We start from the raw sequence: 144,179 nt of genomic DNA, 5'->3' as shown, positions 1-144,179 counted from the left end.
ACGTGCTATAACTGCGGCCTCCGGGGCCACGTGGCGTCCGGGTGCCGCGCTCCGCGTCAGCGCGCCATGGGTGCTCGGCTGGACGACGACCGAGATCCCAAGTCATCTCTACAATCCCCGGCAAGTCGCGGCACCTCACACGCTCGGCCTGTTTATTCGGCACACATGGGACGCCGCGTTGCGGCGGAGGAGGGCCGGTTAAGGTTCGGGGATTCGGTTCGGCGAGGGGGGTTCGGCCGGGACCAGGGAGACATTGAATGGGCGGAATTGGGGCATAGAATTGTGGCTGCTTCGGCGGGTTCGTCCGTTGTTACGGGATCTATTAATGGGGTCGAGATTAGGGTGTTAGTGGACACGGGGGCATCGGCAACTATTATATCGGACCTCATTTATGATATTCTCCCAGTCCAATGTCGTCCGCTGCTTCCAGTGGATGTGCCATTTTACGCCGCTAATGGGGGATCGTTGGGCATTATCGGTCAGATTAGGGCGTCCATTTGCATTGGAAATATCAAATTGTCGGGACCCGTTTTCGTTTCGTCTTCTTTGGCGGTTCCGTGTCTTTTGGGCACTGATTTTTTGGCTAAAATGCCCATTAAAATTCTTATCGATCAACGATGCATTGAACTGCCATCGGGTCGCCGGATTGCATTTTTGACGAGCCCTACTGACATTCGGACGGCGTGCACTACGATACAAGCGGTGGCGACACAGACCGTGCATGTGCCCCCGGGTTCACAGATGTTGATTCCCCTCCGGTTGCGGAAACCATGGGTGAGGGAGGCTTCGGAACAAAGTATGCTTTTGGGTCCTTCTAACAAGGCTGTCGGGGGTCTTGATTTATCGGTGGCTCACACTTTGGTGCGGGCTGACAGGGATCCGTTTGTGATGGTTTTGAACGCGGGGTCGCGGCCAGCTGTCATTCCACAGGGCACCGTGCTGGCTCACGCGGCGCGGGTCCCTGTGGATGATGGGTTGGTTGCGCAGGTGGGCTCGAGCCCCGCGCGGAACGTTGAGCCAAGGGAAGACCTTGAGTGGGTCCATTCGCTATGCGCCGCCTCGGACGATTTGTCGGCGGCGCAGTTGGGTGCGCTGCGCGAGTTGCTCATAGAATTCTCTGATGTGTTCAGTAAACATGAGTATGACATTGGGTGCACGGATTTGTTGCACCACCACATTGAAACGGGCGATGCGGCGCCGGTCAAGCTAAATCCCTTCCGACTGAGTCCCGTGGAGAAGGAACATGTTCAGTCGGCTGTTAACGAAATGCTAGAAGCCGATATTATTTCGCCCTCCTCTAGCCCGTGGGGAGCGCCTATTGTGCTGGTTAAGAAGCAGGACGGGTCCCTGCGATTCTGCGTTGATTTCCGTCGCCTGAATAAGATCTCTGTGGCTGACGCGTATCCGCTCCCCAGGATGGATGAGTCCCTCGATGCATTGTCTGGTGCGCGATATTTTTCGACTCTTGATTTGTTATCGGGGTTTTGGCAGTTGCCGCTCGACGAAGAGTCGAAACCTAAGACAGCATTTCGGACTCCAGGGGGGCTGTTCCAGTTTAACCGGTTACCCATGGGACTTCACTCCTCTCCAGCGACGTTTCAGCGACTTATGGAGTTGGTTTTGTCGGGCTTGCAGTGGGATACATGCTTGATTTATATGGACGATGTCATTGTTTTCAGTAAAACGTTTGAAGAACACCTCCAGCGATTGAGAGGGGTGTTCTTGCGAATGCGATCGGCTAAGCTGAAATTTAAACCGGCCAAATGTCACCTCCTTCGGAAGTCGGTTAGATACTTGGGACACATTGTCGATTCTTCGGGGATCTCCACCGATCCCGCGAAGACGGATTGTGTCGGTTCGTGGCCGACACCTACGTCCGTTTCCGACGTGCGTAGTTTCATCGGGTTTGCTTCTTATTATCGGCGGTTCGTTGAGCACTTCGCCACTATTGCAAAACCCTTGCACGCTCTAACGGCGAAGGGAGTGAAGTTCAAATGGGGACCGGAGGAGGAGGCCGCGTTTCGCTCCCTCCGGGACGCCTTGGTGGGTGCCCCACCCTTGTGTTATCCCGATTTTGCGAGTCCCTTTTTGCTGGACACGGATGCTAGCAACACGGGCATTGGGGGGGTGCTATCCCAAGTCGTTGGGGGTGTCGAAAGAGTTGTCGCCTACGGTAGTAGGGTGTTGTCTCCGGCGGAGCAGCGCTACTGCGTCACCCGTCGCGAGCTGCTTGCCATTGTCTTTTTTGTGCAGCAGTTTAGGCCATATCTCTATGGTCGTCACTTTACGGTCCGAACGGACCACGCGGCGCTACAGTATTCATTGAGGGTCGCCCAACCCTCGGGCCAGTTGTCGCGTTGGTTGGAAGTCCTCCAGGACTATCAGTTTACGACTACGTACCGTAAGGGGTTGCGACACACAAATGCCGATTGCTTGTCGCGGTTGTTGCCTTGTGATGAATGCGCGTGTTTGTCGGGATCGGCGCGCTGTAAACCGACGCTTGCGGGGGAGATGGGGGCACTGGCTGCGACAGCGGGCGCACCGATCGTGGATGATTCCACTGCCTCTCAGGGTCGGGACTCGCTGCTCTCGTTGTCGCTCAGCGAATGGGGCCGTCTCCAGATGGCGGACAGCTCGCTGCTAGCATTGCGCCGCAAGGTTGGGGGTCCCGAGGGGGACCAGGAGCGTACCGGCTCCTATGTACTTGAGCAGGGCATGTTATTGAGATGGGACAGGTTGTCCCGGCGGAACGCACTCGTGGTGCCTTCCGCTGTAAGGGGGAGGGTTGTCTTGGCGGCACACGAACGCCTCTTGCACTTGGGAGTTAACAAGACGCTTGCCCTGCTTCAGCGTGACTATTACTGGCCGGGAATGGGAAGTGATGTGGTAAATATTCTGAAGGGGTGCGTTGAGTGCGCCAGGCGTAAACCACCGCCCGTGGCAGCTAATCCACCGCTGCAATCTATTCAGGTCTCGCGTACTAACGAGCTCGTTGCACTCGATATTTTGGGGCCCTTCCCAGTCACGCCGAGAGGGAATAAATATTTGTTAGTGGGGGTCGAATACTTTACCCGATGGCCTATGGCGTGGCCTCTCGCTAACCAGTCGGCAGCGGCTGTGACGGACGCCTTCGTCCAGGGCTATGTCCTGGACAAGGGGGCTCCCGAACGCCTGCTGACCGACCAAGGTAAAAAATTTTCGAGTAAATTGTTGCAAGAGGTGTGCGATCTGTTGGGTACCAAGAAGGTGCGTACCTCCCCGTACCACCCGCAGACAGACGGGATGGTGGAGAGACTCCACAAAACTTTGACTTCCATGCTGTGCCAGCAGGTGTGCGAGGCACATGTAGATTGGGACCTGCAGGTCCCGGGAGTCCTTGCCGCGTATAGAATGGCCCCCCATGCAGCTACGGGGTTTTCCCCATTCTATTTGATGTACGGTCGGGAAGCTGACCCGCCAATGGAAACGCAACTTGGCCTGTCCGCTCCACGAACTAATTCTAAATTGGCAGAACATATTAAGTTTAATATTCACAAGCTGACAGAGGCGAGGGAGGCCGCACGGCTTAATTCCCGGGCTCGCCAAATTGCTAATGAACGGTTGCGGGCACGGAAGGTGTCCGGGCACGATTGGAAACCAGGTGACAGGGCCTGGCTGCATTGCCCTCAGGCACCCTTGGCTACGTCGCCTAAATTGTTGAGACCGTGGAGGGGACCCGTGGAGGTCGTGCGCGTTGCACGACCCCAGTGCGTTCAGATAAAGTGGGGAAAGCGCCGTTGGTACGTTCACCCCTCCCGACTGAAACCGTTCTCGCCTCCATATGGCCTCCCCTTGTGTCGTCATGGCCGAGCGTGTGACGTGACCGGCGACCCACAGGGGGAAATGTCTCTGCCTGATCCACGCGTATTTTCGCCTGATCTGCTCCCAGGTGTCTCGGATCTGACAGCTGCCGACCACCGGCGGCCGGATCTCCGCGGCGGGGCCGGCCCTTTCAGGCCCGTTCCGCGCCGTCTGGAGCAGCCGGAACCGTCGGACGGTCGTCAGTGTCCCGCCCCATACGACGGACCAGCCAGACGGACTCGCGCCAAGTCGTGCTACTTTGCGCGACCCGCCTCGTGAGGAGTCGGGGCTGTTGGTGCGCCTCGTCACTGCGTGTAGTCGCAGGGACGTGGGGCGCGTTCGTTTTTTGGAATTTGCTCGTATCGTGTTATTGTTGACTTTTCGTGTTCATTGTCAATCTGTACATAGTTATTCTTGTTGTTGTTGTTGTTATGTTACGGGGCACACTCGGGGGGTTACGGGTTTTTTTTTGTTGGTTGTCGTTTTATCGTCGCGGTTGGTTGTTGTTAGCAGCCGGGCCGGCTGCGAGCTATGTGGGAGGGGGTGATGTAGTGGTGATACGCGCTGGGTGTGTACGTCATGTGCCAGCGCGTATGTACGTGTGTGTGTGGTGACGCGCGCTGACGGGGAGGAGCAGGCGTCAGTGCGCGGGTGGGGGTAGTGCTGCTGATTGGCTGTGTGCCGGTGACGCGCTGAGAGGGAGTGATCGGGTGGCAGCGCGGTGTGATTGGTCGAGGAGTGGAAACACGCGCTGGGCGGAAACGGATCGTAGAGATAGCGCGTGGTGATTGGGTAACTGAGGAGCGGTGCCGACGTTGAGGTCCGCATCCGCTCCGTCTCCCGGGAGGAAGAGATATATAAGATGATGCACAGAGGAGTAGAGGGCAGAAGTGGAACCATCTAAGAATGAAGACGAAGGTGCAGAGATAGAGCCCGGAGAGGAGAGTAATGGAGAGGAGAGGAGAGTAAGGGAGAGTAGAGGAGAGTAAGGTATAAGTGTGTAGCCAGAGAGAGAGAACGGTCTACACGAGCTGAGGGATGTATAGTGTGTAGCCAGAGAGAGAGAACGGTCTACACGAGCTGAGTGATGTATAGTGTGTAGCCAGAGAGAGAGAAAGGTCTACACGAGCCGAGTATGCATACGGTGTAGCCAGAGAGAGAGAAAGGTCTACACGAGCCGAGTATGCATACGGTGTAGCCAGAGAGAGATGCAAAGTCTACACGAGGCGAGTGGAGAGTGTAGCAGAGGCGCAGAGTCTACACGAGACGAGAGAAGAGTGTAGCCGAGGCGCGGAGTCTACACGAGGCACAGAGAGCCAGCAGCACAGAATCTAAGAGAGTCAAGAGAAGCGTAGGGTGAAGAAGAAGAGGTCACGAGTTGTACCGTTGTATGGTGACCGCATTGTGAAGAAGAGAGGCCACGCGTTGTATCGTTACAAGTCAAGATTTAATAAAAGAAGTGTGTTCCCGTCAAGGAGTTTCCTGCCGTCATTTTCCAATACTTCACATGGATAGACTGGCCCTCACAACGGTAATGTGGAATTTCAACGTGCTGGATTTAATTGCGCCATTGGCTCAATGGGCATTTTCTCTGTAAGCTGATTTCAGAGTTGCCACATACTCAGCCCTTTTGAAATTATTTTCCAATTGATTCATATTCAGAATTAAGTTGGACCGAATGTATGATGATCCAACTCCATTCCCAACATACTGAGTAAATTCTCATCTGTCCTATGGTCCAGTCGATACCGGGTATATTGGAGCAGCAAATCCAAATGAGACTCCCATGAATCGTTTGCACAGAAGCACTTTGACTTTAAATTGCAATGTTTGAGGTGGCAGGGTGGTTCAGACGTCAGAGTGCGGAGTTGGCACTGCTGACATCCTGGGTTGACATCCAGCAGTTGCCAAGAATTAAACTGGTTCCTCAAAGTGTAGTGGGTTGATGGTCTCAGCTTGATCACCAATGACTGTAAAAAAAGATCACATTAAATTTGGTTCTGCAAATCATACACATTTTGTCACTTAGAAATAAAATATTTCATTGCCATGTGACTAACCTCACTGTCATATGCAACGCAAGTGAGTAGTACTGCCCTCTACTGTGTGTAGTCCAAAGGCTATTTAAAAGGATTTCGGAAACTGCCGTGTGACATCCACTTCCTTGGGCCTTCTTCAACACTGAAGGGTGCACTGCTCTGTGAGAGATATGAATGGATAAAGTATTCCCTCGTTTTCTTGGTTCTTTCGGTAAAGTCACGTAGAAGGGAAGTAATAAAATAATAAAAATAAAACATAATAAAATAAAATAATTCTCACTTCCCTTCTACGTGACTTTACCGAAAGAACCAAGAAGATGAATCCCTGCAGTCACAAAAGCTTTAAATCGAAATATTCCCTCGTTATTCGCGAGGGATACAATCCGGAGATGCTCATAAACAAGACATTTCACGGATAATGATATTGGTCTACCAGAATCTATCTGTTTAATGAATAACCTTAAATAAATACGTACAAAAAACTCTTCAATACGTGAACATTATCATAATTAATAATAAAAAATATATTAATATGAACATAAAGTAAATACAAGTAAATATTTCAGTATTAAAAAAAACTTTATAAATTAACTTACCTTTATCTCATTATTTGATCTCATCACTTTATCTCCTCACTTTATGTCATTACTTTATCTTGTCACTTTAGTTCTCTCTCTAGATGCAGTCGTGTAGAGATTCAGATGCGATTCGTTGATTTCCAAATTCGCGGATAGCAAGTTCGTGAATAATGAGGGAATACTGTCCTGTACTTTGTTTCAAAAGCACAATTTGGAGAAAATAACAATGTTTTACACGATTCTGGCCAGGTGGCAATGTGTTTAGAACACCTAACGCATCATCGGAAGGTTGGGAGCTCAAATTCCAGCCTGCAGCCGACTCAGCTCTTATCCCTCTGGAGTCAATATGGATACAATGTTGATACGGCTCCAACCATAGGAATGTAACATTTCCACCACTGGCTAAGGGCCCTCAATGGTACTTAGTACTGCATCATACTCGTTTGAGCAAGAAGACGCTAACTCTTGTCATGTTCTGCGAGACTCACAAACTGAATTTTATTGGAAATTATTTACGATTTTATGACAAGTTATTAACCGCAATGAGGAGGCCTCTCATTTACCGATGTATTGTTTACAGGAAGACATTTACACCATCATTATACCACAAGATATATGTTATATTGAACAACGGATAAGAGAAAGTTCTAATTGTTACCTCCAGCAAAACAAAAGTATATTTGTACAGCTGCTCCAATAAGAGCAGAGGATTACATTTCAAATGCTAAAGAACTGGAAATCAATAACTACGAACTACATGTAGAGCTAAGCGTATAGTGCTTTTCCACAAGACATCCAACACAACATTCCAAGTGCACGGAGACTCGACACGAGGTCAGATTTGACATAGAAGGATGGTAAAATTATTTTCATGGATGGACGGTATAAACAACGTGGAAGTTGAACATTGAACGTGGCATGTAAGTATTGTAAAATAATTGGGAATAAGAGATGTTGTTGCTTGAGGAACATGTGCTGGATGAAGGAGGCAGGTTAATGAGATAGGCCCGAGGCAGGTTACTGAGACAGGCCCTGGAGTAGCATCCGGAGATTGGTGATCCAGGCGAAGACCTACAGTATTTATATGCTGCGAAGAAGAGCCATTGCCAGAAATGTCACTTATTATGTATTTTTCTTTTTGAGGCCACCATACTATTGACAAATGTGTTGAGCTTTTTTGCAAAACCCTAATGGTGGGGTACTGGAAATACAAATCTTGGAGGTTGGGTGTCAATACAGATCTTGGAGGTCGGGAGCTCAACGGTTGCAGAAGGAAGGGATGTTGAGGTGTGGTGCAATCAAATTGCATAGGGCATGATGACCTCTAGATCTAGAGACTTTCAGAGTTTTAAAAGGAGGTTATTAACCATACATTCCAAATAACTGACCTGTGGCGATGGTCCTATTTTTTGAGTGTCACATGGGTTGTTGGATTGTGACGTATTCTAATTTGGCATGCATCACGATTAGATTCAAGATTGGCTTTTAAAAACTGTTGTGACTGGGCTGCAGTGTTCATTGAAATCAATTACATACAACAACATATGCTAATAAAAATAGATGTTTACACACACAATGCCATGCAGGTATCATGAGCATATAAATGTATTTTAATTTACTTCATATTTGCTGTCACAGTGCAGCTTCTGAACTGTAAAAATTAAGTTCGCTGCAGTTTTACTAATCATGTTGCGGTGCAGCCACATATATATTCAGTACCTAGTGACGCGACATCACACCACCCAATTCACCCAGAATGTTCCCGATATCGGCAGACCTAAGAATCTAAGCAAAGTTCAGCCTGGTTGGTGCTTGGATGGGTGACCAACAGGGCTTGCCAGGTGTTATAGGCCTGGGGCTGCAAGGTGGTCAGGAGATAGTAGTGTTAAATGCTACCCAATATTTTTTAACAATAAATCAGTCAAAGAGAGGCTATTTCATTGCGATGTCATAAAAACTTAAAGAATTTCTATTAAAATGTCACTCAAAGTGCTTGCCACAAGCGAGCCACAACATTTTGCTGATGTCGCCAAGGAGCATAAACCATCAAACGAATTCCGGTCATGCTGGCAACGGCTTTTGGTTAGTCATCGAAGAAGGACAGTCACTGCATCGCGCTTTTTCAAATGCGCTTCTGCGGCCATCCTTCCAATATTAGGAAGCAACTAGAGCTATACACTTTTAACTTCAGATTGAAAACTTATTTATTTGGAACTGATTTTTGTGTTTTTTGTCCATCCCCCACACCTCCAATTAGCACGGTTGGCTACGTACGGTGCAAAGGAAGTTCAACGTACATACAGATACACCTCCTCGTACGTATTCGATTCCTCTGGGTACTCCAGATTCCTTGCACATGTCAAACACTCGTTAATTGCGTTGGCACAATATCCCAATGCAGGATCTTCCTGCGAAAAAAAGTCTTGGGACTTTGTGAGGCTTTCCTGAGTAAATAATTGAGATTATTCTGTGGAGCTATGTTAGTGTGGCGGATGATGAGTTTAAGTGAAAGCAGGTACACCAAAAACGTTATTTGTTTTTTTCTTTCCAAATAATCTATAACTGTTCTCTCTGAGTGTAATTATTTTGTTAATGCTGCATCTGTTCACTACACAGACTAAAATCATTCCCAGAGAACTTTTCAAATACTCTGGGAAGGAAGGAAGCGATGGCAACATGTAATTTGCCGATAAACCCTCTTAACTTTGAGTTCACAGTTAGAATCTTTAGTCATCCTGGAGAGATCCAATGAGCTATAAAGCTCTTTTTCACAGATGTCCAGTAGGGATAGGTCAGAAAGTCACAACAATAACAATTAATTTGTGCCTCACTAATTAACGATTATTGCTGTCATTTGAGAATCAAATTCCTTGTATATTGGAAAAATGAAAATATGCTCTGGTGGTCTCATAATTCTAAGCGTGGTACAATACCACCTGCAATAACGACTCGCAGTCCGTATCTTGCACAGTATGCCAGAAAATATCTGGGCAGGATAACGAAACTAAAGAGCGGCTAAGTGGACTGTGGCTGCCTTTCAAAGGCACACTTCTGTTCATGGGTAGAGTGGTCAAGTGCAGATGCTATCTAAGTAAATCCATACACTTACGCAAGGCAGCAAACATTCTAAAAGGATCGACATCACTATTATACTGTCCTGGGAAAGGCTTACAATTTAATCGGCAAGCTAAATCTCCTTACATCATGCTCTCCAGCAATGTTGAAGCCTTGTAACAGATCCTGACCACAGGTGCTGTCATTGACTTTGGCTGATTCCTTTGATGTGGCCCGCAGCCCAGGACCACAAAGCATCTCCACTGTTCGTCAAGGTCACGGATCTTCGTTAAACCAAGACCCCCACCTTGCTTGGAAAGTTGAAGTGTAAATGTAAAAATTAATAGAAATTTCTCCCTGTGTACCTTTCCTATTTTCTTGCAGGTGCTGCGACAAAGTTCACAACTCACGGGACTTGAGTTGTAATCATTGTCCACTTTCAATGTCCTTTGCTTCAATCTAAAGCACGTGTGGGTCAGCTTGGTATAACTCCAGTAAATAAGATGCATGGAAAACAAATGGCAATATTCTTCAGTTGTGTGAACAAGGTACAAGTGACTCATGGAGATGTAGAAGGGCGATAGTTTTGAAGGCGGGCGCACAGAAGGGTCGGATGAGCCATACGTATCCCAGCAGTCTTTTTCAGCTCCATAACTTATCCTCTAGCCCTCACGCTTGTGTTATCATTACATTATGCCTGTGTATCGCATTACCAAGTAAAAAAAGGCAGCAGTCGTAGAGGAAGCCCGCCACTAAATCACCACCATGACGCACAATTGACCTGCTGTTTCATAAAACCTGCTACTGCACCTACAAGCAGGTGCAGGATGTTGCTCGTATACGTATTTTTATAATACGAAGCGGTCTCCATATAGCTCTCACAGAAATTGTAAGTGAAACTTTTACCCTTGGGTTTGAAACGCAAACTGAATTGTTCATTAGCGGTAGATGTAACCTTCAAGTCCATACCTTCAAAATGACAGAAATAGCCTTTACTGATCTTCTTGGTTCTTTCAGTAAAGTCACGTGACTTTACCGAAAGAACCAAGAAGATGAATCCCTGCAGTCACAAAAGCTTTAAATCGAAATTTAGCCTTTACTGATGTATCATATTTAGAATAAAAAAAATTCTACGTGTGTGTGAAGGTATTCCTGTGCTGAATTTAGGCAGCGGTTGAAATTCCACATGCCTATGCTAGCGACCAGTCTCCCTATAGAACATTGATGATGACAATTCACAGTGGTCAGCATTCTATCTAGATGGTAGGGTGAATCGACCTTTGATAGGGGTTTGAACACATAAACTTCCGACTGTGAATCATTCTAACCGAAGTGCCACCTGGACAGCCGTTTATCATCGTCATAATCGGCCATGATCTATCGAATGTTGGATGGAGGCCTGCTAAATCCATCGCTGCCTCTCACGAGTATGCAACATCCATCTAGCTCACACACGAGCTGATTTAATTGCTACATGATGTGACTAGTTAAGTTAAAACCAGATAATAATTCGTTGAGGTGGAAGTCTATTTTGCAATGGGGACTTGATGTATTGGTATAAAATAAAATGCATAAGCAGAGGAAAGGGGGGAAAATAATGCAAAATAAAAATACAATGAGAAAACAAACCCATACGCAATCCATATAGTGATATTCCATATAAAGTAGCGCATATTATATCTGAAGTATTTGCACTTACATACATTTATGTGCACATTTTAGAATACCTACTAGCGGTAAGTACCCGGCGTTGCCCGGGCAAAAAAGGCAGACACACACATGGACTTACACACAGACATGGACCCACACACATAGAAACCCATCGACTTACACGCACACAAACACATACGGACTCACACACACAGACATCGACTTTAGGGACACACATGTAGTTTCTGCACACGAACATTATAATTGTAATATTAGGCAACTTATTAGTTTCATAATAGTAAACAATGAAGCAGAGTTGTTATGTGCACACAAACATTATCATTGTAATATTTGTAAACTTGTTTGTTTAATAATAGTAAACAATAAACCTCAGTTCTTAGCGAGGAAATAACACTTACTACCCAGGGACAAAATAACATTTGTTACACAGTGTCATCATTCTGGAGGCATTTATCCAGGATTGGCTCACTTAGTCTGAAAACGCATGTTCATGAGCATCCTGCAGTGAGATGTGTATCCAGTTCCTAACTTGCCAGTGTTTTGCATGTGGGAGGAAACCAGACAACTCATGCTTTTGATTCCAACCGCAAATGCATATCTATTGTAATGTGTAGGAAGGGGCCTTGAGAGGGCAAGTAACAAATATGTCCTAAAGGCACTTATTATGACTCGTAAGTTTGAGCCAAACTCTGCAGAAAAATAACTCTGAGATGGCATTCCTTAAGCTTGAGATACCTACTTTTTGTGTTGATGATCATTGCCAAGATGGAAATTCAGTGAATTCATGTCAGAGAATGTCCTGTGCCACATTTGCAAACAAACATTCCGCCATCTGGTGAAATAATCTGCAAACTGGTGAAGAAATTTGAGATTTGCAAGATGTATAACCTGTGCTGCGTATGATAGTGAAGCTAAATAAAGAAATGTAATTAGATTCTTATTCATCATAATTGCCCTCAATTTAAAAGGCCCTTTGCTTGTTCCATTGCACTAAATGTCATGCTGTCAGTAGTTTAAAATGTGGACGCTCTCCAAATTCCAAAGGTTGTGTTGGCGAGTGCACAAATCACATGATTTTTAAACACATAGCGTGCCAATTACTATCATTGAACACAATGCCATTTGTTTTGGAAAAATACAAATATTGTGATTATTTAGGCATCACATGTCTGGCAAGTGTGGCAGCAGCTTCAAATGTCACGGAGTATTTTTTGCCTGTGTTTTTTTGTGTATTGCAGATATATTTGTTGCATGGGTATGAGGGGTGATTAAAGCATTTTTAGAGAGATTTAGATTTTTATCAAACGATAACACCTACTGTTTGGCCTTTGGAGAGACTGGTCCTTGCTCATCTGAATGATGGAGTATTTATAGAATTCAACACACAGTCGAAAGCTCTCGGATGTATTGCCTGGTTGTACCATACTCGTTGGGTCTTTCAGTAAAATTACGTAGATAGAAAAATAATGGTTGTACCATGTTTTGTTCGATATGATGTCCGACATTTCATTTCACATTGCAGGGTGCTCGTTCAGGAACCAAATTAAACTGTTCACTTTCCCCCGTCAATTTGCTGGTGTTTGCCAATTGGCTCAGCTATCTGACATAGGTCCGGCTATTTATTTTTTTCCTTCAGCAATTCAGGTCCTGAAGAAGCTCCACGGGTGGAGCAAGACGTTATGCTAAACAATAAGCAGTTTTTTTTACACACTGTTATTGGATGCTCTGGTGGCCCATGGTAGGAAGAGTGTTAATTGCAAAACATCCTGTTATCATAATCAAAGGATTGTCCCGGACCCTTTTAAGGGTACCCAGTTCGATATAGAACTTTAATTGTCTCACGAGAGCTGTGGTAGAATTACAGTGGCTTTGAATAATGGGGCTTTCAGGGTATGAGAGAGTCTGGACATGTCCAGGGCCTGCACATCTGACCAGGAATGTGGAAAGTCCACAACTGGCTCAGGGCTGCTGCTGGAGTTGGTCACTACCCCACTATTTTTGTGTAATAGAGCTCCTTTGACTTTTTGATAATGTTATTGTAATCCGTGTGAAATAGCATCATGTCGAAGCCGACTTTGAACCTGCTTTGGAGTATTTCTTTTTAAAGCACAAAACCTGATGAGAACTAAGGCAATGGCCTTTCCGAAACAGCCACCCAAGAAGTTTACGTTGCATAAAGCACTCCCCAAACCTCAAAGCAGCCAATTAAAGTGACCACAAATAGGAGCCGGTTTGTAGACGTCATTTCAAATTATACGCAATGACTATTTGGTGAACGTAGATTTATGCGTGGCGAATGCGGTTAGGGTCAGGGTTATTTTATGTTTGGAGTCATGGTGGAGCTTTTCCATTCACTACTTTGAGCTTCATGGTGCGTTTCCATTCAAGGGCTGCTCTTTCACCATTGACCCTCCTTAAGTGTTAAATTCTTGTTATTTCCACCTCTCCTGCCTGCTCCCCGTCTTGTTTGCTCGTTTGTGCTGAACACATCAGTCGTGCCCGAGCGAATTTGTCTCCCACTTCTCCCGACAAACCAGTGAGAAAATACCCTTCACACAAAGTTACTTTATTTTCGCGATGTGTTATTATCTCGTATGCTTTTCAGTATCGTGAATGTAATAACATTTTCATTTAAAGGCAAGTGCTCTCAGTATTTTGGAGCTTAACCAGGTCATTTAGCCACGCACATGAAAACATTCGTACAGCAAAATGAAAAAAAACTTTCACACTTTTGTTTGTTTATTTTTTTTATATTGAACACGTTTACCTTTTTTAAACGATTTGATATAAATACAGTTACATTGTGAGTGTTTTATAACATTGAAAACCCGACCGGCTACTCCAGCTGGAATTGGCAGTAGGGCATGTTAGATTTGCAGGGCATACAAAGGACACGGTAAAACGCAGGCCCCTGGGAGAATGCCAGTCATCCCCATGGCTTGCTGAGGGCCTTTAACCATTACTGTTATGTTTGTATACTTTCTACGCAGGCTTCCAGGAAGCGTTCGCATGAATTTCAGGTTGTATTGAAACAATAGTACAGCAGCAGCAGCGCTCTGCTCAGACCGGCAGCCTCTAGCAGAGCCAGCGTTGGAGCATTGGCCAGCAAGGCCTTGTCAATCAGGAGAGGCATACTTTTCGACCCTTACCAGCCAAAGGGAGTGTGCTCAGAATTTTATACAAACTGTTTTTGTCAGTGATTACTGAACATTTCCCTGACTTAGTTTTGCTTGATTAGTAGAATTATGAAGAAGGAAAGAAAAATAACTCGTTTAGGAGGGTGTGATTCTATGGCGGTATGGTGGACAAAGGAGTGCGACTGTGCAGGCATACCTGTACAATGAATGGCCCAGTTTGTAAACACTGTGTCGAATGCCCCTGGATGTTTGTTCCTATCAACTACTAAGCTGAAATTCACTCAACAGGGGAGCTTTGTGAGAGCCGAGCTGGGAAATGTATTTTGATGGCTGATACCTGATCTGTTAGGTGTTTTGACTGACCCACAGTGAATGCTGTTATGAGACCAAGTGTCTCAAGCATGCCAAGATACCATTAAGTACCTCATTTTATCAAAGCCATTATATAAACCCCACGACCCTCGTCGCTGGTGAGCGTCTTGGAAATATAACATTCCCTTCCACCACTCCTCACATAGCACAGCTCTTTACAAGGATTGCTAAATCGAAGTCGACGTGTCTCCTCGCTCAAATGAGCCATGGAATTGTGTTCACCTCTCTTGGTGGCCCTGAGCCAAGAGTGGAAATTACTCATTCCCTTTGCTGGGGGCCAGTTTCTTACAAAGTTAAACTCATTTTGTCAACCCAAAATTATTGATTAGCTGGTGTTAACCCTGACTGAGATTTAACTCCCAACTTTCTGATTTTGAGTGACACATCTTAAGAACAGTGCCACCCTGCCAGATAATCAGCATTAATGCAACGTAATACATCAAATACTGCCAGAGATATTTCACAGTCTGCCCAGAACTTGGTTGGATTCTATTATCGACAAATGTTGTGTTATTGACGTTAATACATCGAGATTTTTGCAACGCCAGCAACTAGACGGGGCCTCTAGTGCTGACGACACTACAGTGCTAACTAAACAACACCTATTCTTGTTTTTTTTCCGTAAAGTCACGTAGGTAAAAAATTAAAATTAAATAAAAAAAATCACGACGTTTCGGAGGCAACACAAGCCTCTGTCTTCAGGTGGAACCGTCACAGCACGCTCGCTGTATCAAGTACCTGAAGACGGAGGCTTGTGTTGCCTCCGAAACGTCGTGATTTTTTTTTTACCTACGTGACTTTACCGAAAAAACCCAAGAATATGAATCCTTGCAGTCACGAAAGCTTCAAATCTAAATAACACCTACTTCGGCATTCTGTCGAACTTGGGTCATCGAGGCGATGTTGCTATGGAGCATCACTCGAAAAGGTGCTGACTTGGTGGTAATATTTTAAAGTCCTTTGCCAATCCACTGCCCTATGAAGGCCTCCACACTCCATGGCAATTATGGAGATTGTTCGACCATACTCCAGCATGCTCCTTTGTGCGCGCCGATGAAGGGGAGGCCCTAGATTGCTTCAGATACCACTCAACACGGATGTTAGCCATGGTCGAATTCTGGTCGCCAGGCAGAACCACTGCGCCACTGCTCCACCCTGGTCCACTCGTAAGGGGCAATAATTCCAGATTCAGTCCATGAGATTACAACAGCAATGTGCATTAGAGATGCTATTACCATAATTTAGCGTTTCTTAAATTACTATTTACAATACATTACATTCCTTTTGCCCTCGTGTTGAGTATTCCGGGAGCCTCTATAATGGAGACAGGTGTACTCTTGGCAAACATTAATGTTATGGTGAGGCACCTGGCTGCTTTATGTGATCTTCTACAGGATACATTTATAGTTTGACAAATTCCAGCAATATTCCAACAATCACAAAAGATGTTTTGTATATTTTACAGATCTACCATTTAACGTTTTCTCGTTTTATAGAATTGATAGAATAATTTGTATTTACAACTTTTCATACACATTGTATTCCCCAAACCAAATAACCAACACCACCACCTATTATTATAGCAAAGCACAGTGTCCAGATATAACATTGAATAATTGTGTCATTGGTTGTTATTATTTAGTCACAATCGTGCCTTGTTTGAATGTATTTACTATTAAGTATAATCAGTTTTTGTTCATGTTTTGAAGTTTAAGTGTCTCCCGGTACTAAAACTAGCGTTGGATGGTGTCATTATTCTTAGTGGTCCTGCAGAATTAGTGGTGGTATGTCCATGAGTCTCTCACTAGGGCGACCACTGTGAATACAATGAATGCAATTCTAAACAAGGTCATTATGAACAATGATATGTGTTTCTTTATAAGCACTGCATAAAATGTGTCTATAGTAGTGTATCTATTTCAGCCTATCATCCCTCTGGGGTCATACAAATTACTCGTTTGAGCGGGGAGATTACTTCAAATTTGACTCGACTACTGTAATAATCTAGATTTTTTAAATCATTATCGATATTGTGGCTATTGTTGTTGATTCGTTTATTTTTTATATGAAACTCTGTTTTAAATCACTTTTACGAATAAATTAACGCAACATTTTTCTCAATACTCTTTGGTTCTTTCAGTAAAGTCACGTAGATAGAAAATTAATAGATCACGACGTTTAGATCGTAACACAAGCAACCGTCATCAGGTGAGACAAACACAGCAGGAGAACTGCTGACGCAGGAGAAAGAGCTGCTGCAACAAGAGGTTATATAGGCTTTAGGTGGGCTCAACCCATAGGTAAGTGGGCGGAGCTAGAGGTGGAATCTATATGTAAATGTAAGAGATTAGCATGTCAATGTGAGACTGCTCCAGCAACCAGGGGTGTGCCAATGAGAAGATTAGCATGTCAATGTCAGAGAAGCGGGAAACAAGAAAACGTCGTGATCTATTAATTTTCTATCTACGTGACTTTACCGAAAGAACCAAAGAGTATGGATTCCTGCAGTCACGAAAGCTTCAAATCAAGATTTTTCTCAATGCCAAATGTTAAGGTCATCACAGCGTTCTAGCCATGGGTGGTGCGTAATTAACAAAGTGACTCGCTCTTCCTTGTATGTTCTCTATCCTGAATGCTCTGCGGGGGGCACAAAAACATGTTTTCGAGTGATGGGCAAGCATGCGATGAAGGTGTTTTAAGCTGTGCTCTTACTCTGCGCTGACATCGAGAGAACACGCATATACAAGCCACATGCAATTGCAAAACGAAGTGTTTTTCCCTTGCTTGCAAGAACTTGCACAGAGGTGCAGAATGCAACTACATCATTGAAAAGTCGTTATGTGTTATTAAAATACAATCAACACAATTACAAAGATAAATCTAGTCATATTTTAAGCATAATAATATTTTAAAGATTTTTTATGGACAATTTTAAGGACAGTACTTCATTTTTAAACGTTTACTTTCAATAACACAATATACTGTGTTGCAGCGTATGCACCAATACAAGTGTAATTGTGTATAATTGCATGTTCTCTGTGTAACGTACATGGAAAATGTATACTTTATATACAAACAAACAGCATTATTCTCTCTGTCATTAAATACTTAAAACAATTCTATAAAAATGTAAAAAGCAAAAAAGAAAATATGTTGTACACTTTAAACAGTAATGTTAAAACCAAAACCTGCCAAACATGGAAATATCCCAGCATATGTGCACTGTTTAGCTGAAAATACTTTTTCAATGAAAGGCAGGACATAAAAAAGCCCTTTCTGCCTTGTGAACAGAAACATTTTGTTAGGTCCATGTGGTTTCAATAAAGGCAAAAATGAAAACTTTATTCCAATAAGACCAGCTAAAATGAAAATCCTAAAATGCTTCTGTTCACTTTCCAGACTAGGCTTTGCAGCTTAGTCCAGCAGGCTGACCGCTTTAAGACGACGTCAGGAAATGATATAAAGCTCACATTCGTAGCACCACAATCTCCCCCCTTGACGTGCTGAGCATAGCATTACAGACACGGAGTGTCCGGGAATTATCACACAGCCCCCACCGCCTACCCCTCTGTGGCTCTCTCAGGGATCGTACTCGTTTGTATTAGACGCAAGTTACTGCGAAAGTAGATTGAGGTTGTGGGTTGATGGAGGCTGCAAGAATGGACTAGAAGAGGAACAGCATTACAGAGGGAACTTATCATTGAAAGATGTGTGGACTCACGCGCACACGATCCATATGAAATAGAGTCTTGGCTGTGAGAATCGATTGCTTATGATTTATGCGAATTATATGCAATAGTTATATTTCAACTAATGGTGTAAGAGAGAAACAAGATAAAGAAAATCATCAAATCTAAATCTTAATTCATGACAATTCGTAATATTTCAGGGAGCATGTCGAATCAGAAGAAATTGTATTTTATTTCACAGTATTTATAACAGTGGTGTTAATGGACAATATACTTGAATAGATGTGACATGGTAAAACAATGACTGCGAGGTATGGAATACAGTCGTACTGATGTTTTTTAAGTGAATGATTTCCTGCTCAAATAATCATTGAGGCAGTGCTCATTTCCCGTTTATGAGGGTGATTCTATTTTTTTTTATTTACTAGGTAAAGCCCACTTAGCTATATAATGTAGTTCTTTTTTAGAAGCGACCAGGCCACAAATGGTAGCTTAACGAAGTGTCTTATCACGTGGAACTTTATAGCAGTCAAATACTCTAAAAGTATATTTATACATTTTAAGGGAAAAAACCGGAGGACCTGGAAAAATATCCACGCGACCACGTGGAGAACCTGCAAACTCCAAATATACAGGTGTCAGGGTCGGGATCGGGATCGAATCCACGCCCTCCTGCTTACCAGGCGAGGGAGTTCAAATGTCACCACCGCGGTGCCCCATAAGACAACCACTGTTGACTTCCCCACAAAGTGGAAATTATTTAATCAACCCCAGAGGTATGATGGGCTGAGTTAAGCCCAAACCATAATTGGAACTCGAAACCTTGCAATTGCGAGCAACTCACTGTATCACTAAGTCACCTGGTATTAGTCCCAATTACTTTATCAGATTAAGGTATATTGAGACAGGGCATGTTTTAGCAAGGACAACATGGATAATGAAAGGCAGGCATTAACTCAGACCAAAATGTATATGTACTGCATTTACTCAGTTTCAGTTTCATTTATTTGGTATAGCCCTGTGAGCCATTCGGCTCTTGAATCGGGTGCAACCGCAACAAACAAAAAAACAAAAACATGAACAAGAAAACATCTTAAAGTGACTTTGCACAAACAGAAAAATCCAGTAAAAACTGCAAAGTCTTCCAGAAAAAAAGCACCGTACACCAACGCTGTGCAAAAATCCCAGTGGGATGCAAGTCAAACAACAACAACAACAACCACAAGACAACTTAGATTACAGCCATCATTCTAACTCCGTACTACAACAAACAAACATGGCCAAACCAAAAAACTTTTCGAAATCACCAAAATAAAGCCATAAGCAATGTAACAGTGAGCATATAAACTGTGACCGAAATTTCACAATAAACGACATAAACAACATGTACCACCAAACCCTGTAGCCATAGCTGGCTGCATGAGTCACTCCACAACAGCAGGAGCATCAGTAGGAGTATAAAAAAATTCAAATGCACCTTTAAAGATCAGCACACTAAATCAAAATACAAGATCATACTCCCCTTGTTGTACATATACTTTATAAATATCTGGCTGGAAGGTGATGTGATTAGAGCGTCTGACGTAGCCCATCACTCTGGGGTTAAAATCAGTAACCACTTTATGGGAATTTAATAGTGGTCGTTCTATGAAGAGAATGGTCCTTGCCAGATGAATACGGATTTTTCACCACTGCTTTTTGTTGGCTAAAATGATGCCTGTGTTGACTTTAATGAGCTTCAAATAAAATAGATCGATTAAAGTAAATTGTAACCAACACCATACATGGGGATGAGCTATGATTTATTCCCAAGCACCGTGTACAAGTGCTACATTGAAATAATAAGACAACAATTGTATAACAACCGCATTCTCTTTGTCTAGTAAACAGTAATTTAATCGAACAGTACTGTGTGAAACAGCTGTTACATAAGAGTCCCAACAGCCTATTAATAGTAACCCAGCACATAGGCACACAGGTGACAGCATTTGGTCGCTCAGTAACAGAAGTAATTGTTATGTGTTTCAGACGCATTAGCTTTAATTAGAATTAACAGATATGTGGAGGGAACTAAAGGGTAATGGATGGGGGAGCTGTGTGCGAGATGATGATGGGAGGGCAAAGCTCGGGAAACACCAACCTCAGCCAGAGCATCTGTGTGGAATTAACACATCAAGCGACCCGTCTTATGTCATGTAAAGGCACCGTGTTGTTTTAGGCACGTCCAACAACCCGTAGAGTGTTCTTGGATCTTTTGGTAAAGTCACGTAGAAGGGAAATAATACAATAATAAAAATAAAACATAATACAATTTTCACGACGTTTCGGCCACAACACAAGCAGCCGTCCTCAGGTGAAGAACAGAGCTGTCGGAAAGACATTAGGACGCTGTCTTTCCGACAGCTCTGTTCTTCACCTGAGGACGGCTGCTTGTGTTGTGGCCGAAACGTCGTGAGAATTTAATGTTTTCTTTTTATTATTTTATTATATCCCTTCTACGTGACTTTACCGAAAAATCCAAGAATATGAATCCCTGCAGTCACGAAAGCTTTAAATGGAAATTTAACCCATAGAGTGTTTGCGTGTTGATTCTTGATTTCCACACATATCTATTTATTTATTGATACGCTTTCTTCTCCACAGCGTGCTAAACACCGCACCACGCTGGCTGCGACAGCTTCCTTCAGTACATGTGTAATACCGTTGAGGATTCTTGGACACCCGAGGTTGAGGCACACGTATTTATTCCGCAACAGTTGTCACAACCGCGGACATACAATACTGGAGGGGGTATCGGCCCCCTCACCCGGCTAGCTGTGAATACACTGCTAGCTATCTCTGACCTACCTCCTAGTCCTCCACTAACGGGCTAGGGGAGGCTGTCTGGCCCGACACTGGTAAGTCGGGCTACGGTACCCGGAGTCCCAGAGCACTAGCTCTGGTTCTCGGGACCACGCCGCTGGCTCGGTCCTGCGCGGCCCTGACAAGGGCGGCGTCCCAGGGGAGTCCAGGGCTCTAGCTAGACGATCTTCGGTCTTCACTGGTTTAGCTTTAACATTCTGCCCCGAGCCCTCTGACACATCCCCCTTTATACTCCACCCCCGCTGAGGGGTGGGGCCCCGGGCTGCCTGGTGCGGACGTCGTTGAGAGCACCCCCCCCGTGCACTCACGTAGCCCCGCCCACTGTGTTTGTTTCCCATAAGCTGCCATGCATAACGGCTCTCTCTCTAACACCCCTACACATGGATCAGCAACTTCCAAGTGCATTTGAAAGAGTTGCTCTGTTCCAACAGCATCACTACGTGTATACAGTACAGTACTCGAAGCATTTTCCCTACGTGGGTACGTGTGTAGAGGTGCTAGACACTACAGTATTCGGTAACCTGCGGGGCCACTATGTATTAGAGGGGCAATGCAGCGTTACTGCTCTGGGACCAACGGCCGGGGTCAGGGAGAGGTGAGAGCGGATCGTAAACACGGATTCCCACCAGACCAACGGCCAGGGGTCAGATGAGGTAAAGAGGATCGAAAACGCGGATTGTAAAGAACCAATCAGAGGGTCACACGAGGGAGCATGGGATTGGATAAAGACCGTTACAAACGGGTATAAAATGGCGAGCACGGGGAGCGCCCGCCAGTTCTCCTCACACGAAGACAGAAGCCTGGGCGAAAGAAGCTAGGACCCTGGACCAAGCCTTCCAGCTCTTTTAAGAGCTAAGGCTCAGTGTTCCAGTGGTCAAGTGGAGAATAGGTCCTGGCAGGCAGGACCCTGGCTCCCCAGCCTTCCAGCTCTTATAAGAGCTAAGGCTCTGCGCGACCAGTGGTCAAAGGACCCACCGAGCCAGCGGTGGGTCAAGCTAGCAAGTTTCATTTATTAGGTTTTGCCCTGTGAGCCATTCGGCTCTTGAATCGGGTGCAACCGCAACAAACAAAAAAACATGAACAAGAAAACATCTTAAAGTCACTATGTGCAAACAGAAAATACAAGAAAAGACAGCAAATTATTGCAGAAAAAGCACCGTACACCAACACTGTGTGCAAAAATCCCAGTGGGATGCAAGTCAAACAACAACAACCACAAGACAACTTAGATTAAGCCTCCCCTAGGTCCCAGTCGGAAGCCGCTAGGGTAGCGGGTAGACTGGGAATAGCTCCCCCCAGTTAGGAGGCTGTACCTCCCTAGGCTAGCAGTCAGAGCCGTGTGTAAAGGTCCTACCAGGTACGGAGGCTGTACCTCCTCAGGCTATGGGTGAGGAACCGTATATTCCTCTGTGTGTGTGTAGGGACTGTCGGAAGAAAGACAATAAACCAGTGTGTGCCTTAAAGAAGTTTATTAATCTGTTATTACAACACTACACGTGTAACAACACATCTGTAAAAAAAACGAGTAGAGGAGATTATTTGTTTGAACCCTGGATAGATAGTTGGAGCTGGCGCTGTGCAAAATCAAAAGTGAAATTATCTCCCTGCTCAACAAACTTGGAGTGGCGCTCATTTCCCACTTGCGGGCTCTGAGTGAGTGGTGGGAATTCCACGTTCCTGTGGAAGGGCCTGTTGACTCGCACTATTATCGAGGGATGATGCTGCACGAGGCATTCTTGAGGTGCTGTGTGACCGGAACAGCACCGTTGTTGTCCCCAGTTTTACTGATGTTCGCACAGATCAGCAGGCTCTCGCTAAAGGGTTGTCCATAAATGACGTCACGCACCTAGGGCGGGGGGGGGGTCAGACATTTGTGACGATGTGTGACGACGGGGGGGGGGGGGGGTTGAGAAATGTGACGTCACATCAAAATGCGCAACTTTAAATAAATATACTTTTCAAAAAATGTTTTCTCCTACAACATCAGTGCAGCGCCACATTAAATACGCACTACAATGACAATAGTTTAAAGCGATTTGAAGCATGTTTTACTTTTTTGGGGGGGGGGGGGCAGAGCTTTGTGACGTCATATTTGAGGGGGGGTCTGACTTTTTGTGACGCCGTGTGACTAGGGGGGGGGGGGGGGTCAACAATCGTCCAAAATCGCGTTACGTAATTTATGGACGGCCCCTAAGGCTGAGGCGACCGAGGAGAGTCCGGGAGGACACATTCCGATTACCATGGGCAACCGTTGGTATCCATATGGCCTGGAATCGAACCCATGTTGCCTGGGATCGACAAACGCACTGCAATAACGACGAATGCTACCACTTCCCCAACAACAACAACCGCCATTCGCCACTTAGTGGCGGTGACGTCACCACGATGCTTGTGCCAGGCTATGTGCACGTTGAGGCCCCGCATGTACACACAAAACACGCGTGGGTGTTTCATTTGAAATTTTACAGAAAAAGAGCACGTTTCATTTATCCTGCCCTCTCCACGTGTTTTAGGTGGGGTTTGTTTTCATATAAAATATATATATATAAACTAATGCCTTAACCGTCATCATTATCAGCCGTGATCTATCCACTGCTGAATTAATCTCTTTCAAAGTCATCTTCATCTCTAACAGTCTTGCGATGACACACTACACGTGGCTTTTATATATGAGCTGATTTCATTGCTGCAATTTAAATGGTAGACGTTTTCTTAAGCATGTTATTTTTTTGGCTGCCATTCCATCGTTTAATCTCACCCACCAGCCATTACTCTGCGAAGAGTCATGCACAAGTCCACTTGACAGTCAATATGAAGTCTGAAACCTACACATATGTTCTTGGATTTATGTGTACCTATTTTGTCTCTCGGTGCAATTCCAAGCATACACCTCGCCATGCTTCTTGCGCAGTTTGTGCTTTCTTTCCACGTCCTTTGCAAATGGCAATGTTGTCTGATCCTTATTTAGTGGCAGGTAAAATACAACTTTAATCGCCCAGTTTGTTGTTGAGTCTTTTGGGTGTGTGCTCAACAACTGTAATTATATATATAGCCAGACGGAAAGAGATAATGTAATAAATGTTTTTGGGTTAGATCGCGTTATTTATAAATGTGTCACAACCCTCCACCACCCGACACGGCCAATTAATAAAAAATGTGTCACATTGACAAAGACAAATAGTTCACTACTTTAGCCCACCGGTGTGTTGAAAAGTGAATCCACAACATTTACATTTTTTGAGTACGACGTTTCGCTGGTAATTACATCCAGCATTACTGTGAGTATAATAACACGCAAACAGCGTGTTATTATACTCACAGTAATAACCAGGGCGACCACTCGATTCGGACCGTGAACCTCTGCAACAAGCGGCGAACGCGCTGTGGCTAGGCCATGTCTAGAAGTAGTTCTGCGATGTCATCTTCCTGGGCCATTCTCTGACCTTCAAAGATGTCTTACCCACTGAGAATTTTCAGGACACATAATTCTTCAACTTATGACAATGCTCCAATAATAGCACAACTGTTACACAATACAAAATTTTAAAAAAATCACAAAAGTTTGAGAAAGTTGACACTGTAAGAGCACTTTTGTTTTTTTTCCTGGACTTGCTTGACTATGCATGTTATAAAAGTAAATTCATAAGCTAAATCTTTGGCAAACGCTCCCCTTTGTAAAGTCTGTGCTGCTAACCAAACAGCGCGATTTGTGTGCTGTGCTTGGCAGGGCTTCCCACGGGTCGTTCAGTTGCTTTGGCTCCGGCAGAAGCGGGTGGCAGTAATGTTGTGGCGCCAGCCAACGCAAACCCAGAATGCCATGGTAAATAAAACTGCTAACGAGGGCGAGCCGCACGTCTAGATGCGTACATCGCAACATGGCGCTGTTTGAATAATAAACGAATGAATTGGGAGCGTGTGCCTGGCGCTATCAAATATCATTATTCTGCAATGTCCCCTATGTCACCTGGCTAGAGCTCATTTGAGACTCATTACACGGATTTGAAGCTTTCGTGACTGCAGGAATCCATACTCTTTGACTCTTTCGGTAACTACCTACGTGACTTTACTGAAAGAACCAAAGAGTACTCATTATACGTTTTTCAAAAGTGGCAACTTCGGTGGTATCTTTTCACATTGTGATGAATACAATATTTTGGATTTAATTAGTGCCAGCAGCACACAGCATTTGGATATATAGATGAAATGAGCTTTAGACATGTTAAAAATTACATGACATTTTAAATAATTGCATTGTTATTTATAATAGTAAACATCGGACTTTAAGAAGATAATTTTTCATTAAAATATATCGAAGCATAGATTAATGAAACTAACATGCAGCATTGCTTTGAATGCATAACCACGGGAACTTACGTAATTATCAGCAGTTGCAATATTGTGTTAATGACGTTGAATTAATGTGTACGTTTAATAAGGATTGAAAGTCACTTTAGTCAATTATTTCAGTGAAAGTTGCAGCTTGCATTTAATTATACTTAAAAATAAAAGTTTTTGCCACCTGCAGTCATAATACAAACAAAAGAACATAACTCTGATAATGTGCACTGTCCTTGAAGTTGATTGGTCCACACCCGAGACAGCTTTCCTTAGAGCCTAGTCTCATATGGGTTGGACCAGATGACGCCAAAAGGCGCACAACTCAAGGACAATGCACCATCAGAGTATGAGAGCTCGGGGCAAGCATCTACACTATGGGAACCTCATTTGCCAGTTAAAATATGATAATTGGTTCTTTACCCTTCTATCTGGCAACAAAATTGACACCTTTTTTACAAGGAGTCATGTTTGCATAGACCGCAATACCTGCAGTCATAATACAAACAAAAAAACATAACTCTGATAATGTGCACTGTCCTTGAAGTTGATTGGTCCACACCCGAGCCAGCTTTCCTTAGAGCCTAGTCTCATATGGGTTGGACCAGATGACGCCAAAAGGCGCACAACTCAAGGACAATGCACCATCAGAGTATGAGAGCTCGGGGCAAGCATCTACACTATGGGAACCTCATTTGCCAGTTAACATATGATAATTGGTTCTTTACCCTTCTATCTGGCAACAAAACTGACACCTTTTTACAAGGAGTCATGTTTGCATAGACCGCAATACCTGCAGTCATAATACAAACAAAAGAACATAACTCTGATAATGTGCACTGTCCTTGAAGTTGATTGGTCCACACCCAAGACAGCTTTCCTTAGAGCCTAGTCTCATATGGGTTGGACCAGATGACGCCAAAAGGCGCACAACTCAAGGACAATGCACCATCAGAGTATGAGAGCTCGGGGCAAGCATCGACACAATGGGAACCTCATTTGCCAGTTAAAATATGATAATTGGTTCTTTACCCTTCTATCTGGCAACAGAACTGACACCTTTTTACAAGGAGTCATGTTTGCATAGACCAACCCATATGAGACTAGGCTCTAAGGAAAGCTGTCTTGGGTGTGGACCAATCAACTTCAAGGACAGTGCACATTATCAGAGTTATGGTCTTTTGTTTGTATTATGACTGCAGGTATTGCGGTCTATGCAAACATGACTCCTTGTAAAAAGGTGTCAGTTTTGTTGCTAGATAGAAGGGTAAAGAACCAATTATCATATTTTAACTGGCAAATGAGGTTCCCATAGTGTAGATGCTTGCCCCGAGCTCTCATACTCTGATAGTGCATTGTCCTTGAGTTGTGCGCCTTTTGGCGTCATCTGGTCCAACCCATATGAGACTAGGCTCTAAGGAAAGCTGTCTCGGGTGTGGACCAATCAACTTCAATGACAGTGCACATTATCAGAGTTATGTTCTTTTGTTTGTATTATGACTGCAGGTATTGCGGGCTATGCAAACATGACTCCTTGTAAAAAAAGGTGTCAGTTTTGTTGCCAGATAGAAGGGTAAAGAACCAATTATCATATTTTAACTGGCAAATGAGGTTCCCATAGTGTAGATGCTTGCCCCGAGCTCTCATACTCTGATGGTGCATTGTCCTTGAGTTGTGCGCCTTTTGGCGTCATCTGGTCCAACCCATATGAGACTAGGCTCTAAGGAAAGCTGTCTCGGGTGTGGACCAATCAACTTCAAGGACAGTGCACATTATCAGAGTTATGTTCTTTTGTTTGTATTATGACTGCAGGTATTGCGGTCTATGCAAACATGACTCCTTGTAAAAAGGTGTCAGTTTTGTTGCCAGATAGAAGGGTAAAGAACCAATTATCATATTTTAACTGGCAAATGAGGTTCCCATAGTGTAGATGCTTGCCCCGAGCTCTCATACTCTGATGGTGCATTGTCCTTGAGTTGTGCGCCTTTTGGCGTCATCTGGTCCAACCCATATGAGACTAGGCTCTAAGGAAAGCTGTCTCGGGTGTGGACCAATCAACTTCAAGGACAGTGCACATTATCAGAGTTATGTTCTTTTGTTTGTATTATGACTGCAGGTATTGCGGTCTATGCAAACATGACTCCTTGTAAAAAGGTGTCAGTTTTGTTGCCAGATAGAAGGGTAAAGAACCAATTATCATATTTTAACTGGCAAATGAGGTTCCCATAGTGTAGATGCTTGCCCCGAGCTCTCATACTCTGATGGTGCATTGTCCTTGAGTTGTGCGCCTTTTGGCATCATCTGGTCCAACCCATATGAGACTAGGCTCTAATGAAAGCTGTCTCGGGTGTGGACCAATCAACTTCAAGGACAGTGCACATTATCAGAGTTATGTTCTTTTGTTTGTATTATGACTGCAGGTATTGCGGTCTATGCAAACATGACTCCTTGTAAAAAGGTGTCAGTTTTGTTGCCAGATAGAAGGGTAAAGAACCAATTATCATATTTTAACTGGCAAATGAGGTTCCCATAGTGTACATTCAAAACACTCACCAAGTTTCTTTATCTACAATTGCCTAACCTTCATTAAAATTTCCATCTTGCTTATAGTAGGGTAAAGAGTGGGTAACCTCGCCTCCTCTAACTTTTCTGGTCAGCAAAAGCACACACTTAATGTGCCTCACAGATTGGAGGCCCTCCTGTGAATTACTCCTTAAGTCTTAAGATGGCTTTTGTATTCAGACACTATATCCATTAAAATCATTATTTTTCGATTTAAAGCTTTCGTGACTGCAGGGATTCATCTTCTTGGTTTTTTCGGTAAAGTCACGTAGAAGGGAAGTAATAAAATAATAAAAATAAAACATAATAAAATTAAACAATTCTCACGACGTTTCGGCCACAACGCAAGCAGCCGTCCTCAGGTGAAGAATGAGACACTTCAAGCTAGGAACTTACATATAAGCTGGGTTGGGGGTGGTAGAAGAGCGCCTTAACTAAAAGAATGTGCATATCAAGATGAGTTTAGCATATACATGGGAAATGCGCAGGGGGCGGGGGGGCTTCAAAGTCATACCATGCCCACGCACTATGCAGGATCAAGAGCACCAAGGGGGGGTGCAGGGATTAGCATTAACAAAGGAAAGGAATGCCAATGATATGTAGCTGCAGTAACTAAACAACACCGTAGAAAACTAAGGTATAAACTACATACAAAGACTAAAATATAAACTGCATAGCACCATCAGTATACTTACTATACTCTACAATAAGCTGAGTTACTAACAGCAAGTAATACATTGCAATGCTAGCTCTTATCTCAGAGAAAATCAGACTTACGCGCACCGAACTAGACCAGTTAGACAAGACACTCTACAAATCACACTTATCTTTGAGTGCAACAATGTCCACATCGGATTGGGAACATGTAGAAAAAATGACTGCCTCTTCAGCTGCCGCTATGTCGACTATATGTAAAGACAACTTGATTTCCAAATTCAACCGCCTCTCAAACAAGAAACGGACCCACACATTGAAAAGCTAGATGTTAACAAAGTCGTAATTAATCGCAGTAACAAGCCTATTTCTGAAGGTTTGAAATCCGTTTTAGCTAAAGGACTAAACTTTGCAGTCACACCTAGACACATACCAGTTAATGATATAATTGCTCGAGTAGATGTAGCTCTCAAGGGCTTGAGTCACATCGCTGCAGACGTAGCTAGATCCGAAATCTCTGCAACCCTCAAAAACGCCAAGATGCCAGCTAGCAACATCAGCAAAGATGAGCGTTTTGAATTAGCTCAATTAAAAAAAATAAAAAAATAAAAAAAGAGGGATGACATTGTCATCCTCTCAGCCGACAAAGGCAATGCCACTGTCATCAAGGACAAAATAGAATACAACAACAAAATTCAAGAACTACTCAACGATGGTAGCTATACAAAAATAAAAAGAGACCCCACCAACAGCCTTGTCACTAAAACCAACAATATCATTTCTGATTCAACCGCTTTATTTGATCAGACCAAACAGTTCTCGTTGAAACCTTCTGCAGCCAGGCCACCAAGATTATACGGCTTACCAAAGATACATAAAGAAGATACACCTCTTCGTCCCATTGTCTCTACTATCAACTCCCCCACCTATAAATTGGCTCGTTTTTTGTCTGAAATCCTACGGCCTTTCACTGGTAAAACCACCTCTGCGGTACTAAACTCTACTGACCTGGTATCGACAATCAAGGGGATTGCCCTGTCCCCAGACGACCTGCTTGTCAGTTTTGATGTGGTTTCCTTATTCACCAAGGTTCCTGTACCTGACACCATCGCAATCATTGAAGACTTGGTTCATCAGGGACTGAAGGCTGGGGTACCCCCCCTGGTGAGACACTGCTTAACCAATACATACTTCACCTGGAATAAAACTTTCTACAAGCAAATTGAAGGCACCCCAATGGGCTCCCCCCTATCTCCGGTTGTAGCTAACATCTTCATGGAGAAATTTGAGACGGACGCCATCCAGACTGCCACTCTACGCCCGACCTTATGGAAGAGGTACGTAGACGACACTTTTGTCATCTGGCCACATGGCCGGCCTGCTCTAGACCAATTTCTTGACCACATCAATTCCATACACCCAGCCATCAGATTCACCATGGAAGTCGAAAAAGATGGCAAGCTACCCTTTTTGGATGTCCTAATCAAAAGGAGACCTGATGGTTCAATGAGCCACTCTGTCTACAGGAAATCCACCCATACGGACGCTTATCTAAAACCGGATTCCCACCACCATCCATCCCAGAAGAATTCCCTCATCAAGACTCTATATCATAGAGCCCAATGCATATCCGACCATGAACACATTTCCAGTGAATTCAAACACATACGCCAAGCTCTTAAGGCTAATGGTTACTCCGACTACACAATCCGCAAAGGCATCTCTCCAACCATCAAGAAGGATCCTGTTGAGGAGCCTTTCAAGACCATCACCTTACCTTACATTGCTGGGGTCACAAAAAAGATCTCCAAAATCCTGATTAAACACAAGATCCAGGTCCGATTCAACACAGTACATAAAATCCGTGATCTGGTACCGTCTGTAAAAGATGTGGTTCCAGACATACAGCACCCTGGTGTCTACAAACTAAGTTGCCTCTGTGGTAGCAGTTACATTGGACAAACCAAACGACATGTCTCGGACCGCATCCGTGAACATAAAGCTGACCTGAAACACGGTAGGACAAACACCTCAGCCGTGGCAGATCACTGTTACAACTCAGTGGGCTCACATGACATTGACTTCTCCAAGACAGAGGTTCTCTGCAAGACACCTGGCTATCATGAGAGATTCGTTCATGAGGCGATCCACATATACAAACACAGAGACAATTTTAATCGAGAAGATGGATTCTGGCTTAGCAATCATTGGAAGGACGTAATAAACCATTTTGATACACATTAGGGTAGGTAGAATAATACATAGTGTTATGTTGAAATGTGGTTTATTGCAATACAGTATATAATTTAATGTTGGGTTCATCTATGGCAGTATATAGTACGGTATATGCTCGGTTGATGTAAGAGAATAAAGTTTAGATGGAAGCATATTATATAACTTTTACGACGTAGTATTGTAATGTATTACTTGCTGTTAGTAACTCAGCTTATTGTAGAGTATAGTAAGTATACTGATGGTGCTATGCAGTTTATATTTTAGTCTTTGTATGTAGTTTATACCTTAGTTTTCTACGGTGTTGTTTAGTTACTGCAGCTACATATCATTGGCATTCCTTTCCTTTGTTAATGCTAATCCCTGCACCCCCCCTTGGTGCTCTTGATCCTGCATAGTGCGTGGGCATGGTATGACTTTGAAGCCCCCCCGCCCCCTGCGCATTTCCCATGTATATGCTAATCTCATCTTGATATGCACATTCTTTTTGTTAAGGCGCTCTTCTACCACCCCCAACCCAGCTTATATGTAAGTTCCTAGCTTGAAGTGTCTCATTCTTCACCTGAGGACGGCTGCTTGCGTTGTGGCCGAAACGTCGTGAGAATTGTTTAATTTTATTATGTTTTATTTTTATTATTTTATTACTTCCCTTCTACGTGACTTTACCGAAAAAACCAAGAAGAAAAATCATTATTATGATTCTAAAAGCTTATGGACAGCATTTGCAGTAATGCACAAGCACAATCATTAAAACTGTCTCACAACAAATATATATACCACGCTGCAATAAGCTGACATGTCGGTCAATGGCCATTACTACTATAATAGCCCAGAAATGTGTGTAACGCACGTGACGTCATTCCACATGCCGCACCCCCTCCCCCCCACCGTCATTAATAATAAAATAATCATGAGCGGGTGGATTGTTACACTCACGCGGAAGGTCGAGCGGAAGTCAATTTTTTTTCGTAAAGTCGCTTCAAATATGACGTTTCTTTACAGAAAGTGACGGTCAAAAATAATTATACGCAGCACAGTGCTAAATCCGTACGTGACGTCACTGCAAAAGAGGCCCCCCCAACCATCTTTATTATCATAAGAAAGAAATTTGTTTACGCAAATTCGCTTTCAATTTGACGTTTCTTTATTTAAAGTTTATCAAATAAATAATTACACGCAGCAAAAAAGTGTATTTGGTGTCCGTATTTTTTTCTTCAGCACTTGAAAAAAAGGTAAGTCTATTTTTTGCTTCTAAATGAAGATAACATATTTACATTTCTCTCTGATTTTCCAGACATTGTATCGAATTCAAATTGATTACAAACCCAGCGAGCGAAAGCAGACAAAAATAAAGTATCAGAGCAGTGATTTTGAACTAATGAAGGTGAGTTAAATGCAGTGCGACAGTGACATGAAGTGAGGTGTTTTATGACGTAGTTTTGTGCAAGAATCACTGCCATTAAGACAGTACGAGAGATTCACACAAAATATCGTATACCGAGGTTTCATTTTTTAAGTTAAGAAAAATGTATTTACGTGCAACAATTCCTAAAAAATGTACAATCACACAAGAAAACGTAAATGTACATCTTTAATAGTACAGCTTCCGTCCTAGGACGGGCAAAAGGCTAATTGAAGGTCAGTTAAATACAGTGCTACAGTGATATGAAGTTAGGTGTTTGATGACATCGTTTTGTGCAAGATTCACTGCCATTAATACAATTTGTATTAAAACAGTTTCTAAATAATGTAGAATTAATGGTGGCTTTATTCGTGATTAGACGCCATGTGAACAGAGTATCTGTAATTGTATGTTTAGTCCATTGTTCACACTATGTGCATTTGATGGCATTCATATGTAAAAATACAAATTTGAAGACTTTTTAACCATATAAATCCATTTGGAATCTCAAAAACTCTATCGAGAGTCAGTATGGTCGGATGTGAAATACATATCTGGCAGTGTGGACATTGAGACACATTATTTTAAAAAAAGATAATGGTTTTAAAACGAGCCTCGATGGTAAGTTATGGGTGACTTCATAAAAAAACCACCTCTTTAGCAGACGCAGGCCCAGATCAGATAACAGCTACAGCTGCAATGATTGGGTTTCTTTCATGAGCCGGTCAGCTCATCTTCAGGAAGCTTTAAGATCTGCAAATCTACTTATGCTCGCAATGATTACTTTTCAAAGTTGTAATTGAAGTTATTGAGGAAATGAACCCAACAAATCAACAATAAATTAATGGAGCATGTTGTAAAACTTTACTGGGCATAAGATCTATTGGCTTTCTCTCTTTAATTTTACATTTGAACAAAAAATATTTTAGAAATTGTGCAAAACCCTGTTGAAAAGAGTTTTAGAGATTTTTGAGGCTGTCCAGGTTAAACGTCACTTGAGTAAAAAAAAGTATCTGTCTGCCAGGTAAGAAGATAATTTGGCAGTGCTCATCTTTACTGATGGCACTGAGCTAGAGATGGAAACTGCACATTCCTGTGACAGGGGCCAGACATTCCACAATATGATAATAATTTTGGCTGAGACGGAATTTGAAATCACAATCTTACAAGTGTGGGTCGATCAATAGGCATTGTGAAAGGTTTTTTTGAACAATAAACAACAACTTACAACTATGTAAATCTACTGCAGGATGAAGACCTCCCCACGTATGGTCAATTATGGGGGTTGCTTGACCATACTTCACCAAGCTTCCCAGTGTGAATTATTAAAAGTAGGGCTGAGGACTAGTTACGATATTATTCACTATTGATATTGGCCATGGCCACAATGCCAAGTTCATAGCACAGTGTCCTAACTACTCCAATACTGCTTTCCACGTAGTCTGAGTAACACATTTATTCGCAAAAAAACACATTCCAAAAAATTATAATTGAAATAAACTAACAATTTGGTACATTTACAATCCTCAGTCATCTCTAGGAAACGTCGTTTAAAATTATTGCCCAAATGAGTTTATTTGTTCAATGTCCGTGTCAGGTTCAGGTGCCGTTTGCATGACAAGAGGGAGGGACAGACCAGAGCTTAGCAGTGCAAATGGGGAATATCCTAATTATCCTTAATGTGGCACGAACCGAGAGACATGTTTCAAACTAGTCAAACCCTGCCCAAATGAGCAACGTTAGCACAATCAGATGTGTGCCAGTTAAAATCCTAGTTGGTGGACTACTCCATAATCCTATGGTCAATAATATGAACAATACTTTGCCTGAAGTCCACAGACATTTGCCCTTACTATAGGAAAGGAAAGTTTATGTCCACCAAGAAAATGAATAGAGATGAACGCCTTTGCTTGTTTGAGCTAGGAATTACATTGACTGAGTTTGGCTCTTTCGTAGCTCGGGATGTTTTGTATTTGTCGATGCTACATCCCACCTCACATCTCACCACAATGAGCCTCGCTCCACACCACTGTATAAATCCAGGGTCTCCCGACCTTCCAGCCACCACCTCCTGTGCACAACCCCTGTGGGTGCTCAACTCCTCTCCCTCCATCCTGGCCCGACGCACGTGGACAGAGAGACGAATGGAAAAGAGCCGAGCGACACTAAAGCACTTAAGCCCTGGGGTTAGCCAGTTAACGGTAATGCCAGCGGGAGGAAGCAACAGTCTGGTTCATTCATCCACCTGTCGGATATAACGCAGAACACGACGCCACGGACTACACCAGACACGTGCATTCAATTTACGAGTCCACATTACCCGATGCTGGCAATCGTCATGACAGCATTCGCCTAATCCACGCTGGAGAGGTTTCTCACATCATTATTAGTAACTCCGAAATATTGCCATTATGCTATTACAAACGTTTTTGCCACTCACCAGGAGGTGCGGTAGACCAACCAGGACCGGTGCATAAACCCTGACAGTTGCGCAGACTTAGGGCATGAATATGCAGCCAATTGTATGAGCGCTACATAGCATCATTATTCACATCCGTTAGAGTACTTGACTTAAACGGAAGGCGAGTTACAATCCTGTTCAAGGGTCGAACAGTAGTTGTCCTGTGGAGAGATCGGTTGCTCACTGTGGGCCAAATAAAGTGGATGGACACTGCCCTATATTCACACAGGTACTTTGAAATTGTACTTTCTTTTTACTCACGTCAGGAGCAGTGGCATACAAGTATCATCTAGGTGAAGTACAGGTGAAGACCTGTCTGCATGGAAACAATCTGATGTTCATAGGAGGCAGCACAGAAAGTAGGAGTATGCCCCACATTCCCACACATACTTTCTCTGGGTACTCTGGTTCACAGCAAACATCAGGATCCTCCTGCTTAGCTTGCAACATTTAATGAGATCGGGTGTATTATGAGTGATTTGATCATAAACGTACAGTCTCGTGTGTATAAAGAAAGCATAATGTTTTTTTTTATATATACTGTTCTGCCTCACGGCAGGTGTTTTGCTCAAAGGCAGGAGTGGGGGTGTGTGTATACAGGAATTTCCTGTTTTGAGGTTAAGTTTGGTCACGTGACCAAGAAGTTCCGATTTGACAGCCTTTCAGCCACGAGGCTGGGGTCGCCATTACACAGAATTCAAGATGGCGGTACAAATCACGTCCCAGTGAAGCCAGCTGTAACTGTACATTGTGGGACTTTAAGAAGCATCGTCTGTAGGTTCGTTTATGTTCTTATAATACTGGGAATGCTGTTATAATGTTAGAATGACCGTTATAATGCTGTAAATGCCTTTATAATGCTGTTAAATTGTTATGATAAATACGAGGCCTAGTTAACAACGAAGCCTGCAACTTGCCTTATTGTGAATGTCACTTGTAATTGAATAAGTCGAATCAAACTTGTACCCAAGTAATTATATTGTGATCTTGAGAGCAAAGATGACGAAATGTCTCATTCATCGTGCAGTGTTATATGCAGTGCTGTACATCTGGGGTGCAGTGTGATGATTGCACGATGTGCCTTTGTTTAACACAGTAGCTTGTTCTCTTGTATATCTGTTCAGTGCTGTTGTGGGTGCCTGGTCCATCCAGGATCTATTGTTGAGAAATATGTTATCTAGGACAATGTTGTGATGCTGTAGTGTTCATTCATTGTATTGATATTACCAAGTATTAACATATGCTATATTTGTGCTGTGTTTTTCCATCAGTTTTACCTCAATAAATTACGTTTGGAGTCGGATGTTCACCCTGGCTCTGAGGGTTTATTGGATGCGAGGATAACTAGTCGGATAGTGGTGCAACGCAGCGCACAGTGATGCTGAGATATATACAAAAGCAAGCCTTTTGTTGTCAATTAATTCCCAATGACAAGTGTTAAATTTGGACACACTTGGCCTGGTTCCGTCCAATAGTTAATTGCACGATCATCAGCGCATGCACACATGCGATAGGAGAGGACGCTCATCCTGAATCAGAGTCGTTTTCCACACCCGATCCGATCCTGCACAGCCCAGTGTCAAACAGCTGCCATTGCCAATCACCACTGGTCAAGGGCACAGACTTGTTCGGTCAAAGACCTCGGTTAGAGCGTGGGGAGGTTTGAGCTACATCCTTGTCACGTCCGTTCAACATGCGTTGCAATTTTTTGTTCGATCAAATCCTCCATGCATGCCTATAACTCAGGCTTCTGTAACAACACTGCCGTTTTTAAACATCTTAATCCATTGTATCAGTTACATATTATGTACATGTCACAGAATGTAACCGCACATTGTCATACGTTTTTGTATTTGCTGCCACTATAGACTGGGCTCAGCCACAGTAATGTGGAATTACTATTGTTGGCTTAAGGCTACCAATGAAAACGAACGCCCTGTTTGAGAATGGAGACAGTTTTACTTTTTTTTATTGTTACAATGTTATATGACCACATTTTCCCTCATATGCTAATTGAGCAACATACAGGCAATCCATAATTTTGGACAATACCTGCAGTTTCGTTTGTTTATTTACAAATTGGCCATTTGTTTTTTGCAAATCTGACGATAAGCAGGTGACCCCAGCCATGAAACCAAGTGGCTGGGGTCACCTGTGCCAACCTGCCCTGACCAGCGTGGTGAAGTACTCTCACATATATTCCACCAATTATTGGTGTTACAGCATGTGATGTAATAAGTATTATCATGGTAAACAGCTTGTGTTAATTTATCTTACAGCCTCGATGTGTCTATGTTTGTGAACATTATTTATGCAGTTAAATAGTAAACCTTCCACCGCACACTGTCTTGCCTCACGGCAGATGTGGAGCGTGCGTTCACAGGAAGTTCCTGTTTTTTATGCTAATGTTGGTCACGTGACCAGGAAGTGACGATGTTAGATTTCCACTGTACCACGCGGGCGTCGGCCATTACACAGATAAGTCAAGATGGCGGCACGCATCGCATCTCAGTGAGACCACAGCCGCACTTGTCCATTGTGGGAGCTTAAGAAGCATTATCTGTAAGTTGTTTATATTCCTATAATATTGGAAATGCTGTTGTAATGTTGGAATGACCGTTATAGCAATGTAAATGCCTTTATGGTGCCGTTAAGTTGTTGTAGTAAATACGAGGCCTAGTTAGTAACGAAGCCTGTGACTTTCCTTATTGTGGATGTTACTTGTGATTTAGTAGGTCGAGTCAGACGTGTGCCTATGTTGCGATCCTGAGAGTGATGACGAAGTATCTCATCCACAGTTTAGTGTTAAGTGTAATGCTGTACATTTGGGGTGCAGTGGGATGAATACACTATGTCACTGTATGCAATGCCCCAGCTTGTGCCTTTGTCTAGTTGTTCAGGGGTAATGTGTGGGCCAGGTCCTTCCAGGATCTATTCTTATCTAAGACAATGTTCTGATGCTGTGGTGTTCATTGTGTGGGTGTTTCCGGATTATAACAGATGCTGTATCTGTGTTTTCTCACCAGTTTTACCTGTTACAATCAATAAATGACGATCGGAGTTGGACGGTCATCCTGGCTCCGAGGGTTTATTGAACACATGGTTATCTACTCGACTAGCGGTGCAACGCAGCGCACAGCGAGGCCGAGATACACACACATACGTAAACATTTTTGATACCTGTTTTAAATATAATATTCATCCCAACTCTGCTGGCAAAGGTATAAAGTATTACGATTTAATATATTGTGATTCGATTCATTAACGGATTTTTTTTTTTACATCGTGGTGAATGAAAGCACCGTTATGGCTGCAGGGACCTCATATATGCAACATATACGAATAAAAAAAACACATTGATTTTTACACACGAAATTAACTGCGTCTATTGCAAGCTTAGGAATCTATTTTCATCGACGCATTGGCGCATTGTTGCACTCCTACTTTTTCCTATTGCAAAGGGGCCCCAGCGCATAAGTATGAATAGAACAAGTTTAACTTTGTATCATTTGGCACAATCACAACAAAACTGTCAAGTCAATCAACAACACAGGTATGCCGTATTGTAGAAAAGTTCCTGGAAAGTCCACGCTCCTTGTGACATGTCTGGTTATCAGCCAGGAGTCTTCAAAAACGCCAAGCAGAATTTCTTAGCATATTTCATGCCTTTACCCCACAAATACAAATAATAGAGTTACATGAACAGGGTCCAGTATAGTCACTGCAATTTAAGTATTTCTTCTATGAACAATTATTGTTAAACTAAATTCAATAGATTCATGCCTGTGTTTAATTTGCACTACCTGGGACTATTATTAAACTTAATACTTGCACAGTAAAAAAGCAGACGCTGTTTGTTTTTTGGGACCGGTGAAATGCAGCTGTTTGCATAGCGAAGGAAAAAATACAATCAAAGGAATCAAAAATGTAGCATATAACTCAAACGTACATTGCAAAAAAAATAATTGTAAAAAAAGTGACGTGAAATGTGACATTGTAAAAAATATATATATACAACAATGGTGGATTTATAGCAAAACAAAATGCGCATTCCCAGAATGTGCTGTTTTTGGGCAGAGTTCGCAGCACCTGGGCCAGTAATCGTGTTATGTTGTACAAGCGTTTGCTCAGCAGAACGCTAATGGCAGCTGGCAAAGCACAAACAGTAACTGGCGTAAAGCTGGTGGGGTTTTGTGCCCCAAGTATGTATGGTTATTTAATGGAGGTTACCTGGGAGAAAGCCTGTTTAACGAGGCCTTGCACAAGGCCAGAGACCTAAAGACATAGGCCTATGCTGGTATGCACAAGAACAAGGGGTCAATGAAGAGATAATAGAGCAGATAATTGTCCGTCAACATTTTCCCTTTTACCTGATGTCCATAAGGCCGGGTGATGCTTTAGTTACAATTGTAGGGTCACAATTCTCTTGTTGATATAATGAGTACTCCTGTGTGAGACGTTAACTATGTTCATCCAATGGAGAAACTGGCCTCGATCATGAGAATATGGAAATTCTCACACCATTGGCTACGGTTGGTGCAAAAGGAGTTCAACATACATATATTCGAACAAGGAGTCACTAGCATCAAACGTAAATGGCCATGACAAAGTGTCATGGCCATCTACTAGTGTACTGTTTATCTTAGATGGACCTCTTCCTACTAAAGGCCATTTGCTCGGCTATTTTTGACTGATTATTTTCCTGGTTAATTCATTTTTGCAAAGCTTTGTCAATCAAGATATGGCGGCCACAGGTCTGGTTAGAGCACCATGTTAGACATACTAAGTGTCCCATTACTTGCTCCTTCGAATCACCCATATTATTGCTTAATAAGTCATTTATACCCATAGACAGTACTGTTGCACTATGATGGCATCTTGAAATGTCGTATTTAAGGTCAAGGAATTTGTTTTCTCTGGCAAAAGTCTCAAATGTAACACTTTTCACCACTAGTCCCACTCTCCCACCCCCATCTTGCTACCAAAACAGCAATTCAGCAAAGACGGTTCAATGAAAACATTCGCTGGCAATTCTTGCAACACGAGAACCACCGTCTAGCGAGACAGTCTGAATGTAAACAATATCAGTGCATAAACGCTAGCAGAAGTTGACAATCCCGGAGAGCATTGTGATTTAATCATCTCCCTTTATCTCGAGTGCCCTAATTGTAAATGACTCTCCATGACCAAATCCTCTACGTGCAGTTGAAAAGAAATTGTACAAGTAGCATATTTCATTTTCAGGGTTTTTTTGTTTCCCCCCCCCCCCACACGTGTTTTTTTAAGGAAAAGCTCATTCCATTGCTGGAAAATCTCCTGTCCACCTCAGAGCAACCATACCTGACAGGACACAACTTATGATTCAGATGATCAGTCTGTCTGGATTAACAGTGCAATGAGTCTGACTTTCCTCACCAGCAGTCGCTCTGCCATATTGTGCAATAGTCACGTCAAACTATTTCATAACTTAATAATTTTGCCCCCAATTTGCTGGCTCTACCAAATTGGCATGCTTTTTAATTATTACAAACTGTACCGGTTTATAATGACTGTAACGGTTATCAGTTGTTTAAATGTAAACATTTAACCAGGTGGTGTAAGTATTGAATTTCACAATCAGAAAGCCATGTGTTAAACTGCCAATTGGTGATCAGCTCAGCCCATTGTCTCTCCTGGTTTGATACAAATTGACCACTGTGTAGGAACTCAACCGTGTTCCTTTTAAAAATAAAAACTGCCATTTGCCATATGAACGTAGAATTACACCATTAACTCAGGGCTGCTAATGCTTGAGTATCAATACACTTAAGACTGTGACATGCTGTATTTGTGCAGCAAATGATGACCAGACTGAGACCATCACACTTGCTACACACGAGAACACGTTTTACGCTGAGTGATGGTCCGCGGCCTTGCTCCAAAAACACAGGGCTGCCGGTTCATTACCTTGACACAATCTCAAACTTCTCTCCTGAGCCACCCATCCGATCTCCCCTCCACACGAGACACGTTTATTAAAAGGGGCTGTAATCCTCCGCGTTGAGCGTTACTTCTCGGGAGCCGATCCGCGCGACGCGTTTTGGGTGTTTTTTTCATTGCGTCTCATTGTTATTACACCATGTCAAAACACGCATTAATAATCTCCGTGGAAGTGTGCGGCGTGCCGGTAATTCTATAGGGGAATGTGCGCACGCCGCTCGCGAGGTTGTGCCCCCCCCTCTCCCTCTCCTGTACGTCTGTGCTTTGGGACGCCTTTTCATTGTGCCGCTGTTTTGCGCGCAGGCGCTACGATGACGCACTCGAGTCTTCTCGCTCCCTTGCGCCGCTCTTGCCGCGCGTCATTCCAGGCGAATTGTTTTGCCCGGAAAGGCTACGATTCAAGGGTAGCTCAGAGGCCGGCCAAGCGAGTGTGTGTGTGTTTTTTTAAAGCTATAAGTATAGTTGGCTCACTCGAATGTCAAAAAAGGTGTGGAGAGTGCACGACCTGCACTCACTCGTTTAACAAGGAAGTTAGATGGAAAAGGCCAGCAAATAAATGCAGAATCTTAAAAATGGTACGTAAAAAGCTATAGCACTCAGTGATTTATGTGCATAAGTGTTAAATGTGTGTGTTATGGTTTTACTTGGGGAGCAGTGGTATAATGGTAAATATATATGTATGATTATGCCCTGATACAAAAGGCCTCTGAAATAAATAAACCAAGGTATGTCTCTCCACAGATAAAAACAAATCAGTCCTTCCCCTGTACGCTTTCTCAAGCATTGTGTGACAGCGGAATTCGTTCAAGCAGACTTGTTTCAACCGTGTGGTGTGCATCAGCAGAGCTACTCCCATTAACACAAATGCTGCTGTGTTGACAGATGATATTGGCAAGAGCATTCCATTTCGGCCATGAAGCTCGCCGTTCAGCACGAAGAGCTACATTGTAATTGTTAATAATTCACTGTTTAAATTTTGACTTAAAACTTTCGTGACTGCAGGAATTCATATTATTTGGTTCTGTCGGTAAAGTCACGTAAATAGAAAGAAAAGGCAGCTAATGTTAATGTAGGAGAAAACAACTAAGCCGGCAGTGGGTCTCCACCAAAAGGGCCTCCAGGCAATAATTGTCCCACTTATGGTCTGTGCATGTATGTATGTTGAACTTCTATCGCACCGCACGTAGCCAACTTTGCTAATCGGAGGTGCGCGTCTTTTTTTAACCAATCCTCTTTGAGTATTTCTGAGTTTAGGAACAAACCAGAGTACCTGGAGAAAACCCACACCTACAAGGAAAAAAAAACACTAACTACACACGTATAGGTTCGCAGCCTACTTTCTCTTCTATTCACCATGGGCGCCACCTCCTCATAGATGTGTGTCGCCCACATATGCTTGCTCCATCTAGATCGATGTGTTCTACCAACCCGGCTTCTAAGCCGCTGGATTACAGCATCACCACCACACCCAGCCCAAATTTCAGGACATTATTTTTTCCATTGTCAGAATGCCATAAGCAGGCTGCAACAATATAGCAAAATGTTCCATGGAATCTTAGCTGGCACACGCATACCGGGAGCATGTCCACGGCAGCAGAGAAAGACTCGGTGGAGAAGTTAAACAGTTCGAAATCAGAAGGAACATCTAGACGAAAAGTTTATTCGAGCAGCGTTTATTGGGGAAGCCAGACATGTCACGAAGATATTTGGAAGACGTACAGGAGTTCATGAAAAGGGCTTTGGAGCTGATCAGACAAATATTTCACAAAGAGAGTTGTTGAACTTTCGTCCCAAATGTTTCCATGTACTGAAGTTAATGGGACAGTATCTACTGGGGCACGGTACCCATGGAGTTGTTTTTACACAACACATGACCTGATGGTGGAAACATAACGATCTGCAATCACTTTCCGTCCACAAGTCACCCACAGTTATTTTGATACTTTTTTTCCACATGTTTCGTTATAGCTCTTCCAGTCACTATATTTAGTGCTTTCACAATTATTTGTTGCGATCAACTCAGGTTAAAATTCAGGTTGTGAGTAAACAGAGCCTACCCCCTTTGTCAATCTGCTAGTTGAAGGCATCACCGCGTTGTTGAGGCTATGGGGGTGGCGTGATCAGACTTCACAGCACTCCTCAGTAAGGGTAATTGAAATGAGGAGGTATCCACGAATATTAGCTTTGGGCGCCAATAAAAATTCAAGTGGCCATTCATTGCTTTAGAGTAGATAAAATACGGACCACTTTTTGGAAAACTGTCATTGTTTTTTAAAAGGGAAAATGGCCTTTTTCAATGGAAATGTGTCCTTCAAATCACTGGCTCATGACTGCCAATGATGTTGAGCCATGCCACATTGTGCTCTTGAGCACAGACACTGACTTACATTTTTCTTATTTGGCATTCATAATAAAGGTTTTTGGGATGTTTGGCATGTACGAAAATTTGACTTAGCAGTCCTATATTACGGATAATTGAGGCATAGGCTATATAATGCTAATTTTAAAGCAGAGAGCAACACGGCAAAGGTGCAGCCCTGCACCCGCTTGCTCACGCCACTGCTGGCGTAAGTGCTTCAATCAGAGCGACCTCTAGGGAGCGTTTCTTAGGGGGGTATTTTTGGCCTACTCTTCAACATTTACCAGACATCTTTGGAAAATGTGAGTACTCACACCACACACAGGTTACTGATTGATTAATTTTGGTGTACCTATTTGTACTCCGGGTAATCAAACCAGTGAACTCTGAATTGAAAAACCAGTGTGCTTACTATCACAGCTTGGTAGCATCCCCCTAAAGCAGAGAATAAATATCCTGGGGAGAGTCCACGGCTATAGGACCATTTCCAGATATGTCTCCTTTATCTGTAACTAGTTCCAGCAAAATGTCAATAGACCCCCACATGTGGAAATATAGGACATTTCACATACACACTTGCAAGCTGAGCAAAGCTGCACACTTTGCCCCATGGTGACCATGAGCTGTAGTGTTAAGTGGGGTTGCTACAATTACCCTTTAGAGCTGGCAACACGTTTTGTTTTCCAGCATCTGCTGGCCACGCCGGCCAAAGTTGCAGCATGACAGGTCTACGGGGACTCATTTGGATGCCTTCGATTTACTTGCGATGGAACCTTTAACGTTTTTTGCTGAATGCTCGAAGCGCTTTGTGGACGGCACAGCCTTGAACAAGTGTCCCTGCCCAGTTCTTCCACGTAGTCAATAAAACCATGCTTGCCTGTGAGTTATAGCACAGGTCGTGGGGTATTCAGGATTGAGATTGGGGCGTCTACTCTGCGGAGGATTGATTGACTGACTAACATAGCTCCAAATACGATTCGTTACAAAGCAGTGAGATGGAATCCTTTACCACTTGGAAACTGAGCCATGTGACTTCGCGCTTAATGAAGCCTTTGCTTGTTTTTTTGCGCGAAAGTGACACTCGTCCTCTGGTGCGTTACATCGGATGCCACTGTGGTAGAAGGTAGTGAGTTAAACTCCCTGCTGGGACCAGTTTAGCCCAAAACTCCTTTATGGTTTATAAAATGAGTACCACTTTCATGGGGTCTCACTAGTGGTTTTGAAAAAGGATGTTTACTGCTATAGGAATGTCGGGCTCAGGACTGAATATGAGCTTCGCTATTTATCTTCTTGAAGTAGAGATATACTTTGTGTGTGACTTCCACAGTACACAGCCGAATGAGAGTGACATAGAGTTGTTTCTGATACGATATATTTAATATGTCCATGCACTAACCTATCAAAACAGGCTGATTCCAGCAAAACCCTGACTATATTTTGTTGTTAAACCTGCCTTACCCTGAACTTTGGTTGCTTACATTTTATGTCAAATATATCAAATTTGCTACGTTTCTGGTAATATCTGCCAGTTCCATGATTCATCATCGTGAAGTTGAACACGTTCACGTCATTGTAGTGTCTAGAGAGGGTGTTCATATTTTGGCACCAAAATAGGAAACTCAACTGCATTGTATTGTAATGGACTGCTAGTCTGCTTGTCATGTGTGTAATTGTTATAGACTCCCCCAAAGCCTCGTGGTTCCTAACCAGCTGCTGTGGCCTGGCATTAGTTAAATCTGAATGTTGTATTGAATAGTGTGGCTGTGCCCTTTGTCTGTCTTCAGATAACTCTCTGGTGAGCTGAAGTCAAGGATGGACGTGCGTGTTGTATGTCCCAGATAATTTGGCACTTGGGAAATTATCTAATAATGATGAGTGCTATATGCATGTCCAATGTCATTTTTCAGATTTTTGCCACGTCTTATTGATCTTTTTTCTTCTCGGGAGCATGCTATGTGTCTCTCAAACATAACATGACATGACATATGACCACGTTCCATTACACCGACGGGGATTGACTGTGGTGCCTGTCAAAGAAATACATCTACTTGTATGCTCTTTACTAAAATTACTGTTGGGCATTATGCATGTGTACTGGTCACTTTTGCCAGTGGTGGAAAGTAAGCATTCACATGTTGGGGACCAGTTTCTCTATCAGATGACCCCCATGAAGTGAGACGTAGACTTTGCTTCAGTGCAAACCGCCTGGATGACGTGGTTGATTAAATAATATACATATATATTATCAGAAAGCCACCTCGTCGTTAAGCGCTCGATGTCTCCATGTAATTGAGCTGAATAATGAGTGTAGACGTTTGTGCATAGACACTGCTGCTACGTATTTGTTGTGCTCATATTTTTTTAGAATTGCATCACTTTTCCGCATCAATTCCATTAATTGGTTTGATTATTTGAACGTTGCCAATCACCTCATTTACCTCTCTTGCAGTATTAAATAAAAAGCACACCAATTAGCTTCTTAAAAGGACTACATCTTGACAGAGTGATAACCTTTAAGTTGTTGAGAGCCCTTTGAAATTCACATCCCAAGAAGAATGTTATATTCGGAGACAAAAAAAATGAAAACGAAACTGTTTATAATCACTTGAGTAAATACATTTTGATTTTGCTCTTGTTAGTTTGCACATTCCCACCCTGCAATGTCCTGTAGCTACCGCCACTGCCAAAGGTCTTGGGCCGTGGTCGTTGATGTAACAGAGCCGCTCGGCTCAACGGGGCCTCGCCAGCTGAAGTAAAGTCAGTCTGAGATGAAAAGGGAAAAGTGCTGCGTATTGCATAATTAATTGCACTAAAACGAGGCTTGGTGAATTCAAAACTGGTGCAAGGTTTCCAGGTTGCAACAAACACACCTGGGAAACATTATTAAGGTGACACATACACCAATATATTGGTTAAACAAACACATTTCATTTTGAATTATATAATAAGCACAATGTAAATGTATACACAAATACATGTTGTGCCATCAACAACAAATGCAATGAATAAAACAACATTGAAAGGGCATAAAAAAACACCGCTGGGCCTTTGGCAAAGCAAATTTTTGAGTAATTTATGCTAAAGTGACCCCTAAGGAGCAAAAAAATATGGCTAAGAATGTGGACAAGAAAAAGTATTTCCATATAAAGTCGATGAACCTGCAACAATAAGTTTAAGAAATAATTAAAAACAGAATTATTTCCATTAATAGTGAAATCCAAAACATTTCGCATTCAAATGTACTTTCCCTGAGGTGCGCTGCTTTGCCAAGCCAACTGCAGCCGCCCGACATACTCTTCATTATATCACTGTGCACCCGTGTGTTTTTTTAGGTAATTATTGCAAAGGATCCTCATGATTACTATCGTAATTATTAGCATACTAGACCCACGGCATTTTGGTGTGCAAACCATAATTGTGAATGGTAGTAATTATGAACAAACAAAAAACAAGGGAATCCGTTCGCGTTGGTCACATTCAGTTGTAAACGTCGTAGATGCTGCCCAGAGTATGATGATCAGATTTATACATCGTCGCGTTTGTGAAAATGCCTCCAAAACAAGTTGAATGTGCAGTTCTGAAAATGCTTAACATTTCACGTGGTTATTCTGCACTTTCGTAACGAAAAATTATGCTGGTATTTGTGTTGTTAGTTTAATAACTGTAGGTGTCATGATAGCGAGATGTTAACTACTTCGCCTGATATAAATGAGGTCGTGGGTTCGATCCTGACCCTAACGCCTGTATATTTGGAGTTTGCATTTCTCCCTATATTCGTGTGGATTTTTCTCCGGGTACTCCGGTTTTTCCCTTAAAATGTATAAATATGCGTTTAGAATATTTGGCTGCAATGCATTTCCACGTGAAGGGCACTTCGTTTTCTATCATTTGTGACCAGGTCGCTTATGAAAAAGAGCTATATAGCTCAGTTGGCCTTACCTGGTAAAATAAAAAAAAAATAGTTTCCAAAACGTGCCTAAATTGGCAACAAAAGGTGTTGTAGATAGGTAACGTTTAAATGTTTAGTTATCTGAAGATGCTGTAACTCTTTCACCTGCACACCTTAACCTTGTACAATAACTCACCTGCATGCCACACACTTCTTAAAAGTGCAGGCTACACGGTCGGGATTATACATTTGTACCCATACAATCTAATAAAGGTGTCGTTTTTCGATGTCTATTGTCACATTGTTATATTTTTATAAACTCAGTTGTGTGGTTTACTTTGGTATGATTAGAGTCGTCGTATTATTTAGGCTACATTGAATAACAAATAATTCACATACGAACAATGCAGTCAAAATATGTGCCCATATTCAATGAGTTTTGGGAGGCGTTTGCACCAATAAAATAGGCACCACAAAATGGTGCCTATTTTAATGACCCTAGAGGGATGATGGGCTTAATCATCTGCCAAACAGGAATTTATGTCCTTTCCATTATGAGCTATACACTCTGCCACGGTGCCACCTGGCTGGAAATGGTACCATTAACACTTTGCGGGTTTACTCTCCAACACACCGGTGTGCTGAACGAGTAAATAATTGGCATGTTTTGTTTACGTGACAACCCTTATTATTGGCTGTGTCGGGTAATCGCAGGTTTTACGACACCTTTATATTTATGCGATCTGACCCAAAAATCCTATCATGGATTAACACGTTGCTTTTATTTATTATAATATTAATGATAAAACAACACTAATGCTTATTAGTATGGTAATTATTACCATTGCAGTAGCAGTGATGGTGTCATACAATATCGGTATTTATATTGATATTTTAAACATTTGTGTTTTATAGACTTTACTAATGTTTATAAAATTAAAAATGTACAAAAAAATATTGTACAAGCTTAAATAATTCTGGGGTTTATTCCTTTTCTATATTTGGCACTCTGTGCCAATACACCAAACATATTAGGTCGACAATGAGCCACAAGAACAATGTATATTTCACAGCGCCTCACTTCATCGCTGTCAATTAAGCAGTGTTAAAGTTATTACGATGAAAACTAATGCACGGGTTTTATTGAGTGAAAATCTATGGAGGCTCAATGTTGAGTTTTGTGCCAGGTAAAGGTTTTGTGTAGTTATATTTCTTTTTTATAGGTCTTGTTTGTACTTACAATGATGCATGATAGCAAGTCATGGACGAATGTATAAAGGCAGGTGTTACACCTTGGCATTCACCACGTTGGAAATTTGCAATATTTCAGGCCAAACACATGCAATAATACACCTGCAAAATGCTGCACGTATAGCAGATACAGTCCATGTATGCAGGTGGTAGCTATAAGTAATTGGCAAAAATGTCAACAAAGCTACACTTTTAAAATGTAAGAACGAAACCAAAACGCACGTTATTCCATCATGACGGCCAAATCTAAAAAAAACAGCGCAGTTGCCTGGAAGTTAAAACCAATTATGCTTTTATGAAGTGTAATGCAGAGTGATCAGAAAAATGATGACTAACTTTGTATAAAGATTTCAAAATATCCTCCCGCCTGCCCGCCTCCCATCGCTCCAACAAGCCCGGTTATTAGTTGTCGGAGTTATAATTACCGGTGCCTTTACACACATCCAGACACTTCTTAAATTTCAGTTTACATTCCCGCGATATGATTTTGAGAGGAAAACACCTGCTGCTTTGGCAAAAGTAATTAACAAAGAGGCATGGCCTGTGTTTTGTAAGCTCGACACATTGCGTGCACAATGACCTCCTATTGGAAAACCGCGTGTCTTCGGGCCGCTCTGCCTCTCGTCTTGTGACAGCACGGGCTGCATGACCTTTCCCACTGGGCCGGTGCAGCCAATGATTAACCTGCGATTGCCCCGTGGCTCTATCAGCTACGTGCAGCGCGCCCCGAGGAAGAGGGCTGCACTCGGGTGTATATTTTTTACACGTGTCGCAGTGCAGGTAACGGACCACGCGATGCTGTGCAGAGCTTGCAGGTGTGAATTTGCACACGTGAGACGCGACTCAACTCGGGGATTGTGGAATAGAATTTAAATTTTCGGTCAGTCGAAAGTGCAACAACCGTGACTTTCATGCTAAATTGAGTCGCAGCTACCGCATTAAATCAGCCAGCTCACCGCATGCAATCCAGCACTACTGGAAACATGATTGGTGGATGTTCTCGATCGTAAACCTAATGTAAAGTACATGGAAGTACAACAAGTAGGTTACAGACCTGTCTGTGTGGACTTCTCAGCAGTATTGTCTGAAACAAATAGAGTTTCTCCGAGTCATTCTCATATAAAAAAAAAATAAACATTGATTGGTCATGCATCGCAATTAATTACCCTTATGAACAAGAATCTGGAGACTCGGTGAAGTCAAAAGAACATTGCAATTAAAATTAAATGAATGCATTAATTAGTTAAGTTCCAAGAGGACAGTGTCATATTTTCTCTGTTCTAAAGAAGAGCTGTGTGGTTGAAGTTGTCGAGAAACTAGTTATTCAATCTTCTTCGAATTTAGTTTGTGGAAATGATGAAAATTTAAGAGTAGGCTTTGCCCTTTCTGGCAATAAAACAGGAGCTGTTAAGATGTTCAAACACCACATAGATGGCTATTGCAAGGCATCAAGTTTGCATTAATCACACATACTTGTGCGAAAACATGCAAACAAAGACAATGCATTTTATTATCTGAGCATGTTTGTTTGCATGTTTTGCCACAAATAGGTGTGGTTAACGCAGACTTAATTCCTTGCCATTTGTATTTATATGGTGTTTAAACATCTTAACACCTCCTGTTATATTGCCAGGAAACGGGAAAACACATTCTTCTTTTTTTCATCATTTTGATACTGGAACAAAGGTCCCGTAGTTGGTGGAAGCTGAGTCACATTGTCTTCCTGCTCAAGCGAGCGATGCATTTGGAAGCACTGATCCAATGGCGGAATTTCCACTTTCATCGAGGCAAGGGTAAATTTTTAGTTTGACAACACAACAAACCGACATCACAACAAACCGTTGAATTCCCACAAAGCGATCGTCAGATGAATAACCACTTTCGAAATCTAAGCCGAGCTCTCCAACTTACGCGTGCCAACAGGATGGATAACTCTTGCACACGCTCGTAGGTGTCTATCAAAGCCCTGACACCCAGGTGCTTACTGGTCAAATTACGACTGCACGTCTGATGATGTAATGGTGCAACCCCCTACCCCACGCCCAAAGTAAACTTAATGAGCCGCATCTGACCCGCAGCATTTGGACAAGCGGAGGCAGGCGACGCCGCACCATCGCCGCCATCCGCCTTCAATGACGCAGGCGTTGACACACCTGCGTCGTTCGGTGCTGCACGCGGCACGCTTCCTCCGTCGGAGCACTGCGTGAGTGAAGCAAAACATAATAATAAAAGAGACGGCGGTGCCAGCGAGCGGGGTGAGTGCACGCACTGTGCTCCGCTACCCAAGCGAGGCAGTCACAGAGTAATGCGCTTAATGCGCTGTTTATACCATCGCTCCGCCGCGCACAGGATACACCTCGAATGTGGAATGCGCCATAAATCCTTGACGGGTTTACATGGAAGTTGTCCCGCAAGCACGCAAGCAAAACCGGCATCCGCTGCGTTACACTCGCGCGTCACCTCTGCTAGACTCAAGTGACCAATTACTTTTCAGCATTAATTGGAATGTGCGATTTAAAGTCTCGTTCTTATTTAAATAAGGCGATGAGTTGGGTTATGTGTGTTGGATCCTGGGGCAATAGTTATAACAGTCGACTTCCCTGTGTTATCCCACTCACAATTCACGCGGGGTGTAACGATGCATCGGTTCACTGAATAAAATTGATTCTCATCCTTATAAGACGTGCATTGGATCTGCGCATACGCATCTATTACTCTATTTACCATTCATAAATCTTCTGTGTAATGAGTTAATGTGATCTCTGCTGCCACTAGAGGGCGCTACATTCTGCACAATTAAAAAAAAGATGGCTTTGGATGGTGACATTTCATCTCATCATGAGGAAGATTAATTGTTATAGAACTACAATTCACCTTTCTATGTCTATCACAATTCAATGCATATCAACATTCAAAATTTTCACTGTTAAGAACAATAACTAGGTGTTGGCAGGACACATCACTAGAAAGGATGATAGTTGTTGGATGAGACTGGTCATGGAATGGCAGCCAAAGGAAACATGGCTGGGAGGATGACAACTGTGGAATTAAAGTAATGTGGTCAGCTCACGAACTACATTATAGCGAGATTAATTGTGGCAGGACAATCAGGAATGCGAATTATATGCAGAGGCCTTAATCCAGCAGTGAATAAGATACGGCGTATGATGAAGATAATGATACAAAGTGCATTGGCTAAAGTGCCCGACTCACAATCATTCCAGCTGGGATTTTACTCAACCCATCGTCCCTCTGGAATTACACTACGACCATGGTAAACGTTAACAGTGGGCCATGCAATAGACAAGCTAAAGTTAGCACTACTCACCCAGGGCTGACAGCCGGGAGACATTTTGACTACACGTTCGACTGTTAAAACAGACAGCCCATAAAGTGGGCTATTACAAATATAAGGAAGACATTGTGTACTTATGGCATTCAGGATAGTGTGAATACCTTTGCGTCTCTCGTGCGGTGGCGTGCACACCACATTGGAAGCCAATGCACAGAACATTTATAGAGCCCATGGGCACGGTCTGAGGATGCGTCCACGGTGCGTTGTGAAGAGCACCCGCCATTCCCTCATGTCATCCCTGTGCAGTGAAATAACTCTGAAATATTCAGCTGGTCCCAAATTAGGTGTATCAATTAAAAAATTAAACTACAAAATTTTGCATGCTCAAACGAATATAGGTTAGTGCTCAACTTCTTTGGTGGCCAGTTGTGAAAATTCGAAAGTCGACTGGTAGTCCTATGATAGACGGGACAAGTATCTTTCCTTATCACAATTGCTGTGAACTTTCATCACTCCTGGGGAGAATACATGGGCTGAGTCACTTCCCGACCTAGATTTGAACTTTTGAGTCAGGTGCTTTACCAACACAGTGCCACGCAACAGTTCATGAGAACCTGATCGCTCAGTCTTATTCAGTTGGTGCGGCTGAAGTCACGAGGGACTGTTTCAAACCCCGATCTTGCCGTTCTGCTGTATAGCACGTGGCAATTCATCACGAATCCTGGAAACGGAAATAAAACCAGCGGTAAAGCTGCACATGTGGCATGGGATTTGGTGTGCCGCAGCAAACCGTTTAACAAAGGAATATGTTATTATGGATTTATTTGCCAGAACACTGCGATGGAGCGTCCACACATGCGTCAGCTTCTGGGTTATATTGTGCAAAGAGGCAGATATAGGAAAAGCAGCAAAGGCATAATCCAGTAGCTTCCGAAGTAGCAATGCCATGAGGATATCAACAGATTGTCCTCGTGTCGTGCTTGCAAGAAATCTATTTTTTGTCAATGAATTTGCACAACTGTATTTTTAATCAAGTGTGATCTATAGCGCTAGCCAGATTTCATGGGTATTTTCGATTTCTGGGAGAATTGTAATTTGATGGCAGTTCAGCCCAGTATGTCCCATTTAAAAGCATTCTCAAAGCCACATGCTCCAGTTAGCAGACTGAACTGCATATACTGTATGCACTTGTCTGAAAGAGGCAGGTTTCACAAATCCACAAGATGAGGATGATATTGGTACTGATATGGTCAATACACCAGTCTAATGCCTCTTGACTTGATTTCTGATGCCCTCTTGACTTTATTGAAAACAGAGTTGTCCTACAAACAATACACGAAGGTGAAGTCCACGTCTACCACTCTTGATGATTACTTATTATTTTCAATATGAGTTTGCTGGTGTTCCATTCATTTCAGTGGACTTTTTTGTGAACTAATGGAAGTCAAAAGCGAAACGTGCCTCTGCTGAAACGAGTGAAGGGTGGCGCTCATCTCACCTGGCACGCATCTCACCTGGCACGCTTGAGCACGCAGTGGAAATTCCACATTCCCATAGCAGGGGCCAACCCCTGTTTACTTCCCAAAATGTGTTGTCGATTTGACGTGTCCCAAGAGGATGTTGATCCCAACCGGAATATGAACTTGCAACTTCCCGATTACGAGTGAAGTGCTCTAACCACAGCGCCACCTGGCCGGATATCCATGCTACAGTGCAGTATTTTCTTATGAAAGTCAAACGATGCGGCATGCCACTTACATTGTATGAAATGATGGCTCAAACTCATATTGCAGCTTGGATTGGGAGTACGCATGGTCGAAGTTCTGCTATTGTGTATATTGAAACTAGCTCGGAATGCCGAAGCGGTGTTACCAGTGGCATTGTTTCATATTATGCTAACCCATGCTGAGCTTCGAAGAGTTGTTAAATTTTGCTGAATTGGCAACACTAAGCGTATTTATTGCGTTTATGAGTGAATATGAATCGGTGCAGTTACAGTTGCAGCTCACGTTTAATGGAACTTGGAAGTTCTGATTGCGGTAAAGTTGGAGTTAACTCAGATTTCTAATTGTAAAATATATTCTTTCACAGATGGAGATGAATGAGCCAATTATAAAACGTGTTGTAAATGGGTGTGCGATTACGAATGCAGATTGGGTGTAGAAGGAGACAGAACACGCCACTTAGTCACCAGTGATGCCAGCTGATTTGCACTGAAATATCCCAGCGATGCAAACAAGAAACAATGGAGCCATCACGCGTGAGTGTTTACAATCATTGGCATGAGACAGATTTAACACGAATGTGGATCCTAAGATTACTTATTCAGGGTCCCGGGTAATGGACGATGTTGCCACTATGGCAAATGGATTGTGAGAAGTGGTTCGGCCACTCAAATTATTCAGAATGCCCACAGCAAAGACACTCAGTTGGTAACTCTGAGAAGTGGAGTTCAAATCCAGGTTGGTTTAAGCTATTCGAACGTGACAAAGTGAGAGTCGGTAGTGTAGCGATTAGTGCGCTGCGCTACAAACCCGGTAACCTGAGTTCGATTTCCGCTCATGGCCAACACCAGTGACGATTATCTGAACCCGTCCTAGGCATCCTCCCCTAGGTCGACTCAGCCTCAAATGAGTACCTGAAGCGGTGTATAAACATCGCCACTGGAGAGACAAAGGCAGTCGAGCGTGGTGCTCAACACCCACCCCCTCGTTTACTGTGGCGGCCATCATAGGTGCTCGCTAACAGCACTTGCACCTACAGTCTGTTAAAGCTACACGGGAGATCTTTGTTTTGCCTCTACTCAGTCACCCAACGACTGCACACGTAACACAACGTTTTACTTCTACCATAACCCAGCTCTAAAAATGTAAACGTATAAATGATCTATATCTCATGATTGACATTTGGCAATTCAACTCGACAGAAAATTTTGGTCAGTGTCTACTGTTGGGTTAGAGAAACCCTTCAAAGTGACTGCATACTGTAGATCTGTAACATCATCTCACAGAGCTGTTCCCTAGCACGACACGATGTTCTGCTGGCTGTTGTAGGAGCTCCAGAAATACATTCACATCAAAACATGACTCCAATACCAGCACAGTTGGATTATATAGCAGTCGGTACAAAAACCTCAACGTGCCTGGATCTACATAGGAGAAACGCAAGGGTATACCACAAACAGGACACGCATTGGCTGGTACCGTCGAGGCAAGACTGGGCGTGCGACCTGACAAATGCCAGGAGGTGCAGCCCTCGGCACGGCCTCACAATTCGGCGCTTGTAATGTGGATGATTAATGATCGTCGAGCCGCACCTGATGCAGGCTGGCAAGACACGGTGCGGCACTCACGACTCACGGTGACGTGCCAAAGCCTTCCTGCGCTGAAGAGGGGGCCGAGCAGCGGTCAGCGGGGATAGTAACACGTAATTTCATCTGACGTTTGTGCTAATGAGCCACTTAGGGGCTGTCAAGCAATCAATGTGCCCCCCTTGCAGCTTAAGCGAAGGGGTTTGTTATACTAAAGTCAAAGTGTCTCCCCGCTCGAATGAGAGTGTGATGCCACTGAACTCTGCGAGCGGCAATGAGCCACGTGGCTGAAATTCCACTATCCCATAACAGGGGTCAGCCATTCCACAGGGTAGCTACAGCAGGCGTCGCGTTATGTCGACTCCGTAAGGTCAGATTGGCTTTGTTGACGCTTGACCGACATTTGAAATAGCAATCTTCTGATTTTAGTTCAAGTGATCGAACCACACTCTACCTGCCCTGATTTTGTGAAAGTGTGAAAACCCGATATTTTACACTTTCACAATGGGCAGTGCGAGTTGATAAAGGAGGGTGGGGGGGAAAACTGGCTCAGGTATCACTCGCTGTGGACATTACCCGTGGCCAGGAAGGAAAAGCAGGTGGACAGATTCGTAGCACAGTGTGCCGACTGTGACACCACTCCGCTCCATTCTATTCTTGTGTATGCCAATGTTGAGGTCAATGTCGAGGTCCGCTAAGCCATGAGAGGGATTCAGGAGAGAGTTTGTGTAGTTCTGCTGTTTCTGCGATGAAGGAGTACACACAACAATGGTTTACAATCGAGTTCATAATTTTGTGTTGCATGGGCACAATCCTACTGTGGCTTGTCTTTAATTTTCCATTCATGCAGGATATGTGTACATTGGCCTGCTGACGTTCTGATGCGGTTGATGGTACACCAGTGTCTTCGAGGAATTCCAGAGGCCAGGAGGTGCGATGTTTGTGTCTCGAACGAGGTGTTTATTCAAGGACGTTCGAGTTGCTCCACTCTGCTTCGCCGCTGTTCTTCCGGATTGTAGGATGGTCACAGCAGCACGATCCCAGATGGGGGGGGGGGGGTCGGGACTTGAGTCGGTGGCGAGGAACATTTTTGAGGTCTTTGTTGATGACGGCTGTCATTGACAAGAAAATGGGTAAATTCCTTTGAAGTTTTCGTGTCTATATTTAGAGATAGAACAGCATAACCTTGGGTTAGTGCAATAACCATAGGACTAGTTTGCATTCAACAAACAAAAACTCTACATTTGTCAATAACACTGTGACCTTATAAGGAAACATGTATAATTGTTGACATTACGGCAAATGACCTTTCTTCATAGCAATGAATATCGCTTTTTTCATCTTCAAGCAGTGTTATTGATACTTTGTTTACTTGCAATGGTCAGTTGTTAGATTCCACCATTCAATACATTTTGTGGGGAATTACCAAAGCCTCGTATTTAATATCTTTTATTATAGAATTGGTTGGCACTTGTGACATCACCACAATGAAACTGGTTTTGATTCACAACAGTGGTTTGAAAGTCAAGTTTCTGTGATCTCGTTTCAAACTGCGGTTGCCCTCAGCAGTGATTCTGAAAGGCGAAGAAAGCAAGTCACTTAACAGAAGAGATTATGATGTCATCAGTCAAATACATTTGTTTGAGCACAATACATCTTATAATTGACAGATTCGTAATTATAAATGTAAATAATTTCCTTTTTAGTTGTACTCGCTAGTAGCAAGTAGTAATGAGATTAGAGTGGCAGAGAAGTGAAGTTCGGTGGTAAATTTGTGCCAAAAGGCAATTTCCAGCTGAACAGAATTTAATAAATTGTGTATAATGTGTACGAGTTTGTCAGTGCTTTTTGTTTTAATTCATTAAATTTGCCATGAGTTATGAAAATCTTCTTTTTTTAATGGTACACTTACTTCAGTCATATTCCAGTTCTACATTATATATAAATATCTGGAATTGGTCTGTTTTGTTTCCATCATTCACACGCAAGGCTGGCCCACAATTCCCGTGTTACGTACACTGATTGAGCACCGTCAATCACTCCTGTGAACAATGCTGGCCTTTTTATTGTATATATGTATTCTTTCTGAATTTATTTGTCGTATAAATCATCTGAATATAACTTCACAAGCAAGACAATGTTACAGTATTTAGTGCTGAGATGGTATTTGTGGATTTCTGTTCTTAACCCACAGAAGCCAGAACAACGTCTCAGCTCAAATTCTTGCCAGGATTCTTGGCAGGTTTTATAACATGGAGTTAGCCCGAAAAAGACCATCTTGGCGTCCGTGTTTGTAAATTTAGATAAAGGCAAAGTAGAAATGGCTTCCCGAGAACCAGTGGTGTAAATGTCACATTTCCTTAGTAGCAGCCAGTCTCTAAATACATCAACTGCTGTTCAATCTCTATTAAAGCATGTGCATTATTAAAGGTCGAGGTAATTGGTGCAGCAATTGTTTGCTCATCCCACCACGAGTGAAAGAGGCTCCACTTGTTAATAACCTTCATGACAATTATGTGCGTAAGCCACAATGAGTCTCAATCATCATTGCTAGTGGGGTACAGCATAGAACGTTTCAACGATTCCATATCAAATATTTTTCATATCAGCATAAAAGCCAGAGTGCGCATTAAAAAAAAAACATGTGTGTATAGTATTCCCTCGTTATTCGCGATTTTGCTATCCGTTATTTTGGCTATCAGCGAATCGCATCTGGAACTCTACACGATGGCATCGAGAGAGAGAAAGAAAGTATTGAGATACAATGACGAGAAAAAGTGATGGAATAAAGTGATGAGAGTGAAAGTGATTAGATAAAGAGGTGAGAGAGACAGAGAGAGATAACTTCTTGAAGCTTTATAAGTAGACGTTGCGCCAATATCATTATCCATAAAACGCATCCCTCGCGAATAACGAGAGAATACTGTACATATAGAAAACACTCAAACACATCGAGGTCAGCAATATACTTTCTGTACTGCCTCCTAAAAAATCTGTCTCGCCTGAAGATGGATATCTCATGCAGGCAATAGCTTCATCTCTGTGTGATCCAACAAACCCGATTGTGAGGGGCAGGATTAGGGCTATGCGTCACCACAGCACTCAGCACCTGTTAGCTCCCTGCTTCCACAGTGCAGGCTTGTGAAGCACCAAAGCCTGCCTTGTGAATCTGTTCTTAAACTTCATACTGCCACGAAATATTAAACATAACAGCTTGAAGCAGATACTGCTTTCTGAGCAGCCTGATGTAGACAGACTTAGCCATGCAGGTGGCTTCATTTATCCGAACTCAGATCTCATTTAATAGCAAGCCCAATTAAATTCCAACTCCAGCGCAATTTTTTTTATATTGATGTAATGGGTCTCTTGTATAAAAACCCAAGTCAGGTCAGATTAAATATGATCAGACAACGTGCAGTGAAAGTGACAACGAATACGTCAAGAAGTTGGATTAAGAATGAAAATGTTCACCAAAAATCGTCATCATAATGAGTTTCCAAAATTACTTCTGAAAACTCAATGTTAAATGTGGCGTCAAATTAATGCAGCTGTGTGGCATTGATGTATCGGACTTGATTAACTATCTGTGTAAATAGTGTTCACGTTTTCTTATACTTAAGGGAATTACAACATAACCTGTGCCAGATTTAAACTAACTTCAAGCTAGTTCCAAAACATTTGAAGTTAATTAAGTACTGAAGACAGACAGACATAAAGACTGCAGCGTTGTAAATTGCACGTGGCCAACCAGGGTGATTTGCACATCTAATGCCGTGCTTTGGAGGCTCTTTTGGTATTTCGCAGCAATTATTATTATGTGCTCCCCACAATTTTAAACTTGCTATGCTGCAAAGTGGAGAGCAGATGACAGTGCAGATAGTAGATTCCTAACACGTCTGTGCAGGGTTTTGAGTTATTGTTCTCTCGTACACATTGAGTGTTCTTTGAGCGCTTAGGGTTCCTCCATGATGCCAACACTCCTTAACATATAACTGGCCAAACATCTTAATGCACAACCCTCCCTAAAATCTTGAGACTCAGTGTGGCTTTCCTGGACAAATAAATACATACATTTAACTCACTTTTCTTTTGTTATGGTTTTAGCAAATGTCTCACAATCAGAAGGTGAAGTCAACACTCGTCATCCCACTGATGTTAATAAAATCAATATTGCTTCATGGGAAATCAACAGTGGCTATCCTATGGAGAGACTGTGGCCCCCTTCGTGAGAATGTGAACTTTCCACTATTTGTTTGAGACCACCAAGGGAAACGAACGCCACCATATTCCTTGTTTGAGTATGGAGACATTGCATTTTCTCGACTAGGTTATTATTATCAAATAGGAGACAGGTTGGCTGAGTTACATGGCCTCTTGTTCTATGAATGAATGCATTGTTATTGAAAGGTCCCTTCATTGTTCTGTCTGAAAGATTAAACGGCATCGCGTAACAACCCACGGCACAAAGACAACACTAAGGCACAACATGGAAAGGACACCGAAATCTGAGATCTATCATCCACAACACCCATGGGGAGAGTTGTTCCCTCTTTTGCCACACACCTGTCAAAATTACTCCTCCAAACAGCATGAGCTTAAGCAAAAAAAACATGCGCGCACACACACGAAAGAAAACGTGATCATTTTTTTATCCTGATTTATTGCGTTTAAAACTCTGATGTCTTCAAGCAGAGACTGAAATTAATCCAATGTGGAAAATTGAAACGTCGTAAATTATCACACGCTGTGAGACAAGGATCCTGGTAAAGTGCACCAGTCGTTGAAAGTTACTTTACAAAAACAATAATCAAACAGAAATTTGGGGAAGGTGCAATGAAGCAGAAATTTAAAATGCCATTCCTGTTGTCAGCCGGAATTCCGTAAAAAAAACAAATTCCCCCACCCCACCACTTGCAGATCTGGCAGTGGGAGCAAGAGTGAAGATCACATAACCACATCTTGGCTTGGACGCCTTCCTCCGATGGAGAGAGAAGGGGGGGGATAATGAGAAACACGAAGAGACACACACGCAGTACGCTGGCCTCCGTATTGAGCATTTTACCCGACCGGCGAGAAACAAGAGAAACGCAGATGGCTAGCCGGCCGGAAGGACAACCACTTGGGTTTGGGGCAGGTATTTCATTCTTTTTAATGTAAACATTTACTCGGAAAACTATGTAACAGTAGCGGATGAGATTGATATCGCCCGAAGAGCTTCTTGCCAGTGCTTGTTAGGATTGTTGGACGGTTAGCAGGTGCCTAGGACCATTACACTGAAAAGCCGTGTTGTGTTCATCGACAATTATTTTTCATGTGAAGTTAAAACACTTTACTTGTAATATTTCTCGTTTCAGACGGGCGACCTGTAAAGTACAAAGAGATTGCGATCATTACTTCCATTTATTAAAACAGCAGCCCTAGTTGATGTTGGAATTTTTATATTTACCTTGGAAACTCCCTTTGGTTTTGTCACCGTTCGCTTTAATTTGTAACGTAAGCAGCGGCGAGCGCGATGTTTGGAACGTTTTTGGAAAGGCGTGTGAGGTTTCTATTTTTTTTAAACCCACAGAGAGCCACGCCACGTGAACGGCACAGAAAAGCACAGACCACTGACCAAAGACAGCGGCCTTCACGATCTGAAAAGCCACTTTGGTTAAAGCGGCACGCACTGCACTGAACTGTGTACGTTGAGACGCATTCTCCCATTGTCATCGCTGACAACATCTCGTTTGTAAATGAAGAGAAGACAGTGGTGGTTGTCATATTGATAGATTCGTCTCGACTATAGTGAAGTGAAATTCCCACACTGCCTCGGGGCTTCGAAGGGAGATCAGCACTGCACACAATCATTTTTAGACATTTTGTGAGCTTGATTTAAAAAAAAACAGGACCTTTACATGTTGGCAAAAAGGCACTTCCTACTGATATTTAGCCTAAAATATCCATGCCTTTGTTATTTTAAGCAAACTTTGTTATTTTCTGCAAAAAATTGGCACAAATTGCAGTTTCTACCAAAACATAACTAATACCGTAACATGCTTCAAATGTTTTTTTCATATGCAGGCTCCGAGTTGTTGTTGTCAGTGACTTTGACTATATAATGTGATGAATAGACAGAACAATCCTTTTGCCTACTTATTAAAAGTACAACAGTGGCTTTAACGTACGTGTATTAATTTCAACACGAGCTTAGCGCATGAGTGAACACGTTATTCTATGAGCCAAATGTGGTTACAAATGATCAGTAATGTTCTTTTTAGCTTTGGGAAAATACCTTGATTAATACAATCAATTGATTCAAAGTCAGTCTGCTTGTAGTCCGTGTGCCAGAGCACAAATCAGAACCACCTAAGTCGTGACACTAGTTGTCCCCATATATATTTATGCAACTAACGAGAGTGAATTACTTGATAATCCCACTCATTTATAATGGTTATCACATCATTCACTGTTATTGGCCACGTAAAGAAATTGAAACCACTCAAGTTATGCCACCTCACGTGGGCCCAACAAATGTATATATTTGGTGTCGGCTTATGGACTCATGCTTAAATGAACGTGGTGAGGTGATCAACTCCATTAGTGGTTCCTCTGCACTCGGGGTGGAGATTCCACATACCTATGGTAGGAATCAGTCTATGTGACAACCACCATTGACTTTCCATGCAGTTATTGTACGGTGGTTAATGTACTGAGCTATGAAACCAGTGATCTGAGTTCAATTCCTGGCCATGGCTGACAAACATCAGCAGTTAGTGATTACCAAACCGGCCCCGGGTGCCTCCCTTTGCCAACCCGCACTCAGCAACACGGTGAAGTATGGTCAAACAGCCATCAAAATCAAATTGACATTCAGCAGTGCATTGACAGAGAGCTGTAAATTGTTATTGTCTTACTTATACTGTAATTGACTTTCCACAAATGGTCCTTATTTATCGGTCACAAAGCAATGGAATGCTGAAGCTGCCGTTCAATTGAATAGTGTTATTCTGATGCATTCAGTTAACCAGGTGATCTATAATTTAGGGTATTATCCACTCGGCCTATGTGATTTGTATGGAAATAATTTTTGAAATCTAGTACATTGCCAATAAAATTAATAATTAAACTTTTCCCTTCCATGATGCTATTCACAGTTTCGAATTGTTATGTTTCTTTAAACAAAATACATTTACGATGGTAACCCACCCTATCCACTGACATAAATTGTGCACACATCAACTTTCGACAAATATCACAATGGCTTGAAACAACCATGTTGTAAAATACTTTCTTGTCTTTTAAGTCATTAAAAAATATTTTGGCTGTCCTCTGTCCCTGCTCTAAAGGGGCATTGTCCAAAAAACGTACTTTGTATGTTTATTTTGTCAAGCAATGTTAATGATGACGGTGTTGACCTATTTAGGAAGCTTAATTTGAATGCAAAATTCCTCAGAATCCCAAGTTGTGCATTTTATTTCCATAAACTATCCCGGGTGGTTCCATCCACAACAGGGAACGCATAGCTAACACTGGGCATTAAATGTCAACAGAACTCAACGGGCGAATGTGGAAAGAAATAAAAATGTCGAAAAAAATTACAACAAGATCCGTGTCGGTGTTTGGCCAAATGCGCCTAATCCTGGCAGCAGTAGAAGAATAGTCGGGCATCACTAGACTGAGCTGCTTCGCTCCCGGGACGGTAAGAGTGGAAGAGATGTAAGATCTGTGCCACAGAACGACGCAGAGAGAGAGAGGGGCATGAGGCCGTCTGGCCAACATCATTAACAAATTGCAATGAAATTGGACTCACACACGTGTCCACACAGTGTAAGGTGATTTCATGTGTTTTATAAATAACATTTATTCAAATTAAAGGTGTACAAGTATAAATTAGCTTGTTCTTGTTAGATAAATATATTAGCAACCAAGTGTCACTACATGCCATTACACAGCATCGAGTAACAAAATTACAACATGTACATTATATAATAATCAACATAATTTTCTTACTTGCATTGATTTGAATGCATAGTTTTCCAATCCGTCATTATTATTCACATCAGAATGGTGATATCTTGTGTGTATTTTGATCTTGCGTTCATATTTTGAAGCAGGCGCTGATACGATGAAGACACCCAGCTGCGTGGTGCTGCAGAGGCAGTGTTCGATGCAGTAATGTAAGGTTACAAGTTCATGTTGGCGAGTTCATGCACTGGTTGACTCCGTACATCATCCTTTTAAGGAACACTAAAATAAGTAAGTCAACCATGGTCATCCTATGCAAAGATTGGTCCCGGCCATGGGAATATGTGTATTTTACCAACCCAGTGGTGGGATGACATTAAGAATTAGACCCAGCTCAGCACGGGGAACATCGTGAAAGCTGGTGCAGAGAAGTGCTGGCACACATTGACCATCAACCTCCAAAGCTGGAGCTGACACTCATCGATGGATGGAACTCAATATTGCCCCGATGTTCTTTGAGTACGAAGACGTCTTTTATATTTTAGATAAAGTAAAAAAAAAAACATTATTTCAACATCATTTTTGTTGAAATATAATTAAGAAATTCACATCAAGCCAGGCTCAAACATTTGTAATGCGGGCGTAAGCGACCTTCCGGATGTGACGTCACGGGGGGTGGAGTCATGTGACGTGGGGGGAAGGTTCGGGTCCTTAAGCGGGTAAACCGGAAGGAGTCGGCAGTCGGGGTGTGAGCGGAAAAGAGTGAGGCCACGCGGGCGAGTGTGGAGAGGGGGGGGCGCCGACGGCCATCGGGAGCCAACCCCGAAGATAAGAGGAGGCTGCGGAGTGGTGTGCAGCTGCAGAGGAGACAGCCAGAAGGGCTGCGTGTTAGAGGCAGCGGTGTGGCTGCCAGGAGGAGCTGCGGAGAGAGAGAGAGAGAGGGCTGCGTGTTAGAGGCAGCGGTGTGGCTGCCAGGAGGAGCTGCGGAGAGAGAGAGAGACAGCAAGAGGCTGTCAGAGCTGCGGAGGGAGAGGAGTTGCAGCGAGTACAGCCAAGGGGTAGGGAAAATGTTGGAGCTGTCTCGGGATCTAGGGATCCCCATGCCTGTGTGTGGGCATGAGAAGCTAACTTCCCGGACGGCTGCTAAGTGTCTCGATGCGCAATTCAACCTCCGTCGCTGGAAACAAGTGACGGCGTGGACGGGGGGGCCCGTCAAAGAAGGGGATGCGCTGGGGTGGAACCCTGCGCAGGCTGTCTATGTTCCGGATGACCGGGGCCCTCAACAACTGACGGCCGCCTCCGCTCCATGGACGGGACGCGGCGGGCCGAGACCGCGCGCGGCGCTACCAGAACGGGGCCGTCAGGAGGCGAGGCCTGCGCTTCGGCGCAACGAGGCCGAATGTTTCCGCTGCGGGCGTAGGGGCCACTACGCCAGAGACTGCTGGGCCCACTTCCCGGCTCCGCCGCAGCAGGAGGCCTCGGCACCGGTCAAGTCGGCTAAAGATCCTCCGAAACAGGCATGTCGGCACGCACCAGACACTCGGCAAGGCTTTACACCTCACCCATCACCGTCGTTGCGCCATCCTAACGTTGTGGTTAAAGCATGCCCTTCGACGGGGCCTTGTCGCTCGGTCACGCAATGGCGCAAGTTGGCACGGAGAGTCGTCGCGGCCGCTACGGGCTCGTCCACTGTACCGGGGTCTATACAAGGGGTGGACGTACGCATTTTGGTCGACTCCGGCGCGTCTGCGACTATTATTTCGGATGTCATTTTTCATCTGTTGGGCATCCCGCCGGGGGCTGTGCGTCCGGTTTATGGGTCGTGCGTCGCTGCGAACGGGGGTAGCATGGGTATCGTGGGTCAGGTGGATGCTAAGATATCTATTGGGGATGTGTCGGCCTCGGGTGTTGTGTTGATATCGAGATCTTTGGCGGTTCCTTGTTTGTTAGGCACCGATTTTTTGGCTAAGATGCCCATTTTGATCAAAATCAATGAGAATTGTATTGAACTGCCGGGGGGCCGTCAAATCTCGTTTCTGCCGTCGCCCTGGGGGCGACCTGCTTCGGCCGTACAAGTGCAGGCGCTGTCCGTCGCATCTGTGGACATCCCACCTGGTACACAGATGCTTATACCCTTGCGGTATCGGAAGCCCCTGCCTGATCGGCTAGGAGCAGTAGGGGTCTTGTTGTCACCGTCCGCCGCGATAACAACCGGGTTGGCGTTAGTGGGGGCACAGACCATCGTCCGGCCGGATCAATTACCGTTTTTACAGGTGCTTAATGCGGGGGGAGAAAACGTCCGTGTCCCGGCCGGTACGGTTGTGGCACATGCCACTACGGCGTTTGCGACCCATGATTGTCCACATAGCCGGGGAGTTGTTGCTGGGGTTTCCGAGCCAAGGAGTTCGGATGATCGTTGGGTTGCTCATTTATGTGACGAAAATTCTTCCCTGTCCATGGAGCAACGTGGTGCGCTGCGTAAATTGTTGTTGACATATTCCGATGTGTTCAGCTCCGATGATTTGGATTTGGGCCGCACTTCGTTGCTTTACCATCACATTGAGACGGGCGATGCTGCCCCTATTCGATTAAATTCGCATCGGATGAGTCCTGCGGAGCGAGAACACGTACGGGGGGCAGTGGAAGACATGTTGGCTGCGGACATTATATCGCCATCTAACAGCCCATGGGGCGCTCCAGTCGTCTTGGTTAAGAAGGATGGCAAATTGCGATTTTGTGTTGATTTCCGCAAATTGAATAAGATATCGGTGGCAGATGCGTACCCCCTGCCGCGTATGGATGACTCCCTCGACGCATTGTCGGGGGCTAAGTTCTTTTCCACACTGGACCTCTCTTCGGGATTTTGGCAGCTTCCCCTTGACGAGTCCTCACGGGAGAAAACCGCATTCCGTACGCCGCAGGGGTTATTTCAATTCAACTGTCTCCCGATGGGATTGAATGCGGCCCCTGCTACATTTCAAAGATTGATGGAGCTCGTTTTGACGGGGTTGCAGTGGGAGACATGTCTTATATATTTGGACGATATCATTGTCTTCAGCCGCACATTTGATGAACATTTGACGCGGCTGGAGACAGTGTTCACGAGGATGCGTTCTGCCAAATTGAAATTCAAACCAAAGAAATGTCACCTACTGCAACGGTCCGTCCGCTATTTGGGGCACATTGTGAGTGCTGAGGGAGTGTCCACGGATCCGGAAAAGACGGCGTGCGTCCGGGATTGGCCGACTCCGGCCACCGTGGGGGATGTTCGGCGGTTTTTGGGATTTGCCTCGTATTACCGAAGATTTGTGCCGGGTTTTGCGACGATTGCGAGGCCCTTGCATCTCCTTACGGGTAAAGGACGGAAGTTTGTTTGGGGACAGCCGGAGGAGGCGGCCTTTCGGAGTCTGCGTGATCTATTGGCCACGGCCCCAACATTGGATTATCCCGATTTCGATCACCCATTCATTCTTGATACGGACGCGAGTGACACAGGTATTGGGGCGGTGTTATCACAGTCTAAAGGGGGTGTAGAGCGTGTCGTGGCGTATGGTAGCCGAGTCTTGTCTCCTGCGGAAACCTGCTACTGTGTCACTCGCAGAGAACTATTGGCGGTTGTTTTTTTCCTACGGCAATTTCGACCATACCTCTACGGTCGTTCTTTTATTGTGCGTACGGATCATGCGGCCTTGCAATATGCCCTTAAAATTGACCAGCCATCCGGACAGTTGGCACGTTGGTTGGACACGCTACAGGAATTTTCCTTCCAAATTCAACATCGGAAGGGAGTGCGCCATGCGAACGCTGACGCACTTTCCAGATTACCGCGGCGCGCCCCTTGTAAATGTGAGTCGGGGACGCATAGGTGTTCGCCGATTCCAAACCCCCCTCAGCCGCTTACGTTGGCCGTCGAGAAGTCGGACACTCCGATGGAACCGGGACCGGCTGACGGGGTTTTGAATCTGCCGCGGTCTGTCTGGATCCGGGAACAGATGATGGATGAGTCATTGGTGTCCTTGCGGAAGCGGTCTGCTAAGGACAATGGGAGTCCGAGTACGGCTGTGGGGCCGCAAACCGCTCTCCGAGATGGTCTGCTTATGTGGCGGGAGGGGTTCCAGGAACGTTGGCGCCTGGTGGTACCAACGTCCTTGCGATTCGAGTTGATTAGAACCCTCCATTGTGACACTCTCTTACATTTAGGGGTGCAGAAGACCTTGTTGACGTTGCAACGTCATTATTTTTGGCACGGCATGGCGACAGATGTCGTAGGGCACGTGCGCGCGTGCCCTGCGTGTGCACGACGTAAGCCGCCGAAACATCCTTACGTGCCGCCTCTCCAGTCGATTCAGGTGTCTCGAGTCAATGAATTGGTGGCACTGGACATATTGGGACCTTTTCCACCATCGGCGAGGGGTAATAAATATTTGCTGGTAGGGGTTGAGTACCTCTCCCGTTGGCCGATGGCCTGGCCGTTGCCCGATCAGTCGGCCGCGGCCATTACCGACGCCTTTTTGTTTGGGTATATTATGGATAAGGGGGCGCCTGAGAGACTCCTCACGGACCAGGGCAGGAATTTCTCTTCTAAATTATTGGCGGAAGTGTGCGCGGGCCTTGGGACTAAGAAAGTACGGACATCCCCATACCATCCGCAGACGGATGGTATGGTTGAACGGCTGAACAGGACATTGTCTGCCATGCTTTGCCATACCGTGAGTGAACAACAATCAGATTGGGATCTGCACATCCCCGGGGTGCTTTCGGCGTACAGGATGACGCCTCATGCGGCTACAGGATATTCGCCGTTTTACCTTATGTATGGTCGGGAAAACGTGCCGCCGGTGGATGTGCAATTGGGAACTGGGGTGAAGGGACCTCGTAAACCACTTCCTGAATACATTCAGGACACGGTTCGCCGAGTCACGGAGGCGCGGGAGAATGCCCGCGTGGCTACGGCCAAAGCCCAGGCCCGGAACGAGCGATATGCGCGACGGTCTGAGGGGGAGTGCCCTTGGAAGGTTGGGGACCTAGCCTGGCTTCATTGTCCACAGGTATGTCCGGGGACCTCGCCGAAATTGCACAAACCCTGGCATGGTCCCGTACGCCTCATTGCGGTTCCCAACCCACAGTCAGCACGCGTCCAGATTGGGTCTCGTCGCTGGGTTGTGCATACGTCGCGCTTGAAACCATATGTTGCTCCCTTACATGATGCGTCATCCCCCAATGTTGCCTTGCCGGGGTCTGTTGCTGCTGACTCTCCCCTGCCTGCGTCCATTGATCTTGCTAGAGCGCCTGTCGTACCTGTTCCAGACAGGCCGGCCGTGACATTGCGGGGGACGAGGGGCCCTGCTCGGAGGACGCCTGCGAGGTCTGCGGGACCTTCGAGCCCTGCAGCCCTTCCGACCCAGCTGCGGGCACGGTCACAGGACAAGCCCAAGACTAACTCTTTAGAGACACGGGACGGCGGTGGACTTCCAGCTGCGACAGGGGGATTACCCCCTGTCATTCCTCGACTTTCATCGCGTTCCCATTCTGCGAGTGGGCCGCCGACCGTCCGGGACGGGCCGGCGACCCGCACACGTTCCAAATCGCTTACGTTTCGTTGATTGTTGTTGTCTTGTTATTTTTTTCTTACAGTTGTATTTATTGCATGCTTTTTGTACGTTCGTTGATGTTAATTGCGTTGTTGTTGTTGTTCTTGCTGTTACATTGTATGCTTAGTGTCCTTTAGGGGGGGGAGCTCGGTTCGCCGCATTACGATTTGCTATTGGTCAGCCGAGGTCGGCTGGGATTTTTCTACGGGGGAGGGTGGTGTAATGCGGGCGTAAGCGACCTTCCGGATGTGACGTCACGGGGGGTGGAGTCATGTGACGTGGGGGGAAGGTTCGGGTCCTTAAGCGGGTAAACCGGAAGGAGTCGGCAGTCGGGGTGTGAGCGGAAAAGAGTGAGGCCACGCGGGCGAGTGTGGAGAGGGGGGGGCGCCGACGGCCATCGGGAGCCAACCCCGAAGATAAGAGGAGGCTGCGGAGTGGTGTGCAGCTGCAGAGGAGACAGCCAGAAGGGCTGCGTGTTAGAGGCAGCGGTGTGGCTGCCAGGAGGAGCTGCGGAGAGAGAGAGAGAGGGCTGCGTGTTAGAGGCAGCGGTGTGGCTGCCAGGAGGAGCTGCGGAGAGAGAGAGAGACAGCAAGAGGCTGTCAGAGCTGCGGAGGGAGAGGAGTTGCAGCGAGTACAGCCAAGGGGGGCTGTGTGAGAGAAACAGCAGCGGAGCTGCTGTTGTGGATCGGGCCGACATTGGAGTCAGCACCGTGGAGAAGCTACAGAGTAAAGACAGCCGTGTGGGTGTACAGCACGAACCGAATAAAGGACACTGAGCCAGACATCGTGGTCCAGTCGTTTATTACACATTTACTAGCCCATGGGCCTTCTGGCCGCGTGCTGCTATTCCGCCCCCAGGTGGCCAGTGAAGCAAGTGCCATGTTATAATCTAGATTTGAAGTTTTCGTGACTGCAGGGATCCATATACTCTTTGGTTCTTTCGGTAAAGTCACGTAGGTATAAAATAAAATAAATTAAATCACGACGTTTCGGGCGCAACACAAGCGTGTCCGTCATCAGGTGGGACAACCACAGCAAGAAACAATTGCTGAAGATGGTATAGCAGAGGTCCGGCAACCTGCAGCACCGGAGGCGCATGCGGCTCTTTGAGGACCGCTTCGTGACGTTATTCACTAATGACCACCGTCTGGAATGCACGGGCATTGCGGCTCTTGAAATATTGAGGGTTGTTGTTTTTTTTTACCGAATTCCCCCCCAAAAATGGCCCTTCTTGTTATTTTGGTTGCCGACTCCCTGTTAGCAACATCACTTGGCAGTACCGCAACACCCCCCGCACCCCAACTAGGGTTGCTAAAATCGGTTGTTTTTTTCCACGAGCGGTAACCGATGTTTTTTTATTAGTTACCGGTTTTGCCGCAAATATAGAATGTCTGGAGCAATGAACACAACGCATCTACTTCTTTAACTAAAGAACGAAGGGAGCTGCTGTGGTGATATATCACCCTGGATTTGCCATCCACCATGGAAGAGTAGACCAAATATTCTCTAGCGCTCCCTCCAGTGTCGGGCTTTGCCCTTGCAGTGGCATGAGCAAGAATTTGCAGGGCTGCACCTTTACCTTTTCTTTTTTTAACTAGAACACGAGGGCAAATCTATCACGCGGTGTGTGCACGTTTGCACCATCATGATACTCATTACCTGAATTCCACTGGAAACGGTTAGCGGTTCCGGACTTTGCAAAGCTACATGCACGGTCCCACTGGTTGTCATGAAACTCTAATCCTTTCCAGCACGACTGCTCTTCATATCTCTGCTAAGATTGCTTCTCACTCCAGCTCTTCAGTAATAACCACATTTTCACATTTCATTCCAGATTTGTTCTCATGTTCTGCAGTAATGCCTCGAAAAGTTGTGGCTCCTCCCTGTTCAAAAGCACGGCTAAAGCAGCTTCGCCGAACCTCGAAGATTTCCTCCTCTCACTGGTCTCCGATGCTGTCATCCTTCACGGGGCGCCGCTGTGGCGAGATGTTTATTACCTCGCCTGGAATACGAGAGGTCGTGGGTTCGATCCTGACCCCGACGCCTGTACATTCGGAGTTTGCATTTCTCTCTCCTCGTGGTCGCGTGGATTTTTATCAGGGTCCTCTGGTTTTTCCTTCCACATTTAGAAATGTGCGTTTTGAGTATTTGGCTGCGAAATATTTCCACATAAGCCACTTCGTTGAGCTATCATTTGTGTCCTGGTCGCTTTTGAAAAATAACTATATAGCTATCGGCCTTACCTGGTAAAATAAAATAAATACAAATTAGTTTAGCTCGTTTAGTTCATTGGTCCCCAACCTATATTCTTAAAACTCTTGCCACTACATTTGACTATAAAAAATAATTATGTCTTGCACTCTTCCTTTCATCTGCTTCTGCAAATTAGAATTTCTCTCCAGTCAGTAAATAATTTCCTGCCTTTGCTGCTTTAAATTGTATATTCACATCCCTTTCCTTATTAGCCATCGCAAAGTCCAAGCATTAAATTCCCTGAACCTATTTATGGCGCCTTTCCATCTTTTCACTGCCATGTCCACCGATCGCCAAGGGATCAATTATATTTGTATTTATCAATGGCAAAACATTGTACGATGTGAAATAGGTCTTAGTTTAATCGAGATTTGAAGTTTTCGTGACTGCAGGGATCCATACTCTTTGGTTCTTTCGGTAAAGTCACGTAGGTATAAATAAATTAAATCACGACGTTTCGATTGCAACACAAGCAATCAGCAAGTGGGAAACCCACAGCAATACTCTTTTTTGAAGTGGGAGAGAGAGTTGCCGTGGTAAGAGGTTATATATGTAAGAAAGGGGGAGGAGCAAGGGGGAGAGGTGGGGATGTGGGGTAGGGGGAAGGCGAGCGCTGCGTGGTGTAGTAGTACCCGGCAGATATGATAGACAACCACTACAAAACATTTTTCGATTTAAAGCTTTCGTGACTGCAGGGATTCATCTTCTTGGTTCTTTCGGTAAAGTCACGTAGAAGGGAAGTAATAAAATAATAAAAATAAAACATAATAAAACAATTCTCACGACGTTTCGGCCACAACGCAAGCAGCCATCCTCAGGCGAAGAATGAAACACTACAAAACAGTTAGGGTTTTACCTCCCTCTCCCCCCTTGCTCCTCCCCCTTTCTTACCTATATAACCTCTTACCATGGCAACTCTCTCTCCCACTTCAGCAAAAAGATTTTTGCTGTGGTTTTCCCACCTGATGACGATTTCTTGTGTTGCAATCGAAACGTCGTGATTTAATTTATTTTAGGTTTTAGTTTGCCACACCTGAGCTGGGCCACACAGCATAGGCCATTTATTGAGCACTGTCAAAGTCAGTATAGTCCTGCTGCGAGAAAACATTGAGGGGGCTCAGCTGGAAGTGTTGGTGCATTCCTCCAATATAGCCCCCCCACCCTCCCAGCCCCTGACTGCCACATTTAGATAAGCCCCTCCCCCTCCCCTGAAACCAGTATTTAAGATCTTGTCCTTTGGATTTCCCTTCACTTGATACAGTAAATTTAGCTGTGACGGTCCCACCTGAAGACGGAGACTTGTGTTGCCCTCGAAACGTCGTGATTTATTATTATTTTATTTTATTATTTTTTACCCACGTGACTTTACCGAAAAAACCTAAGAGTACTTTGGAGGCTGACAAATGGGTTCATGATCCTATCCGTGTAGACATTTAGTACCTCTCAAGTTTCAGCCACCTATAATAATAGGGGTTTCCCCCCTTTTTTGGCAACAAAACTGAAACCTTTTTACGAGGATTCATGTCTGCATTAACCACAATACTTGCAGTCAAGCACCAATTGGGTCGAGGCTCAAAAGAAAGCCGTCCCTTGGTGTGGACCAATCAGTTTCAAGGACAATGCATATATTATCATAGTGTGTTTCTTTTTGCATTTTGACTGCAAGTATTGTGGTTAATGCAGATATGAATCATTGTAAAAAGGTTTCAGTTTTGTTGCCAAAAAAGGGGGAAACCCCTATTATTTTATTTTGGTACTGGCAAAGGAGGTCTAATGATGATTTCAGCCACCTGTTATTAGACCAGGTTCTCAAGTGGTGAGTGGCTGGTCTCAGCCCAGTCACTAACACAAACATACAGTTGGAAGATACAGTATATTCAGAGTAATTCGCTTAATTTAGCCTTCCTCAGTTTCAAGAACTAAAAACAATGTTGTATGATGCACGTGCTGCAAACCACTTTACAGAGCAGAAATAAGCAATGATATAGGGCTGGAAAATTAAGTCTTATTTAGGCAGCACTCTGATGGTAGTTTGTGCTATCTTGCAGGCTAATTCTTAAAAATGAGGCTCATGAATGTCTGAACTAGGATGCAACTGGTGATGCATTTCGAAAATGTGAAGATCAATTGTAAAAAAAGAATCATCACAACAAAAACCGCACAAAGCAACAGCACGCCCTCTCTGCAAGGTTGATACCTTTTATTACGTGGAAAAAAATAATTGATCTTATAAAATAAATACGGCACTTGTTTGTGCCCAATTCAAACATCTCAGAATAAAACCTCACGAGTCGGCAGTAGACTCAGTAAAAACCGGTGACAGCATTGAGATAAATGAAGGTAATAAACTGATGCAAGTGTTCATATACCAAATGGCAACGAGTTATGTTCATGCTGTGTCGATTATCTAAATGATGCATTTATTCCTGAAGGGAAATTGACTCCACTAACAGGCCTTCAATCGAGACATGAGGGAATCCACAGCAAGGACGTTCGAATATGCATCACCATAAGAGCCTTATTATTAAGCCATGCCTTGTTTCTGATTGCAAAGGAGATCCCAGATTGCTATACAAGTTCTCGCAGAGATGTCCGATGCTATGCTTAGATAGCTGGACTCAGAAGGTTGCGAGTTAAAATCGTAGTTCGGATTTGGCTCCGGCTCCAGCACCAATAAAATAATTCCTTGAGCATCAATAAAAATTTTACCACTTTGTGGGAAGTCAAAAGTGTTCAACCTATCATGAGAACGCCCCCCCACTCTGCAAATATAGAATACCACTGGTTCTGGGGCTGCCAGCAGAGATATCCACTGCTTCATTGTTATCTGGAGCAGGAGGATACTTGGTCTGACATAAAGGGCTCACCGGTGAGCCATTCCTAACTACAGACTGCCAATAAATGTCTCGAGCATTACATGGTTGAGGAGCTCACAAATGATGGGCCTTGTACGTAGCAGCGGTGGTGAGATGTTATCTGATCGCCTAGTATACAGGGGATCGTGGGTTCGATCCCGATGCCAGTATATTTGGAGTTTGCATGCTCTCCCCATGGGTGCGTGGACGTTTCTCCGGGTCCTCTGGTTTTTACCTCCACATTTGACTGCTATACATTTCCACATGATAAGCCACTTCGTTAAGCTATCATTTGTGGCCAGGTTGCTTCTGAAAAAGAGATATATAGCTCAGTGGGTCTTTCCTGTTAAAATAAAAAATATATTAAAAAGCAGCAATCTACAGAATACAAGGCCTAGTGATGAAAATATTGACCAGTATTTCAAAGCAAATTTTACATTAAAATGTCTTTCACCCAGTGAAGGTGACTGCAAGGAGTTAATCGGTGTATTATGGAGGATTTCATCTGAATTATTTCCTTAAGAGCCACCTATCTCAAAACATGAATTATTACAAAGATGAACAAAATTGTTAGGTAAATGGTGTCATCATTGCCACAAATTTCTACCTGCTAAGTCTGTGGTTGTATTCTTGTAAACGTTATTGCCAAATCTCCAACGTAACTGCAAGTGAAAAGGAGAAGCAGTTTGGTGCATTTGCTCTGCTCTGCTTCAAATTATATTTATTATTCTAATTCATACAAAGGCCAGCAGGCCACGTTATGAGAAGTGATCAAAAGGTCCACGGCCAATATTCTATAGCGGTGGTCCTGCAAGCCCACTGATATGAGGCCAGAGACTCGGACAACCCCTAACGCATTCACCTGTATCTTACACCCCTCTCATTCGCTCCTTATATACAAGTTGCACTAATACCCCTGCATAGCTACAAGTACATTACATTCAAGTACTTAAAAATAAAGTATAGCAAGTGCAAATAATACTTATTACTGTTTTGACAATCACCACAGCACGTCCCACCTTACAGTTTTTTTTTTATATATAGACGTTAACACAGCTGTGTTTAAAGACAACCAACCCTGATGTCAGTAGTGGAACGCATTTGGCATCGTCAAAAGGTCACAAGCAGCCAAGGCCGGACACGTACGCATTCGTGATGAGTCATCGTGGTATACAACTTCAGATGAGGTTACTCTTTCAAGGGCGTGCGTGCAACTCAGGAACACACCAAAGAGTGGTTTACAACGGACGTGAAGTGCAATTTCAAAAAGATATGTAAAATACAGTGATGCACAAAACGCACAGCTTACTCGCAACAAAAAAACCCAGCTTCCCCCGACGCCATGTCGCATTACAGTATTATACAGTAGGCACGCACACACAAAAAACACATACATTAGTACATCTTGAAATGTAAATGCGTACGTGTTGTCTCATAATTAAAAATGACCCGCGTGCATCCGGTTTACAGTTCTCCAGTGCTTGGCGCGTCACAAGGATCGCGCTGTTCAAGTGTCTCTCCCACCGCGCTCTGCCGAAATTTTCGTCTCCCCATTCCCACACTGTGGACAGGAGCCATGACCACCAGCGTCGGGGGCTCGCCAACTTCATCGAGGTGTCCTGCTAGCATAGCCATGGATGGCGAGTCCCCGGTGGCACTCTGCGGGGAACCGGGCCCACCCACCGGCGGTTCCAGCATGCACGCTAAACCGCGGGTGTTGTCGTGCCCCCGCGCATCGAGCCCGGGGAATGCCGGCTCCTCCTCCTCATCGTCCGTCCCAAGTACAAAACTGGGCCTCGCTTCACAGGCGCTGTCGCCCAAACCCGCTGAGCGCTGACCATTTCCGCTGCACTCCCCACTAGCGCTGGGCAGCACCTGGTAGAGCGGCGAGGTGGAAGAGCCACTGCTGCTGCTAAGCACGGGGCTGAATCCCATCCTCATGAGTCGCTCCACCAGAGTGGAACTAGGGGGGCTGAGCTCTGGCTTCTTTCTCCGCCTGTTCTCACTCGTTCGCCTTCGGTGGCCCATCATCTCCTTGAGCATAGAGGTGGCCGGCTTGGAAGCCAGGAAGATCTCGATTTGCTTCCCCAGGGCTGGGAAGGGAATGGGGGAGAGCGGGTAAATTGGCGAGCGGCTGAATTTCGCGTTAACGGGAGTGGATGGCACGGCCAGGCTGCACGGCCTGCCGACGGCCGGGCAAGACTGGGTCATGGGCGGGTGGGCCGAGATGCCCCTCTCGCACAGGAGGTGCGCCAGTCCCAACGCCACGCTGCAGGTTTTCGTTGACTCCCGAGCATTGGTGAAGGACTCAATGAAGCTGGGCTGGCGAGTGGGACACGGGGAGGAGATGGCGGTGTCCGAAGAGCACGTGGTGGATATGCCGCAGAAGCTGGAGTTAAGAAACACACAGGACATGTCAGAGGAGTGCACACGCCACACTCGTTTGACAGGAGAGGGTTAATCGATAAAGCCATCACCGTGGATCACGAAGCCACCACCCTGGATTACTTTGTTGTTTAGGGGTTGTAGAGTCAGTTCACCACCCAGCCTGTGATGTTGGAAGGACAACACTACATTGCGAGCAGCATTCCCTAACGAGTGTGACTTGATAGCTCCAAATGACATGCAAATCTCAACGAGCCAATCTCAATGAGTACTGACTATGCCAACTTTTTTTTCTCATTCCCAGCCACAACCATCATGCTACACCACAACATGAATAATGTTTGGCCCAATCATAAGTGCCTAGGTTCTGGAATGCTGCTCGATTTTTCCTGGGGTCTGCAAATTGCAGCCAGACTGGGAGGGAGGCAGTCAGAATGTCAAGGGGTAGCCAAGACTCAAGCCTGCACTCCACGGAGCAGAGGTTCCTGGCAACACAAACCGCCGATGGGATTACAGCGAGCATCAGGAAACACTCGTTGTAGCCATGTTAGTGGAGAGGGTAGTTTGGGATGATCGAACGAATGGGGTTAGTCACAAGTCTGCGTGTGAGATTTGCTGTTGCAGGGAGGCAGTCAATACTCTGGCATGCCGGTCGCTCAGCAGACTGCAGAAAAATCAGGCAAAACAAAGCTTCTGATTTCAGACGATTAAACATTGTAAGTTCGTAAGGGGGTATAGCAGTGGATTTGGGGGTGCTCGTGTCGATTCAGATAATTGCTGTGAGCAATGGCATATACATAAGTGGAGAGAGCGAGTCAAAAGTCAAGTGAGTCCTAGCCAAAATTAACAATGGGGCCAATCATCTCTAATAGCGGCCCTGAACCAGTGTTTGAAATTCCACATTTCCATTGTGGGGGGTTAGCCTTTTTTGGGAAAACACTGTTTTCTTCCCAAAAAGGTTGTACTTATTTTATCAACACCTGAGGGATGATAGCTTCATTGATCCCTGACCAGCAATTTCAGTATTTCCAATTGTAAGTTGAGTGCTCTAACCAGTGCCACTCAACAAGATGTCAGGGTAAGTTACCAATCACACCAAATGACCTGGGGTTACACTTGAGTGTCTGCCTGCCCTCTGCTTAAGGACCTTTGAATATGCCAATGCTCATGAGCCCTGCGGGACATTTTAAATAGATTTGTTGGGATTACAATTCGTGATCCTCGACACAATTGAAATAATGTTCACGAACACGCAGGCACCACATTTCCACATACACATTCCTCATACAAGCAGTCTTATCTACGGCTGGGCTTGCATAAGGTCTTTGTGAGTTTGCATTATGAGCAGTTAGTTGTCATATCTTTTTAACAGTCCTGCATGGTATAAATCATGTTTACCTCATAAGACAACTGTACAGCAGCTTGTAGGGAGTTTTTTTGTTTTGGCCATGTTGCTAAAGTTCATATCCAAGGCTTTGAACAGACGCAAATTCAAGCAGAGCAGCAGCATCACGCAAGACCTCATGCACGCCACAGCATGCTGCGGATCCTTACTCTCTGCAGACCCAGCCTAATCTTCTATTAGCAACTCTGTCTGGGGCTGTGTTGATTTCTCCTCACCGCAGGCCCCATCATCACACCTGCGCACAGTTACGCACACCGCAGCGCGTTTGAAATTCACGTCTCACAGTCCACCACAAGTTTACAATTGTTTTTATGGAAGTTTGTTCTTTTCTTTTCTTATTCCGGAGGAAATCAGCACATGGAAACTCCACCTGCATCAAGCATCACAAAAATTGTTAATATTTTATTTGTTGATGTTTTGCCTATTTCTACAGGATCTGGCCAGGGCTCGGAAAGAGCACTGGTTGTGAAATGTTGACTTCCACAAAGCAGTATGATCGGCAGAGTTAAAATACAATCAAGATTTGACCTTTAACACTAATCAATTTAAGGTTAACGTGATTACAAACTCAAAACGAGCATGGGGTGGCACCAAACTACATTTAACAACCCTGAGTCAGTCGTGGAAATTCCACGTTTCTATAGTGGGGGCCAGTCTCTTCATAGGGCAACCACCATCTTCACATGATTAACAGGAACCAAATATCCACGTATGAGATTGAATTTCTTGCAAATGAAATGCATCAGTGTCCTCCAGTGTATTTAAACCCACAAATACCATTAAAACCCAACACATGCAAAACGTTCAACAGTGCTCACCTTCTAGCTTGCTCGCTACGTTCAGCATACTGAATGCAGCGTACAACATCCTTGCGGTTTAGCAGGGCTAAATAAATACGAGCCAACAGCTCCGTCACCATGAATATGTCACCATGAGCTCATGGGACCCTTGATGGTGAGTGTGGCAGCAGTGTGAATGGTGGTGCTGACCGTGGTGGTTTATGGCACTGACCTGGGCAGTGTGCCGGGGGCTGGCTCGTCAGACGGGTGCATGATGCGGCACGTGGTGTAAGTGCACGTGAAGTTGGTCTGTACCAAACACTTGCCCGGGTAGTGAACTGTAGAGTGAGCAAACATATGCAGGAAAGGCATAATTGAAACGTTAGTACATGAAAATAAAACCAATAAAAGTTCAATTGTTTCTCTACTCCTGTTCACATCAATATGGAGAGGGATGTGGTCATCTCCATTCGTGACACCTACTGTGCTTGTGGTGGAAATTCCACATTCCCAAGGCCGCAGATAGTCTATCTACCTAAGAACCGTTGATGACTTCCCACAAAGTGAAAACAAGATTTGTTATTCAACTCAGTCATCCCAGTAATTACACCTTCCCAATGTTAACGTTTCGAAGTTTATCACAATTCTCACATTCAAGACGCAGAAAAAAAAACCCATAAATTGAGCAATGGTAAAGAACTAAAAACACAATTAAATCATTTTTCACGGCCTAAAATAAAACTAAACTAAAACTTTTTATTTTACTAGGTAAGGCCCACTGAGCTATATAGCTCTTTTTAAGTAGTGACCGAGCCACAAATGGTAGCTGAACAAAGTGGCTTATCATGTGGAAATGTATATCAGCCAAATACTCTAAGCGCAGGTTTCTAAATGTGGAGGGAAAAACCGGAGGACCTGGAGAAAAATCCACGCGACCACAGGGAAAACATGCAAACTCCAAATATACAGGTGTCAGGGTCAGGATCGAACGCATGACCTACTGTATACCAAGCGAGGTAGTTAACATCTTGCCACCGTGGCAAATAAAACATGTATGTACATCAACCAAAAACCATCACTCCAGACCAAAATTCTACATTTCTATGGTTATAGACAATAGCCTAAGTCTCATAATAAACAGATACGGCGTTTTAAACGGTAATAAATAGAGGCACAAGGACTTTAGTTTGAGAGCCGTCAGCAAGGATAGAGGTGAGGCCCGGGAGCAGGGAGCCTTGTGGAATGAGATGTATACCTGAGCTACCATCCTCTGTCTCTGCAGCACAGTTGTGCATGGAGTCAGGGTGACCACTAGCAGCTTCTGCCCTCTGTGCATCTCCGAGACCTGGCTTTCCATCTGTGTGTGAGTGTGTGGGTGGGTGTTTAGGTTGACAAGGAAGTGAGTGAGTGAGTAAGCAAATGAATGAGTTTGTGGTTGGGTGAGTTGGTGAGTTACACATGTAAAAAAAAGCAAAAACAAAATGAAGACCATTTACATGCACACACGCACACAATAACAAAAGTATGTGGGGTGTCACAAAAAATGAGGGGCTCTACTGGAACCAGCTAAGGGACACCATGTGCAAGGGCTACAGAAGAGGTGAACAACAGTTTTTTTGGCAATAGGTAAATTCCCGACGGGCGCAGTCATAAAACGAAAGGGTGGAAATCATCTTGGACCATGGCTATAAATCAGTATGGGCGGCCATTAATGCCATTGTGCTATGATAAGGGCCAGCCTATCCATAGGATGACCAATCCTGAATTCCTGCAATGTGGTGCTCATCCTATTGGCCCTGAGGTGGTGGGGAGGGGCAGGAGGCAAAGCAGGGACCTGGTTCGTCCTCCTCATAGTCGGTGATGCGGAACACAGCCGAACTGCTGGGGTGGACTAGCTCCAGTAGCTGGGAGTCTTTGACGATGACGCCCGGGCGAGTGTCCAGTATCCCGCCCAGGTGTGGCCGCGCCAGCTGCTGCCAATGCTGCAGCGTTGCTGATCCTGCAGTCACCACCAATGGCACACAAAGACAAAGATCCCACATGTAACCTTTAACAAACGGATGGGGCAAGTGATGTTCACGAGTAGGATCTACAAAGGCCGGCATAACACGCGAGGGAGTGGGTGGCCAACACCACGTCCAGCCACCTTTGTCTCCCCAGTGCTGATGTTTAAACACTGCATCAGGTACTAGTTTAAGGATAAGCAGACCTAGAGGAGGCCCAGGACCGGTACAGATATGTCATTGATGTTGGTTGTGAGTGGGAACCAAACTTGGGTCGCCGAGTTCGTAGAGCGGTGTGCTAACCACTACACTACCACTCCCCACTACGCTACTACTCCCCAATACAAAACACACCTACATGTGCACTCAGATACATACCACCATAATAAACATGTTAAGCATCAATGGACGTCGCTATTCTGAACAAGAAACATAATATAAACATCACAATCTGCCCTGCCCAAAGTTTTACTACTTAATAGCAATGGCTACAATGAACAAGAGGGGTAAACTCAAATATTTACAAGAACGTAACCGAAGCCAAAGACTTGCATTACATTTCCCAGAGGCAATTGTCCCTACATATAATACGATACCAATGGGTACAATAAAAAACGCCATGCTTTTAAAATTTTAAACAAATAAGGATAATGTTTCACGTGCCAACTGCACCTAAAACATCACCCGCACACCGCACCTTACACAAATAGGACCGTGGTTATTTTAGGTGTAGCCCAGGTGGGTGAAGGCACGCTGGGGGGAATGGGGCAGTGAGGTGTAAGTAAGCACTACAAATGTCCAACGGTAGAAGGGGGATTATATATATATATATATTTATTTTATAAATCTCACATTGTTTAAAAACTCTGCATAAATGACCGGTGTGAAAAAGTTTGGATAATAGGAGGCCTGCAACTTTTGGCTGATGGAAAGTGATTGGTGCAAGCTGGGCTGGCGTGAAAGGCATGGCTGTGCTACAAGTGCTTATTGAGTTTTGAAATCACCTTAACAATTGCCAAACCTGAGCCAGATACCGATCCTGTCACATCACAACCTGCCCTTCCCCAAAGTAATTTCATGGGGAAGAGTGTTTACATGTGTGTGTGTGGAGAGTGGGACCGCCTACTGCGCTACCATCGTGACCACAATGTGCATCATCATCATAAGTGGTAGTATGTTTCGAATTGGCATCATGCCAGTAGAGGAAGCAAACAGTGCACCACCTTGAGCCAGAGAACATAAGCTAAAGATGCCATCACATCTAAAGTTAATTGAGTTTTTAATCTTAATCCACACCAATGACAGTGGCTTTTGCATGCCACTCACTAAAAACTGCATCCCTACAGCTCATATATACAAGAGAAACTTGACATTCTTAATCAACTGGTACTGTGGATAATTCAGATTTCTGAAAAGACTGGAAGGGCTCATGTCAGATATAAAGGTAATCCTGCCCCCTGCTGGCCACTCTTAGAAAGGCACTTACAGTGGCAGATATACAAACAAGTTGAATGTCCCACGTGCCCAAGCGGGGGGGGGAAATAACAAGTTTTTATAACAGTTTTTTTGCGCAGTTATTGTTAAACGAATCAATGAACACGAGTGCAACCTCAAACATTTGCTCAAGAACCCGATTTAATCACAGGTGGCTAAAACCCCGATTTGAATTTTAAAATGTAGGGCCTCAACGGTGCCAGTTCACTTCCCCAACACAGAATTTAGAGTACAAGCGACATGATCCACCTAACTCGGCCAACTCCAGTACAGAGGACTCTTTGACTGTGACTCGATCCTTTTGAACGCAGCACGAACCTTCGAGGGGCTTGACGATCTGCAACTTCTCAGGCAGGTAAGAGCGGAAGGCGAGAGACATTGAGGAGTGCGAGTCCTCAGAGGACGATCCACCGGGCGTTCGCTCGCCATCCGACAGGCAACCCTCGCTGCCCGGTGGCGTGGCCGGCCGACTGGGCTGGCCGCTCGCAAGCCCTGACAACTGCTGCTCCCACTCCTCCTCCATGAAGCGCCTCTCACCTAAGTGAGCCTCGCGCCGCAGCGACAGCCGGCGCAGCGCGGCCTCCAGGTCGTGTGAACCGGGAGTGCCAGGCTGGCCCGGGCGCTTCTCATCGCTGCTGAAGGAGATAGCGCGAAGAGGTCAGGTGGTTTGGGTGAGAAGAGGTATGGTATTGGGCAATGATAGGTTTCAGGGAAGCAAGGCAGAGAAATGAGATAGAGGGTCAGAGTGAAGGCAGGGCTGCCCAGAGGTTCCTGAAAGCGCAGAGCTAGAGGCCCAGGGCAGAATGAGACGTGGGGGCCCCCCCTTATTTGTTTGAAACGAATAAATAGGCCCATTGTGGGGCCCTTCTTTGTGTGAGGCCCAGGAAAAAATTACCCTTTTAGAAAAATACTTGTGATGCGAATATGTCTAACAGACTCAGGGCATGTTACAAATAATCAACAACTCGCAGCACTAAAATCCGACTACTCACAGCACTAGTATCTGACCACTCACAGCACGAATATCCAACAACACTAATATTTGACGACTCACGTGTGCACTGGTCCAAACTCGGTGGTATCGATGAGGCCGTGCGAGCGCAATTCGGGGGACACGCTCGTCCCGTCCGTCATGAGGAGGCCGGAGCGTGGCGACCCGGCGGCACTCTGCCTCCTGGAGGCGCGGGGCGAGCTCATGGCGCTGGCCAGGCGCGACGACACCACCGAACCCTGATTCGAGCCCGGGATGGGCAGCGGCGAGAGGCAGGAGGAGATGGACGCGCGCTTCGACGCCGTCGCCTGATTCGCCGTGCGCACCGTCTCAAACACTCGCCGCTGGTAGGCCCTGCCGACACACGCGCCAGCGGCAGTCACTCACGCGTCGCGCCGCAAGTAGATGGACGACGCCAATAGCAATAGGGTCGGGGCAAAAGATCACATTGTATCCTGCTCAGATGAGGGAGAGTGGGGCAGTGCTCATCTAGTGGTTGGATATGCTATATTCCTATGGTAGAGACAGTCACTGTAAAATAATCACCGTGGACTTGCCAAAAAAGGTAATTCTTTTATTAATGAATTAGAAAAAAATTAACGATTAGGAATTATGAATGAAGAGAAATGGGCATTGCTCTAATACTCATTTTATCAGAGAAACCTGTTCTTTGTTTATCTTCGTGTTTTTATGTGTGCGAGTGTGTTACATACATATGTGTGCGCTCAAGCGGTGATAAAGTGGCTCGTATAATTTATAACGCAACTGGTTACCGGAATTTGATTCTGTAAGGAAATAAACCTTCCCTGGGCTTCTTCTGAGCCAACCCAGCCTAAACAATTCCTTGGTGTGGTCTATAAATGTCAGCGGCCAGGTGTGGCATTGGCCGCATCACACCACCTCCTTATTTATTGGTTCTGCCTTAACACATGCTCACTAAGAGCGTTTGCCCCCAGAGCTAATGGAACTGAACTTGAGATATGCGTCTGTGTGTGCGTTGGCCTGTTTGTCACAGTGGTAATGGCAGTAAGAATGCAGTACTTGGGCACGCCATCCTCCAGCTTCAACGTCTTCCTCATAGTGCCCTCAATCTCAGCCGCTAGCGAGTCCTAAAGGGGGAAGCACGGCCATGGGAGGGGGGGACAGAGCAAAGTTCGCTCAACACGGCTTCATTCACGCCAGGGCGTAATCTCAACAACGACAAAGCCGCCATGCCAAGAGGCCAGCCAGCTTAAGCCACTAGCAGGGGCGGTTTCTTCATTAGGGCGATTGGGCGACGCACCACCAATGTCATTCAACCACAGAGTCACGCTAGCCGTCACTGTCAGCCTCTGGATATAGTCCAATCAGCGTCATGTCACGTTCTGTAGAGTACCGCCTCTTTTTGGGCGATTTCACTACGGCTGAGAATCGCCCCGAGTTGCCCCATAGACTTACATTCAAAGATGTTTTTTTTCGAACGGGGGCGCTGCAATGCATTCTCTATGGCTTCCGGGAGGGCATGCACTAACGTGCTTACGTCATCATACGTGCTAACGTCATCATACGTAAGCACGTTTCATCCAACAATATAATTTATCGCCACCTAGTGGAATCTTTAATAAAATAAACTTGAGTGGTTTGTTTTAATAGTGAGTATATAAACAAACAAGATGTATTGTAAGAGTCACTTTATTTTTCATTAATATTAAAGAAGTGAAGTTGCCTTTACATGCTTAAGCTGTTCATTTATTCATTGCATGGGTGGACCTTATCCTTATCAATCATCCAGACATTTGCCGCCCCTGAGAGATTTTGCAGGAGCCGCCACTGGCCACTAGGCATTCTCAAGCCGCTCGGCCAAGCTGACCAGCTGCTAGCGCTCACCATGGGGAAGTGCGTGTGTGAGTGCAGCCAGCGTTGCGCATTGGTGGAGGGCGCCGTCTGATTGCGCAGATTCTTGGCGTCCTCCTGGGCCTCGTGCAGCATCTCAGTGCACTCCACCAGCTTGATCTGCAGCTCGCCAAGCTAACAATGCAATGCACAAACATACACAACATCTAACATAGGCTTATGGAACAAAGCGGGCTTATGGAACAAAGCGAGCTCATTTCTATTTGAGTGAAGGTCCATGACACATGGTTCAGTGAATGTGAGATTCCGTAAATTGGAAACTGCTCAAATCAAATTCCGAAAAGGTAAAAATGTCTCCCCGCTCAAATGTGTCTTGGGTAGTGCTCAGCTTTGTTTACACTCCTAGGCCACTGTTGGAAATTCCACATTCCCAATGTATCCATAGACCTACCACTTATGACGTTTCACAAAGTGGTACTCAAATGATCAACTTCAGCGGAATGATGGGCTGAGCCAACCTCAGACCGTGAAGTGAACTCGCCAACCTTCCAATCGCGTTGAGCAATTGAGCAGCCAGTGAATTACATAACTCGATACAAGTGTTTACAGAAGCCTTATAAAACCAAATAATAATCTCTTGAAAATCACTACAAATCCCACTTGTGTTATCAAGCATGCATGCTTAAACGAACAGACAACCACAATCTCACTCTGCCAAATGCCTAAGGAAATGCTCAACGTCATTGAGAGTAGGTAAAAAAAAGTTAATAAATCAAAATGCTGATAAACCAAGCCTGGCAGATGAATGGGTGGGTGAGGGGGCTCGTGATGGCTATGTCAGAGGTAGCCGGGAAGCTCAAGAGGCTAATACCGTGTCAGAACACTTCATTTGGGCCACCCATGACTGAAACCAGGGTATAGGGAGTATATGGTCTTAGAAAATGTTACAATAATTACATGAAAACCCCCATCACTTATTTTGTAATATTTCATCTGAGCACGAAGTAAAGTTCAAATTCATTTCCAAGTGACGACCACTCATTGTACAGCATAAAAGAGTGTATTATCTACTGTGGATAAAAGACCTATTGGATTGTGATGTCATCTTCCAGGTACCACTCTCTGACATAAGGTGATTAACTGCTTGGATTTGAAGCTTTCGTGACTGCAAGGATTCATACTCTTAGGTTTTTTCAGTAAAGTCACGAGACTTTACCGAAAAAAACTAAGAGTATGATTAACTGCTTGTGCGAGAGTTCCTGATGAAAGTTCAGGTGATTTTGTTTTTGATGAGGACCCTTACCTCAGCCGTGAGCTGTCGTTGGGCATCCTTGGCAGCAGAGAGGTGCTGATTGAGTTCCTCGTTGTCAGCTGTGTACTGCGGGAACACGCAGAGATCCAGGCACTCACCCTGGGTACTTAGACGTGTATCACATGACGCAGCCTCCACTGCAGTTGAAGAGCAGAGCACAACTCGCAATTGGACGTGTAAGAGTTAAAATCTCGGTCAGGGATCAAGTGCATTAATCATTCAACCAGGAACTGTACAGTTCCACCCCATCTCAAACCTCCCTTTCCTTTACAAAGTGCTAGAAAGGGTCATCTCCTCGTATTCATTTCAATCTTCTTCTTCCACGTGTTTTTCCCACTCATGTGGGATCCGCTGTCCTTGCCAACCTTTTCCATGCTGCCCTGTCCTGTGCCATCTCTTTCCGCTCCTCAGGCCACCATGTTCATTTAAATGCATCCCCCCAGCAATCTGTGCTCTAGATTCCCTGTCTGCACAATTCTAGTGCAGACTCTTCGATGCCAATGACTGACCGCCTTATCTCCAAAGGATATATGTGGTGTACAAATCCCTCCCTGTTCGGCGCGTTGAATACATTCCACTGTTTTGTACAACATTGAGATGCATTTGCTACATGCATTTGCTACATAAATCAAAAAGAATCCCCACGTTTTTTTCGCCTGGAAAGTCCCCTATAATCCAGACAAGTTGCTCACCGTTTTGACCTTCTTCTGCAGGTCCACAATCTGGGACAGCAAATGCGTAATCTCCTCTTGCTGCCGCGACGCGTCCTCGCTCCTCCTCGCCAGCTCCTCTGTCAGGGTCAGCACCTGGGAGTTGGACTCCCCTGCACGCACGTGGACACGAGCACAGATATTATCTTTTATTATACTTGATTACCCAGGGAAGCCTCACTGAGTCTCAAGACTCTTTCTCAGGAGAGTCTTGCTAAGTTGTCGCAGTAGGGGGCAATGTTACTGTGTGTAATCCCAACTGAGTAATGTGTCGGTAATATTACAGCATTGGTATATTTGGCCTAGACCAGTAACATTGTATGGGGGTTATTTTAACTATGGGAGGAAACCCATGCAGAACCAGGGAAAAATATACAAACGCCACATAATAAATAACCGGAGTAAAAAATCAAACCCAGGCCCTTATTGCTGTGAAATACAAGTATTATCAATGTGCCACCCTGCCTGAAACACAGGTAGAAACACATGCAATAACACAGGTGGACCTGTACCGGTATTCAGAGACAATCAAAGACACACATTCAGAGAATGCAGAAGCAGACTTGTGCCTTAACGTGTACAGGCATAGACATGTGTAGACACACAGATGCAAGCAGACACACCCACCCAAGGTAATCCAGTTAAAATACACATGCGAAGACATGCATAAATATAAAAATACAACGAAGAGAAACATGCAGACACAAGCGCAAAATATACAATCACAACACAGGGAGTACACTGAGAGACAAGCGACATTTAAAAACATGCACACACGTCCAGGCATGCTGCGGTTAACACGACTGTGCATCGCATGGATTGGTCAAATTTGCAGGATCTCGGAATTCAACAGATGTATGTGCGTGTGCAATCCGACACATTGCACTGGTTTTTCAAAGAGATTTGGGATGTTCACTCAAACGCTCACATTCAAAATCTGTATGAGTGGTGCACGTCAGTGTTATTTGCTATACATCCAGCAAAGTAGCCAAAGTTATTTTGAGCTGGGTGTGTGAAAAATGCTAAAGGGACGACGCCCATTCACGCAATAAGCATTCAGTGAACGAGGCTGCGGCAATATTAATATAGCTGCCACCATTACCTTAGAGTAAACTAAACACATCTCATTAACTCAATCCAGGCAAAATGTGTTTTTTTCAGAGAGCACAATGATCTTTTTAAGCGGTTCAGCAATGTCACTGCCAAACACATGAACAATTTCCAATGCTCAAAAACATAAATTCAGCCAGTATGGCTTACTTTTATGCTTATTATCAGCTAACACCGGCCATAACCATGAGCCGATGTGCACCATTGTTCTCTTTTAGCCCCGCTCCCGAGGACCATCAAGGCCATCCCCCTGGCTACCACATTCAGACAATCCCCGCCCCCTCCCCCCCCTTAACTTGTATTTAAGGGCTTGTCCCTTGGATTTTTCCTCACTTAATACAGTAATTTCAGCTGTGATGGTCCCACCTGATGACGGAGACTTGTGTTGCCTCCGAAACGTCGTGATTTATTATATATTTTCTATTATTATTTCTATTTATTATTATTAATTTTATTTTTTACCTACGCGACTTTACCGAAAAAAACCTAAGAGTATAAGTTCAGCCAATGGTAGCCAGAGGGCAGACGGATGGTTACAGTTTTGCGGATTATCCTTATACTTCCATGGTTGATAAAAAATATTATCACTGTGTGTTAATAAACAAAGGTCATACTATGGAAAGACTGGCCCTCATCATGGCACAGGGCTGTCAAGCACTTGTTTGGGCAGAAAGAAGCTGTGACTTTCACTTGTAACATATGAGTGAACATGGTACGCTCAAGTAAATCTAGGCCATACACCGACACCTACACATATGCCCGCCCACCCGTCCATGTGCTCGTTGTTACGTACGTAGCTCTCGGACACAGTCGTTCACCAGCTGGTCCTCCTTCTCCTCGTAGTCAATTGTCTCATTCTGCAGTTGAGATGCCTGGAAAACACACGGGCAGACACCTCACTGTGAAGCCCTGGAACACGGTGCAACATTCACGGTCAAGACACAAGGCCTTCAGAGTCAACGCCCGAGGCGTATTACAGCTCGCTATCCTTTCCTTCCATTCGCACAGATCCCACAACCGTTCTGCAGAATTCAAATCTGTAAATGACTAGAAAATCCATCGTAATAGACGGTGCGCGTTTTGGCGGGTGTGTCGTTGAAACCGACTGTGGTACAGTTGACATCTTCGACTTCCAAAGTCCGGATATGGGGGTCTGTATCGGTGAGCGTGGGGGGGGTAGCGGGGGCATGTGCTATGTTACCTCTGAGCGCAGTGAGATGTTCTCCTCCTCGAGGTCACGCAGTTTGCGGTGGATTGTGTCCATGTGCAGCCCGCTAGACCCCAGTGAAAACGTGGGACATGGGGAGCTCACCGCCCTGTGCATACAACACCCCCCGGGACCGTGTTAAACACAAGCAGCAGCGAGTGCCCCGGTGGCTCGTAATGATTCCCATATTAGAGAAAAGAACCAGCAACGTTTACACGTTTACACCCTGGTTTCGTACTTGGGCTACAGCCATTCATAAACTAGGTTACACACAATGTTCCAGGCCCATATCAAACTAGGTGAAAAGGAAAATGCAATGTGATGGTTTTAATGATGCATTCATTGGTGCCCGCGTTGAAACCATACAAAACCAGGCTGAGACACTGAACTTGAGAACAGAATATAATCATGGGCAGCTGAAACACGGATTAAAATTCAGTGTAATATAATTCCAAAAGAGTGAACATCTCAAGAAGATGACATCATAGAACTACTTGTGAGGTCACTTCAGTAGACATCTTATCTGCATTGAAAAGTGTTTGTCGCATGGCAATCAAGCACAAATAATGTAAGGGCTCAGAGCTTGAATTTGTGACATTAACCTAAAAACCTAATTTTATATGCTTAAAATAATTAGCTGATAGCTGTTTGAATAGAGAAGGGTGATAAGTGGTGGCTGTAACGTGCATCATACTGGTGGTGGAGCGAGTCCCGCATTGTGTTGCTCTGAGTGGCTCACGGTAACGGGGAGGATGACTTGGGTGCATTGTCATTCTCATCGGACGATCCCGTGTAGATTTGAAGCAGCTCCTCCTTCATGGCCAGGTCATGCCTCAGCTGGGCTGCCTGTACGACACACGCATACGTACACAAAACACGGAATTATACATATGCGCAATCACACACGCAGAAATGTATGCAATCAAAAAGATACACACATACAATGGCACACATACACACACAAGTACAAAAATAAAGATCACTGGATTCGTTTATAGTCTGTTAATGACACACAAGTGGTTTGGGTGGCAAAACACCACACATACCACGCCACCTTGGTCTCCCCAGTTCTGATGTTAACAGACCATAGCAGGTACTCATTTAAGGCCAATTCCACTTAGGGGAGGCCCAAATATAGTTCAGATATCTATTCGAAACTGATGTTAGCCACAGCCAGGAATCAACATGTCATTGGGTTAATAGTGCAGTGAGAAATGAACCACTGTGCCACTGCTCCCCCAACAACATGCAGTCAAACACATGCCACCCGAGCAGCGCTGCCAGAGCACATCACCTCCTCCGTGGCGTGCCCGATCTGCTCTTCCAGGGTTTCATTCCTGTCCGTCAGGACCTTGATCTTTTGCAGCAGCGACTGCCCAATGCGTGCCGCCAACTCCACATCGCGCTCTTTCTGCAGGAGAGGAACAGTGATGACTCACTGCTTGTGTAGCCCAAGCCTGCCCTGCGAATGGGCTACAGAAACATGGTGGCTTCCTTCCTTGCTCGTGACCTTTTCCATAAGGTGTAAAAATTATGTATGCCTGTAAGGCTGTTATAAATTAACGATGCCGAATACGATTTTATCCTGCTGGATGGGACCAAGGTTAGAGCACTCGACGCATCCCACCATTCCTCTGAAGTTTACAGTGATGTAAATATTAGTTTGTAGGAAGTCAACAGTGGTCGTCTAATAAAGAGATTGACCCCCCACCATATGAATGTGCAATTTCCACTACTGGCATAAGATGGGAAATGAAGATGAGCACCAACCCACCCACACTTGTATTTTGTACTGCCGACCTAACATGCTACTATTTATATTACAAGGAATTATACATCATTCAAGCACGATGATGAGTCTGGAGAACAGATTCCATATTGACTCAGCAAAAGTTTAATTTACAGCCCAAGTTAAAAACCAGTCGGGCAACACGGCTGGGTTGCCAAAGACCGCATGTTTTAACCAGCAAGAAATATTGTAGAATGGGTTGCATGTCACAATTACCTCCTCCAGCAGACGGGTGACAGCATCGATGTCGCTGTAGGTCTTGGTCATCTGCCCAACCCTATCGGCACACAGCACTGTGGGAGAGAACACAGCAACAACACCAGCACAATCAGCTGCTATCCTAGCTAAGTATACCTTGAAGTCGCAGGTTTGACGAGACAAACTCAGGCGTTATAAGTTTACAGAGTGTGGTGAGTTGCAGATATGCCACCTTCGCAGCTCTCACTGTACCAAGCTAATGCGCTTCAACTCAACGCGGCGCACGCGCACATGTAAGTCGCTGTAACGTAAACCCCTTCAGCCAACACGCACATCAGCTAAAGTCTTGGCCAATCACCTTCAAGACTTCAATCTCTGTTTAATATCACATGCACACCGACCTGGTATTAGCCTCCCACCGTCAATGCGGTTACTCTTCCAGCCACCATAAAAGCACAACACTGTATTTTGTAAAATGACTCAAAAATCCAGGAGTGGAACACGACCTTTGGACCGAAAGATACTGACGTGGAGTGGTTGTTTTGTCAACATCTATTACAGTACTGTAACACTAAGCAAACCTAGGAAGCACAAGTGGATAGAGGCACACACGTAATATTAACTCAAACTGAGCTGGTGAATATGCTGATAACTTTTGAAGTGTGTTTTGCATGCATCAGTCATTGTCATTGTACGAGAGTTTTTTTTTAGAACAGCAAAACTGTGAAGTTGTATATAAACTGACAGAGTAATACATGTCAGTGCAAAGGGTGCTGCAATAAACAAATCCGATGTTATAACTAAAGCAGGTCACACCTCATCGTATTTAAGCTCTCAAAAAATGCATCAGACGTTAAGCCATCCGAGTCGATGTATGTCAGTCATAGCAAAAAAAAAATATGTAATTGGTGCCCAATGAAGGGAACTGGCTTTTCTGGGTAAATACGACATTGTGTTTATCATTGAATGTGTTTCTTCATAGGCTTCCTTGCCTAGATCCCCTGCCAGCCACCAAAGGCTGGATCACCGACGCTAGAGGGGAGAAGTAAGGCCCCCCACTTTACTAAACATCAGACACGTGGGTCGGGATTTAGTTTAATGGTTCAGTAACGTGCAGCTATGTTCAATGACAGAGGCCCAGTTGCAATGTTTGAGATTGGCTGTTGGGCAACATTTGAAGAATGCAATATAGTCACGTGGAGGAAATTTGCACCAATTTTCTTCAGTATCACTCAAAACACTCAATGCCTTGCTCGGCAAAACTAACTTTTATTTGCAATGTGCATTTTTAGATTCAGTTTGATGCAGCATATTTATAGAAACGGAATTAATACAAACCTATATTGAATAACTTTGTGTACATATACTGTATAGTACTTAAACATAAATAGACAAAGGGGGGATTAGCACTCAAGTTGGTTGGAAGCAGTGGAAGACTCTCATGGCAGGGGCCATCCCTCACCATAGAACATTGATTACTTCACATTAAGTGTTATAGATTTTACCCCAGAAGGATTATTGACCGAGTCGACTCGCAACTAAGATTTGAACTCGCAACCATAACCACTGTGAGTCGAGTACCATAATCACAGCGTCGCCTGGTCAGATTCATAGATCAGTTCTGAACATGTTGATGCAAATGAATACATCAGCTCACGTGAAGTTGTACAGTACTTCTGAGATTACCTAGTTTTTAAGTGGCATGGCGTGAGAACCCTCCTTACATTTTATGGTATCATGCGTATTTCCAACAACCCATTGCCCCATGAATGAATGCAGGGTCTCTTAGTTGACAGGTTAATTATCTGAAATGTGTGTTGTGATCGCTAGGGAAACCGGCGTGACAGCATAACAGCCAGGTCTACGTGCACGATCACACACGAGTAGGCGCTCCCAACGCCCCACCCTGCCCAGCCAACAACAACCGCCCTTCACCACTAAACAGCAGCAATGTCACCACGGTGCTTGCGCCAGGCTGGGTGTACTTTGAGGCCACGTGAAATGCATAAGGCTCGCTAGCAGAAGGTGGTCACGGGACAGACCCAGGTGCTGTGGGTTGACGGACTGAGATAACTGGCAGATGCACTAACTGTGCTCCCCACTCCACCACCTCACTGCGTTTCATCCGCCCGGCGCTCCATTCGTTGTTGAGCATTGCTTCTCTGCCATCTGCTGTTATTGGAAGGTGACTTCCTCCAACTGTCCAAGAGCGTCCTTCACGAGCCTCCTTCATAGAGGCCAATCTTGACACCACTGGTACCAGTCATCAGCATGTCCAATCAGTCCATCTCTTCTCTAACCCAGCCACATCAACATAAAAACATGCAATGCGCATTGCTGTACCCCAGTATGGCACAGAGTATTGAGGTCTGCAGACAAAACTACTCACTGCTACAGATGTGCTGGCATGGTGGTGCTTGCCCCTACCTATGCGTGTTACGATGCATCCGTTAATCTAGTAAAGTCACTTATAATGATCATGACGCATTCATCGATTCTTACACGCATGATATGTGTATCAAATTAAGCACTTGGAGAAAATGTCACATTTCTATATTTATGGCGATTCTCTCCATAGGATGACCATCGTTGACTTCCCACAAAGTGGTACTAAATGCATTGAATATGATCTTCCAATTGTGACTTATGTGCTCTAATCACGCTAATACTCGGCTGGTGCGAGCATTGCTTTGACACATATATAGCCAGCCCAATTGTTTATCCATTGCCGAATGGGGGGGCTCAAGTAGGGGGTGGAACAACGAATTTTACTGCACTGGTCTCTACTGTCCACAACGCCTATTACAGCTTTCTCGAGGATTTGGTGATCATACATCAAGCACTACCCAGGCTCAACCCTGTCTCGCTTCTGAAATCGGACAAGATCAGATACATTTTGGGTGATTTGGTCACAGTCTAACGCATTAGCCATCCTAACAATTATTTTCAGTAATGCTGTCAAGCATGACGTGAGTATAGAAGCCATTTCTTTCATGCCTCTAATAAACGGTCAAACATTGTGAATGATGATTATGGAGTCTGTAGCTGAACAATTACCCAACATAAAAACCTCACACCTCAACTTCTTTTACAAAAGTTACCATCACTTTCGCGCTAACTGGCCGAGCATACCGATCGCCCTGCCGCTTGACTACCTTAACGCACACGCCAAACTTTCCAACAAAGCAAGAGAACACGACGTGGCGCCACGTACCCTGCTGGACCTGCTCCCAGGGGACATCTCCTGCCGCGTCGTCAGCAGCGACCTCCTCAACCAAGGCGCTGAGTTCATTGCCGTCGCAGATGAGCAACGCTTCTCCGTTGGGAGCAGCCTCGTACACCTCCTCTGCCCCGTGCTCGCGCACAGCACCGTCTGTGTTACCCGTACCCTCGTCGCTGGAAAGCCAAATCCCATCTCTGTGTTGAGAATCCCAGCTCGTCTCTCTGGAATCCGAGTTAGTATGCACCTGAGCACCCCCATTGCTCAGCACCAGCTTTGGTGTTGAGGTGACTGCTGCTGCTGCTGCAGTTGGTCCACGTCTCCCTCTGCCAGAGCGGCTCGCCGGAGGGTTCAACCTCCTGGCCGCCGCCATCCCGTGTCGAACATAGGCGAGGGGGAGGAGGCCGGACTGCACTTGTCTTTTCTCCCTCTCTCACTCGCGCGCTATATCTGTCGCTCTGTCCAGACGAACGTGACCAGCTGCCCGTCACCGAAGAGACAAAACAAGCGCATCCACCCGAGGTAGGGGATTCAAGTTCAGCTGCCAAGTCCGGCCGAGGCGCTGCGATTATCTGCAGGCTGCTTATTTGGATGGGCTAGTTTTACAACACAATGATTAATCCGCGATGGGAATTAGTCGAAATCCGCAGGTGAACTGCACTGATCAGTCACTAACGACACCCACTCGCAGGAATAACAGAGTAACAAGTGGTTTCTCCATAAACGAATTTTAAGTTCAACGCAGACCGAACTTTCATTAAACGTATTCTAGATGCTCACACGCAAGAAATTTGCAGTGGCTGCCCGAGCGCAGGTTAAATGTTTTCACTTATTGGACACATAAGAAGTAAACAGTGTGTGGAGGTGCAGTGCCTCGCCCTGACTCGCACAACTCCTCCGCCTCTGTACTCAAGCCCCAAGCAAAACATTTATGCGGCATGGACACCTGGCACAGTCCAATCAAGCTTCTCAGAAAAGGGGGAGACTTGGGTTGTACCACAGTCAATGTTGCCCAACTAAACACTTTAGAAAGTTTTGGTAACGTGCCATGAATTAGAGATCTTGCATTACAATAAAATCGACATTATTTAAGACGAATGTGTTTATCTAGCTGGACGATGCAGTGGCTAGAGAGCGCTCGAATCGCAACGATGAAAATGTGAATTTAAATCCACTTGTGAGAGATCAACAGTGTATGTCATATGATGAGAGCGGCACCCACTATGATGTGGAATTTCCACCACTGGCTCAAGGCTGCCAGTGAAGAGGAATCCCGCTTCATGCTCATTTAACAAAGCAGATGCTTTGATTGTCATATTGAGAATTTTATTTATCATTGTGATTGATTGCACTGCAGTTAAAGTTGCACCTACACCGTTAGCTTTTATTTGTATTTTATATACTGTATACTTTTAAATGAAGGGATACATGTCTTAGTGGTTAGCGCACTGCTCTATGAATCCGGTGACCTGAATTTGATTCCCGGCCATGGCTAACATAAGTGGCGAGTGATATCTGCACCGGTCATGGCTCTCCACCCTTCACCAACCACCCCATTGACCAAAATGCATTGCAACCTTGGCCCAGCAGGGGAGTGATAAAAGGCCATAAACTCACTGTATTTATTCTTTGGTTCTTTTCGGTTAAGTCACGTCTAAAAATAAAATAATAAATTAAAATAACATATTACGACGTTTCGATTTTTAGACGTGACTTAACCGAAAAGAACCAAAGAATAATTCCTGCAGTCACGAAAGCTCCTAAATTAAGATTTCACTGTATTTACTTTATACGCTATATATACGTAGAATATAGTGGTTATAAAATAACGATTTAACGAGTGTGGGGGAAAACTAACAGCGCGAACCACTATTGTATGCAGGTCATGTTTCACGTAACAAAGGCGTGTCCTCACTCACAATGTGCAGCTCCTCTGGTTCTATGACTCTGCTTACCATGCCAATAGCTCGACAAACAACACGACAGTGCATAAGATACCAGGCTTCAAATGGAGCAGGGTGTGAATTAATTAACACGCGTGTACATTTCAAAAACTCAATTATTCGGCCACATGGCACTGTAGCTGAAAGGTTGAAAGTTTACAACCTGGTTGGGAGTTGATTTAGCTCATCATCACGATTTGTCCGAGGTTGATAAAAAAAATAAGAATTTGACTTTCACAAGTATTTAGGTGTTTTTGTTTTACTTAATGCAGGTTATGAAATTTACACAAATATTTTACAACCTCTGCCAATATCTACAAGCAAGATAACGACAGGTAGGTTTACAACTGCAATACAAAAGTGCTACTGGTGGCTTATTGAGGTAGGCAGCCTAAATCCCAGTTCGGGAGCCTACTGTCCATCCACCACATCCTTCAGGGGTTGACATGTCACGTTGTTGCGCTGTGTTAAAATGGCCTCGACCATGGGAATTAGGAATTTCCACCATCGTCTCAGGGCCACAAACAGAGAGATGGGCAACACTCCGCGCTCGCTGGAGCTTGGATGCCCTTCTAGAGACCACACAACGGTAGAAGCCGAGCCAGCGTGCACCGTTTCTGATTTCTCATTCAGGATTTATCCCCGCTTAGTGACTTCATAAAAGGTGCCTTATAGACAAATCATGAGCGGTCGCTTGCCTACAAACACAAACTCCACCTTCCAAACATGTGGTAATGTGCATTTCAAAATTATGAGGAAAGTAAATAAATTCCAGCCAGTCTCAATCCACCATTGGATAAAGGCCTCCCCAGATCATGGGGGTGTTTGATTGGTGAAGGGGGAAAATGTCAGGACCGGTTCTAAAATCACTAGCTCTGACCGGGAATGTAATTTGCATAGCTGGATTATATTGCTGCATACTAACCACTGTGCACAGCTCCACCAAATCATAGATGGTGAATTGAAGATGTAACACAACACAGGGCACTCTAACCCATGCCCTGGTCGCTCACCGTTCCACTGGCCAGTTTACAGAAACGCTCCAATGTGCAGCAGAGCAGAGCATTAACAAGTAAACCCCTAAAAACTAAGTTTTTCACTATAAATCCTTTATATGCGTGGCGGCTAGAGTCTTCTCGTCCTCTGGCTTGAGATGGCTGCCACCTATGGGTTAGATGATTGTCTGCCAGTATTAAGCAATTGGTAATTAAATATTTAATTTGTTTTCCCTAAACAGTGTAAAATTTTGGAAAAAATGTTTCACGAAAATTAATTGTCACACACAACGAGTCTGTGTGGAAAATGTCAGCTCGATTGGATCACGGGAAGTGGGTTAAAAAACGAGCGAAAGATTTGCACGGTCCTAAGCAAGGAAGCGAACTTAATATAAAGGATTTAAAAATATATTCGCCTGTGGAGGACGCGGGGATCGATCCCGCGACCTTTGGCATGGGAAGCGAGGGCGCTACCAACTGCGCTACTCCGCCACGGCCTGTGGAGGGGTCACGCTCTGGGCTCTTACACTGTGACGTTCAGCCAAAGCCATGAATGAGTTCTATTTGAATATATGTAAAATAAAAAATTTTTGCCTAAAAAGTGTCAAATTTTGGGAATTTTTTTTCACGAACATTAATTGTCTCGCACAACGAGTCTGTGTGGAAAATGTCAGCTCGATTGGATCACGGGAAGTGGGTTAAAAACGACCGAAAGATTTGCACGGTCGTAAGCAAGCAAGCACGCAAGCAAGCAAGCAAGCACGCAAGCAAGCAAGCAAGCGAACTTAATATAAAGGATTTAAAAAGAAGCCACAAGATACGATAAGGTTCAGTGTAGTCATGGCAAGCCACTGTTGATTCACTCCAGTCGATTCTTGTGGAATATTAAGGGCCACATTGTTATGTTTTTCCGAGACACCCCATTCTGGTGCTGCGGTCAGGACTAAAATGGCAACCTTGTTAAACTAATCACCATTTACTCTCATGAATATCTCTGAGGACATCACTTTGATAGAGCTCTATTAACAAATGTAAGTGAATGATATTTACTTTCATAGTGATATATTACAGCAACCTCTCAAAACAAAGTGGATCTATTAAATCCTCTGACGCATCCACGATTTATTTATACATATATATAATAAAAGCACTGTCATTTACTTTCACAGAGATCGCTTCAAGGAAATTCCAGTCTCCTTCATAGAGATCCGTATGATGTATATGAAAGCAAGCACTTGTCACTTCCGATTACATCTTCCACGGCGTCTGTTTGGAGTCTAAGTGCTCCTCAGTTTATGGGTCTTCGTCAGATATTTCAGTATCCTCCGATAAACAAAAATGCTCCAGTAAAGCGTGGGCCAAACAACCCAAGCAAGAACCCCTGAAAATAGGTCGTGAGGCTCCATAAAACTTTCCAGGATAAATAATAACTGTTCAGGAATTTAAAAAATGTGAGTTTAATTTATTAAAGTGACGTTGTGTTTAGAATTTTGCCCCACAACCTTAAACTTGAGAATTTATTCCTACTCAGCCATATAGGGTGAATACATTGAATGCCACTTTATGGTAAGTTAATGGTGATTGTCCTATGGATAAACCGGGCCAGTTCCTTACAATGCAGTCAAAACTAACAATGTGCTCAGCACTGCAGAACCAGCCAAGTGGAATCAATGACTCAGAACTATGGGGGTGGCTGAGCAGTTATTTGCATGCAAATCACGGTGATTCAAACTCTTCCTCCAAACAATGAATGCATTTTTCGCAAAGCTGCTTCTCTTGGTCATGTTGGCTGTACGATTCGCGTAACTGTGAAGAGACCTTTTATGAGTTCTGCAGGACACAACTTTCCATATGCCATCGAAACTGTTGGACGGCCTTCATGCTCGGCTCTGCCTCGCCTGGCCTTGGAAGGATACATAGCATAATACCTAGCAATATTATTCGGTGTACAGTATTTTATTTAACATACGCAGTCGACACTCCGAAGAAATGTAGTTTTAATCTTGATTTGGCAATTTGGTTTTGCCTTGGATGAGAGCGCAGACAGCAGGAGATCATGTTCTAAACTATGAGGGGTACCTTCCTCCCTTTTTGTGAATAATTACACAAGCACATACAGTGATTCTGCACTGAAATATTTTCAATCAACTTAACACAATGACGACCATTCAGACGTGCCGATTCAGCAGCGAGAAAACCGAACTTGTAAATACGTTTTCGGCCAAGGCGCACTTGCAAGTTACATCATCAGCCCCACTACTATCGTCAGATTAACCCCGACCTGGCCTTGCAGTTTGTGGACAGAAAGGCAACTAACATGAAAACAAAATAAATTATTTTGCAAGTGTGTGTGTGCTTCCATGTGGCCTGGCATGCAAATTAGCGTTTCTCAGCTTGGAAGGCTTTGGACCAAAGGCAGTGATTGGGGGAAACTCACAATCACTTCGCGTGCCGTGAGTGTTCTCAATGGTAATGAGCATATAGGGAGGAACGCAGTTTAATCATTTTTTTAAAATCCCAACTAAATTCCGAATTGTGCTGGCAACGTCAATGACTGAGATAAAGAAATGTCAATCCGGAACACCAACAATGAGCAGTGGAATATTGTACTATATCAGACTTTCACATCACAGCATGACTTCTGCAGTTACTTAATTGCAAGTGTCTTATCTATCACTCTGTGGTGAACCCATTATATGCCCTGCGCTCTTTCAGCATTGCAACCCCAGGAGTGTGGGCACAGTGTGTTTAAAGATACCAGCACAGCAGCAACAGCTGTCTGAAACCAACTTCACTTAGGGTACCCACACTTCAACCCACCATAGGTAATTTACCAAGTGACTTGATAAAATACATCCATTCATTGTTTACTGTATGTGGGGTGAAGCAACAAAGTTATGAGTGAATAAAGAATCCATGGTTTAAATGCCTTAAACTGGAGTCTGGATTCAGACTAAGCAAATAAACTCTTTATATCATAGGCTCACCAACTCCTCGTTGTAAGGATTATTCTGGTCACGTGACAAATAAGAGGTGCGGGGAGAAAAAACAATTGCAAAATTGTGAAATTTGATGTGTATTATCTATAGCTGAAGATAGAGATGAATTGTCTTGTATAGCGCTGCATACTAATATGAGGACATATTATGTGTTTAATAAACTATTATGTTTTCATAAGGTGCTTTAAAACATTGGCTTCCTGCCCAAAAAATCACACATGATGCACACACAAAAACTAACGTTCATGTTGTAGGGGAAGTCTTGTTTGCAACCATCTATGAAGGCTGGTGTACAGCTCAAAAAAGAAGTGTGATGTGGTCAGCACCATGGCCTTCTGCGTTTGTCTGTCTGTGGTGAGCTTCCAAACGAGGTACTCATTTGAGTCTGAGTCAACTAAGGGAGGCCCACGACAGGTTTAGACAACAGTTTCCAATTTTATTAGTCCAATCATTTTTATCAGGTTTCTGAGATCCGTAGCGTAGTGTGAAAACCACTACACCGCCGCTCCCCAACCATATAAACATGCACACATTCAACAGCTTACAGGCGTCAGCTACCCAACCTTGTAAAGAGTACAGCAACATAATAAGGCATGGACCTATTAACCAATTATGGTCAGCAAGATGAATGTGGATTTTCCAGAACAGCAACAATAAACAAGATATACATCATGTACAGAATGCCTTGTACAGAATCCCAATGATTGACAACCCCCCGCCCACCTCCTACGCATTTCCCATAAATATGCTAAATCCCTCTTGATATACAAATTATTTTGTCAAGGCGCTCTTCTTCCCCCTCCAACCCAGCTTAAATATACGCTCCAAGCTTGGTGGCGTTTCATTCTTCACCTGAGGACGGCTGCTTGAGTTGTAGCCGAAACGTCGTGAGAATTATTTTATTATGTTTTATTTTATTATTTTCCTTCTACGTGACTTTACCGAAAGAACCAAGAAGATTGACAACACTGTCAGTGTCAACATTACACCAGTACAGCAAGGCTTTTGCAACCCTCCACAATCCCGTACGTTAAATAATGAATAATGACTTGAAACATAAATAGGATGCAGTGTTTCTGAGTATATTAATTGCTCAGGTGGCTAATATTAATAAGGGTCGCCATGGTGGCGACGTGTTAACTACCTTGCATGGTATACAGGGAGTCGTGAGTTCGATCCCTACCCTGATGCCTGTATATTTGGAGTTTGTATCTTCTGCCCGTGGTCGCGTTGATTTTTCTACGGATCCTCTGGTTTCTCCCTCCACATTTAAAAACATGCGTTTAGAGTATTTGGCTGATCTTAATCTCCACGTGATGAGCCACTTCGTTGAGCTATCATTTGTGGCCAGGTCGCTTCTGAAAAAAGAGCTATACAACTCCAGTGGGCCTTATCTGGTAAGATACAAAAAAGTTTAGTTTAATAGTTTAAACCAGTTTATCGATGGAGAGAGCGATGTGCAGACGGGGGGGGGTGCACTCACGCATGTACTTGAGCGTCTCCTCCACGAGCTCCAGGCCCAGCTCGAGGTCGGCATCCGGGGGCAGCACTGGAGTGCGGATCCAGTCGTCACGGTCGTAGCCCAGCACCGAGTCGGCACGCAGCCGAAACAGCGGCAGCCGCTCCTCCATGAGGCTCACGACCTCCACCTCGGTCTCGTCTCCGCCTCCTCCACTGCCGTACGCGTCTGCAGGTGGGAGCACGAGGCAATCATGGTCATTGCGCAGCACCTTCTGGACTTTCACTCCGTGGGGTCGGTCGACCTCGTCAAGTCTCGGGAGGTAAGCTAGGTTGAGCCTGGGTAGGGCTTGGATGGGTGACTACTGTGCATAACAAGTCTTATAGACTGTTGGGTTGCGGTTAACAGAAGGCGATGCTGCAAAATATATTGTTACGCTGGACTTTTATGCCTCCATGTCTATGCTCTCTGTCTTCACAAACTGACACTGAAGTATTGTGAAATAACTCTCGCAATCCACACAATGGGGAAGTCATCCAGTAGTGAAATGAAAAAAGGACTGTACACATACAATGATAAGTTCCTTTGATGGAGTGCATAAGCACTTAGAAAAATTTGAGATTTCAATCTCACCATTGAGAGATGGATGTTGGAGGCAGCGGCATAATTTTTGCATTACTGGAGGGGTCAGACAGATTCATGTTAAAGCACCTAGGAAAGAGATATTCTGTGGAAATCAATGTAAAATAATTCAGGGAGAGCAGCTTGTGATGATAGGGTCCCATGTGCACGATGGGGCAGGACAGGTTACCGAGGCAGATGAGGAGAGCTAAACCCAAACGACAGGTACTGCAGGAGCAGGCCTTGGGGTCGGGCATTAATAGATAGGAAATCTATTGGTGTGCAAGATGGAATAGGGCAAGCTATCAAGGCAGAGGGAATGGAGTGGCACCTCGGCAATGGAGACAATATTTAAATCCTGACCGATTTTTTTTTATTTCAGCAGGAAGGGCCCAGTAAGCTGTTAGGCTCTATTTTTATGGGCATCCTTCATGGATACGATATCAGGTCTTGTGATGTTGGAGGTTGAGTGTCAACCATACACCGGCTCTGAGATGTTCCAGAAAACAGGAAGTGATGTGCACAGGAGCGCACCCGTGATGGTGCCCACGTCCCTCCGGTCCCTCCACGCGGCCTCCCGCTCCTCGCTCTCCATGGGGCCATCGTGCAGGCGTAGTGATGAACGTGGGCGCCTGGTGGGGCACCCTCCGGGAGCCTCCAGGGTGGCAGGAAGGCTCACGCAGGCACCTGGGCACGGCCCATGAGGCCCTCCTGGTGCAAGTGTGCTGTCAGGGATGCAGTAGAGGCAGCAGGAGTCCCACTGGAGCCTGGCGGCACCCTCACTGAACCTGTCCAGGAGCATGGCGGGGGAGGGGCGGCAGCGTGGCGGTTAACACGGTGATGGACGTTATCACATGGGAGACAACGCACTGGGCTGAAGATGACGGGTGGCACTTTGGTTAGAGTGCGAGACTGAAAGTTGGAAGATGGAAAATTCAGATCTCAGTTTAAGGTCAACTCAGAGAATCATCTCTTTGGGCTCAACGCAAAGAGCATTGCCTATGGGAAGTCACCAGGGGAACTCCTATTGAGCAGAATGGGCTCCGTCAACAGAATGTGTTACTTCTGGGACTGACTCAAGGCTGCAAATTAAGATAAGAATCACCTACACTAATTTTTTACGTATTTTTCAAGTTGAAGTTGGCTGGGACTATCGTTCGCTACGGGGTGGATTTCCACACAATTCTCTCATTGACATGCTAATTTCTCTACCCCCCCCTCTCTGTCCCCCCCCCCCCTCTCTCTCTATTTGAGGCCTCGACACAGAGGCGTTGTTTCTCTGTGTGTCTATGTGTGTGTCTCTCTCTCTCTCTCTCTGTGTCTATGTGTTGTCTCTCTGCTTGTGTGTCTCTGTGTCTGTGTTTTGTCTCTCCCATATACACAGTTTGCCTTCGAAGCTAACCCCCCTTTTCGTGAAGACGACCGCTTGTGTTGCGTTCGAAACGTCGTAGTTTTTTGTTGTTATTTTCTTTGAACCTACCAACGTGACTTTACCGAAAGACCCAAGAATATGAATTCCTGCAGTCACGAAAACTTTCGAGGTCATTTTCATTGGCGAGCAGGTAACAGCAACTCGCTCCATCTCCACCAGAGGGCAGCGTCTACCAGAGGAAGCCCACCTCCCTCCGCTTGTCTCACCAACATCCATTCCTATTCATTCACGAAGCATGTCTCTCTTGCATCTAACACGTGCACTCTAGAAAATAAACAAATCCCCGGCTCGATGCAAGGCCGCAGGCATTAGTGTAATATTCACAGGAATGGTCCCTTTGTACTGCTTCTCTGCTTTTGTGCTACCTTTTCATTTACATTTGAAGAGAATGATGTCTGTTTGTCTGAAGTGCAACCATTATCCCTCTGAGGGGATTGATGATGCAATGATGACCACTATGTGGAAGTCAATCAAGCAATCTTTATTTGATGCTCCAATATCGCCTTCAATAAAGTACGAACAAAGTAAATTGCAACCACCTGCAAAATAAAGTGCAATCGTGTGCAACAAATAGCATAAGAGAAGTGGTAAATAAAATAAACGAAAGTAAAGAGACGTTTATTTTTATTTAAAACATTTTATTTTACGAGACGGTAAGTCTGAACAGATGTGTCTTGCACAGACCATGGAATTCAGAGACATTGCAGATTTTTGGGGTTGCGCTCAAGAAGGCTTCGTCCCCCCAGCGTCGGGTGAACAATCCTGGGCTGGGCAAGTCTTAATCAACAATTGTCATACTTAGAAATAAAATTGCCCATGCATTAATGCATTGAGCACCACCGGATTGGTCATTTTATCAGGGAGACTATTTGAATTGGCTGTCTGACAGGTCGTAAATGTGTATAATCAGCACTGCCAGTCTAAAAAAAACCCTTGCACAAGTCATGCAAACCGGTCCAGCAGAGTGAACAAATGAGCAGCTATGCTTTTATCCCACCGAATGGTGTCAGTACAACTCCTCCAAGGAAATCTCCCTTTTGGATTGGATGGGCCAGCTGAATGGACATCAGTGAATGCCTGGATTCCTGCTGCATTGCAATGGGTACAAATAAAGAGCAGTGTAATTTCCATGCTGATCACGTTACACACGTGGGCAGCACTCTGGGTGCAATACTTGAGATGACGTTGCCAAGACACTGCCACCAAGAGATGAGGCCGAAAGAAGGGTATTAGTGTTCAGGGCCTTCACAGACATTTGCCCAGGGTTCCTCATTCCTTCAAGCATGAGGACAGTGAGCATATAACCTTAATTACACGTATCTGCGGTGGAGCAGTGGTACAGTGGTACAGAAATGACTTTGCCTTGGCTAACAGTGGCGAGGGATGTCTTTATTGGTCCTGTCCAATTCACACGACTGTGGTGAAATATAGTCTAGCAATCACCATGACTAAGAGAAATGGATTTACAAAGGGCTGTCTCTTCAGTGATATGGCATTGTGGTAAGATAGACCCTGGCAGAGTGATTGAAAAAGGAAAATTCGTCTGTCTGTGAACACCTGATATATCACAATTAGGATTATAATTGATGAAAACTACATTTAAGAAAACAAAGTGAACGGCACAGGTACACAGAGCCGTCCCTAGGGTACAGCGAACCGGGGCGATCCCCCGAGCCCCGTCCTTTAGGGGGCCCCGTGCTTCGACGCCAAGGTGTCAGATGTAATACTTCCGGTTTAGTTTAAAGACGTAGGAAGCCCCACAAATTGTGATTTGCCCCGGGCCCCGCACCTCTCTCTGTGTAAGGGTTAGGCCTGGCGACCAACCCGATGCCTGTGTGTGGGGTAGCCTGCCAAAAGTCTTAAGGACTTCACAGGCAGGCAAAGTTTAAAAGTAGCAGAGCCTCTGACAACCGACTTGGTCAGTGATGTCATCACACCAATCTGCTTGAAAGGCATCGGAGCATTCAACTCAGATTGGTGCAAAGGGAAGAGGTGGAAAGATTAAAATAATTAATAAGGGACGGTTGATAAATGTTGGAAAAGGGAAAAGGGGATTGGAGGAAGAGAAGAGAACCTGCTAGAAAGGGGGATACAGGATATACAAGAGGCCCGAAAGGGAGCTCGGGGCGCATTCTGGAGTGAAGCCTCTATAAGTATGGTCATGGTCTCTATGTGTTTGCGCGTTATCTGCGAATAAACCATAAAGTTGAGCTGTACTTACCTCGTCCAAAGTCCTTTTCATATGGATGGTCCTGCAGTTACATGTCCCCTTGCATGTACATATCCGCTCATTAAAAATTATGGGATATGTACCTGCAAATTAGCCACATCTAAGTGCAGCCCTTTGAAAGGGCCAGGCTCACAAAGTGTAAAGTAAACTTGCTACTTCCTTTAGAGCATGCCAATTGGTTTGTGCTGCACAGGCGCATTATGATGAGATTGGATGCATGATGAGAAAGCTTGCTCGTTGGCAGCGCACCGGACACTGTGGAGAATTTTAATGCACTTTTAGGCACATCTCCCAGTGAGGGGGGATGACCATAGTTAAATTAAGATGAAAAGCATGGCCATCAAATGCTGGCTGAAATTAAAACCAAAACATGTTACTTGACGAAATAATTTAACTTTCAATTTAGGAAATCTAAACGATAAACTTAAAGTACATCATTTCTGAAAAAGTTGGTATTTTCAAACAAATGTCAACATTCATGGCATTTTTACAGTAGAAAAACATACAATGTGAATAGAATGAGGCAGAGGAAAAACACAGTTAGCTGTGGTAATGGAATGGGGAAAATAACAGCCATGCCAAGAACGTTGCACGCTCAGCGTCCATCGAGGCAACCCAAACTGTGGACCTAACATAATGCAGAAGCAGGAAAGCCTAGCGACCACATACTGCAGGGGTCGGCAACCAAAATAACAAGAAGAGCCATTTCTTTCCAATTCGGTACAAAATTCAGTATTTCAAGAGCCGCAATGCATCTATGTACATACGTACATATCGTCAAGAAGCAGCCCGTAAAGAGCCGCATGCGGCTCCGGAGCCGTAGGTTGCCGACCCCTGACATACTGGTTTCAACTACACGATGAAGCAAAAGGGCAACTACTCTTCCAAACATGAACTGGAGACACTAAACAACCCTCACACATCTTACGGTGCTCATCTCCATTGGCTGCTCAGAGCCAGTGTTTGGAATTCCACATTCTAAAGCGCAAGCACTATTAAGATGCATATTCAGGATTAAAATGTAGCTATTTTGGTGAATGTGCGAAAGAAATAATTTTAAGTAAAAACTAAGGGTTTTTATATGTTACTGGAAGAAAATTGCACTTGAAAAGAATGGAGATTTTTTATCGTGGAAAGACGACGGATCGGCTGAGTAAACCCAAAGCTTGTAACTGAACTCTCAACCTTCCCCTTTTGAATAGATCACTCTAATCACAGCACCACTCAGCTGGAAAGAGCACAATCCGCTGCTGAACGATATATATTTGCAGCACAAGCTTTCTCCGGGCTGTATTCATTGCGCCCATCTTGGCGGTGGTGCAGGAAGCGGTAGCGCTGCTTTACTCAACGCAGCCACTCAGCCGCATTAATCATGGCAGGCATCAGGGGGAGGAGCTCAATTATTGATGCCGAGTTTCCATGCAGTCTGCAGGGGGATATGTTGTCCTGAGTACTACAGAAAGAGCTGGGTAGAATGCAAGCACAATGTAGATGAAGGCAGAGATATAAAGGGCAGGTGATGGCGCAGCACGGAATATATTTTTTTTTATTTAAAAAAACATCATCGTGAATAACTAATTTCTTGAAACCAGTATTCAAAAGGTCAGAGTGTATCCCTGCTCAAATGAGCAATGTCAACCATTGCTCACCTCTATTGGCGATTCTGATGCAGGGGTGAAAACTGCTTGTTCCTAAGGTAAGGGAGGCATTCTATCCATGGGAAGGTCACTGTTCACTCAACACGAATTGGTAAACTCATTAGATAGACTCTGGAGAGATGATTTTTAAAAAATCCCTCACCAAGGGGTCGAAATCGCAGTACCATGATAAGAGTCAAGCAATGCTAACATCAGGAAAACAAATACAACCAAGAGTGGTTCACTCACCCAAGTGAGTCCCAACCAAAGCCCTTGTTTTGGAGGATCATGAATTGTGATGATTTGCATCTTTTTTTTACTGTCCTTGCAATATGGGAGGAGTCTGGGGTGCCCAAGAAAAAAAACTCCTCCCAACACATCTGAAGGGATAGTGTTAAATACTTCAACAAACGAGGGTCTGCTCACATGAATAGAGTTCACTGGTTAAATAGTAAAAAAAAGTTAACAAGCTAAAAGTGCCTCTGAGCTTGTAAAATGTATGTACGTCATTTAGTGCCATCACATGAGCACGAATGTACTCGACAATAACCCAAAACGGGGCACGAATCGGGGGGACAAGAGCGAGACTGTGAGTTGAGAAGGGCAAGAGACATGTTTGTTCTACTGATTACAAGCAGGCTATCAGAAATTCAAGGTTAATATATGTGTGAAAACTTCACTCCATTCCTGGAAGTGTGACAACATGGCTTAGTACCTGTATATGGTACAATGCACAGCCTTCATAAAGTCAGATTCTATACCTCAACATATATTGGAGGTCAACTTGACACTGTACACACGCCTTGTAGAGGTGTAGCGGCGGTCGGGTAAGTCATTTAGTGAGTGCCTATTAAGGCCAGCAAAGCACACATTATATAACTAGCACCATGACCGACCACCTGAAGTCTCAATAATTTCCTGGTATTTACATATCGTAAGTAACCAGGCAATATATGTTTAGGCTGAGTAAACATATGGCAGGCCAAAGCCACCACTTGCCACCAATGTTCTGCCTGGTAAGGGATCGAATCCCAGTCACTGGTGTCACAGCTGTGGGCTAACCACTAATCCACCACTGTGCACAAATATATATATAGACTCAGACAAAGATTCCCCGTGTAGTCTTAACAGACCGTTGGGGCAAATTCTGTTAGCGGCACGGCACACGAGGAGGTGGGTGGCCAGCACCACGCCCCACCGCTTTTGTCTCCCTAGTGGCGATGTTTACACAATGCACCAGGTACTCAATTGAGGCTGAGTTAACCTTGGGAACGCCCAGGACCGGTTCAGATATTCGTCACTGTTGTTGGCCGTGAGCGGAAATCAAACCTGGGTCTTCGGGTTCGTGGCGCAGTGCGCTGCTACACTCCCGCTCCCCATATAACAAAGCATATAAATTTGTGTTGGTCACCAACGTCTCACACTGTAATCTGTGTTTCCTAAGATGTTAATCCTTAACGAGCATCTCCTTAAAGCTGAACGGATTTACCATTGATCTCATTACGTCGATGCCAATCTGTTTATGAACTCACAAGTCAACAGCATTTGGTGATCTTGAGATCAATTTCTGCTGGTCCCCACTCCATCTACGAGCCAAGCAAGCCACTCATGTGCTGCCTTTTACTACCTTCACAATGTATTCTTCATCTATATAGCCACTACATAACGAAGGGGACACTATGCCAACCCATCCTCGCATTAGTCTCCAGCTAACCATCCTCAAAGCATTGAACTCAGCCCTGCCCATCAATAGGATATTGCAGTCCTAAAGACCAGCATTGCCTCTAAGTGGCGCTGTTCACTCCAGTGTGCTCCCCTTGACTGTGAGTTGCACACTTCAAATAGCGCTCAGCATAAAAAGCACTGCCACCTGTCCAGGTGCTCCAGCATCTTGCATGTTCTCATGTCCTTACGTCAATCACATAAGGTCACGAGGGGACATTGCAAAGGATACTTGCCCCTGGGTGATCTTGTCTGATTCCATAGAATAAAGCTATTAAAATGTGTATTTTTATCTGGAGGAATCCGATGAGCTATAAAGCACTTTTTCACAGATGTCCAGTAGAGTAGTTGCCGTGATATCATTGTTTTCACAAGTAGTGTTATTGCGATATAATGTCTCATGATACGATAAGGTATTTAAATTCGGGACGTGAAAATGATCACGAAGCTAGTTCCCAATAATTTTGTAATAGTATTTTGCACTAATTGAATGGGCATATGCTACGTATATTTTTATTGTCGTTTTTTCCCATACATTGTCAGGAATTAAAATACTTAAAGAAAATAGCATATGTAAAGACAATCACGCATTTATAATGGGGACCAGTCAATCTCTCCTGAAGATGATTACTGCCGCAAAGCATTTATTTCACTAAACTATTTAAATTTGACCAGGTAATGCCCCCACTGAAGCTATATAGCTGTTTTTCAGAATTAACCTGGCTATCACAAATGATAGCTCAACAAAGTGGCTTATCATCGTGTGGAATTTATAGCAGCCAAATACTCTAAACACACGTTGATTATAAATGTGGAGGGAAAAACTGGAGGGCCCGGAGAGCCCTGATGTTCCAGCATGTGTATGTTCTCTATGTTCACAACAGTAAAGTTGGCCAAGGATAGGTTCAGAAACCAACTGATGTTGTCCGTGGCCAGAAAGTTAAACAAAGTTAGCCGGAATCATCGCATAAACCAATACTCGCACCACAGCCACCAACAGAAGCAATGTCTACTCTCTCTGTCGGAGGATCAAGAGGACTTGACATCTCCCCTCTGCCATCCTTACAACAACTCCGAGGCCTTTGTCAGTTTGCATGCCTCCGTTTATAACAGTCCCCTGGACATCACCTTGCAGTGCACAGACTCCATTACACATGCCCGGGTCTCCCCGCTCGGAGTGCAGTGTTACTCTGGTAAGTACACTGGTAAATATGTTACGGCATTAACGGATTAAACTAAGAGGGTGAGTTAAAATCCTAGGTCGACTCAATCAAATCATCCTTCTCAGGTTAATTTAAAAAAATTACCACTGTAATGGAGGACGAGAGTGGTTGCTGATGGAAAGACTCGGCCCCGCTAAAGGATTGTGGAATTTCCATATGTGGTTCAGAGGCAACAGAGTTGACCGATGCGTTGAGCATGAAGACACTGTGGCTTTTTAAAATGAAAACAATAAAACACTATAGAAAGTAATTTATGTTGATGAGCCCGAGGTATGATTATAAAATAAGACTGCACATTAAAACATTGAAACACCGTCATTAAGTGAACAGAGTGTATTTACATCTGATTAATTATTTATGATACCGCAAGGGCTGTTACACAGCCGTGCATGGTTGTTTTACTTGGATGATAAAATTACATAAGAGCCCCCATTGAGTATGTCCTATAGACTGAATGCCAAATGCTCTTAGCAAGCACCTATTATGGCACAGCAAATGGGGAGACTGACCGCCAACGACATTGCCGACCACGTCTTTTTTACCGGCCACGTTTTTACAGGCAGCGCTGGTGTGGGGTCACCGCACTGCGTACGCAGTCGACCTTGAAGAGGCTCGAGACAAGTCCTGCCGCCGACGTTTCACATGGCGAACTGGGTCCCCATCACAACATCCTCCTGAAACGACCAACCGCACTGACCTTAGGTGAGAGTACAGCATAATTGGGAGTAGGGACCCAACCCTCTCCGGGATTGCCGAGTCGTCTACTAAATTCTGCGAAGGATGGCAGCGTATTTCAAAGAGCCCCGCACTTCACACAGGCACAATCCAACTGGCAAATCAGCTCATGAAAACAAAGCCCATTGGCTGCTACATCTCACTCCCCCCAACCAACGCCCCCCCCCAGCCCCAGCAACTAGCACCTGCATCAGCAAGGTGGGGAGTTGAAGGGAAAGCACCTTTGGGACCAGCCCGATTGGAGAACCTTCTCGGGGTCCCACCCAAACCCACCCGAACCCTCCCTTCCCGTTCCTCTCCCTCCTCGTCCACCCTTCGGTGAGGCTCCGCGTATACGAACGTGCAGGTGGGAGGAGGGTGTGTACGCTTTATCGGGGCACAGCCAATCGCGTGGCAAGCGAGACCGTGGTGCTGTAACCAGCACAAACACGGCGATCACGTAGACGCATGCTTACGTGCGGACCGGCACGGACGCTCAGCTGAACTTCGGCACCGGCAAATTGGCACGGCCACCTGTGACAGTCGCGGTGGAAGAAGATGTGTCGATTGGCAGGGCTTGATTGAAGGGCCACTGGCAATGTGGCAAGCAGCATTCTGGTATCACTCAGTAGATTACGATAAACATATGTGCCTTAATATTTTTAGTTTGGCATGAAACAATTAACCACTTTCCACCCAAGTGATTCAATGAATTATGACAATAGTCATGCTATGATTCAATAATTCTAATTTCTTTGCCATTCTGATGCATGTAGAGTGTCTATTGACTGCAGGGTTTTTTGCAAACCAATTTATTATATGAATTGAAAATAATTAATTCCTTCACCTGCACGATTCAATGCATGTATCTTGCCCATGACAATCAATTCTAATCTATGAATCCATGCACTGTTACATGCTTATTGTTTATCTATGGGTCAAGACTCATTATCAAAAAGAACCCGGATTGGGCTTTTTGACCAATTCCTTTTTAAAGGAATGTTTCATTTGTAGAATGACACCAAAAAAAAAACACAAATGAGTGGATAAGAATCAAAGATCCACTTAAATGGGCCACAAACCCACCTGCTGTACTGCAATCTCCTGGACACCTGAGTGCAGCACGTTGGCAGTATCAAGGCACATGATGACATTTGTATGATCCACCAACCCTGCATTATATGTGCTGGATTACAGGCATGCACCACCACACCCAGCACTAATTATTTTGTTGAATAACGTACATGTCAGCCCATCATCTTTCCAGGAAAAATAAAATACGTACCACTATGTTGAACGTTAACGGTACTTGTCCTGTCGAGAGATTGGTCCCCTGCCATGGCTAAGAGTAAGTAATAGAAATGAGAACCCCACAATGCTTGTTTGAACCGTTATTGATTATTTAAAACGTTTTATCACTTACACTATTAAGCAACACCAAGGTAGGGAGCGATAAGAAAAATTGTATGTACATAATGTACTGAAAGATTACTTCATTCTAATATGTATACTTTATGAAAGGTTATTACCTCTTTACCACTACTTGGAGGAACACTCAGACAACATAACCAATACTTTAAAACACTTTCTGGCAAGACCTATCCTCAAAAGTAATTGGCAATTCCTTAGCAAATATATAACTAAAAACCAGCATACCCTGAACCAGAATTTATACGTTTGTTACACTTTCTATAATTTACCACATTATGATGCTAAAAATATCACTGCACTCTTACCGATTCAGAAGCGATGACACCACTACATGTATATATGTTAAGCATATACTTCACTAACCTTACAGACTAAAAACAACTCTGTCAAATCCAATGTCAGATGACGGATTCCCCATGCCATGTCTAATGTGGGGGTTGTTTAACCATACTTCACCACTCCAGTCAGCATGGATTGATAAGGGAACTCAGATTTGGTTCAAATATAACTTGTCACTGGTATTACGTGTGTCCATAAATCAAACTCAGGTCTCCGGGTTCATAGAGCAGTATGTCAACCACTGTGCCATCACTCCCGAAATATTGTATTAATGAAATGCAAGGTCCTTTTTTCAGCATCCACTGAGAAGGCTGCCACACTAAATGATCAGAAGATATCCATGCTGCCCCATGCTCAGATCTGCGGATCTTGGTTGTTTTCTCGGACCACAACAAGAAACCAAAAAAGAAAATCAAAAGGACGTATGCAGCTTACTGTGTTATTTAGTTTCTTTACAGTTTAACTTCGCAGCGCTATTAAGCCATAACATTACGATGAGCATTGCCATATTGTATCTCATTATATAAATTAAAGCAGGGGTCCCCAACCCCCGGGCCGGTACCGGTCCGTGGCCTGTTAGGAACCGGGCCGCACAGCAGGAGGCAGGAGGTGCGCGGTGAGTCCGTGCGTGGCCTGCCCATTATTTTATTTACCACTTCCGTCCGCGCATCTTTCCCCAACTTGTCTCAGTCACAGTTTTGGTAAGCCCACAAGCTAACCCTAGCCAAAATGAGTAAAAAACAAACGTCGCTGGAGAGCTTCTTTGAAAAGGGGGAAAGACCCAATGATGACCCCCCCCCCGTCCATGAAAAAATTGTCCTCCACCAAACCAGTCCCTGGTGCCAAAAAGGTTGGGGACCGCTGCATTAAAGAACAGAAAATGAGTTACTGAGTGAATGACTGATGCTAATAATAACCTCGCTCCCAATGGCCTCAAGCCACTCGGGATGTTTCAGGCCAAAAAAATATAAAAGCAAAACTAAAATTATAAATTTGACCTCATTAATGGGGTCACAATAACAGGTTGCCTCCGAAACGTCGTGATTTTTATTTTATTTTTTATTTTACTTTTTATTAATTTTAATTTTTATTTTTTACCTACGTGACTTTACCGAAAAAACCTAAGAATATGAATCCTTGCAGTCACTAAAGCTTCAAATCTAGAAAAGGTGACCAAAACGAACTGGTTGCATTATGGCTCGAGCACTCCCACGAGATTTTAACAGTTACGAGCTCAAATCCTGGTTGGGTGTAAACTCTATCCATTATTGTTATGCATTTGATAAAATATGCATCCATTTTTTGGGATATCAACTTTGATTGCCCAAAGGAGAAATTAACCCCTGCCATAAGAATCTCGAATGATCACCAATGGCCCAAGGTCACCATCATCCTCAGAAAGTCTACCGCAATCCATGACTTTAACTTTCTATCTTCTGATTGCCAATTGATAGCTCTAACCACAGCACTGGATGGCCACATTGAAATGTTTATGGCGACTTAAAATTTGAACCCAGGGTCTTAGCATTATTGGCTCACTGCTCTAGCGTGGACATGAGGCACCTGCATCACACAGTCATCTCTCATTACCTCTTATTCACAGGAAATCGGAGAAAACAGGTGATGTGTTCAATCAACTTGTGCAACCTTCTGAGTGGCCTTCCAATGCAGTTCTTCTACGGGACAGGGTCATCAAATAAGCGCAAGCCTTATCCAAAAAAAAGTGCAAGAGCCAAACGCTAGAAGTGGTCAAGCAAGATGTCAAACACAACTCTTCTGCCAACCACTCCTGAAATTTGAGTGTCTCCCAAATGACGAGAGAGCAGTCGACATCCAAAAGAAGGAAGACATATAAATAAAAAGTATATTAATTTAAAGAGCATGTGGATGATTGCGGAGTTCAAGTGTACAGGTTTTTCGAATTCCACACATCACGTCGGTATATAGCTTTAGAAATGCTAGTGCACAAGCAGCACTGTTTAATAACCAGGCTTGACCGTACCCGACGTGACCGGCGCCACAGCGTGAATTGTCTCACGAACCGGCTACAGATGTCATGCACCCCCGGATAGGTACACACAGTACCACAGGCTGGGAACCATTGTCCTACATCGTAAACACTATCAGCGATTCGAGTCAAACTCTTCTACAACTAAATAACATTTGGGGGTAAATTGAAGTTAAACTTAAAAATATGAACATTCACCATACGAAGCATAATTTAGCAGTGTTGGCAGTTGTATTTCCTCGTCACGTTAATGTGTCCCACTGTTCAGTCAAGTGTGGGATGATGCACATATCAGGCAGCCCATGGTGGGAATTCTACATTCCTATGATGGGGTCCAGTCACTCCATGGAAAAATCGCTGAGGATTTTCCACAAAGTGATTTTAATGTTATAATTTCCATAGCTAACCTTTGATTGTTCGACAGGTGCTCTAATATAGAGGAATTCCCATAGTGAAGATCGTTACACAGACCAGGAGAATAGGCCCTCTGTAGTCAAACATCATCTAAGTTAAATATAGTTTTCAGCAAACTACAAGGTCACACTACAGATGGTGAATACAGCTGAGAATACACCACAATACGATTATAGCTATTGATGTACTTTATTAAAGACATGTTTGCAAATAAGCCCACAACTCAGGGCTGGATCATGGTCCCGTGAGGCACCTGGTAACATGTCTTTAGGAGCCCTCCCCCCCCCCTTTTTTTACTATATTGGTGTCTTTATTGCCTTCCTCCTCGCAAAATCATCCACTAGATCGTCAAAATCTAGCTGTCCGACAAGGTCTGACTCTATTGACATAAGTGACAATGAGCTGTGATGTCTTTGGCACGTGCTACTCCGCAGGTCATTTTTTATTCTGCCTAAAAGGGAAAATGTCCACTCACCCTGGCAGTTTGTCACTGGCAAAGTTAGAAAAATTCGAAGTGCCACGAAAACATTGGGGAACACTGACTACAGATGCATTAGTGTATGAAAAAATATAGCTTTTGGCATATTTTTTTTAATGTTTCACAAAACTGCGGTGTATTTTTAATAATTGATTTGTCAACGGCTCTCAACAAACGGCGAGCCCTCAGTCTCATGGCTTTTTAGTACAGCTAATTTGGTTGCAAGGGCAGCTACTGGCATAAATGGCAGCTAGATAACTAATTTCTGTTAACAAGCTGAATCATATGCGCAGCTATCACTAGCTACGGTAAGTCAAATAACGACTGGCTTACCATAATATGACGCCCTTCAAACTGTTATGGCTCAGTTGTACAGAAGCATTGTACTCTCCAAGAGGCTCTCGTTTTAAGCAGCCCAGGTGTTATGCTTGATGTATGCACCGAGGGGCCTGGGGGCCCTAGTGGTCAGCTCACTCTTTAAACGCCAAGGGGTCTGGGGGGCCCTCACATTGTAAGCGCTGAGGGGTCTGGGGGCCCTCGTGGTTAGCTCACGCTATAAGCACCCAGGGGACTAGTGGTCAGCTTGCGCTGTGCGCACTGAGGACCCTGGCGTTCAACTTTCTTCGGAAGTCTTGGGCACTGTTTGTGCGGTGTGTTTTTGTTGCAGTGAGATGAAATCCCTATTCAATTCCAATATCAAAAACCACATGAAAACCCAGATATAAATTATTTTGCGATGGAGACCTGGAAAACTGGCTCAGTGGAGTACACACTGTTCACTCGGGTTATACCATCCAACCCAATGAAAATAACAAAGGTTACACCGTCAAAACTAAATAACAAGTTGGTTAAAAGTTTGCCAAAACTATTGTTGACCAATCTGTACGAGTCTGCGTGTACCATTTAAATGACAATGCTTTAATTTGGCTGACCATAACAGTGATATTGTGTTTACGATTTAACATCAGACTACTGATATCAGAGAGGCACAACAGCACAGTGAATAGACACAACACAGGGCCGGAGGGTACAGCACAGGCTACAAAAACCGCATTCAACACTGCTCATTATTGTAAAACCAACGTCAGCAATGGATCACAGTGACCTGGTGGTGGCTTCATAGAGGTTGAGAAAGACATTACAGGACATGAATTTTGACAAAATCTATGCTGAATAAATTAACATTTTTCATTGGCTAAGTTGACTCGTACATGCATATGTAAATACATATATGTATTTATTCCATATGATGGGTTCGGTGCGAGAGACTTACCTTTTGTGTAGCCAATAGAGGCCAATACATTCACAACAAAGTTAAAAAGAGAACTGATCCTTGAATAAAATTAGAAACCTGACAGACGAAATTTTTATCGATACACCAATTAGTCACTAACACCCGCTATGCGAACGTTGAATTTCCATGACTGGCGCGGAAACCACTTAACGCTCACCTGAGCAAAGAAACATTTGGACTCGGCTACCTGCCTGCACGCTGTAAAGAGCTGTAGAGTGCGTCTCAGTACCTATGTCGGGTCTCCTCCAGCATAGGCATCCCGCTTGTTCTGCTCAGCGTGCGTGCACAAAGACACTTTATCTCACTCTGCAGCCTGCCTGGCGCAAGGTGAGGCTGCTGCAGCTGATCAGCGATCACGGTCTCCTTTATAGCCCCAGTAATACTTCCTGCTCTCAGAAGAGCAACGTTTCCACGTAGGATACATGGTTTTTTTCTATATGCAAATGAAAATAGCCCAATATATTACACTGGACTTTGAACAAACTCCTCACAATGTATAAGGTTGCCGGACACCAAAAATAGCAGGTGTCAGCAATACATATTCTTTGGGTCTTTCCGTAAAGTCACGTAGATAAACAAAAATAACAAAAAACGACGACGTTTCGATCGCAACACAACCGAGAAGATGGGTACAAACTGAGCAATCATTGGAAGGACGTTATTAACCAGTTTAAGTCATAACTGGCTGTGATGTTCCCATCCGCCCTTCCGATGTTAGTTGTTATTTTCGGCTCTCTGATTTTACGTGAACAGATTAAACTTATCACACTAACACAGCCACCTCGCGCGCCGACTTCGAGGTTGCTGCTCTGCGATCTCCCATTAACATGCTAATCTCTCACATTAACATAGCCACCTCAGGGCGCTGGCCGTGGAGGCCGCTCAACGATTTTACATGAATATGCTAATTTTTACTTGGCAGCCCTTTGATTGGTGGAAAACCCACCACCGTCGCGGTCGCTGCCCACCACTTACATTAACATTGGCTGCTGACATTTGGGCTACGCTGATTTCAAACCTTTATAAACAGTTTACCTTTAAGCTAACCCCCTCTTCCTGATGACGAACAGATGTGTTGCGATCAAAACGTCGTAGTTTTTTAGAAAATTTTGTCATTTTTTGTTCTTTCTTTGAACCTATCTACGTGACTTTACCAAAAGACCCAAAGAATATGAATTCCTGCAGTCATGAAAGCTTTAAGTCAAGATTTGTCAGCAATACACTTGTCTTCAATGTGTGCCCATGTTACTCTTCGTTTTAATGTATTCGTGGTTTGTGTTAGATTGAACGAAACAGCAGCCTCTTGCCCAGTCCTTTACAATTAGATGGAAGTGTTCAGGAATGTTATTTAACGAGTTACGTGAAATTTAAAGAGGCCATTACAGTCAAACAAAGACCACATGCCACATTCAATCTCATCTAATTTTATATTCACAGAGTGCCTTCACTCAAGGCACTTGACATAGTAAAAAAAACGGTGACAGAATGGAATGATTTAGATGGCAGGGGCATGCAAGGATTGAGGAATGAGTGACCCGGATAGAGGGTACAATACTTTGGGATCACAAAAGGGAAGGGGGAGGGACGGGAAGGAGTGGAGGGGTGAGGGGAGGGAAAAGGAAGAGAATGGGCAACAGATAAGAGGTGAGGCTGTAAGAGAGGAGATTAAGGAGGGGGAATGCTTCATATACAGAGGAAGTTTATTACAGAGGAGAGGTGAAAGGAGGGAGAAGGGCCAAAAACGGGACTGAAGACAGGGAGGAGGGCCAGAGAGAGAGAGAGAGACAGAGAAAAGATTGGGAATGAAGAGGACGAGAGGGGACATGGAAGGAGATGAGAGAGGCAAGATAAGGTGGGGCAAGGCAATGAAGAGATTTAAAGATGAGTATCAGGTATTGCAGTAAACAGGAGGCCAGTGGAGTTGGAGGAGGAGAGGCGAAGTGTGAGAATTAAAGGGGGGATTGAAAATAACCCCTGTGGATGCATCGAGAATTGGATAGCAGCTAGGTAGGAGATACGAGAGGGATGGTTATGGATAAATGAGGGAAAGGAGAAGAATATATGGATGACATCGTCAAAGAAATTATGAGGAAAGCAGAAAAAAGAGTTACTCTTTGGTTCTTTCGGTAAAGTCACGTCGAAAGAAAATAAATTAAATAATAGAATACAACGTTTCGATTGCAACACAAGCAATCGTCATCAGGTAAAACAAACCTAGTAAAATTAGAAAAATAATGCAATACAACACAGAGTCGGCTAACACAACAGTCAACACCCTACCTGGTTGATTACATTCTTCCAAAGATTACTAAATTTCAGAGAGACAAAACACAGACACGGAGACACATAGACAGACATACAAGCAGAGAGAGACAACACAGAGACACAGAGAGAGACACACACATAGACACACAGAGAAACAATGCCTCTGTGTCGAGGCCTTAAATAGAGAGGGGGGGCAGAGAGAGGGGGGGGTAGATAAATTAGCATGCCAATGAGAGAGTTGTGTGGAAATCCACCCCATAGCGGACGGGGGAGAGAAGGAGCAAATGGACCTATAGACAAACAAGCCTGGCAAATTTTCAAGAGAGAAATAGGAAGTTTGAGAAAACAAACTTAGTAAAATTTGGAAATGAAATGCAATGCAACACAGAGATAACAGAAAATAAACTAAATATATAGAGAGAGAATAGTAAGGGACCCAGAACCAAACCCTGAGGATCACCGACACTGAGACAGGAGGGATGGGATACGGAGTGATTGAAGGAAACCGAGGATGGCGAGAAGAAAGGTAAGACTTGAGCCAGAAGAGGGGAGTGCCAGAGATGCTGAGGTCGGAGAGAGTGGGAAAAAGAGTGGGATGATCAAGTGTCAAAGGCAGAGCAAATGTCAAGATGAATGAGAATGGCTGCAAGATGGTTCCTAACATTGAGTAGGACTGTTTCGATGAATGTACTGCCACTAACAGTGCTATTTGAACTGGTCCTTTGTCCGAATTTCACCAACCGGCACTGATCAGCATGCTAAAGGTTGGTCAAACACTACAGGGTTTTATATTCAGCTGTTTGGCCCGTGTTTTTGTCGCAAATAGCAATACGACTCCAGCAGAGGTTTGAAATAGGTTTAGGGAAAACAATAACCAGGCTGTAGATTGAACATCAGTAACTTCCCCATACTGAATCAGTTCTACATTCATCAACATGTCTTTAAATTCAGAAAAGGCCGCGCTTTATCTTGACGTTATCGGGGACATAAACGCGCGTGACCAGCAGCACTATTATACACTGCTGATTGCAACAGACTAATAGCCATGGCCATAAAAGTCAACAACACACATGGGTGATGTTCTGACAAATGGGGCAGGTGATTCATGGGTGTTCCACCTCCAAAAGGTGCTGTTGGAAAGCAGAGCTGTTACTGATAGTTGTTTATGATGGCACATAAGGTATGAAATACATTAATTACTGGTGGTAGACACATTCAGGGCTATTGGGCCCTTTACAGAGCTACTGAAATCCTCTATATACGGAATCCCCTTGAGGCTTAGCAAATTCTGGCACATGGTCACCAATAGGGATGAGCACCGCCCCATGTTTATTTGAGAATGGAGACATTTTGACTGACTATACTCTAGTGTATTGTTTCATTTACTTTAACAGATGTATTCATTATTTGGTCGTGAGAGATAAGGACTTGGAGATAGAGGACCTAATACTTGACATTTTACAGGCAAATATAATTATGTATGGCAGCGGTCCTCAACCTTTTTTGGCACCAAATTATGAAAACTTCTGTGCTGATTGTGGAATTTCTACCACTGGCTCTGGGCCACCAAAAGTAGATGAACCAACTGCCCAACTATGTTTGTTTGACCACGGAAACACTTACACTTGTTATTCTTGAATTTGTGCAGAAGCAGGCAGGATTATTGGAATGAAGTGTATTCACCATGACAACTGTGTAAACGCCTGTGTCTTAGGAGCTCAGTTCTTCGTAAATATGAAACTTACGATGGGAAGTGGCAACCTTAGGTCCCACCTTACCCGAACATGACCCTGTCTGCTCCCGTTACGTTAATTAATAACCATGGCCACGGGGAGCCATACTGTCCCTACATCACCCCCCCCTCTTAAAAACATAGCCATTCCGGCTAACACAATTTAAAATTAACGTTTTTCAGACCAAACCGTACGCTGAACGCAATGCGATGCATAAACAATGTTTTAGGCCCGAAGAGCAGGAAACGAAATAAATCCTACTCATCAGAAGAACCATGAGAACAACAATGCCAAAATCCGTACAATGCATGCAACGCAACCCCCGCAATCATCACGACAAGCAACGGACATTTCAAACATGTGGTCGCCCTTCAACACACAACTCAAAACACAATTCCACAGGCAATCCGTCACCGAAATGTCCAGTTATTGTCTCGGTCCTTCTCCCCGGGTGGATTTGTGGCCTTTTCCGGCCAAGAGGGCTTGCACTCAAGCCCGGGGGGGGGGGGGGTGGGGGGGGTTTGAGGTTATTGGAGGCCTTCACGGGAGAGGATGACAGGTCCTATGCCGGTGGCCCCTCGTATGTAGTGGGCCTTCGGGGCACCCCTGATGTCAGGGATTCGTAAACTGCGGGTTGTACAACACATTTCCCACGGCGTCCGATTACTCCAGCCATCCGCCCCGGCCCGTCCGACACCCCATACCCCGACCGCACAAACATTGGGGATGAATAACCCATTACGGGGTTGAACATACGGCCCTAAGCGCGACTTGTGGACAACCCAGCGGAAACATCCCATTCGCTCTTGCACACACCGCGGCCGTCAAATTTCTACGACCTCCACCGGCCACCTCCCTGGCTGGAGCAATTTCGGGGACGTATGCAATGGCACTTATAAAACGTTTAGCCAAGCTCTATCCCTTACTACTCCTTAGCTGCCTCGAATACTTCTGATACATCATCCAGCGTGACCTACAGGTTTACTGGCAAAGAAGGTCTTTCCCCTCCTGAGGCCGGACCCCATCGGACATCAATAGGTGTAGTTCCACGGCTATAATTCTCTCAACAGAGATCGCACTCAACCCATTGCGCCCTCGACAACTTAGGTTTCACCTCACACAACTCATCCTTCCATGCTTCGTCAGCATTCACAGCATGCATCACCTCTCCCATACCCATCTCCGGGGTGGAGCCGAACACGCCACTCCCCACTAACATCGCACGGGCTAACACCGTTCCCGCCTGAACCACCGCTAATTCCATACCCACATTATGGATTTGCAGGAACGGTTCCTAATCTCCCTTTAACAGTGTTAGCGCCCCGAGCGGTGCGTGCCCACGGCCCGCCCCCCTCTAGACGGGCCAAGGAGGACCTCCGCCTCGGGCCCGCCAGGTCAAACCGTCCGCAACAACGCAACGGGACCACTACCCCCGAGCAGTGCGAGGATTTGTATGCTTGCAAGCACCACGAGGGGCCGACGGTGGGTCATATACTGCAGACATCTCCCTGTAGGCCTCCTGAAGCGAAGACCTCTTCTCCTCAGGGATAGCCCAGAAAGTCATCCATCCGTCACCGGCGCCGTTTTCTCTGCGCCCACGGGTCGTCTTCCTTCTCCTCTTCTGAATATGCTACAGGTGGGTTCTTACTCTTTCCTTTCTTCAGCATTATACAAGCCACTTCTGACACCACTGTAATGTAGCTCTCAGAGACACCGTCTTGTTCAGTTATATGTATATTAATTATGAATAAAGTCCGCCAACTCACTGATAACTTAATGAGTAACCGCGAGTGACAATATACACTTGGGTAACTTAGATAGCTCTATTCTGAGACAACATAACTCTAGCCTTCCAAGACTGCAAGGTGCCCACTCCAGTATGATGAAGACAAGCCACTCCAAGGTGACGACGACGGCAATTTCCCCACAACAGCAGCCCAGCGCCCCGTTCGTGCCGGCTCTCATCCCCCTCACGATCCGGCCACGCCCCTATTCCTGAACTCTCTCTCACCACACCTGGCCCTGTCTGTCTCTGCCCTTATTACAATTTACGACCGTTAGGTCCCGTGCTTCCCCTCACGCGACCCTGTCAACGCTTGTCGCATCAATCATTATTAGCAACCACTTAGGTCCCACTTAGGTCCTACACAGCACATCACACCGTTTGGCTGTTATCTCCGAATCTCTGAGTTGTATTGCCCTGTTAGGTGCCTCTGCATTATCGAGCACATCGGCCTGGGGTATCACTAACATGGCCACCTCGGCTCCCTTAGCCTCGATGTATCGATGGTTCTGGCTGAGTGATGGGCTGTGTGTTCACTGGCACGACCACCATTGCGGTGGATCTCTTGCGTGGATGCGCTTGCCTCTCACAGCGCAGTTGGCAGCGCCACAGCTTGTGTTACATAAAGACATGACATTAACTTGCTAATCCCCCTAATCTCTCTGCCTAATCTCTCCCATCAACATAGTGCTATTCTCCCATTAACACTGCTATTGTGCGCATATGCGGGGACGATACTCTTATGCGGCGACGGAAGCTCATTTCATGCTAATCTCTCTCCCTGATCTCTCTCCCCTAATCTCCCCCATTAACACAACTGACGTGCTTGCGTCCGGGGATGGAATTCCTTTCTAGATCAGACCCCGCCTGCTTTCCCTTCGCCACCTAAATAACCTCTTGTTGTAACAGCTCTCTCGCTGGTTCAGCAGTTCCACTGCTGGATTATTTTTTTCTGCCTGAGGATGACCGCTTGTGTTGCGATCGATACGTCGTGATATATTATTTTTATTTTGTTTTCTTTTTCTACCTTCGTGACTTTACCGAAAGAACCAAAGAGTATGGATTCCTGCAGTCACGAAAGTTCAAATCAATGTGTATAATAGCACCCGTTTGTATTCACACCTATGTAACATTCATCATGCAAACTGTGTGGCAAATAATAAGAATAAAACATGCAATGACTTCCGTGAAATAGGTAATTTTGTCAATAAGTCAATGAACCCGCGAAACATATAATAGTTGTGCATTTGCGTAACGGTCACATTTTATTGCCTTACTTCCTCATATAAGGATATGTCTTCAAGTCATAAACCCTATTCCTACACAAGGGTCTGTGATGTGTTCATATTCATGCATGAACATGCCATGACAATGCATAGTATAGCATCCGTTTGCAATCACACCCATGTAACATTCAATATGCAAACTGTATGGAAAATACTAATAAAGGTGAAACATGCAATGACTTCCGTGAAATAGGTAATTTAATCGATAAAAGGGTCAATGAACCTGCGGGACATATAGTAGCTGGAAATTTGCATCACGTCGGCCACATTTTAGTGCCTGCCTCCTCATATAAGGATGCATCTTCAAGTCATAAACAATATTCCTACACAAGGGTCTCTTATGTGTTAATGTTCATATAGCATATACCTATTTATTTCATACCAGTTTACACATTTTCTTGGATATTTTATTCGATACTTACAATCAGCTTCACAGGTTAGCCTATGCACTTCTGTTTGCTCACGCGGCAGCTAAAGATGAGTCAAAGTAAAAAAAATGATGCATCTCAAGTGCGTTATCAGCCAGAAACAGACTGAAGTAGGGATACTTCATGGATTTCTTACAGGCAGAAGGAGTGCAAATCCTGTTTCAAAGTAATAATATTATTGAACAGTTCCGTAATGCCTCATGTATTAAATCTTTACTTAAAGCTTTCGTGACTGCAGGAATTCATATTCTTAGGGTCTTTCGGTAAAGTCACGTAGATAGGTTCTTGTTATTTTCTTTGAACCTATCTACGTGACTCTACCGAAAGACCCAAACAACGCCTCATGTATTCCGAACTTTAATATATTAGTTTGTGATCGTGGTTAACTATGTGTTTAGAAGTCGATTAATTTTGGCTTGCAAAGATAGCTGCTGCCCATTAGCTTCCATGAACCCCGGGTCAACATAGCTAATGCTTCTGAAGTTACATGCTGTAATATAATTATTTTGACCCATAAATGCGATTTGTGCAATATGCGGTCACCTTTCCATTTGATATTCCACCAGGTGCCCTGATGACAGATTTAGCTGCTAGGAGCCATTCAAAAGCACGACCAAGAGGCAATCTGCCCAATGTCGTCCATGTCACAAAGAAGGCCACTGCTTCCTCGCTTCCGCTAGATTCCTCAGCTCTTAACACCTGACTGGCGAGGTCTGTTCTGACTGTAACCCACCATTTGGCTTAACATCTTCTCCTTGGTTACCGACCTTTGGGTGCCACTCCAATCTCTGTCTCGGTAAACTACCCTCCACCACCGTGCACACGTGCCCCACCCAACACGACCTTTTCTTCCCAATTACGGGACACCTACAGCACTTTCTTAAATTAGTTTTACTGTCTTGTCATGATATTTCGAGCATCACTATGCAATAACCTACATTCAAAAGGCAAAACACCTCTAGTTGCTTTGTTATAATCTTTACCAACACCACAGGAGTGCCAGTCGGTACACTAAAGATACATGTGTAGTGTTGTAAATGAAGGCAGACGACTTCTTGTCTTCTTCCCGGGCCACTTTATTACAGTGTTTGTATAACACTTGTTTTAGTTATGCCGAGGATCTGCCGTCCGTCGCTCCCTCACTTGCCGCGTCACTATCCTATTCTCTACTCTCCTTTCCTCACCCCGTGTCTCGCTGTCTCAGCTGGTTGACACCACGGCAGCCGCGGCGTTAAGCGTGCCGACGTTTGGACTGCGCTTGCACCTTTAGCGTCCTACTCCTGATCTGTACGGGGCCCGTGTCTCTGTCTCAGCGGGTCAATACCACGGTAGCCCCGGGGGTCAAGCGTGCCGACATACGGACTGCACTTGCCTCTAGCGACCCTATCCTAGCCTACCCAGGTCCATACAGGACTACTATCGCCCAAGACTACTCTAACTAGCTTGGCGGGTCCGGCTTCAGCTTCTCTTGTTCTCTGTCTTCATCATACTGCCCCTCGGGCTCGTTTTGCCCGTTTTATATATCCCTCGCGACCCCTTCCAGAATATTCTCCAGAAGATCCCTCTATGATTGGCAGATACCGGTCTTTTGAATTCTGGTCCACCTCCCCCCTTGTTTACCCCAACGGAATTACCCCAAAGGTCGTCATCCTGACCCTGGCTGCTCTTGACGTTCCCACGTTGCCGCTCACCAACTGCCTCTCGAACCACTACACATGTGTCATTCTAAAAATGTGATGTCTTTTTGGAATTGAATTTGTGATCACCAATTGATAGATCATCCTTTTCCAGGTATCACCCCCACATACAGACTTTTAATACGTGCTACTTCAGTCACGTGGCTTTGAGGTTAAAGTGTTTATGATTGCTGCATAAGCAATCTCAGACATTCACAGTACTGTGTTATTATTGCCGTGTTAAGGATATGCAGTGAGGGAAAAAAGTATTTGATCCCCTGCTGATATTGTACGTTTGCCCACTGACAAAGAAATGATCAGTCTATAATTTTAATGGTAGGTTTATTTGAACAGTGAGACAGAATAACAACAAAATCCAGAAAAACGCATGTCAAAAATGTTATAAATTGATTTGCATTTTAATGAGGGAAATAAGTATTTGACCCCCTCTCAATCAGAAAGATTTCTGGCTCCCAGGTGTCTTTTATACAGGTAACGAGCTGAGATTAGGAGCACACTCTTAAAGGGAGTGCTCCTAATCTCAGCTTGTTACCTGTATAAAAGACACCTGTTCACAGAAGCAATCAATCAATCAGATTCCAAACTCTCCACCATGGCCAAGACCAAAGAGCTCTCCAAGGATGTCAGGGACAAGATTGTAGACCTACACAAGGCTGGAATAGGCTACAAGACCATCGCCAAGCAGCTTGGTGAGAAGGTGACAACAGTTGGTGCGATTATTCGCAAATGGAATAAACACAAAAGAACTGTCAATCTCCCTCGGCCAGGGGCTCCTTGCAAGATCTCACCTCGTGGAGTTGCAATGATCATGAGAACGGTGAGGAATCAGCCCAGAACTACACGGGAGGATCTTGTCAATGACCTCAAGGCAGCTAGGACCATAGTCACCAAGAAAACAGTTGGTAACACACTACGCCATGAAGGACTGAAATCCTGCAGCACCCGCAAGGTCCCTCTGTTCAAGAAAGCACATATACATGCCCGTCTGAAGTTTGCCAATGAACATCTGAATGATTCAGAGGACAACTGGGTGAAAGTGTTGTGGTCAGATGAGACCAAAATGGAGCTCTTTGGCATCAACTCAACTCGCCGTGTTTGGAGGAAGAGGAATGCTGCCTATGACCGCAAGAACACCATCCCCACTGTCAAACATGGAGGTGGAAACATTATGCTTTGGGGGTGTTTTTCTGCTAAGGGGACAGGACAATGTCACCGCATCAAAGGGACGATGGACGGGGCCATGTATCGTCAAATCTTGGGTGAGAGCCTCCTTCCCTCAACCAGGGCATTGAAAATGGGTCGTGGATGGGTATTCCAGCATGACAATGACCCAAAACACACGGCCAAGGCAACAAAGGAGTGGCTCAAGAAGAAGCACATTAAGGTCCTGGAGTGGCCTAGCCAGTCTCCAGACCTTAATCCCATAGAAAATCTGTGGAGGGAGCTGAAGGTTCGAGTTGCCAAACGTCAGCCTCGAAACCTTAATGACTTGGAGAAGATCTGCAAAGAGGAATGGGACAAAATCCCTCCTGAGATGTGTGCAAACCTGGTGGCCAACTACAAGAAACGGCTGACCTCTGTGATTGCCAACAAGGGTTTTGCCACCAAGTATTAAGTCATGTTTTGCAGAGGGGTCAAATACTTATTTCCCTCATTAAAATGCAAATCAATTCATAATATTTTTGACATGCGTTTTTCTGGATTTGTTTGTTGTTATTCTGTCTCTCACTGTTCAAATAAACCTACCATTAAAATTATAGACAGATCATTTCTTTGTCAGTGGGCAAACGTACAAAATCAGTAGGGGATCAAATACTTTTTCCCTCACTGTATGTAATGTAAACCAAAGGCATGCAATGTCAACACACATTCTGTTCCCTTAACTGAACATATAAAAACCTTGGCAGCTGTGGTTTGTGCTTTACGTCAATCATCACTCTATTATGTACTATATTACCATAATTCGTATTGTTATTTGACCCAATGCTGAAATGTATTACACAGATAAATATATTAAATAAAACATGTTACGGCTTACATTTTTCTAACAGTGTTTCTCAAATACAGTAGTTTATTTCTCAACATAGAATTGCTGTATAAATTGAAGATATTATGTCATAAAGTTAATGACCTAGCTATAGCAACGCTGAGATAAATATTACTTTATTATAAATTACATTGGATGCTCATTATACTGTATAAAGGTGCTTAATACAGTACACAAGTGACATTACACACGAGTTTACCTCTCCATAATAGCACCAGCAATGAACATATGGTCGATAATGAATTATCTGCACTCGTACAAATTATGCTAAAATAAGACCAGCGTAACGCAACGACATGCCAAAGCTGGCAGTATGGATGCACACTCAGTTCGCTTGGCTGACATTGTGTCCAAATAGTAAAAATAATCATGCATGTGCCTGGCGTTTGGCAATAGCGGTGTTAAAGTCGGTGTCGATAGCATAGAGATAGATTAATCATACAAAATCAGTGATCAGCCAGAGCCGAGCATGCCACGTGTTATTTTTTTATCCATAATAGGCGTTCAGTAAGATGAAAACCAGATTTCTGCCTTTAAAATTGATAGGATTGTCAGGAATTTTCCAGAAAGGTTGCACCTTGGTTAGAGTACTTGAATCACTGTTAGTAGGGGTCCAATCAGCCTCTCACGAATCTGGGATAGATGAAAATACCACTATGACAAGTCACTTTTGGTAATTTTAAAGATGGCATGGCCACTGCCATGAAAATGTTGATTATCCATCAGTGGCTCGAGACTGCCAACTCAGATGAGCATTGTCCTGCACTGGTTTGGGCTGGAACACACTCTGAAATTTGGAGAACCACTCTCGAGTCACGTCACAGGCCTTTTATTGGCATCCTTCAAGGATCTCCATTATCGCAGCTTTTATATATTACTCTGAAGCTGTATGTTATTTTCATTTTCTACATGTTGTATGCATAGTTTTAGTTAAGGCATTACTTTTTTCATATCTGATCAGTTGAGTCTTGATGGTGAAGAGAATGACTTTTCTACAATTTTAAGATTTGAAATAATATAGGTATTTTTTGTTGATCATGATGATATTTACACGAACATCTTAGTCTACAGGCTGCCATAATTAAAACATGCGCCTGGGGACTATTACAGCAATAATGCAACAGTGAGAGTGGTGATTAAGCAATGCACAAAAGCATGCTTTCCCAGCCGTAATATCAGTTTCAAGTTTTGAAAGGACGAGCAGAATCAGTTACATAAGGAATGAAATAAGATGGTCCCGTGTTGCACTGTGCCACTTGTAGTTGGAATATTTCAACCTCTATTTGTTTATTTCTGGCCAGACCCTAAGTTTAAATTCCACAAGCACAGCTGTCGTGGTGTCCTCCAAGTGAAATGCCTTATTTAAATGCCAATGCTTTGAAAAATATATCATAAGGCTTCACATTCATTTCAGTGACATAAACCATTTCTGGATGATATACCCAGCATCCAGTACCATCTACTCCAGTTGCCCTCAGCCACATTGTACACGGAGCACTTCAGCACAAATGTTACTCCTGGGTGGTTGACTGATCCACAAACTTGTAACCGAGCCAATTAGCACAGTCAGTGGTTCAACTCTTGATTTAGCCCAGCTATGTATAGAGAAATTAATGCAGTGTGGTATTTTCTGAAGAGCGACCATTCAAAACTCTCCAACAATATGCGAGAGTAAATTACCTGCAACTCATCTTTTTGGGTCTTTCGGTAAAGTCACGTAGAAGGGAAATAATAAAATAATAAAAATAAAACATAATAAAATACAATAAATGTATTTTATTAATGCAATAAATGTATTTTATTATGTTTCATTTTTGTTAATTTATTATTTCCCTTCTACGTGACTTTAACGAAAGAACCAAGAAGATGAATCCCTGCAGTCACCAAAGCTTTAAATCGAAATTTACCTGCAACTCATCTCTCTCCTGGAGTCAATAGAATGAGTATCACTTCATGTGCAGTCAAATGTGATAATTCTCTATGGAGAGATTGGCTCCAGACATGGGCATATAAGATTTACACCATCGGCTCATCGCTGTCAATTGTAATAAGTGCTTGTTTGAGCAGGGGCACACTCCATGGACAGATATCCCATAGGTGTCCACTGTACATTTCGTCATTTGTTTCCACTTTCCTCTGTCTTGTGCCAATATTCTCAAGTAGTGCACATCTTTCTGGCACCAATCTCATCTGTTTTTGTAAAGCCATTCTCTGTTTCCGGTTCCTTCCATTTTTCCGAACAACACACTTGTCATTTTTCTGTTGTTGTCCATCCTACATATGTGTCTAAAAAGTGCCAGTTTCCTTCTCATCACTGCCCGCATCATCAGGTCTTCTATGCGCAACCTTTGTCTTATTTACACAAAAAAATTTTGTCAGCTATTTAATGTTGTGGTAGAGTGCTCAACATAATCAGAAGGTTATTGGATTCAAATCCCAAGTTGAATGCTGCTGGGATGTCAATCACAAACATCATAGGCCATTCTGCTGCGTAAGTAAATGTTATAACATTATTTATTATGCACTTTGAGGATTGTGGATAATACAATTCAAGATTAAATAACTGAATAGGGTCTGTTTCAAGACAATTTACGTCTTCAGCTTCAAAGACTAGACAACTGCAAACTGTTTACATGTTAACTTTATTCAAACATTCCAGCATTTTCAAGGCATGCCAATTGAGGGCTCTCAAAATATCATGACTACAGAGATAGCAAATGTATAGCTTGAAACATCCAGGGCAATAGTGTTGTAGATGTAAATAAACAAAGATTATTTTAATTGGTGGGGCACATGCACAAAATAGAAGGGAACTCACGAATAAAAGATTATGAATGGACCACCAGAACTGATGTGACCAAATAGAACACCTAAACCCAGAAGATTTTAACGATTGTAAGAGTGGGCCATGGAGTTTGGATGTTGATTATACAAAAAAATGCAAGATCTAGTGTAAGGGATGGCAAGGAGTAGGGAATTAATGGTATTGCTCATTATGACCTCCATCTGCTATAGATATTGAGCCTTTTTATTCTTTTAGTAGAATCCAAGCTGTCTCTTATCTTATTTTTGCCATGATGTGTTTTACATTGACTATGTATACGTAACCTGCTTTGATATGCTGTAGCATTTAAGTCATTAGAAGTCATTTGTGTCCTTACAATATGCTCTACAACCTCTTCTTGGTTCTTTTGGTAAAGTCACGTAGAATGGAAATAATAAAATAATAAAAATAAAACATAATAAAATAATTCTCACGACGTTTCGGCCACAACGCAAGCAGCCGTCCTCAGGTGAAGAACAGGTCTGTCGAGAAGACAGAGTCTGAATGAAACAACCCCAGGCTTGGAGCGTCTATTTAAGCTGGGTTGGAGGGGGAAGAGCGCCTTGACAAAATAATTTGCATATCAATAGGAATTTAGCATATTTATGGGAAATGCAGATATGGGATTAGTACTACTTGTGAAATGCGTAGGAGGTGGGCGGGGGGTTTAAAGTCATATTATGCCCGTGCATTATGCAGGATTAGCAGCTCTACAACCGTTACAAAACCCTCTGGCTGCTCTCTTTCTGAGCTCTAAAGGATCATTGCTCAAACATGATCCTACTACATGACTTTATAATCTGTAAAAATGCAGTTATTCATTTTATTTTTGTGAAGACAGGCCAAGCTTGGCAATTTTAAATGATTTAGGCAATCATTTTGAACGTACTTGCGACTCAAGTCTACTGCTTCTGTTGTTGGTTCAGCACCCTTACAATGGCTTGCCATGTTAAAGTTTTATTAAAACAAAAATAGTTGTGGTTATCATTATTATTAGAACAATTGCCTGACAATAATTCTCTCAATTGTGAATATTAAGGGCCATGGTTTTGATCAGCTGCTTCCTTTATAAAGCTCTTCTCTTCCAAAGCCCTGTCAACCCTCTGCCACTTAGGGCTTTCACCATTCCACAATGCTGTCCACCAGCCATGGTACTCGGTGGCCACAGGCATTAAACGTTAATCAAATTCAATGTCAAACGGTTACAGTTTGGCAGAGTACATAATACACTGCACGTTGTAATACAGTACATATTTTTTTATGGCACGACCTGCAATTGGGTAGCCAGCTTAGTGATTGGCACATGCGTCACTGAGTCAGTTTGCACACGAACATTTCTGTAGCAGAATAACAAAGCGTTTTGAAGAAATTAAGTTATATTACAAAAATGTAAACTACCTTTATGTGCATTATTTGTTGTTGTTTAATATTAATTTCAGGTTTATGATGTTCGATGTTTGGACTGTTTGTTTATATGCTGTGTAGATGTTTAGTGTGTTGCTTTGTGATCCAGATCTCCCTTGAAAGAAATAAAGAATATGAAGCTTGTATGTATCACCGTATTGCGAATAAGAGATCATGCAAAATGTTTAATAGACAAAAGCGAGATTTATGTCCCACAACTACAAGGGATACACAATTTAAGATGATCGAAAAAATCCTAATGTTCCTTGGTTGAATTTTTACTTAAAACTTCTGTGACTGCAGGAATTCATAGGTAGGTGGATGACACGTTTGTCATCTGGCCACATGGCCGACCGGCTCTGAACCAATTCCTCAACCACATCAATTCCATACACCCAGCCATCAAATTCACCATGGATGTAGAAAAGGATGGCATGCTACCTTTCTTGGATGTCCTAATCAAAAAGAGACCAGATAGCTCAGTGAGCCATTCTGTCTACAGGAAAGTAACCCATACTGATGCCTACCTAAAACCTGATTCCCACCACCATCCATCCCAAAAGAATTCCCGCATCAAAACGTTACACCATAGAGCTCAATGTATCTCCGACCATGAACACCTAACCAGTGAACTCAAACACGTGTAATGCGGGCGTAAACGACCTTCCGGATGTGACGTCACGGGGGGGAGGAGTTACGTCACGTGGGAGAAGGGTTCGGGTCTTTAAGGGGAGAAACCGGAAGAGGAAGGGAGGTTGTTGGAGACTGGGCTAGAGTGAGGCCACGCAGGGCGAAGGCTGGGAGGAGTGGCGAGATCGCCACACACACACGGAGAGCGGATTGGCACCGTCGGCCAGCGGTGACCAACCCAGGGAGCAGCAGTGAGGCTGCAGCGAGGGCAGCCGGGGAGGCTGCACGAAGAGGCAGCAGTGGGACTGTTCAGAGAGAGAGAGAGCAGCGGTGAGGCTGCAGCGAGGGCAGCCGGAGAGGCTGCACGAGGAGATCAGCAGCGAGGCTGCTAGAGGCTACGGGAGCGACACGAGGAGATCAGCAGCGAGGCTGCTAGAGGCTACGGGAGCGACAGCAGCGTTCTGCGCCGAGCGGAGGGTCTCAGAGGGAGAGAGCCGTGTGGGAAAAGTAGACGAACCCGAATAAAGGACACCAAGCCAGATACCGTGGTCGAGTATTTTATTACACTGGTGTTGGAAGTGTAACGGCATGTCAAAGCAACTAAGAAAAAAGAATATTCCGACGCCATCATCTGCTTCTTCGTCCGACGACGACGACCTTCCTCCAACGATGGACCCAGCTGCGGTGGTGGAGGAGACCCGCGCTGAAGCGAGTGCGGGTCCGGGAGTTGAAGATGTCGCCGCGTCGGCAGGCCCGTCAGCACCAACGGACGCGGATTTCCGATGGGAACAGATGGCGGAGCAGCTTGAGACTCTCAAGAACGTACTGGCGCAGTTATGTCACCTCGTCACGCCGAGGACGGCGATGGGGAGAGCCGAGGGTGGTCCACAGGCCGCCGCCTTGCCTTCGCTGTCGACGCCATCAGCCACGCGGCACGAAGCCGCCATCTTGCGCGCTCCGCGGCGGGAAGCCGCCATCTTGACCACGCCGCGATTCGACGCCATTTTGAACCTACCACCGGAGGAACCATCGCTTGAGGACGGCACGCTAAGGAGTCGCAGTCGGCATCTTACTACGGTCAAAGAATTCTCCATCGGGGGCGATTGGAGCGCTTTCGCCTGCGGATTTTTGGCGGCGGAACGCTCTGCTAGGTGGACCGACGCTGAGGCTTTGGAAGTTTTGCCGACTCTTCTTGATGACGAGTCGGTTAGATTCTTTCGTTCCATAACGGCCAAAAAAAAGAAAACATTACGTGGAGTTTTTGACGAAATGGCGGATGCTTACGAGCCACCTGATGATGCCCATCGCCGATTTGCTCAACGACAGCGAGCGCCCCAGGAGTCGCCGGTGGCATATAGGGGTGCGGTACTAGAGTTGGCTATGGCCGCATATCCGGAGACGAAGCCTGACCTGCTCGAGCCTCTCATCTTAGGTAAGATGCTGGAGCTGTCCCGGGATCTGGGGATTCCAATGCCTGTGTGTGGCCACGAGAAGCTGACGTCCCGGGCGGCAGCCAAATGTCTCGATGCAGTTTAACCTCCGCCGGTGGAAGCAAGTCGCGGTGTGGACGGGGGGGCCCATCGTCGAGGGAGGTGCCCTGGGTTGGGACCCTAAGAAGGCGGTGTACGTGCCGGATGGGGGGTGCCTGCAGGAGTTGACGGCCGCCTCTGGTCCATGGTCGGCCCGCGGTGGGCCGGTTCCGCGCGCTGCACCACCGGCACGGGCCCGGCGGGACGGGGGGCCTGCGGCGCAACGACGTTGACTGCTTCCGCTGCGGGCGTAAGGGCCATTACGCCAGGGACTGCTGGGCCCGCGTCCCGGGTCCGCCCCAGCAGGAGGCCTCGTCAACGGACGCGCCAAAGAAGGAACCTCCAAGACAAGCAAGTCGGTGCGCACCAGACACCCGGCAAGGCTTTGCACCTCACCCATCACCGTTGTCGTGCGATCCGGGTGTTGTTATTAAGGGGAAGCCATCGACGGGGCCTTGTCGCTCGGTGACGCAGTGGCGTAAATTGGCACGGAGGGTCGTCGCGGCCGCTACGGGCTCGTCCACTGTACCGGGGTCTATACAAGGGGTGGACGTGCGTATTTTGGTCGATTCCGGAGCGTCCGCGACTATTATATCGGATGTCATTTTCCATCTTTTGGGCATCCCACCGGGGGCCGTGCGTCCGGTTTACGGGTCGTGCGTCGCTGCGAACGGGGGTAGCATGGGCATTGTGGGCCAGGTGGATGCTAAAATATATATCGGGGAAGTGTCGGCCTCGGGAATTGTGTTAATTTCAAGATCTCTGGCAGTTCCTTGTTTATTGGGAACCGATTTTCTGGCTAAAATGCCCATTTTGATTAAAATTAATGAGAATTGTATTGAATTGCCGGGTGGCCGTCAAATCTCGTTTCTGCCGTCGCCCTGGGGGCGACCTGCCCCTGCCGCCCAGGTGCAGGCGTTATCCGTAGTATCTGTTGACATTCCACCTGGCTCACAGATGCTTATCCCTTTGCGTTATCGGAAGCCCCTGCCTGATCGGCTAGGTGCGGTTGGGGTCTTGTTGTCACCGTCAGCCACTATAACGGCCGAATTGGCGCTGGTTGGGGCGCAGACCATCGTCCGGCCGGACCAATTACCGTTTTTGCAGGTGCTCAATGCGAGTACCGAGAACGTGTGTCCCGGCTGGTACGGTTGTGGCACATGCCACTACGGCATTTACGGCACAGAATTGCCTGCACAGCCAGGGCGTGGTTGCTGGTGTTTCGGAACCGGTAGCTTCGGATAATCGCTGGATTGCCGACTTATGTAAGGAAAATTCTTCCCTGTCCGAGGAACAACGTTGTGCGATTCGTAAATTGTTATTGACTTATTCGGATGTGTTCAACTCCGACGATTTGGATTTGGGACGCACCTCGTTGCTTTACCATCATATTGACACAGGGGACGCTGCCCCTATTCGGTTGAACTCGCACCGGATGAGTCCGGCCGAGCGAGAACACGTTCGGGGGGCAGTGGATGACATGTTGGCTGCGGACATAATATCTCCATCTAACAGCCCATGGGGCGCGCCTGTTGTTTTGGTCAAGAAAAAGGACGGGAAATTGCGATTTTGTGTTGATTTCCGGAAATTGAATAAAATATCGGTGGCGGATGCGTATCCCCTGCCGCGTATGGACGACTCCCTCGATGCCTTGTCGGGGGCCAAGTTCTTTTCTACGCTACATCTCTCTTCGGGATTCTGGCAGCTTCCCCTTGACGAGCCCTCGCGGGAGAAAACCGCATTCCGTACGCCGCAGGGGTTATTTCAATTCAATTGTCTTCCGATGGGGCTGAATGCGGCCCCTGCCACATTTCAAAGGTTTATGGAGCTGGTATTGACGGGGTTGCAGTGGGAGACATGTCTGATATATTTAGACGATATTATCGTCTTCAGCCGCACATTTGATGAACATTTATGGCGGTTGGAGTCGGTGTTCACGAGGATGCGTTCCGCGAATTTAAAATTCAAACCTAAGAAATGTCACCTACTGCAACGGTCCGTCCGTTACTTGGGGCATATCGTGAGTGCTGATGGGGTGGCCACGGATCCGGACAAAACAGCGTGCGTCCGGGATTGGCCAACCCCGGCCACCGTGGGGGATGTACGTCGGTTTTTGGGATTTGCCTCATATTATCGGAGATTTGTTCTGAATTTTGCGACGATCACGAGGCCCTTGCACCTCCTTACGGGTAAAGGACGAAAATTTGGTTGGGGACCGCCGGAAGAGGTGGCTTTTCAGGGCCTGCGCGATCTATTGGCTACGGCGCCGACGTTGGATTATCCGGATTTCGATCACCCCTTCATTCTTGATACGGACGCGAGTGACACAGGTATTGGCGCGGTGTTGTCTCAGTCTAAAGGGGGTGTGGAGCGCGTGGTGGCGTATGGTAGCTGGGTTTTGTCTCCCACGGAAACCCGCTACTGCGTCACTCGCAGGGAACTTTTGGCTGTTGTTTGTTTTCTACGCCAATTTCGACCGTACCTGTATGGGAGCGACAGCAGCGTCGGCGCCGAGCGGAGGGTTTCAGAGGGAGAGAGCCGTGTGGGAAAAGTAGACGAACCCGAATAAAGGACACCAAGCCAGATACCGTGGTCGAGTCTTTTATTACACACGTATACCAAGCTCTCAGGGCAAATGCATATTCTGACTACACAATCCGCAAAGCCATCACCCCAACCGTAAGGAAGGAGCCATCTCAGGATCCAATCAAAACCATCACCTTGCCATACAGAGCAGGGGTAACCAAAAATATTTCCAAAATCATGAACAAACACAAGATCCAGGTCCAATTTAACACCGTACATAAAATTTGTGATCTGATCCTATCTGTGAAGGACAAGATTCCTGACATGCAATATCCCGGCGTATACAAACTAAGCTGTATCTGCGGCAGCAATTACATTGGGGAAACCAATGGAAATGTCTCGGACTATGTTCGTGAGCATAAGGCAGATTTGAAACATGGTAGGACCAATACTTCTGCTGTGGCTGATCATTATTTTAATGAGGCTGGTTCACACAAAATTGATTTCTCTAAAACGATGATGCTTTGCAAGCCTACTGGCTATCAACAAAGATTTGTTCATGAAGCCATCCATATATACAGACACAATTTCAACCGAGAGGATGGTTATAAACTCAGCAATCATTGGAAAGATGTCATCAACCACTTTCGGTCATGACTTGATTTGTGTTTTCTTGTCAACCTCCACCAGTATGGGTATGTGGAGCGAGGCGCAAATGATTTCCTGGTGGCCCTTTTGATTGGTGGAGAACCACTGCGTTGGCATTGCTTTCTCTTACATTAACATTAGCTGCCCCGCCCATGCTGCTGACACACTTGGGCTACCACCCATCTCTAAACCTTTAGAAACAGTTTGCCTTTAGAGGCTAACCCCCCTTTTCTTGATGACGACCGCTTGTGTTGCGATCGAAACGTCATGGTTTTTTATTATTATTTTCACTTCATTTTTTTATCTACGTGACTTTACCGAAAGAACCAAAGAATAGGTTTCTTGGTTGGGTGTTCCAAATATCTGAACAAATTACGTGAGATACACACTCACTGCACAGATCTTAGCAATAACGTCACTAGCAGTCACACGCCGACTGCACTTTGTCTCTCTCCTCTCTAAGGCAACTGACCCTTGCTCCCTGGCACTCCTTGTCACTTCCTCCTCTGCACTCCTCTCAGCTGCTATCAAATCTGTGTGGAGGTTTCAGCGCGGTTTCTGTGTGTGCATAAACACTGTTAAAACATCATATTTGCACAATGGGGGTGACTGCAAATAAATAAAAGCGTTAGCTTTTGATTTACAGTACGTCCTGAATGGTTAAGGTGCTTGTGTGAAACCCACTGCAATGACAAGTGGAATATAGATATCCTCATGATAGCCAAAACATTAAAGTAAATATAAACAATTCAACAAGGTGAAAGCTGAAATATTTACGTGAATATTTCCCCTTAATCATGAATCAGAATATACTTTACAACCACACAGCCTTCATATAACTGATCTTACGATTATTATGACCATTAACAATATTGGCCTGATACATTTTGCACTTTTAAATGATAAAATAAACAAATACATGTAGATAATCAAATATCTGGAATAAAAGAAAGGATCCATTAACTTGAAACCAGCGGTGTCAATTCCACATTGTTATGGTGGAGACCAGTCTATCCAGAGGACTATTTGCAAAGTAGCCAAACAATCTGCAATTATAAAACGTTTCAGTGACTTAGTGAAATGTAGGCAAGTTTCATCATATATGTTGCTGGTCAGCGTAAGAAAAGTAATGGCCGAGAATTGAAACCCCGGAGGATGGAGTGAGCAGAAACCTTTTGCTCCCTTGACCCTTGGTCCTTTATGGATGGCACTGACTGACATGACCTCTCCTCGTCGTCTTACCTACATCACCTAAAATGTAATATAATTTAACAGCGATGTTAATGTGTGATTCAGCAATGAGAGCGAGTGGCTCAAAATCGGAAGGTGTGCGAGTTAAAATCCTGGTTGTCGGATGACTCAGCCCACCACTCGTCCATGGTCTATAAAATAAGAACGACTTTATGCGGAAGTCAACAGTAGTCGTCGTTTTGCGACTCACACCCACTATAGGAACGTTGCATTTCCACCACTGTCTGTGAAATAATGAGACCTCCTGCAAGTGATGGTATAGTTTCTGCAAATGTCAACGTTGTTGGCTTTTCATTTCACCTTACATCAGTGTTTTCCTGATGTGCCCAAGTTTTATCAGGACAAAAAGCCAATTTCAAAATTCCGTAATGTTTTCCTGTGTTTTAATTCCTCCGTTCCATGCCATTTGGTGGCAACCGCAGTGTGGGAGCTGGGAAAAACACCGCGTTGCCATTACTTAGCGGGCGCAGTGCGGTATCATAATTGAGAGGATGTCACAATAAGGGCATGAGAAACAAAGCTTTAGAGGTTAGAACCTGAGATTTTACATTAACCAATATTTTAATCTGCTCTAATGTGTCACAATGGTTTACACGTCATGGCTCTCACATCCACAGTGCAGCGTTTTGATTTAAGAAGACGTCTATTTTCAGCTTTAAACTCTGAAGGTCATTTGGCGCACACTGCACTCGTGGGTTATGGATGTAAACAAGATAGGGGAAGCCTCTCTCTCTCAGATCTACAGAACATACTAAAGGATACACGCTCCACCTACATTGTTTAATAGTCTACTCACTTGTCAGTCAAGAATGTAAATCTTGATAATGAGCCACCTCTGTGTGAAAGTCGTTGTGTTTTCAAATGGGATTACCACTGCCAGAAATGGAGCAGGTTGAAATTAAACCATCCGACTACAAGACAAAACCTACAGACATACATAAATGGATGAGTACAGTATATTGTCCAGCCCTCTGTCAATGCTATGGTTGACCACACTGCTGACTGCTGTTGAGTGAAGTCGGAGGCCCAGGACTGGTTCGGAAATCATTCGCCAATGATGATAGCCATGGCCGGGAATCAAAATCAGGACGCGTGCAGTCTATGTTACTCGCTGCGTATACAGTGATACCTCGGTTCACGAACGCTTCGGTTCACGAACAACTCGGTTCACGAACAGAAAATTTCATAAAAATATGCTCCGGTTCACGAACTCCGCTTCGGTTCACGAACAGGAGCCGCGGCCATTTTTATGCTAATTTCAGGCTGTCACATGGTCGTGACTTCCTGTAGGAAGATCGTGGAGAGACGCAGAAACACAGAAAGAAGTACTGTGAAGACACTTTCAGTGACTTTGATTTTGGTGTGCTTTTTAGCACATACAGTACTGTACTACTGTACTGTACAATACTGTACTTACTGTATTGTACAGTTCACCCGTTTGAGTGCTTACTGTCTCCCACCCGCCTCCCACCTGCCTTCCTCCATGCCAGAAGTCATCTCAAGCAAGGTTAGTGTTCTCTCTTTATACATTACTATACTGTACAGTACTACAGTGATGTGTATTGTCATTTGTTTGTATTTTTGTGCTTCAAAAACCAAAAAAATAGGTCAGAACGGATTAATCGGATTTACATTGAACCCTATGGGAAAATGTGCCTCGGTTCACGACCAATTCGGTTCACGACCAGAGTCAGTTCACGAATTAAGTTCGTGAACCGAGGTATCACTGTACCTGGATATCACTACAATGCATAGCTGTTGTTATAGGTACAAAGCTTGACGTGTCTGTTTTAAATATCAACATACGTATTACAAATACCGTACATGAGTGTACGAATGTTCATCTCTTAAAGTATGACCTACGTGGCGTTTGAAGCTCTTAATCCAGCAGTGGTTTCACAACTTGGTAGTAGATGCCTATTATGAACTAGGGGTTGTTCGGGGGCGCCTATGGCGCCCCTCACAACCATTTACAGCCTTCGGCCAGGAAAGTCACGAAACAAATTTCACACGAACGACGCATTCACGCAAGCACCCGATGCTCCGTTTTGAAGTTTTAAAATGAAACATCTTTTAATTGTTTTTACTTAGATAATTTTATTTCTTCATTAAAAGCTTATATCATTTTACATCTGAAAGACTTAATTGAAAACGACATTCCGTGTGAATTTTCTCTCGTCGTTAAGTAGATGGCCTTGCTGGGGGTTCGGTTCGATGCGGACTTTCACCTGTTTGGGATTGCGGGATCGAGATAAGGCGACACAGAGCTGCTGGCCATGCGAGAAGACCGCCGTCTGCAGATCGATTCCAACGTAATCGAACGTCTGTCCCTGCGCCTCCGTCGTTCATGCAGGGGGCGCGTAGGTTTGCAGCGCCCCCTGCATGAAAACGACAAAAAGTGCAGCATTCATCACAGATAGATACAGTTGTGCGCTTATTTTAGAGTATGTGTAAGTGTTCAAACTTGACTATGAGCAAATTTGAATGCACGATTTGTCATAGCTAATAAGACAAGCAGGTTTGAGCCTGGATAAGCACTCTGATGACAGGTATTGTAGGCTGTGGGGCTTCGTTGTCAGCAGAGGGCAGTGAAGCCAAATACGTTGTTGTACTGTACTATGCCACAAGGCCTATGCTTCCCGCCTTCACCGGCGTCAAGTATGGGGAGGTACTCATCCAGCAGTGGACTGCCAAAATGGTCTGAAGGGCTGTACAAGCAAATTACATCAGTGTATGACCAGGGGTATAAATAAGGCGTGCAAACATTAACAGGTTTAACACAATCACACTTTATGCACGGGGGTGTACATTAAGTGTGCGTGTGTGTTAAAGTATAAGTTTACGTATGAATATGTAAATGGACAGCTATTTATGTCAGAGTGTACATGTATACGTGCATATATTAATGCGTTAAGTGTGTGCGTGTATATACAATATATAAACGCATGACCGACTCCAACGCATGTTAACGTATGATTGAATATGTACAGCTCTTTTGTCAATGTACAATGTACATGTGTTAATACGTAAATGTGAGAATGAAAACATGATGTATTCGTTCTGTGCATACGGATATGAAACACCATCCCCCCCATATTCATTCGTGCTGTCCGACTCCCTTTATCCCCTGTTCAGACTCAAGAACCTCGCTTCTAAAATAACTTTTTTTTAATTTACTTTAGAACGACGTTCAAACATAAACAAAGCGTACAGGAATCCACACACATACACACCCAAAAAAACACTCAGAAATTAACATCCCAAAGCCACACCGCCTTCTCGGAGTGCGTAATCCCAGCAAACATTTGATTCAAAACAAGCACAACTCTACCGCTCTGTAGACATTCAATGTCTCATCGGCAGTCTCCTCCGGAACACATCCTTCGCGATATCCGTCGACACGATGCTTCATATGACTGTGGCTCATTGGAACAGTGGGGTCACCTCCCTCCCGTCCTCACCTTGACCCCGCGACCTTTGCCTCCCTCGTTCCCCGGGTCACATTCCCCGACGGACGGACGAGGACGCCTCCGGGCTGGGATAGCAGTCGAGGTGGAGTAGACGAGGGGTGGTGGTGGTGGGGTAAGCCGGCAACAGCAGCAAACAACGGCAGCGGCAACAGCGACGGAACCGGGTGCAGCAGAACCGAGATCCACTCCGTCAGGCTAAAGGGGGCGTGGATCGATTCTCGATTAGTAATACATTCTCGATAGTCAGGGACGATTCTAACGCTGGCGCTCCCAGCATAGGCGATTAGGAATCGCTAGAAATCTCTAGGTGGAGTCGAGCGCTTACGATTCGGGTTTACGCATGCCCCGTGTGTGGACATTGTTGGGCCCTGAATAGGGTTTGAGATTTTAAGTTTTCGTGACTGCAGATATCCATACTCTTTGGTTTTTTCGGTAAAGTCACGTAGAAGGGAAATAATAAAATAATAAAAATTAAACATAGTAAGATTATCTTATTATGTTTGTTTTTTACCGAAAGAACCAAGAATATGAATCCATGCAGTCACGAACGCTTTAAATCGAAATCCATACTCTTTGGTTCTTTCGGTAAAGTCAAGTGGGTTTAAAATAAATGAAATTAAATCACGACGTTTCGATTGCAACACAAGCAATCATCATCAGGTGGGAAACCCACAACAAGATATAAAATAAATTAAATCACCACGTTTCGATTGCAACACAAGCAATCATCATCAGGTGGGAAAAACCACAGCAAGATTTTTTTTTGCTGTGGTTTTCCCACCTGATGATGATTGCTTGTGTTGCAATTAGGCCTCGGCAAGGTAAGGTAAATTACCTTTTTTACCGGGTAAAAGGGTAAGGGTAAAGGTTTCGACATGCCAAGGGGTAAGGTAAAGGGTAGGGTAAAGGTAGCTCAGAAGAATTACCCGGTAGGGTAAAGGTAGCGCGAATAATTACCTGGTAAATACAGTACATTGTTTACCGATAAAAGCTCCATGGCACAGTCCGTGGCCTCCATTATAAATTGCGATAATTGATGTCGGACCAGATGGAGACGGTCCACGTTCTTGAGATAGAGGTACTAGAGGACGATGATGCCAGCAACGGCATTTTTGGGGTTGCTGCGAACAGCAATCGAAAGAGTCAGCGGCATGCGTTCCCGTGGGAGCACACGCTCGATTGGATGGAGGGTGATCCCAATGTACAGCACGCACTGCCGCAAGAGGTTTTCCACCCACACGAACGCGTCGGGGTGGAAAGCCCACATCAAGAAGCACAACGTGCTCGCCCCAGGCAGCGAGGTCGGGACGTCAGCGTCGGCTGCCTGAAGGTTCCGTCTAACTGGGCCGGAGCGGTGCAGGATCTTATTGCCTGTCGTTCGTCCGAGGACGATGGCAATAACGAACTTGATCAGGTTGTTGATGAGATCGCCATCGACCAAGACGACTGGGACGAGGAGGTTATGGAGGACGGTGTCGTCGACAGCCTCAACGCCCGATTCGAGAGTATTCTATATGTATAAAGCGCTCTAGCTAGCATTTATCATTATAAACCTTTTACATGTGTTGTACCCCAGTAATTTCCCTGTAATCGGGTAATTTGTATGGGATAAGGGTAAAAGGTAGGGTAAAGGTAGGCTCGTTGCTTTTTACCTTACCTGCTAAAG

The 144,179-nt window shown here is 44.6% G+C and overlaps 1 protein-coding gene across 4 annotated transcripts; it reads right to left on the bottom strand.

Annotated features, from left to right (window-relative positions):
* Positions 1 to 72,932: 72,932 nt before the first annotated feature.
* TRAK1 (trafficking kinesin protein 1) lies at positions 72,933 to 142,708 on the bottom strand. Of its 4 annotated transcripts, XM_078859474.1 has the most exons (18): positions 142,505 to 142,708; positions 102,605 to 102,858; positions 101,474 to 101,677; positions 90,852 to 90,928; positions 90,141 to 90,257; positions 89,586 to 89,692; positions 88,841 to 88,955; positions 88,433 to 88,511; positions 86,512 to 86,642; positions 85,811 to 85,885; positions 84,541 to 84,681; positions 83,716 to 83,783; positions 82,738 to 83,028; positions 82,002 to 82,315; positions 80,021 to 80,185; positions 79,442 to 79,543; positions 78,419 to 78,524; positions 72,933 to 76,006 (listed from the first exon to the last, which is right to left on the bottom strand). In XM_078859474.1, exons 2-18 carry the CDS (start codon positions 102,663 to 102,665, stop codon positions 75,082 to 75,084), a joined length of 3,078 nt encoding a protein of 1,025 aa, XP_078715600.1. In that variant the 5' UTR covers positions 102,666 to 102,858; positions 142,505 to 142,708; the 3' UTR covers positions 72,933 to 75,081. The 4 variants fall into 4 exon arrangements, with proteins under 4 accessions (XP_078715600.1, XP_078715608.1, XP_078715581.1 ...); XM_078859482.1 differs by lacking the exons at positions 79,442 to 79,543; positions 142,505 to 142,708 and having other exon boundaries at positions 102,605 to 102,811; XM_078859455.1 differs by lacking the exons at positions 101,474 to 101,677; positions 102,605 to 102,858; positions 142,505 to 142,708 and adding an exon at positions 94,048 to 94,943.
* Positions 142,709 to 144,179: the final 1,471 nt, after the last annotated feature.

Source organism: Lampetra fluviatilis, chromosome 1 (genome assembly GCF_964198595.1).
Source record: "Lampetra fluviatilis chromosome 1, kcLamFluv1.1, whole genome shotgun sequence".
In the NCBI taxonomy this organism is placed as follows: domain Eukaryota; kingdom Metazoa; phylum Chordata; class Hyperoartia; order Petromyzontiformes; family Petromyzontidae; genus Lampetra; species Lampetra fluviatilis.
The sequence above is the reverse complement of the archived record's forward strand: the minus strand, read 5'-3'. Positions and strand labels throughout refer to the sequence as shown.

Bases quoted from the DNA above. Each gene is read 5' to 3' on its own strand.
- TRAK1 (XM_078859455.1), bottom strand. From the start codon at position 94,426: ATGGCGGCGGCCAGGAGGTTGAACCCTCCGGCGAGCCGCTCTGGCAGA. The intron at 88,956-89,585 runs GTGAGCCACTCA...TTGTATGCACAG, and splicing joins AAGTCATCCTCCCCGTTACC to GGCGGTGAGCTCCCCATGTC. The intron at 84,682-85,810 runs GTAAGGGTCCTC...TTGCATTGTTAG, and splicing joins AACGACAGCTCACGGCTGAG to CTTGGCGAGCTGCAGATCAA.